The 144,179-nt window shown below is 47.4% G+C and overlaps 3 protein-coding genes and 1 pseudogene across 5 annotated transcripts in view; 2 read left to right on the top strand and 2 right to left on the bottom strand.

Moving 5' to 3' along the window:
• GPR65 (G protein-coupled receptor 65) overlaps positions 1 to 4,349 on the top strand; it is a 27,434-nt gene extending 23,085 nt beyond the window's left edge. For both annotated transcript variants that reach the window (XM_063947391.1, XM_063947392.1), the window contains one exon: positions 3,141 to 4,349. In XM_063947391.1, coding sequence (XP_063803461.1) covers positions 3,308 to 4,318 — 1,011 coding nt within the window. In that variant the 5' untranslated portion in view covers positions 3,141 to 3,307 and the 3' untranslated portion in view covers positions 4,319 to 4,349. The remainder of the gene's footprint in view (positions 1 to 3,140) is intronic.
• Positions 4,350 to 21,245: 16,896 nt separating this feature from the next.
• EMC7 (ER membrane protein complex subunit 7) lies at positions 21,246 to 42,247 on the bottom strand. Its single transcript, XM_063948200.1, has 5 exons — positions 41,982 to 42,247; positions 41,408 to 41,527; positions 30,865 to 31,003; positions 21,942 to 22,022; positions 21,246 to 21,857 (listed from the first exon to the last, which is right to left on the bottom strand). The coding sequence occupies exons 1-5, from the start codon at positions 42,197 to 42,199 to the stop codon at positions 21,708 to 21,710; spliced, it is 708 nt and encodes a 235-aa protein (XP_063804270.1). The 5' UTR covers positions 42,200 to 42,247; the 3' UTR covers positions 21,246 to 21,707.
• A 10,487-nt stretch (positions 42,248 to 52,734) lies between these two features.
• KATNBL1 (katanin regulatory subunit B1 like 1) lies at positions 52,735 to 135,185 on the bottom strand. Of its 2 annotated transcripts, none has more exons than XM_063948198.1 (10): positions 134,993 to 135,185; positions 108,899 to 109,020; positions 106,864 to 106,904; positions 104,437 to 104,713; positions 96,571 to 96,689; positions 70,344 to 70,394; positions 56,200 to 56,289; positions 55,253 to 55,339; positions 54,922 to 55,015; positions 52,735 to 53,251 (listed from the first exon to the last, which is right to left on the bottom strand). In XM_063948198.1, exons 2-10 carry the CDS (start codon positions 109,004 to 109,006, stop codon positions 53,219 to 53,221), a joined length of 900 nt encoding a protein of 299 aa, XP_063804268.1. In that variant the 5' UTR covers positions 109,007 to 109,020; positions 134,993 to 135,185; the 3' UTR covers positions 52,735 to 53,218. The 2 variants fall into 2 exon arrangements, with proteins under 2 accessions (XP_063804268.1, XP_063804269.1); XM_063948199.1 differs by lacking the exon at positions 134,993 to 135,185 and adding an exon at positions 134,820 to 134,950.
• LOC134981821 (5S ribosomal RNA) lies at positions 63,611 to 63,729 on the top strand (annotated as a pseudogene).
• Positions 135,186 to 144,179: the final 8,994 nt, after the last annotated feature.

Here is a 144,179-nt window from a genome sequence, read left to right as displayed (position 1 = left end):
TATACTGTTTCTGTGCAGGGTAAATACTGGCTGCTTTATTTTTACACTGCAATTTAGATTTCAGTTTGAACACACCCCAGCCAAATCTAACTCTCTCTGCACATGTTACATCTGCCCCACCTGCAGTACAACATGGTTTTGCCCATTTGCTTACGTTTCTGGTTTGCTCACAAACCTGAATTAGACCCTAAGTCCGTCCGATTGTCCCAGCAGCATATGAAATTGAGTACACTGTCAGGCCCAGTGTGTGCTTTGGATATTTATATTGTTCCATTACATGATCTATAATGGAACTGACATGTACAGGTTGTTGTATGCCCCTTGTTTATGTTCTCAGCAGCATTTTGTATCTTGTACTTTGCGGCTTAGTAATTTCAGTCTCTAGAGAGCGTCAGTGGATGCCCTGTATAATACCGTGTAGGTCACTATAGAGGAGGATAGTCAGATGTGATCCATGTTACAATAAAAATAATGACTGGAATGAGATGAAAGATGAAATATAAGAGCAGTTTTGGCAGCTAAAGCTTTATCATGTGTCAGACCAATTAAAATGTTTCATCTAGAAATAAAGATACAATTGTGGATTTTGGCCCAGTGACCGGCTTCATCCAAATTGGCATCCTGCAAAGCTACAAAGATGACAACGCTAAAGCAGCCTTGCCATGTAGGGTTAATGGGCAGGATGTACTGAAGCAGAAATGAAGTAAAAACCCCTTTTTTCTGGGTTTTTACTGCATTTCCACATGCCCTAAAGCCTATGGACTTCTATCCATGGCGTGCTGTGTGAGGGATCCGATGCACAGATGGACTTCCGGACTCATAAACCTGGAAGTCCAGGAACTGTCGAGTAGGCCAGCTCTTATCGGAAGAGTTGTCCTTCGCAATACTAATTGCATATGTTAGTACATATTGGAGGTCATTCCGAGTTGATCGCATGTAGCAACTTTTTGCTGCTCATGCGATCAACCTGATGCCGCCTATGGGGGAGTGTATTTCTGCATAGCAGGGCTGCGATCGCTTGTGCAACCTTCCTATGCTAAAAAAGTTTATAGTAAAACAAGACCAGGGCTGCAGGTAGTCACCCAGTGCGACGGATCCAGCAATGATAATCTCGGTCCTGACGTCAGACATCCGCCCTCCAAACGCCTGGATCCGCCTGCGTTGGATTCACCACGCCTGGAAAACGGTGAGTATCCGCCCCGGAAGCCTCCCGCCTGTCCGTCTTCTTGCGATCGCCGCTGCGATCACATTTCTCGCTGGCGGCGGCGTTGCCCGGCGATGATCGTCACCAGGCAACGACATGCATGCGCAATGCGTCCGCCGCCCATGCACATTTCCAACTCGTTCACACTGCAGCGAAGAACCGCTGAGTGCGACCGGGTCAGAATGACCCCCATTATGCGATTAGTATCGATGCAATGTGTGGCGGGATGTACACTGCAAGGTTAATACATCCCGCCCAGTAAGTGTAGACAGATGTGTCCATTTAAACATCCTAAATTGTAGGTTTAAGTGGGGTACACACCTACACAATTTTCAGCCCATTCTCCTGATATAGGCCCTCATTCCGAGTTGTTCGCTCGCTAGCTGCTTTTAGCAGCATTGCACACGCTAGGCCGCCGCCCTCTGGGAGTGTATCTTAGCTTAGCAGAATTGCGAACGAAAGATTAGCAGAACTGCTACTAAATAATTCTTAGCAGTTTCTGAGTAGCTCCAGACTTACTCCTAGACTGCGATCACCTCAGTCCATTTAGTTCCTGGTTTGACGTCACAAACACGCCCTGCGTTCGGCCAGCCACTCCCCCGTTTCTCCAGACACTCTTGCGTTTTAGCCTGACACGCCTGCGTTTTTTAGCACACTCCCGGAAAACGCACAGTTACCACCCAGAAACACCCCCTTCCTGTCAATCACACACCGATCAGCAATGCGACTGAAAAGCACCGCTGAAGCCACAGCAAAACTGCTAAGTTTTGTGTTAAATAACTTAGCGCATGCGCGCTGCGTACCATGCACATGCGCATTTAGCAGCAAATCGCAGCATAGCGAAAATCGGCAACGAGCGAACAACTCGGAATGACCACCCTTGAGTGATCTAATATAGGTTTAGGTATAGGTGTGTATGCTGTACTGGTGCAGGAGTGTTAGCCGACAAATGACCCTTAACGCTCCTGCAACGGTCGGGATCGGGAGGTCCCACCTCATGTACTGTTTCATATTTGTCGGACAGACTTCCCATAGAAGCCCGTAGGCACTGATCTATTTTGGCACAGGGTGTACGGGGCTGCAAGGTAGCTGACAAGAGGTCAAGCTGGGGCCACACTGCTCTGCTGATCAGATCCATTTACCCGATTAACAGAGTGATCAGAAAAGTGTGTACCCAGCTCTAGTCATGAATGTAAATGAAGCACAGATTACAAGATAATGTCCCTTTAACAAGGCCGCAGGGTCATTTTAATTGCATACATTTCGGATTGTGTTGTCCTTTACAAAGAAATCTCACATTATAATTACCATTTACACAGCAGCTGCAGATGCAAGTGAGGTCTAGCAGAGAAACATGTATACTGTAACCATAGAATAAAGTTGTTGACATGTAATTAAATAGTTAAATACTACAAGCTGTCTCTTAACAGAGTGTTATTGTACATGACTCATCTTGTCTGAGTAACCTGACTTAAAGGTCAGGATTAGACTGTTGTTTACTTGCCTCTTTAAAAGGGTTTGCATATGCTCAAGCTTGTCACTGGGTTATTGGGGTGTCACAGTGCTGTACAGCTATAAAGTACTTAGCCCAGGATAGATTGATACCTTATCATATTGATTGCTGTTTATCTTCTATCACCTTTATCCTGTTATCTCCAATAAAACCTACTCTGGTTTGGAATCAGCATGGGGACTAACCTCCTTGCCCACATCCACTACACACCTGCCAACTTGTAGGCATCTGCCAATAAGCTAACAATAATTGCATTCTGTTATTAGTTTCATAGACAGAATGCATGTGAAACAAAACACTACAGCAACATTAGATTCACTATTCATCCTTGTACATTATTATTTTTTTTATTTTTTTTGCTGATACAAAACAATTGTGTTGCTTTTATTGGTCTCTGAGTGACTGTATTTATTTTTATTTTAGAAACTGCAGAGAGAATCCCCAACAAGAACGCTGTAGCAACATTTGTACGAATCAGCTGATAAACAGAGGCAGGAAGCTAGTGAGAGCAGAAAATGTCATCAACAAACTGGCACACTCCGTAGTGGACTAACTGGACGCAAGCTCAAGGCACAAAAACAGAATTATTCATGATTATAATGAACGTTAAGCAGCTACATAATGTAACCGCTGGCAACTACTGCACGCCAGAGCACGACATAGATCAATATATATTTCCTATGATTTATATAAGTGTAATAGTGCTGGGAGTCCCAGCCAACCTTATATCCCTCTATGTTTCCTACTTGCAGGTGATAAAGAGGAATGAGTTAGGAATCTACCTCTTTAACTTGTCTTTCTCTGACCTCCTCTATATCCTCGTGTTGCCTCTCTGGGTTGATTTTAGTCTGCAGCACGACAGTTGGAGGTTTCCCAGTTGGCTCTGCTCACTGAGCGTCTTCTGTATGCACACAAATTTATATAGCAGCGCCGGTTTCTTAACCTGTATATCGCTGGACAGGTTCCTGGCTGTGGTGTATCCGTTAAGATTCCAACATCTCAGGACAAGAAAAATTGCTGTGCTGGTCAGTGTGGCCGTGTGGCTCATTCAAGGTGCATCGAACATCGTAATCTTGGTAAAAGAGCAAACCTTCAATGATTCGATGGATTTGTTATGTTACGACACTTTCCCCATGGAGCAGTGGAAATCTACATTCAGCATTTTCAATGTCTGTATTGGGCATTTCCTGCCGATGGCCATTATGGTGTATTGCTACTACAAGATCTACGTCGCGGTGCAGGGTAACCAGGCCACAGTGGACCGAGACAAGCTCAAGATCACACACTTACTTCTGACAATAGTGGTGACTTTCATACTGAGCTTCACTCCCTACCACATTGTGCTGTTAATACGGAGCATAAGGGAGCCGGAAAACTGCAACTTTGCACGTAAAATATTTACCCCATACAAACTGACCTTGGCTCTGTCAAGTTTTAACTGTCTGGCCGACCCTCTGCTCTACTGCTTCGTGAGCGAGACTGGTAGAGCCGACGCAAAGGCCATGATCCACTGCTGCCAGCCTCAAACTGAATCATCTGGCACCACCGAACTAGAGATGCCAGTTATCGCAGAGCAATATAAAATAAAAGAGTATATATAGTTCCAGAACTTTTGTAAAAAAAATAAAGCGTACGCTTGTAATAAACTCTAGCATGAACTGACTTTCATTAAATGTCTCCAATATACAAGTTGAATATTATATAATACTAGAAACATTCATGAGGGTGCATTCAATTGTGGTGTGTGTGACTGCCATTGGAATGGTCATTGGACGTGCGCTTTGTGACGAGCAATATTGGCAATATTCCAAAAACTTCTTTTCCAACATCTAACATCTTTTTCCAGCACTCTCTCACCTGGAATGCACTGTGATTGGTCCTGCAATGCATGCCAGCATCAAGATTCTACACACATTTAGTACAGAAAGCAGAAGTGTGTGTTGTTTTCTCTTTTTCTTCTCTTTTCACGTCTCTCTCTTTTTCTTTTCCTCCAAACAGCGCCTAAGAGATTGGCCCACAGCCACACCCTCCTGAATGCGCCCGATCTAAGCAGGATAGGCTTGGTCAGTACCTGGATGGGAGACCACTTGGGAATACTAGGTGCAGTGGTCCCCATTTCAGTAGACCTTTTTCTCAAATTCTTTGGGATTCTCCCTATTTCATAATTTCTGCATAGAATAGGCACAGTTCGCATCCCAAACAAGCCCTCTAACACTTAATGAGTGTTGTATTTCATAGAAATTACTATTGGAATCCTCAATCAATTTTATAAAAAATATTTCACCCCAATAACTTGAACCTCATTTGTTAAACAGGTACTTTTTTATTCGAATTGTACAAATACAGTACCCAAATTTTTACCAGCATATAAATAAAAGTTATGTTTTAAATAAACAAATATTCCGTACCTATAATATGAATTAGCTTAATTGCAATAATAATTATTACAACAACTTCTAAGGAGTGGTCCCAAAAAGATTTTTTTCTCTTTCTTCTTTTTTGACCTTAGTATTCCAAACACGCAGATATAAAAAGAAAAAAAATGTAGGAGTGTATAACAACTGAAGACATATGGCCTAGAAAAAAATGTGATCATGGGGGGAGATAGTTTGGGGTTGCACAATAGACTTCCTGTTCCTGTCAGTAATTTGACACTACACTTTTTGTTTTTGCAGTAAATGTGCAGAGAACAGAGGAAAATAGTTACCCCTGTCCCCAGTGGTGCAAGTAGAAAAAATGTCTTATAGATACTGTGTGCGCGCGCCAAAACAATGGGTGTTGCCAAATGCCACATGGGGTGTGGCAAATGAAAATGGGGGTGTGATACACATATGGGGGAGAGGCAGATATACATATGACCCCAATAGTGCCAGATATACATTGCCCCACAGTGCCAGATACACATTGCCTCACTGTTCCAGATACACAAATGCCCCCAGAGTGCAAGATATATATTGCCTCACAGTGCCAGTTACACATTGCCCCACAGTGCCAGATATACATTGCCTCACAGTGCCAGATACACAAATTCCCCCAGAGTGCCAGATAGACAAATGCCCCCACTGTGCCAGATATACATTGCCTCACAGTGCCAGATACACCAATTCCCCCACTGTGTCAGATATACATTGCCCCCCAGTGCCAGATACAGAAATGCCCCCACAGTGCCAGATATGCCCCCAGTGCAAGATACACATGTGCCCCCAGTGCCAGATATGCCACCAGTGCCAGATACACATGTGCCCCCAGTGTCAGATATGCCCCCAGTGCAAGATACACATGTGCCCCCAGTGCCAGATATGCCCCCAGTGCAAGATACACATGTGCCCACAGTGCCAGATATGCCCCCAGTGCAAGATACACATGTGCCCACAGTGCCAGATATGCCCCCAGTGCAAGATACACATGTGCCCCCAGTGCCAGATATGCCCCCAGTGCAAGATACACATGTGCCCACAGTGCCAGATATGCCCCCAGTGCAAGATACACATGTGCCCCCAGTGCCAGATATGTCCCCAGTGCCAGATATACATGTCCCCCCAGTGCCAGATATGCCCCCAGCGCCAGATACAGCGATGCCCCATTGGCAAATATGCCCCCAGTGCCAGATACAGAAGTGCCTCCAATGCCAGATACACATATCCCCGCAGTGCCAGATATGCCCCCAGTGCCAGATACACATGCCCCCCCTTCCCCTGCTGCTTACCGCGCTCCTGTTCCTGTGTGTGAGGGGAGGAGAGCGCAGTGTGTGCCTCTCCTGCCCCTCAATCTCTGGCAGCGGTGTGGGTTTCTACCTTCAATGAGGCGCCGATCCGTGAGCCAATCAAAGCTTGCGGTCCAGCAGCCAATCAGGAGCCTCGGCTGCCAGTCCGCGAGCTCCGATTGGCTCACGGGCCAGTGCTCAATTGAAGGTGGACACTGAGGGGTAAGAGAGGCGCACGCTGCGCTCTCTTCCCCTCATGCCGCAGCAGCGCGGTGAGCAGCATCGCAGGGAGGGAGCGGCGGCCCGGCGGCGGTGGGTACGGCGTACCCATGGCTAAATTATTAACGGTAAGCCGTACCCAACCGTACCCGCCCACTTGCACCGCTGCCTGTCCCCCACAGAAAATGTTTTTAGACTGTATAGCTAAGGCAACTATATGATATTTAATGTTTTGTGGCTCAGAGTGTAGTGTCACAAGAAAAACAGGTGCCATAGTTTTACATCTAAAAATGTTCGGCCTTATTGAGGTTTGTCAGCAAGCCAAAAAAGCACACTAATGGGCAGAACCATGTTGAACTGCAGGTGGCGCAGATATAACATGTGCAGAGAGAGTTAGATTTGGGTGGGGTGTGTTCAAACTGAAATATAAATTGCAGTGTAAAAATAAAGCAGCCAGTATTTACCCTGCACAGAAACAATATCACCCACCCAAATCTAACTCTCTCTGCACGTTACATCTGCCCCACCTGCAGTGCAGCATGGTTTTGCCCACTTGCGTGCTATTTTGGTGCGCTAACAAACCTGAATAACCCCCAATGTCCATTCTGAGGGGATGTTACTAGAAAAATCTGAGACCACCCTCCCAAGACCTAGCATTCCTCCATAACCTTGAATAAGTGCAACCTGCTGAGAATTGCCTAAACTGCTGCAGTAGCCACTATACCCGCTGGTATTTACCACTCAGAGGTCTGTGGGATCAGCTTATGTGCAAAGGTGCCCCAGATCCCCAATACGGTATATTACACTCTGCAAGGGTGTCTGATTTAAAATTAGTAAAGTCCGCTCTCTAGCTAGTTATGTAAAACCTACGTAAGGGATAGATGAGCAGTACTACTGGGAAAAAATGGGATTTACGGTATTAACTTGTTCAATCCTTTTCTTCACGTCCATAGGGGGCACAGGGAACACTGGAGAGGGGAGTCTGGGCACCAAACAGTTACAACTTTCTTTCCTGGCATGCTCAGTCTCCCTCTCCAGCATACCCACCACCAGCCATCGGCCTGCAGTTTCAAGTTTTATGCCGACAGGCAGATCCATTCTATTGTCTTTCCTACAGGGCTGTCCAAAGGAAGATATGCTTTCAATACTTCATAAGCATCTCCAAAATGTTCTCGAAGCAAGGAAGCGTCTTGCATGTCTTGTCAGCGGGATGGGCAGCTGTATGACCTTAGTACAATAAGTGTGGAGGCTGTGGACACTCAGGTGAGCATGGACAATCAGATATGTAACTAGACAGTTTAGTGTATTGTGCTAGAAAGTGAATTGGTAACCCCCCTCCCAGGGTGCCACCGCACTCAGGTTGAGAACCACTGATTAAGACACATTATGCCAGGTAGAGCCCCTTAGATATATTGTGCCATGTAGAACCCCTTATACACATTGCGCCAGGTAGAGCATGTTATGCACATTGCGCCAGGTAGAGTATGTTGTACGTATTGAACCTGGTAGAGCCCCTTATACACACTGCACCAGTAGAGCCCATTATACACATTGCATCAGGTAGAACCCCTTATTCACATTGCACCAGGTAGAGCCCCTTGTACACATTGTGCCAGGTAGAGAACATTATACACATTGTGCTAGGTAGAGCCCCTTATACACATTGCACATGGTAGAGCACTTATACACACTGCCCCAGGTACAGCCTTTTAAACACATTGGGGGTAATTCCAAGTTGGTTGCCTTGTGGTAAATCCTTCTCTGCCACCACCCCTACATGCACCTGTCACCACAAGTAACCCCTTCCCCCAGGTCTGGCTGCTGCTGCAAACACCTCTTCACCCCCCAACCTGACTGCCGCAGCTAAACCCCCCCCATCCCCTCTCAAGACTTGCTGCAGAGCATTCACCCATCGGCGGTGTCGGAGCTGCTCTTTCTCTTCCTCATAGTGCGTGTCCATGGCGGAAGTGGGGGATGTCTTGGTGCGGATGCCGTGGCCTGCTAAAAATATTTACGGACGCTAAAATGTGTGAGTGTATTATTTTGTGTTTTTATGTGGGTAATGATTTGTGCTGTCTGCTACTGTGCTATGTACTTTTTGTAATTTAATTTGTCAATATGTTTTGAATGATGAAAATTAATTAAAACTTTGAAGCAGTCGGTGATTAGGAGAAAAAGTGAGGTTGGGGCAGGTAATGGTAATGAGATTAAATAGGGGGAATTAAAGATCTCACAAATGTATGAGGTGGGCAGTAAGTATAAGGTCCTAGAATGCAGTTTTCTACAGTAAATTAGTATGATTGCAGTAAATGTCTCGATATTGCCCACGACTGTATCAAGTCATCCATATCTCGCTGTTATTACAGTTGGGGCTATCAGTATCTATGTCACACATGCTGCATACCAGTGACTTATGCTGTTTTTCTCAAACCCCAAATGTGGTTTTAGAGATGTTATGATACACATGTGGTATGCTGACTTGAACAGAGCCTTCACTTTGTAAAATGCCCACTAGATGGTGCTGTTATACACGGTTTGCTTACAGTGCAGCTAAAAAAAACTGTGCAGAAACTGATCTCTTTATTGGGTGTGGATCATTAGATCAACAGTGTCTAGGTCGACAATATTTAGGTGACCACTATAGGCCGACAGGATCAGAAGGTCGACATGTTCTAGGTCGACAGGTCAAAAGGTCGACATGCGGGGTTTTTTTGGGTCGTTTTTTTTCGTAGAGTGACCGGGAACCCCAATTAGTGCACCGCGTCCCCTCGGAAGGCTCACTTTGCTCGCCATGCAGATTACCATTCCAATCGTAGTCCACGTGGATCATTAAGTATGAAAAAGTAAAAAAAAATTCATGTTGAACTTTTGACCTGTCGACCTAGAACATGTCGACCTTCTGACCCTGTCGACCTAAACATTGTCGACCTAGACACTGTCGATCTTCAGACCGGATCCCCTCTTTATTACATGCTGTGCCCTGGAACCTAAATGGGAACATAATGGTATTTTTATATTCTGTACTTGGTAAAGACATTTCTGTCGGAGAGAGTAGCCTAGCTGAAATGGTCATGATTTGGCATGACTGTTCTGACCCCCAAGCAAGTGGCGTTTATGGGAAATTGTGCACGGCCTGGATTAATAGTGAGCGTGGCTGGGCAGATCTAGCAGAGTTTCGGGTATACATAGATTTTGTTACGGTTGTGATTCCATAAATGTTGGCTCTGTAGCTCCCTTCCCTTTTCCCTCCAACCTTCCTCCAGAATGAACTAATGCACACCTCCCAACTGTCCAGATTATTAGGCACTGTCCTGCCGTCCCGCCCTTGGGCCACAGTGTCCTGCAGTGGGCTTAGAGGGGGAGTGGGTGGTGGTGTTGGGAAGCTCCGTGTCACTCACTGCTCTCGCTGCAGTGACTAGATCCTGTGGTCATGCGCACATCTATTCCGTGGAGCAAGTGACTGGGGGGCTGGTCAGCGGGTCCCCTGAATGCTGGCAATGCCTCTGCAGTTTACAGAAAAAGGGGACGTGACTTACAATCTTGGACTTTTTCCTAAGCCACGCCCCCTGACATGAGGTCCGAATTTCAATGTGCAAGACGATATCCAGCCTGGATATCACTAAAACCTGCACTGTTAGTATGCCTTGAGGACCGTGGTTGGGAATGCCTGTATTAGACACTTCCATTTAAATAATACCTGGTGCAGAATTGAGATTGGAACTCATGTTCTTAAAATCTCTGCATATGCTGACGAATTAATGCTATATTTTTCTAATCCCTATGTGACCGGACGGTTCCGTAAAAAAGCCCTCACCGCTTCGCGTCCAGCCCTCCAGTCACAGAATGGAGTTTAGGTCACACGGTATCTGGCCAATTAGGGGATTCCTGCTTACCACTAGTAACCGCCTATTACTGACTCCACCCACTACGCAGTGGGTGGGTACTACGGTGCTACCACCAGACTCCTTGTTGCCATGACGTCTGGAACCACGGTTCTGCTCTGTATGCATCGAAGCGCTGTCTTACCACCCGTGTGTGGTGTTGACGAATCCCCAATAGTCGCTTAACCAAGCACGGCACGGTAGTAGGCAGAAGGCGGAGCTTGGAGACGCTGGGTGTACCATTGACAGCCGGAAACAGAGCTAGGTTTCGCCTAGCCCTGCAGGTCACAAGATGAAGCATTCGTCTTGAGGCAGAGGTTTTATTTGCCCAAATATTTCTGAAAAGGACTTCAGCAATACAGCAAGATGTTTACAGCAGAGTGAAACTGGTATAATACACTGGAGGCTCACAGGCAGAGCCGTGACTAGGTGTGTGTGCTGATGGTGCCTTGCCCACAGCGCAAATGCACTAAGGGCGCACCATCGGGCATCACACCCGCACGGCCGCTAGCTCCAGGTCCAGACTCACTGCTGAAGGCGGCACCGCCTGTGTCCCGCTGAAAGCGCCGCCCCCAGCGTCCCACTGAAGCTGCCGCCCGCCTGCCTGTGTCCCGCTGAAGCCGCCGCCGCCCACCCACCTGTATCCCGCTGAAGCCGCCGCCGCCCGCCCATCTGAGTCCCGCTGAAGCCGCCACCCGCCTGTGTCCCGCTGAAGCCGCCGCTGCTGTAAGGTCCCGGCAGCGCTGCGGCTGAGGTGTGTGTCAGGCTGGTCTTCTCATTGGCCCAGCAGCAGACCTGGCCTGAATGCCGGCTACCCTGCAATTCGCTACAACTTCAAAGTAATTATCTTTTAATACAGTTTGATTTCGAGCTCTATAAATTTTATATCGATTTTATATAAAATCGATATAAAATTTATATGAAATCAATATCAAGCACTATAATTTGATATCAAAGGGGGGGTGTCAGTGGGCATCAACCTGTCAAAATCAATTAAGTTTGATAGAAAGGTGCTATCTACTGTCCTTCATAGAGCGAAGCGTGAATGGAGGCGTGGGCTGTCCTTCTGGTCTCTTGCAGCTGAACCGTACGGTGTGGTGTACTTTTTTCCGGTATGGTAACCATGCACAGGATTGTAGAATTACAGGTAGGTAGATGTATGGTTTTGTATATCAACTTGAGGAGACAGAACCTGAGGCTAATTTGCATCTATGGGCCACAGTCCCCAAGGGATAGGAGACACCTCTTCATGGAGATAAAACCGTTTCTTTTTATGGCCCAGCAGATTGTCCTTGGTTGTGCTTTTAATGCCATTACTAGGCCAAAAGATAAGGGAGGCACAAAGACAACCCTGGGTTCTGATTCCAATTTTTTAGTTATCATGACTAGGAGGCTGGTCTGGTTATTGTGCATGTTCGCCATTTTCCAGACCTCACTGGTTACATCTTCTTTAGTGGTAGTCGTAGGTCTAGAATAGATAGGTTTTTTGTTAAAGAGTCTGTGAAAACTTTGCCTCATGAGGTGAAGGTAGTAGAGTTTTCCGATCATTGTATTCGGAGTTTCAATTTGAATGCTTCAGAAATCCCTCAGAAAGGGCGGGGTCTATAGTGGTTGAATTCAGGGCTCCTGAGGGAGAAGTGTCAGGGCCGACTTTTTGTGAATCCGTTAACCCTGGACCAACCGAAGGTGTAGGTGCTGGAGTATGGTGAAAACAGGGAGGACGAAGAAAGTTTAGTTTCATATATTTATTAAGGACAATTCCAATAATGAGTTAAATGACAATCATTAGTCACGATATGTAAACCGACATACTGCAATGAATGGCATAATGATAAGCAGGAACAGTATTATAGATTCACTGAAGAAATGTTCATACAACAGAGTTTAAGCAGGCGTGAGAATAAAGAATTGTCCAAATGAAGCAATGATTGGTGCCAAACTGTAAGGAGTGTTAACTGGATACTGTAGGCATAAATGAATAACTGTAGAGACTTGTACTGAAGCTTAAAGGTTAAACTGGAAGGCGGTGATGAATTGTCCTTGAATGAAGCAACAATGAAGATACAATAATACTTGCAGGTTGAAGATAACACTTGAAGCACTGTGTAGCTGCAGCAGACAACAATGGTGAAGAATGAGGTAAACTGGATGATGAGAGAATGAGAACCAGTATTAAGTAGAAACCGCCACAGACTGTGATTACAGCAGGCAGTGTATGAACAGGAAAACCTCTCACAGGACTCTGGGAATCAACCTGCTTGCCACTTGGAGAGCGATTAACTGACAGCACAGCAGGTAGCTGGTGGATCTCTTGCGGTGAAGTCTGCAGGCAGACCCCTGGGAGCAGAGGTGATATCAGGACCACTGGAACCACACAGGATATCACAGAGAGAGCACAGAGTAGATACAACAAAGCACTGTAACATAATCCCAGCCTACTTAAAGGCAGCATAAGCAAACTCTTACCCACAGGTGTTTCACACGTTCTCACTGGTGCTCATTTGGTCTCCAACATGGGCACCTCCTATACTGCAGACACACAACGGTGCCTTCGGCCATTTGGACCCCGCACTCCCGGCTCCCAGAACCTACATCACCTCTGCCGCTGACCACGCCGCGTCCCCACATGGCTGCACAGCACCGAGAGCAACCAGGCTGGCAACGGACGGACCCCAGAATCCGCAGTGGTGAGTGATCAGTTTGTGACAAGGAGTAGGTGAGACAGTCCTTTAGGGATTTCTATCAACTGCAGGAGACTCTTTTGGAGGTTTGTTTCAACAGCGAACGGAAGCAACAGAGATGTGAATAATATAGACATTATATATATATATATATGTATATATATATATATACACACATACACATATATATATATATATATATATATATATATATATATACACACACATATATATATATATATATAAATTCCAAAGGTCGGCACTCACTTCTGTCCCACATGTGTGTAGCTTGCCAAGGTGCTGCGTCGACAGAAAGCATGTAGATACACCCAAAGACGGCACTCACTGGTCTCACAAAGAAATACTGGACAACGTCCTCTTATCAACGTTTCGGGTTTATTTCAACCCGTCATCAGGATACACATAACAATTAACAAGTGACATAGACATACCTTAAATACCCCTCCATGTTGCCAAACGAGCGCGCCAAATCCAGATCCCAGCCGTCTAATCAGTGTAACACACCCCTTTCCGGAAGTCCTAATACATGAACGTAGTGCGCCCGGTTGCCCTGGCAACCAGTCAACAATACACAGGCCATTAGCTATGACATGCACCAACAACAGTGTATGCCAGCCATCGCTTCACTGAAAGACCAATCAGAAGCTGTGCCGCATCCCTCTCACGGAGCTCACCGGCCGCCGTAGTTGTTGCCTTAGCAACCTAACATAGCTGACCACAGAGGCCAAGCATAGCGTCTGGTATCCATGGCAACCCGTTTGGCAATCTAGATTTACAATACCACCACTTACCTACATAAAATACAATAATACCTAAACTCAGACAATACAGACACAACACAAAGTGCTAGTGCATAAAAAATAATAATAAATAAGCTGCAAGTACGATTCTAGAAAAAATCAATGAAGCCACTAGACCTATTTAAATACATGATTATACAAATTGCTGTATCAAATAAATCATACATATATCAAAACTTCATACATAGGTCAAATCATAAAACCCACAGGATTACCAATACATATTGTACGAGAGGTGATCATTGAGGCCCCTAGGTTTAACAGTATCCAACACCTGTATCCATTTCGTCTCAATCTGTAATAACCTCTTATGCCGATCTCCACCTCTCGGGCTCTCCGGCACATGGTCAATAATAAGATACCTGAGGCTGGATAGAGAATGATTGTTCTCAACAAAGTGTCTTGCCACAGGTTGTTCAGATGGCTTACCCATCAAAGCTGCCCTGATCGACGACCTATGTAAGGTCATCCGCTCCCTAAAAGTACCTATAGTCTTGCCTATATAGCAAGAACCGCAGGGACACTTAATCATGTAGACCACAAAACTCGTTGTACATGTAACCGCTGATCTTATCATGTACCTCTTACTGCTATGTGGATGGTAAAAACATTTACTAGCGATCATAAAACAGCATGTAGTACACCCAGAACACTTATAACAACCCCCACTTTTAATCTGTACTCGATGATCATACTGCATCTGTTCAGTGATATCTGGGTGCACTACCCAGTCCCGAATGTTCTTACCCCTCTTGAGACATGACATCACTTGCAAAGGTCTAAGGGGTATATGCAATTGCGGTCGAATTCGCGGCAATTATCGCCGTTTTTTAATTCGACCAAATTCGCCAGGTGAATCCCGGCAGGTGCCTGCCGGGATTCACCATATTCAATGAAAAACGGATTCGCCAGAATCGCGGGCGAAAATAGGCCGATTTGGCGGATTTTGCCGCGATTTTAAAAAACGGGAAAAAACGTGAAAAACCCGAAAAAAAAATGGCGTGGGGTCCCCCCTCCAAAGCATAACCAGCCTCGGGCTCTTTGAGCTGGTCCTGGTTCTAAAAATGCAGGGGAAAAATTGGCCAGGGATCCCCCGTATTTTTAAAACCAGCACCGGGCTCTGCGCCTGATGCTGGTGCCAAAAATACGGGGGACAAAAAGAGTAGGGGTCCCCCGTATTTTTAACACCAGCATCGGGCTCCACTAGCTGGACAGATAATGCCACAGCCGGGGGTCACTTATGCCGTGCCCTGCGGCCGTGGCATCAAATATCCAACTAGTCACTCCTGGCCGGGGTACCCTGGGGGAGTGGGGACCCCTTCAATCAAGGGGTCCCCCCCCCCCAGCCACCCAAGGGCCAGGGGTGAAGCCCGAGGCTGTCCCCCCCCATCCAATGGGCTGCGGATGGGGGGGCTGATAGCCTTTGTGATAATAAAAAGATAGTTTTTTCCATTAGTACTACAAGTCCCAGCAAGCCTCCCCCGCAAGCTGGTACTTGGAGAACCACAAGTACCAGCATGCAGGAGAAAAACGGGCCCGCTGGTACCTGTAGTACTACTGGGGAAAAAATACCCAAATAAAAACAGGACACAGACACCGTGACTTGTACAACTTTATTACATACTGCCGACACACACATACTTACCTATGTTCACACGCCGACATCGGTCCTCTTCTCCATGTAGAATCCACGGATACCTGTAAAGAAAAGTTCAAAATACTCACCTCAACCAGTAAACCATGGATTAACTGACTGGTAACACTGTATAAACACACCCTGCTAAAATATAGCTCGCTAGAAATGGATATAAGCAGCAGGATCCAAGGGATTAGTATTCCTGTCATTATTTGATATTCACAGCCTTGAGGGTGGTTATAAAACCTTATTATTAAATAGCCTGTCTTAATCAGTTATTAGCTGCAGGCCCCACTGGACATGTGTCCTTGTTATTTAGCCCCCAATCACATTTGAAATATGGTTGTTCTGCATACATAGGTGGTCTCATGGGCCTGATCAGCTCCTAAACCACTTATACCGCTTTCACACCAAAAATGCAGGTACTTAAACCAGGAATTCTGGCCCGGTATCATGCAGGGACATTCCTGGGTTGGCCCCGTTTATACCAGCATTTGAAGCCGGGACATCCCGGGTCGGCACCTTTCATACTGAACCCGGGATGTCCCTGCATTTTCTGAGAATGGGCGTCTCAGAAAAAACACAAGACCAGGAAGTGCCCTGAATAGCCAATCAGCATCAGCAGAGGCAACCCGGGAAGGCGGGACATGCCCCTGCACCGTTCCCACTGACCAGGTTCCTAGAACCAAACATGGTCGATAGTAGGGTTGAAATGCGGGGGCAGGAATCCCGGGATTTTGTCCCTGTACGATTTCACACTGAGAAATTTCCCGGGTTGATGCACGTTCATGTGCAATAACCCGGAAATTTTGGTCTGTGTGAAAGGGGTATTAGTGTAAGATTTTTGCTCACCTCCTTCTATATCTGCTATTGTGCCACATCCTTTAATAATGTGTTGTATGTACTGTCACACAGCAATATATTACCTGTGACAGCACAAAAGTTAAATTGTGCAACAACTGTGAAGTAGACTAGTTACCATGAAGTGTTGACACACTTATGAAAATATAAAATTGAATAAATATGACACAGCAAATTTGTTTTTAATTGAGGTGATATCTTTATTTGTTTAAAAAACTCTTTGTATATATATTTTTCACATCACTTTTTAATTAACTAATATTAAAGGTTATATTTTTGTATAAATTCAATTTCTCTTTATAGTGCGCCAACCAAGAGACAATCTTTCTCTATCCTTTTTGTTACTTTCTACCACATTGTCTATGGCAGCACCCCCAACGTATGATTAAAAATCAAAATGACAATACATATGAAAAAATAAGGAATTCACATCAAATATTTAACGAATTGCTAATTTACCATTGACTTGTGCAGAGGATATCCCTTTCCCTTACCTAATGACACTGTGCGAGAAGATCCAGTTGAAATTGACGCGAGTGAAAACTTCCGAACTGGAGTGCCTCGAAAGACGCCACCATTCTTCCTAACAGTCGATTGCACAAATGCACCGAGACTGTCCGTGGTTTGAGCTTTGTGCTCTCTGTTCTGGCAGGTAAATTCGTTGATCCACCGTATCCAGAATCATTCCTAGAAATTGAAGTCTTTGAAACGGAACAAGGATTGATTTTTTGATGTTAACAATCCAACCGAGCTGAACTAGTACATTGTACGTTAGTAAGGCATGTTGAAGGATTATTTGCTGAGACGGTGCCTTGATGAGAAGGTTGTCTAAGTACGGAACTATTATCACTCCCAGGGATCTGAGATGAGCTATCAGCACAGTCACCACCTTTGTGAATACCCGAGGCGCTGATGAGAGAACAAACGGTAGTGCCTGAAATTAGTAATCGTTTTGTTGTAGTGCAAACCTTAAGTACTCATCATGCGGTGGCCAAATTGGAATGTGTAAGTATGCATCCTTGAGAAAACTTCTGAATCTACGAGAGATTGAATCGCGGTCTGCAGAACCGCCTTTTTGTCCTCTGACACAGGTAGGCTTGTCTTGAAAAACCGCATTGGTGGTAGACAATCGAACTCTATTTTGTAACCTTTGAACACTAAATTGCGGATCCACCCATCTGTGGATGTCTGAAATCAGGCCAAGTGAAATGTTTGAAGGCGTGCTCCCACAACTGAATATCCAAGATGGGCTGGAAGCTCGTCATGCCACTGGCTTGTCAGCTGACGATGGGTATTGGTTTGTTGGAAATCATCTACTTTGTATGGTTGTTCCTCTAGCACGACCTCGAAAGAACCGAGGTCTAAAAGATTTGAACGCCGGTCCAGTGTATTTGCGTTTAGGAACTGGTGCGGGCAATGGCCGGAAAACAGATTTTCCCCCAGTAGCCTGAGAAATGCATTTGTCCAATTCAGCTCCAAATAACATTTCACCAGCATAAGGCAACGCTTCTATTCCTCGTTTCGACTCTGCCTGCCAAGAACGCAGCCAAAGCACCCATCGGGCCGCAACTAGTGAAGCTGAAAGACTAGAACAAAACTGTCTGACATCCAGAGAAGCCGTACCTAAATACTCAGCAGATTCACAGATGTGATCAGCAAGAAGCATAAGCTGGTCTAAGGGAAGATCCTGTTGTAGGCCCAATTTGAGCTGTGTTGTCCATGCAACGACAGCCTTGTTAACCCAAACTCCCACTAAAGCAGGTCTAAGCAACACCCCGCTTGCTGTATATATTGATTTCAGCACAGCTTCTAGCTTACGCTCTGACGGGGGGTGGTCTTTAGTATGCCGAATGTCAGGATCCCGACACCGGGCATACCAACAGATATTCTCCCTCGTGGGGGTCCACGACCCCCCCCTGGAGGGAGAATAAATAGCGTGGCGCACGTAGCGCACCACCGTGCCCGCAAGGGGCTCCTTTGCGCTCGCCACACTGTCTGTATGCCGGCGGTCGGGCTCCCGGCGCTGGTATGCTGGTCGCCGGGAGCCCGGCATACCATACTACACCCCCGACGGGTCTTTAAGAGTCGTTGCAGCTGGGACTGGTATGGTTAACTTTTTAGAAAAAGTTTTGACACCGAAGAATACACTGTTGGTGGATTTTTCTATTTAATTGTCAGACTCTGGGAACGGGTAGTTAGAAACAGTCTAGGCACAGCAACCCGTTTATCTTGATGCTTCCATGCATCCGTTAACTGCTTTAATAAGAGAATCTGAATAAGGAAAACACACACAGGTGTTCTCTGTTTTTTAGCAAATAAAACTTCATCATTTGAAAGAGGTTCCTCATTTTCAGTAAAATTTACAACCTGACATACTGCCATGATGAGATTATCAATGGCTGGGCTATCAGGACCTCACTATCTGACTCCTGGCCCAATTCGCCTTCCTTTTGTTCCTCCTGAGACATTAGGTCTGGCATTGAATTGTCAGAATGCAACACAGCTGAAATTAGTAATTATGAGCTAAACTATGACTACTTTTAGGAATTGGGCTAGTCCTGGACTTTTGTAAACTCTGCAAAGTCTGTGACATATCCTAAGCCCACTCGGGCAGCTCAGATGGTATTACCCTCGACGCACTTAGCCACCTCACGATCCTTACGCGCAGCAGCAAGCTTTGATTTTAAATTAGACATCACACCTGCCATCACCACCCAAGGAGGATCAGGGTAGAGGTTCGTATTTGGACCCTTATTTGCAAGACACACTGGGGGTCATTCAGAGTTGATCGCTAGCTGATGTTGTTTGCTGTGTAGCGATCAGTGAAAAAAAATGGCTAACCTGCGCATGCATCGCAATGCGCACGCACGTCATACAGGTACGAAGTTCTTTGAGGTTTTGCACTGGTTCTAGCGACGATTCCAATCACACAACCGAACGCAAGGAGATTGACAGGAAGTGTGAGTTTCTGGGTGGCAACTGACCGTTTTCTGGGAGTGTTTGGAAAAACGCAGCGTAGTCGAGCGGGTATCTGATGTCATTACCGTGTCACTCGTCGCAGCAATCATCGCACAGAATAAGTAACTACAGGGCTGGTCTTGTTCTGCACAAAATGCGTTTGCTGCCGCACGGCTGCACAGGCGTTCGCAATTCTGCAAAGCAAAAATACACTACCCCGTGGGTGGCGACTATGCATTTGCACGGCTGCTAAAAGTAGCTAGCGAGCGATCAACTCGGAATGAGGGCCACTGTGCAGGTGGAAGTTCCATCAGGTAACACACTCACAGACAGCGCAGTCAAGCTGCTTTTTTGATTTTGCATTAGCTCACGACTCGGTAAAAAATTTTTTTAACAGACGTGTGTATGAGACTGAATGCACTGCACTTGGTACACACTGCGTTCTTTTAAACTGTGCTTCACTAATGTCCCACTAACACCCCTGCCCCCTCTGGTGCCTGTGTTGTAGGATTGACCCAAATTCCTGTAAGAAGAAACAGGAAGGCATGAGAAAATGGCGTCCACACCATGTGTTTCAGCCTTTCCTATACAGTAGTAACATATGTAAAGCAGCACTCCACTGTCCTGGGGTGTTCGTCTGTATTAACCCCCCCTGACCATCTCCCTTATTTGTATATTTATGTAGGCTTAATAACCTGTACTGTACCCCACTGTCCCCCTATCGCTTGTTGCTGCAGCTGTGGAGCTGTGCAGGTGGCCAGCGGCGGCAGCGCTATCTCCCCCTGAGCCAGGAACACTGGAGGAGGGGAGCGGTTACGGCGGCCCATGGCAGCACTACCTCTATGTGCGGCCCGAGACAACAGATGTCTGCGGGCGTCTCAAGTCTGTGTGCGAGCCGCGGCAGCATCTGGCGCTGTACGCGGCCGCCAGTATGTCCTCCCCCCTTGTATATGCGGGGCGCGGCAGCAGTGAGAGCTGTTCGCGGCCGCTGACAAGCGTTGGGAGGTGGGGGATCGGTGAGTGCCCAGAGGCGGCAGTGTGACTGACCACGGCTGGGCAGGGAAGCACACAGTACGGGTACATAGCGGGCACGGCAGCGTGAGCAGACAGCCCCGCTCTACAGTAAAAACTGATCACCCCCCACTGTATATTGAGCAGGGCAGTGTGCTCCCCCCCCCCCCCCCGCTCCTTACCTCAGTGCAATGTGGAGTGTGTGGAGGCTCTGGTGGGGCTTCTCATATAAGCATCGTCCAGCTCATTACAGCCAAGGCTGAATCAGCACAAGTGGATTTAAGTCTATGGCGGGGCTCCTCTCCTGAGGCCGACAAGCATATGCTGCAGTACAGCAGCACAGTGTCCCGGACCCACGCTTCTTAGCAAGCTGGGAAGGGACCGTGAAGAGAAAAAAAAATCAAATGTTTTAGAAAAATAAAAGTGAAAGTCTTTAAGACTTCCAGCACGTGCACTTATCTCTGTGAAGGCACAAAAACACTGAGGTACCTTGGGAGTATGGAGGGGGTGGAGGGTTACCAATTTAAATATTTAAATGTGCCTGTCCCTGCTGACGCCCCAACTATATCCCAAGAGTACTCCATTGACCCCTAGTGGATGAAAAAGAAACTGCAACGCTGGTGGTTGCAATATGAAAGCAGCATTTGGAACACAGCACTTCGCAGCCACTAATGCCAACTAAATACTCCCCTAAAATAGTCATAACTAAGTAACTATACACAACCGGTGCAATACACTGACTCCAGCACCACTTGCATTTGTCATACTTGTAAATACCTTTTAATGGAAAATTATTAAAATGGGATAGAATGAAAAAACAAAAACAATTCTGTTTCCTCTGTACCACTAGTACTTACTACATGCATACCGTTAAAGTGACCAAGCATCATCCACAGAAGCCATGCTGCAGAAGTATCTTTTTAAATGGACATGTATGTAAATGTTAAATATCATACATTTTCACATTGATTTGAAAATGTGAGTGCCCCCCGCCAACATACACACAAACCCCCCCCCCAAATTAAATTAAATAAATTCACAAGGTATGGAAAACAAAAAAATGCACTCAACAAAATAAATCAACTAGTTCAAGGCATCCCTGAAAATATAAAAAAAAAGGTATGCAAAATTCCACACATTGGACAATATTTCTTATGTGTTTGACCGAGCTCGGTGTATCCATAGGGTGGGGCTGTGGGTCCAGTGTGGATTACTATCACTACCTCCTTTTCCCAACTCCGCTCTTCACTGCTTTTCCACTACTGCTGGATTTGCTTGAAGATTTTGAAGTAAAAAGCCGGGTCATAAACTCAGAAACGTCAGGTAGTTCAGGGTTGGAGTTCAGCATGTTCATGGATTGCTCCATTTCCTTAGGAAGAAGACATGTGTTTAGTTGGAAAAGCGATATACAATGAGGACCTATTAGTTCCCTGCATACTGTACTGTTACTCACCCGACGCATTTCTGGATCACTAGTGTTCACAACTTTAGGAAGCAGTACGAAGATCAGGAGAGGGAGAACCATCATCATCACCTAGACAATACAAACAAAACTTGTCAGGACTAGTGATTTGGGACATTAAACAAAAGGATATATTTTATTTTACCTTACACAGGTACGATTATCAAATTCCAAAATACGAAAAAGAAAAGGAAATGCAGTGTCCTTGTGCTTTTACCTCAGAGACACGACAACCGAGCGTTTCTTCCTATTGTCACTATGAGGAGATCCGTTATACATAACATCTAATGAAGGGATATTAATATATACCAGGGGAGTATGGGGAAAAGTAGTGGGGATTATTTTTAAAGTGTGTTAAGTAAGATTTTGGGCATAGCAAAAAAATACACTTATCCTAAAAAGCTTCATGCCCAAAGCAGTCTGGATAACAGGACCTTTACCCCTATTTATAGTAACCTCAGCATGAACAACTTCGATCAGCTGTGGCAGAAACACAAATTTGCTAAAAGAAAGCTATTTAAACAAATTGCCAGGTCTAATGAACAAAGACAAAAAAAACAAAAACAAAAAAAAACACACGGGATTTTAATACCTACCGGTAAATCCCTTTCTCGTAGTCCATAAGGGATACTGGGGTTTATTTAATACGATGGGGTATAGAAGGGGTCCAAAGGAGTCTGTGTACTTTAAATTTCTTCAACTGGGTGTGCTGGCTCCTCCCCTCTATGTCCCTTTCCACAGGCAGGGGAACGCTGCCGTTTCCCTCCCCCCCCCCCCCCCCCCTGAGATCTACACAAGCACAGCACCACAGTCCGGACTCCAGCACACAGCAAACTGCCTGAATTCTGCAGCTACGAACGGCGCCCTCCCTCCCCGGTGAACTGAATAGAACACCGCCGCTCCCACCAACCACACGGATTCCGCATGCTGACAGCCAGCCTCACATGAGACTCTAAGGAATAAGTGGTGAGCACAAAATTGTTTGGCGGTCGGGGGAGGTAGTAGCATAGCGCCCATCGTTTATACAGCTGAACACTTACCATCTAGTGAACACCATTCACATTCCCTAAAACAAATTGGGACTTTATCATTTGCTTTGGAGGGAACCAGCCACACTGGTCTTTTGGATGTGGACATCTGTGCAATATACAATTGGGATACAGTATATGGCAGCGTGTAAATAATATCAGCAGTGGGAATAATTATTTTATGAATATATGCATTGCATTTTTTATGCTTTTATTTTATGTGATTCAATAAAATGTTTATATAGTAATGATCGGTGTCTAGCGCTCTCTTGTGATATTGCATGTTTCACAATTACTTTGTATCTATTTGAGTATCGCAGAATACTCATGTGGGAGCAGCTATAAGTAGTATATCAATTCCATTATATAAATTGGGTGACCAACAGCTTTATTTTGTGCCTTATATCAGAGCGCCTGATTTGATAATTTTAGGAGTCATAATTATCAAGCACTAAAGTAAAATAGTGCCCGGTAAAAAAAAAAAAAAAAAAAAAAGGGACATACTTGAGAGAAGGAACATAATGAGTGGTGAGATTCACACACCATAACATAAAACAATCAGCAACGACTGGCACAAAACATTAACAGCTGAACAGGTAACTTTTGGAAAAGAAAAAACCTGCAGAGAAGTCAACGCACTGAGGCGGGCACCCAGTATCGCTTATGGACTATGAGAAAGGGATTTACCGGTAGGTATTAAAATCCCGTTTTCTCTGGCATTCATAAGGGATACTGGGGTTCACTTAATACGATGGGGTATAGAAGGGGTCCAAAGGAGCCGGTGCACTTTAAATTTCTTCAACTGGGTGTGCTGGCTCCTCCCCTCTATGCCCCCTCCCACAGACAGTTTAGAAAAAAAGTGCCCTGGGAGCTTCAGAGGATTTTTCTTCAGTTTCTTTTAAACTTTATTATTTTCGGTATACTTTATGGGCAACAGTATACCTGCACTGTGGGAGTTATGGGGGGAGGGGGCAATTACTGACCTCTGTAAGGTGTCAGAGCCGCTTCCCCGCTGCAGAACCACCGTCCTGTGCGGTTGTTTGTTCCCCGGGGCACTGCGCCTTGGCGGTCGCAATCGCAGCACGCCGCACACCCCTAACACAGCCTGAAGGTGAGAAGAGTGTAGAGTACAAACCCGGTTCTTGGTACGGTGCAACGCAGGGATGGCATACGGGACCCTCCACAGGAAGACCCGCTATAGCCCCCCTGTGTACACTGGCAGCAGTAGTGTAAACTAACAGCTATTGTGATGTTTGCACAGTGTATGGAGACTTTGCCAGTATAAAGATTCTATGTAGCTCTGGGTGCCATTACAGGGCGCGGAGCTTGCTCAGAGTGGGACCAGCAGCATACTGGCGCCTTCCTTTGCCTACAGTAGCAGCAACAAGGACACACAGCTCCTACAGGCACTCAGATTACCAGTTTCCTGTGTCAGGGGTGTATAACAAGGGGAAGGGGGGGCGCTATTGTACACAATCTAGTGTCCTAAATGGGACAAGTAATCCGGTTTTTACTGTGATATAAATTGACACAACATGGTTGCCTGCCTGTCCTCTAAGTGAACCCATAGCTACATAGATATGGGAGTAGAGGACACGAATGTATAGTGGGGAGTTAGAGGTTAGTTTATGGCCTTTAGACTTATCTAAGAAGCTATAAACTATAGTTAGAAGGAACATCACAGGTCAAGAAACCTGGCCTCTTGAACCTTAGAAGAAAGATAGCTGTTGAAAGTGTAACGAAAGTAAATCTGGTTTCTCACTGCCCAGGTACACAGCATTGAGAGAGTTAAGGAAAGGGTGGGGACCGTAGCTGCGAGGTGGTTATATCTGTCCCACTCACCTACACTGGGTTGTTCATTCCTGAGGGAACAGCCAGGAGCTGGGGATTCACCATATATCTTACATTGTGAAATCCCTAAACACAGAAGGCTCACCTACTGCTGAGTAAGTTAGGTTTTCTGAAATTATTCTCCCTTTTGTTTTATTTGAAGTTGTATCCTAATCGGTGCATACTTTTAAATATTTCTCAATCTTTGTAACTTTTTTTTGTAACTGAAGCTCTGAAGATATTCTTGAAATTAAACATCTAATTTTTATGTTCTGGTCTGTGTTCTTATGCCCAAAGGCATCATGGTCCATGCCATCATTTTGTGACGTATTAATAATTGTGTGTGTGTAGGCCGAAGTGAAGACAGCCTTGGATTTAGTCGCTAAAATCTTCTTGCTGGTGGCAGCTTCGAGTTTAAAGTAATCCAGTAGTCAAGCACGGCGATTCTCGGATTGGTGTATATGGAGAATCGGCCGGTGGTTGTAACAGGTGTTCTTTCCCGACCAGGTAGCAGCTCGGCATAGTTGCAATGCCAAGACTCCACGGGCAGCCGCCCAGGAAGACCCCACTGATCTTGTAGAGTGGGCCTTCAGAGACTGTGGAACATGCAAGGCTGCCGACACATAGTCCTGTTGGATAGTAAACCTAATCCATCAAGCAATGGATTAGAAGCAGGGCAACCCTTTATCTGCGCATCATATAGCACAAACAAGGAATCAGTCTTTCTGAGCCGAGCCGTTCTCTTGACATAGATCTTCAAAGCTTGCACAGCATCTAACGACTCCGGCAGAGCAGATGTACCGGAACTTGACGGGACTACAATCAGTTGATTCAAGTGGAATGCAGACAACCTTCGGCAGGACCTGCTGGCTAGTCCTGAGCTCAGCTTTGTCCTCGTAAAAGTAGGGACTTTTACACGATAAGGCCCTAAATTCTGAGACATGCTTAGCAGACACAAGGCCCAGCAACATCAGTCTTCCTGCAGAAAGTCCAACACCACATTCAAGTCCCTGGGTGCCGTGGGCGACACAAATGGAGGTTGTATGTGGAGGACTCCCTGCAAGAAGGTCTGAACTTTTTGCAACACTGTCAACTTTTTCTGGAAGAAAATTGAGAGAGATGAAATCTGGACCTTAAGGTAACCCAGACGTAAACCCTTATCCACACCAGCCTGCAGGAAACGTAAGATACGTCCTAAGTGGAACTCTACAGGTTGATATGCGTGTTCCTCGCACCAGGAGACATATCGCCTCCAGATATGATGATAGTGTTTTGACGTTTAAGGTTTTCTGCCCTGAACCATAGTTGCAATAACCTTCTTGGAAAGGCCCTTGCGAGCTAGGATGTTCGGCTCAACCACCAAGCCGTCACACAAAGTTGACATAAGTCCGGGTAGACAAACGGGCCTTGTTGCAGAAGATCTTTCTCAGTGGCAGAGGCCAAGGGTCTGTCACGGACATGTCCAGAAGATCGGGAGCAACGGAAACGGAGGAAACAGATAGACCAACGAGAAGTCAGCATGTCTAATGCCCTCGCTTGAGAGTCCCTGGTTCTTGAGCAATACCAGGGAAGCTTCTTGTCGAGTCGAGAAGCCATCAAGTCTATCTGTGGGCAGCCCCACAAGTCGATGATCTGTTGAAACACCAGGTGGTGGAGACACCACTCTCCCGGGTGGAGATTGTGGCGACTGAGTAAGTCCGCTTCCCAGTTGCCAACTCCCGGTATGAAGATCGAGGACATTGCTCTCACATTTCATTCTGCCCAGAGGAGAATTTCCGACATCTCTCGCATGCAGGCTCTGCTTTTTGTCCCTCCTTGTCGATTTATGTAAGCCACTGCCGTGGCGTTGTCCGACTGAACTTAGATCGCCTGATCCCTGAGCAGAGGAAAGGCGAGAAGCAGAGCACTGTAGACCCCCCCAAAGTTCTAGAATGTCGACTGGAAGAAGGGCTTCGTGGGTTGACCACCTGCCCTGGAACTGAGCCCCTTGGGTGACAGCTCCCCATCCTCTCAGACTCGCATCTGTCGTGAGGAGGATCCAATCTTGAATCCCAAAACTGCGACCTTCCAGTAGGTGGGAGGACTGCAACCACCACAGGAGGGAGATCCTGGCCTGAGGTGACAAATTATCTGGTGCATCTGAAGATGTGATCTGGACCACCTGCTCAGGAGGATCCAATTGAAACGTTCTGGCATGGAGCCTTCCGTATTGAATGGCTTCGTAGGAGGCCACCATCTTTCCGAACAACTTTATGCAAAGATGAATTGAAACCCGAGGCGGCCGTAGGACTAGTCGCACCATCCTGAGGTCTTCTTGCTTTGTCCTCTGGGAGGAACACTTTCAGGGCCACAGTATCTAGCCACATTCCCAGGAACAGGGGCCGCTGCGTTGGCTCCAAGTGGGACTTCTGTAAATTGAGGATTCACTCCATGGTGTGACAGAAATTGGATAGTGCGTTCTATATGGAGCAATAAAAGCTCCCTGGATCTTGCCTTTATCAAGAGGTCGTCCAGATAAGGGACAATATTGGCACCCTGTACCTGGAACATCATCTCCGCCATTACCTTGGTGAATATCCTCGGAGCTATGGATAGGCCAAAGGGTAGCGCTTGGAACAGGTAGTGATCGTTCAGCAGGGCAAACCGCAGGTAAACCTGGCGAGGCGGCCAAATTGGGATATGGAGATAAGAGCCCTTTATATCCAGAGAGACCATGAACTCCCGTTCCTCCAGGCCCGCAATCACTGCTCTCAAGGATTCCATCTTGAACTTGAAAACCTTGAGGTAAGGGTTCAAGGATTTTATATTCAGAATGGGTCTTACCAAACCGTCCGGCTTCGGTAACAAACAGGTTGGAGTAGTAACCCTTTCCCTGTTGTAGGAGTGGTACTGGAACAGTGACCTGGGGCGGGACCAACTTGGATAGCCTGTTGCAGCGTAACCCATGTACCCTCCAAAGCTGGTAAGCCTAATTTGAAAAATTGTTGGGGAGAAGCGCCGTCTAACTCCAGCTCGTAGCCCTGGTAAATGAGGTCCCTTACACAGGTATCTTGGCAGGAGCCATCCCAGATGTGGCTGAAGTGACGCAGATGAGATCCCCTCGGGGTGGGGAGGCACCATTATTGCTGAGGCTTTTATGGAAGCTGAACTGGTGCTTGGTTCCTGGGAAACAGCAGCAGTTGGTTTTCTTGTCTTACCTCTGGTGCCTCATGCCGCACTGAAGGCGCCTCTAGCTCTTGATCTGAATCTGGTGGTCCGAAAGGACTGGTTAGACGGCCCCGGGTAGGAACGCCTAGCCAGCGGGGCCCCGAAGGGGAGAAAACGTGGATTTCTCTGCAGTAACCTTAGAAATCCATGTATCTAATGCAACCCCAAAGAGCCACTCCCCTGAGAAAGCGAAAGACTCCACACTGCGCTAGGAATCAGTGTCCACAATCCACTGACGCAGCCACAAAGCTCTGTGCGCCGACACTGCCATGGTAGTAGTTCTAGCATTAATAGTGCCCATCGCCTTGAGAGGAGGGTCACCATAGTCACCAGGGGCATATCCCTCGCAAGGCCCTCCTGAATTTGAGTCGCCCAGGTATGGATAGCATGAGACGTCCAGCAAATTGCTATCACAGGTCTTTGGGACATGCCAGCCGCCGTGTAAATAGACTTTAGTGTAGTTTCTATTTTCCTATCCCCAGGGTCCTTGAGCTGAAAGGACCCAGGGGCCGGCAATACCACCTTCTGAGAGAGGCGGGAGACAGACGTCAACGGCGGGGGGGGGGGTCTTCCCAATGTTTCCTACCTTCCGGTGTAAATGGGAAAGAAGAAAAAAACTCCTTGTAAGCGGATCTCTTTTATCAGGATTATCCAGGCTTGTTTAAAAACCTCATCTAGGTTCAGAGAATCAGGGAAGAGGATACTGAGCTTTTTCTGCGCTAGTTAGAACGAATGGGGTGTAGCAGCATCTTCCAAAGGGATTTTTAATACACCCCTGACAGCAAGAATGAGGGGCTCAATAGCCTGTTTAGAAGTGGAATCTTCTATTTTGGATTCCAATTCCTTCCCCTCCTCCTGAATATCCTCATCAGTCTGAGAGTAGAGCACGCAGCCCACGTTTAAGCGGCCCTGAACTAGGGAGGGGAGGCCGTCTTTCATCAGCCTTAGCAGCCAGGTCTGCAGAAGCCTGTTGCAGTTGTTGTGTTGTCCGTTTACTAGCATTGAGCGGAGATGACATGTCTGCCATCATAGTCTTTATGGCACAGAGCCAGGATGGCTCCTGACCACCTTCCGCCACACTAACTTGGGAAGACTGACTGCATTGGTCACACGATAGGGAACCAGTGGTAGAAGCGTAGAATCTGGTGTGACAAACCTTGTATAATGTGTGCTTAACCATAATTACAGTAACACTCACACAGACAAGTACAATTACAAGCCTGCCCTTACTGCGTGTGAGATGGAGACAGAGTGAGAGAAGGACAGCACACCCCAGCCTGGCAGACTTCGGAAATCTGCAGACTAAATATTTATATCGCAGTAAAAACCGGATTACTTGTCCTATTTAGGACACTAGATTGTGTACAATAGCGGCTCTCCCCCTTTTTATACACCCCCGTATCAGTTTCCTGTGAATCCCTGGAGGAGCCGTGTGCTCTTGCTGATGCTACTGTAGAGAAAGATGCCAGTATGCCGCTGGTCCCGCTCTGAGTAAGCTCCGCCCCCTGTAAATGGCATCGGAGCTACATAGAATCTTTATACTGGCAAAGTCTCCATACACTGTGCAAACATCACAATAGCTGTTAGTTTGCACTACCGCTGCCAGTGTACACAGGGGGGCTATAGCGGATCTTCCCGCGTGGAGGGTCCCGTATGCCGTCCCTGCGTTGCGCCGCACCAAGAACCGGGGAATTCCCCTAGCGGGCCCCCAGTTTGTACTCATCTCACCTTCAGGCTGTGTTAGGGGGTGTGTGGCGTGCTGCGATTGCGACCGCCAAGGCGCAGTGCCCCGGGGAACAAACAACTGCTCAGGACGGTGGTTCTGCAGCAGGGAAGCGGCTCTGACGCCTTACAGAGGCCAGTAACCGCCCCCCAACTCCCACAGTGCAGGTATACTGTTGCCCAGACAGTATACCGAAAATAAAGTTTTAAAGAAACTGAAGAAAAATCCTCTGAAGCTTCCAGAGTGTGCATCCTCTCCTGAGGGCACTTTTTTCTAAACTGCCTGTGGGAGGAGGCATAGAGGGGCGGAGCCAGCACACCCAGTTGAAATTTAAAGCGCACCGGCTCCTTTGGACCCCTTCTATAACCCATCGTATTAAGTAAACCCCAGTATCCCTTATGGATGCCAGAGAAAATAGGATTGTGAAATGTGAACATGAAGAATCCGAGAAAAACAGGACTGACATGGCATTTTATGAACTATAAACAAGAAAGCGTAGGCTTCTAAAATTTATGAAGCACTCTCAATCTGACCAATCGCAAATAGCAGCCCAAATCTCACCGGTCAAAACTCATGTGAAACCGCAATGTACATGTACAGAGAAAAAGGTCACTATGCATTACCAATGACATAACCAGAAGGTGCCACAGAGGTTATGCCACTATTGAAAGGTGAAAGCTGGGATGAACAAGGAGCTTACTTGCTCTGACATAGCTACAAACAACTTTGAGGCTTAGTCACACATTTGAGCAAATATGTGTAACCAAGACCTCTGAATTCTAATATCATGTGGGATTTATATCTGGTTACTGTTATCATTCAAGGTGCTGGGGGAAACAATGTCTCTCTTTTTCTTGCTTAGAAATACTCCCTTTTGAGCACATGAATGATATCTTTAGGCTGATTGAGCTTTACGATATAGATTATATATATATATATCTCTCTCTCTCTATCTCTATCTATCTATCTATCTACAAACACCACTTGTTGAGATTGTGTCAAATACAAAAGCATGCAATAATCGGTTAGGAACACAATGTACTGCAGCTATCTCTTGTATGCATATTTTAGGGCAATCACTGTATGACCAACATCGGAAGAACAAAGTTGTGCATCAAAAACTTACCATTGGGTTCATAAGAAAGTCTGTCCATCCCCAGGTTTCTCTCTTAATGAAATAGGATGGAGGCCCAGACGACTTCATCTGCAGAGGATATGGCAGACGGACTACTTCTGATGTTTTAATGTGATTTACATACCTGGCCCTGGAGAAAAATAAGAAACGATAAAAACATAAATGACAACAGACATATAAATGAACATTAACATTTCTCTTGCATTTTCTACAGTTAATAATAAATCATTTCATATACCGGTAACTATGATTCCACTGAGGCACAGTCAGATCAAGATACGCTGTGACGTGAGCATAAAGCACATTTTTAACCGTAAAAGTAATGAGTACTACAGCACTGAAACAAACAGAATTAGAAGCTACTGAACCCCCTTTAGAATTGCCTGTACTCATTTTTCCTTAGAATGTGGGCTTATAACAATAAATATGGTTAATAAAAGATCTGATATAATAAATTAATATATCAAGAAAGAAAAAAAAAAAAAAAGCCAATATTTACCATGAAAATATAAATTAAATACAAATATTTTATAATCAGACTGATTAAGTGGTGCTATAAGACAGCATCTGGGGGTGACTTTGCCGACACAACAATCGTATGTCCAATAGGGGATGCGATCAATTTACTTTTAATAAATATCTTGGCGGTCAAAATACCAACAACCATTGAGAGACAATCAAATTCCCGACAAGGTCAAAATACCAACATTTAAAATACCGACAAGGTCAAAATACCAACATTTAAAATGTCAACAAGGTCAAGAAGTCGACATCATTTTTCAGCGAAACGGACTTGTTCATACTTTACTATCCCACTGGACCTGGAGGGGACGCGGTGGTACACTTATGTCGAACTACACACCAAAAAAAAAAATCAATGAAAAACCAGTGTCGACTTTTTGACATGTCGACTTTTAAAAGCCATATTTTGACCTTGTCTGTATTTTGACCTTGAGAAAATTGGGATGAAGACTCTTTCTGGGGCACTCTTTATTGATCAATTAAAAATACATTTTAATTGGTATGCTTTAAAAGATTGATTAATTGATTGATCAAAGTGTCATCTCAAAATGATACAGACCGTACAGATAAACAAAAAGGTTGTATTTTAAACAATAAAAATACTGAGAAATTTACATTAAATGGACACAATATATGGATTGTAAAAAAACGTAATTTGTAGGCCAGAAATATTTATGATTCCCACTCTAGGACAGTGTCAGTCTTGTTAACTGCGTTATATTGTGGCTATGTTGCATTCCAAAACAAAGAGTATATAGTATGATAACTAATATTTGTTTATGAACATAGGCGAAGATGTTATTTATATCCAAAAAATACATTTATGAAATGTATTTCATGTATTATCTCAAAGTGTTGAGAGATACATTTCAAGTTGTTCAATTTAACCAGAGACACTGGGCAATAATGCAGTAATCACCCCTTTTAGTTTAAAAATAGTATTATACCTGTTTAAATCGGTAAAAAATAAGAATTTACTTACCGATAATTCTATTTCTCGTAGTCCGTAGTGGATGCTGGGGACTCCGTCAGGACCATGGGGTTTAGCGGCTCCGCAGGAGACAGGGCACAATAATAAAAGCTTTAGGATCAGGTGGTGTGCACTGGCTCCTCCCCCTATGACCCTCCTCCAAGCCTCAGTTAGGATACTGTGCCCGGACGAGCGTGCATAATAAGGAAGGATATTGAATCCCGGGTAAGACTCATACCAGCCACACCAATCACACCGTACAACCTGTGATCTGAACCCAGTTAACAGTATGATAACAACGAAGGAGCCTCTGAAAAGATGGCTCACAACAAGAATAACCCGATTTTTGTAACAATAACTATGTACAAGTATTGCAGACAATCCGCACTTGGGATGGGCGCCCAGCATCCACTACGGACTACGAGAAATAGAATTATCGGTAAGTAAATTCTTATTTTCTCTAACGTCCTAAGTGGATGCTGGGGACTCCGTCAGGACCATGGGGATTATACCAAAGCTCCCAAACGGGCGGGAGAGTGCGGATGACTCTGCAGCACCGAATGAGAGAACTCCAGGTCCTCCTCAGTCAGGGTGTGCCCCTGACCAAGTAGCAGCTCGGCAAAGTTGTAAAGCCGAGACCCCTCGGGCAGCCGCCCAAGATGAGCCCACTTCCTTGTGGAATGGGCTTTTACTGATTTTGGCTGTGGCAAGCCTGCCACAGAATGTGCAAGCTGAATTGTACTACAAATCCAGCGAGCAATCGTCTGCTTAGAAGCAGGAACACCCATCTTGTTGGGTGCATACAGGCTAAACAGCGAGTCAGATTTTCTGACTCCAGTCGTCCTGGAAACATATTTTCAGGGCCCTGACAACGTCAAGTAACTTGGAGTCCTCCAAGTCCCTAGTAGCCGCAGGTACCACAATAGGTTGGTTCATGTGAAAAACAGAAAACACCTTAAGGAGAAATTGAGGACGAGTCCTCAATTCTGCCCTGTCAGAATGAAAAATTAAGTAAGGGCTTTTATATGATAAAGCCGCCCATTCTGACACACGCCTGGCTGAAGCCAGGGCTAATAGAATCTTCACCTTCCATGTGAAATATTTTAATTCCACAGTGGTGAGTGGATCAAACCAATGTGACTTTAGGAAACTCAAAACAACATTGAGATCCCAAGGTGCCACTGGGGGCACAAAAGGAGGCTGTATATGCAGTACCCCTTTTACAAACGTCTGAACTTCAGGCACTGAAGCCAGTTCTTTCTGGAAGAAATTTGACAGGGTCGAAATTTGAACCTTAATGGACCCTAATTTTAGGCCCATAGACAGTCCTGTTTTCAGGAAATGTAGGAAACGACCCAGTTGAATTCCTCTGTAGGGACCTTCTTGGCCTCACACCACGCAACATATTTTCGCCAAATGCGGTGAAAATGTTTTGCGGTTACATCCTTCCTGGCTTCGACCAGGGTAGGGATGACTTCATCTGGAATGCCCTTTCAGGATCCGGCGTTCAACTGCCATGCCGTCAAACGCAGCCGCGGTAAGTCTTGGAACAGACAAGGCCCCTGCTGGAGCAGGTCCTTTCTTAAAAGGTAGAGGCCACGGTTCTTCCGTGAGCATCTCTTGAAGTTCCGGGTACCAAGTCCTTCTTGACCCATCCGGAACCACGAGTATCGTTCTTACTCATCTCCTTCTTATGATTCTCAGTACTTTTGGTATGAGATGCATAGGAGGGAACACATACCCCGACTGGTACACCCACAGTGTTACCAGAGCGTCCACCGCTATTGCCTGAGGGTCCCTTGACCTGGCGCAATATTTGTCTAGTTTTTTGTTCAGGCGGGACGCCATCATGTCCACCTTTGGTTTTTCCCAACGGTTTACAATCATGTGGAAGACTTCCCGCTGAAGTCCCCACTCTCCCGGGTGGAGGTTATGCCTGCTGAGGAAGTTTGCTTCCCAGTTTTCCACTCCCGGAATTAACACTGCTGAGAGTGTTATCACATGATTTTTCGCCCAGCGAAGAATCCTTGCAGTTTCTGCCATTTCCCTCCTGCTTCATGTGCCGCCATGTCTGTTTACGTGGGCGACTGCCGTGATGTTGTCCCACTGGATCAATACCGGCTGACCTTGAAGCAGAGGTCTTGCTAAGCTTAGAGCCTTGTAAATTGCCCTTAGCTCCAGTATATTTATGTGGAGAGAAGTCTCCAGACTTGATCACACTCCCTGGAAATTTTTTCCTTGTGTGACTGCTCCCCAGCCACTCAGGCTGGCATCCGTGGTCACCAGGACCCAGTCCTGAATGTCGAATCTGCGGCCCTTTCATAGATGAGCACTCTGCAGCCACCGCAGAAGAAAACACCCTTGTCCTTGGAGACAGGGTTATCCGCTGATGCATCTGAAGATGCGATCCGGACCATTTTCCCAGCAGATTCCACTGAAAGGTTCTTGCGTGAAATCTACCGAATGGGATCGCTTTGTAAGAAACCACCATTTTTCACAGGACCCTTGTGCAATGATGCACTGATACTTTTCCTGGTTTTAGGAGGTTCCTGACTAGCTCGGATAACTCCCTGGTCTTCTTCTCCGGGAGAAAACATCCTTTTCTGGACTGTGTCCAGAATCATTCCTAGGAACATTAGACGTGTCGTCGGAAAAAGCTGCGATTTTGGAATATTTAGAATCCACTCGTGCTGTCGTAGAACTACTTGAGATAGTGCTACTCCGACCGCCAACTGTTCTCTGTACCTTGCCCTTATCAGGAAAGCGTCCATATTTCTTTTAGGAAGAATCATCATTTCGGCCATTACCATGGTAAAGACCCGGGGTGCCGTGGACAATCCAAACGGCAGCTTCTGAACTGATAGTGACAGTTCTGTACCACGAACCTGAGATACCCTTGGTGAGAAGGGCAAAATTTGGACATGTAGGTAAGCGTCCCTGATATCCAGTGACACCATATCGTCCTGGTTCGCTATCACTGCTCTGAGTGACTCCATCTTGATTTGAACCCTTGTATGTAATTGTTCAAATCTTTTAGATCTCACCGAGCCGTTTGGCTTCAGTACCACAATATAGTGTGGAATAATACCCCTTCCCTTGTTGTAGGAGGGGTACTTTGATTATCACCTGCTGGGAATACAGCCTGTGAATTTTTTTTTTTTTTTTTTCCAATACTGCCTCCCTGTCGGAGGGAGACGTTGGTAAAGCAGACTTCAGGAACTTGTGAGGGGAAGACGTCTCGAATTTCCAATGTACACCTGGGATACTACGTGTAGGATCCAGGAGTCCACTTGCGAGTGAGCCCACTGCGTGCTGAAACTCTTGAGATGACCCCCCACCGCACCTGAGTCCGCTTGTATGGCCCCAGCGTCATGCTGCGGACTTGGCAGAAGCTGTGGAGGACTTCTGTTCCTGGGAATGGGCTGCCTGCTGCAGTCTTCTTCCCTTTCCTCTAACCCTGGGCAGATATGACTGGCCTTTTGCCCGCCTGCCTTTATGGGTACGAAAGGACTGAGACTGAAAAGACTGTGTCCTTTTCTGCTGAGATGTGACTTGGGGTAACAAAAGTGGATTTTCCAGCTGTTGCCATGGCCACCAGGTCCGATGGACCGCCCCTTTATACGGCAATACTTCCATGTGCCGTCTGGAATCTGCATCACCTGACCACTGTCATGTCTATAAACATCGTCTGGCAGATATGGACATCACATCTACTCTTGATGCCAGAATGCGCATCTCGCATATATAGAAATGCATCCTTAAAATGCTCTATAGTCAATAAAATATTGTTCCCGTCAAGGGTATCAATATTTTCAGTCAGGAAATCCGACCAAGCCCCCCCCAGCGCTGCACATCCAGGCTGAGGCGATTGCTGGTCGTAGTATAACACCAGTATGTGTGTATATACTTTTTAGGATACTTTTCAGCTTCCTATCAGCTGGCTCTTTGAGGGCGGCCGTATCTGGAGACGGTAACGCCACTTGTTTTTATAAGCGTGTGAGCGCCTTATCCACCCTAAGGTGTGTTTCCCAACTCGCCCTCACTTCTGGCGGGAAAGGGTATACCTCCAATAATTTTCTATCGGAGGAAACCCACGTATCATCACACACTTTAATTTATCTGATTCAGGAAAAACTACAAGTAGATTATTCCCACCCTACATAATACCCTTATTTGTGGTACTTGTAGTATCAGAAATATGTAACACCTCCTTCATTGCCCTTAACATGTAACGTGTGGCCCTAAAGGAAAATACGTTTGTTTCTTCACCGTCGACACTGAAGTCGGTGTCCGTGTCTGTGTCGACCAACTGAGGTAAATGGGCGTTTTTACAAGCCCTTGACGGTGTCTGAGACGCCTGGACAGGTACTAATTTGTTTGCCGGTCGTCTCATGTCGTCAACCGACCTTGCATAGTGTTGACATTATCACGTAATTCCTAAATAAGCCATCCATTCCGGTGTCGACTCCCTAGAGAGTGACATCACCAATACAGGCAATTTGCTCCGCCTCCTCACCAACATCGTCCTCCTACATGTCGACACACACGTACCGACACACAGCACACACACAGGGAATGCTCTGATAGAGGACAGGACCCCACTAGCCCTTTGGGGAGACAGAGGGAGAGTTTGCCAGCACACACCAAAAACGCTATAATTATACAGGGACAACCCCTTATACAAGTGTTTTCCCTTATAGCATTTTCACATATGTAATCATATCGCCAAATAAGTGCCCCCCCTCTCTGTTTTAACCCTGTTTCTGTAGTGCAGTGCAGGGGAGAGCCTGGGAGCCTTCCTCACAGCAGAGCTGAGCAGGAAAATGGCGCCGTGTGCTGAGGAGAATAGGCCCCGCCCCCTAAAACGGCGGGCTCTTCTCCCGGAGTTTGTGAGATCTGGCAGGGGTTAAATACATCCATATAGCCTCAAGGGCTATATGTGATGTATTTTAGCCATAAAAAAGGTATAATACATTGCTGCCCAGGGCGCCCCCCCCCAGCGCCCTGCACCCTCAGTGACCGCTGGTATGAAGTGTGCTGACAACAATGGCGCACAGCTGCAGTGCTGTGCGCTACCTTATGAAGACTGAAAGTCTTCTGCCGCCTGTTTCTGGACCTCTGGACCTCTTCAACTTCGGCATCTGCAAGGGGGGTCGGCGGCACGGCTCCGGGACGAACCCCAGGGTGAGACCTGTGTTCCGACTCCCTCTGGAGCTAATGGTGTCCAGTAGCCTAAGAAGCAAATCCATCCTGCACGCAGGTGAGTTTACTTCTCTCCCCTAAGTCCCTCGTAGCAGTGAGCCTGTTGCCAGCAGGACTCACTGAAAATAAAAAACCTAACTTAAACTTTTATTCTAAGCAGCTCAGGAGAGCCACCTAGATTGCACCCTTCTCGGCCAGGCACAAAAATCTAACTGAGGCTTGGAGGAGGGTCATAGGGGGAGGAGCCAGTGCACACCACCTGATCCTAAAGCTTTTATTATTGTGCCCTGTCTCCTGTGGAGCCGCTAAACCCCATGGTCCTGACGGAGTCCCCAGCATCCACTTAGGACGTTAGAGAAATCAGAATGATAATCTGACATTGCTTATCCTCACCCTGTGTGTCACAATGGACAGTTAACAGGGGTATAAGATTTTGGGAAGTGAGCTAGAGGTGAGTGAAAATAGATCAGAAAGGGATATGCATTCATGCCGCAACTCACACAGGTCAGCCTGTTAATATACGTGTCAGTGCAGGGTGACCATGTGAGTGCCGCACAATGAGAGTCCCTTGAAAAGATTTTATAATATATATATATATATATATATATATATATATATATATATATATATATATACACACACACACATATATATATATATATATATATATATATATAACATATATAAAAAAAAGAAGTATAGAAACTTGACACTGTAGGAGATATACGTATATTAGATATAAGGAGAGGTTGCAATCATATAATTATAGTAGGCACTTTAGATACACATACACAAAATGAATGAAATGAAAAAATATATTCTACTTATCACACTGCCAGTGTCCCTAGGACAGAGTCCTGTGCACAAGGACCAGGCATCCAAAGAGGACGCACGTTTCGGCCGATGGGGCCAGACTGTTGGTATTTTGATTGTAGGTATTTCATACTAAACCCGTCCATTAGGACAACAGCTTCTACATGTAAACCTGGTCCTACCCATCACTCTTATGTGGAGATTTACTAAGCCTTGAAAAGTGGGGAGTGATAAAGTACCAGAGAAAAAGAAAAGAAAAAAAAAAAATAATTTTTTTTTTGTAAACAAATGTGCAAAACCATGTGCACTGCAGGGAGACAGATATAACATGTGCAGAGAGTTTGATTTGGGTGGGTTATATTGTTTCTGTGCAGGGTAAATACTGGCTGCTTTATTTTTATACAATTTAGACTTCAGTTTGAACACTCCCCACCCAAATCTAACTCTCTCTGCACATGTTATATCTGCCCCCCCCCCCCCCCCTGCAGTGCACATGGTTTTGACCATTTGCTAACAAATTTGCTGCTGCGATCAGGCCTGAATTAGGCCCCCAGAGTGAAACCACACAGCAGATACAGGCAATGCAAAAATTATCACAATAAAGCTGCACTGGACTAGTATATACACTGTACATATATATCACAGCGCAGTAAGTGACCGGAGGATATATCAGAATACGCGTACAATATATTCTGTAAATGGTACACTCTCTCTCTCAACTAACACTGTCTGTATCAAGACATGTAGGATACTTAAGTGTTTGTAAAGTCTCAGCGCTGTACACAGGCGGCTTTACAAGGGAGACCTTGCCCTGCAGTCCCGGAGACCAGCAGCAGCTATGTTCAGTAGATGGCGCCCAGCATATCAGTCAGGGAGTGAGGGAGAGTGTGAGGCAGCTCTAGGGTGGGAAATCTGCAGTGAGATGGCGCCCTGGGCCGGGGCTACAGGTCAAGCGCCGGCTTCCCTATGCTGGAATCCACCCCAGATACTAGCGAGCCTTATTAAATGGGGCGTTAGTACACCCGACCTGTGCTCCCTTTCCCTGGTGGTCTAGTGGGGTCCCTGCCCAGTGACAGTGTCCAAGCCAGCGCCACGACCCGCCTCCCCAAGTCGCGGACGGAACACGATTTAATGGCGGGTCACATCTGGGGGACCCTCTTACCTCCTCCCCATAGCAGCCATGCAAACCAGGAGAGCGGTCTGCTACTCTGTGCCTAAGCCATGACTTCGCCACCGCAAGCACCGGGGAACCAGGCCGCGGGACTATGCAACGCCATTTGGGAGGTGACGGAACTGCAGCGCTGAAATGTCACTATGACTTTCTGACTGGGCTGGCAGCGCTGTGATGAAGAAATCTTCTTTCAGGAAAGCTTTTTCAGGGCTGCCCAGTGCAGCCCTCCTGTTAGGTGACCTGCTGCTGCAAGCACCAACTCGAATCTGAGCTCTCAGTGCCTGGAGGCGGGGTTATAGAGGCCCCAATGCATCCTGGGACAGCTAAAGCTTAAGACTGTTGGTGCCCCTGGATCAAGAGCCACTCTACACCCCAATGTTTTCCCTGTGGAAACCAATGTAACCTGCTGCAGTAATGACAGTTAGGAGCTGATTGGCTGGTGCACTATCAATCTCCACTTTATCACTTTTCAAGGCTTAGTACATGTGGCCCTTAATCAGTCACCAACTATGTGCTCAGAATATAGTAAGAGCTTGCAGCTCTGTGGAAATGTTATGTCTACATTCTGAATGAAAACTAAAGAAATTAAATATTACACATTTTGCACAACCCTTGTAAAGGTGCATACACACCTGGCGAGAAAATGAGCGACGTCGCTCATTCTCACCTTTCCTGAGTGACGTTACTCATTTTCTCGGCAAGTATGTATGCCGCCACCACCGACCAGCAACGCGCGGCCCAGCAGGTCATTACCGACCCTCGCTGTTGGCTGTGCAGGCAGATCAATCTGGACTGTTGTCCAACAGCTGCCTGGACTGCCCGGCCGCTGCGTGACGTCACTGAGCGATATGAACGTCATTATCGCTCAGTGTGTATGCCCGGCCGCCCGGGAGGGGGAAAGACTAGGCGGCGGCGTTCATAGAGCACGTCGCCTAGTGTGTATCCACCTTAAGTGTATTATTACTAGAACACACTCCAAATGCAGTTTGCTGTCAACCACATTCCACCCACTATGAACAGGTAATAAAACGCAAACTGTCACTATGCAAGCAATACTTCAAATGGTATTTGTGAGGACTAGCGTACTGAAAACTTTCATAAGCTGAAATGAACATTGACAAGAAGGGAACAGGGATGGCACAAATGCCAAAATGAGTCAAAGGCTACAATAAACTTGTTGCTTGCACATTTATTGACTTGGGTTAAACCAGCCTAATGAGCAAGACAGCATTGCATCATGATTGAATCAACGTTGGCTGCCAGGAGAAGCTGGTGCAGTGGGAGTTCCCAGGAAAACAAAGTTATAAGACGGCCTTACATTCACTAATGTTACGTCCTCCTCAGCCTGGCAGCACAGCCACTTCCGTGTCCTACAGGTAATGGTGTTAAATGACATATTTGGCCAGGTTTAGTGAAATACACTTTAAAATTCGCCATCGGTGCATAATAAAAATTCATACTGTACACAAACATGTTTAACTGAACACTTGATGCAAGTCATCAGGACTCTAATACTAGAAGGCAGTCCATTATTTAGACATGGTGCATCGTTATTGCCCTCCGCTGTCGGCTGTGCATGCAGCCCAATTTGGGCTTACCGTCCAAAACCGCAAGCACGGTCCAGCCGCAGCAGGACATCACTGTACGATATTACTTGCGATATCATACAGTGTGTACACACTATGTCGGCAGCCCAGGAGGGGAAACGCTACGCAATATGGCTCCAGGAGTGTACTGCAGAGTGTATATGCACCCTAAGAAAGCAACTACACTGGTAAGTACAGGAAATAGCAAATTAAAGTTTTACAGATCATTAGCTTCCTTTTCAAGCACTAACCCTTAACAGAAGCAGTTACCTCATTTTACCCTTCGACGTGATGTCAACACGGACAGGTTCAAAACGATATGCTGGAGACACAACTTCAACCACATAGGAACCAGAAGGAACGTCGTGAACAGCAAAGCTCCCATCAGTCCTGGATATAGAGAATGAGAGACCATTAAATATTTGTAACAATTCCAATTCCAGCTATACATAGCATACAGCAATAACAGCATTATGATTACAGGTCTGTACCCTCAGTGTCAGACTGGGGCATGTAGGGCCCATCGGGGGAATGCAGTGCTTAGGGGCCTATGTTTAGGGGTGTGGACAGTCTCTAGAGGGGGCGTGCCCAACCGCCACATTGGTTTGCCTAACCATTTTGCAAGTGCTGGTCCCCTAGATAAATATATACAGTAAATGCTGTAGTACATGCAAGATAATGTACTAGATTAGTAACAGCACAGTCTGGAACCTGATCCCTAGAGGAGGAGGAGGGCCCCTAGGCAGTAGGGCCCACCGGTGGTTTATCCTGCACCCCTGTGGGCCAGTCCGACCCTGCCCCCAGGGAAATGAGCGCAGAGCCAGGTACACTGCAGAGATCTCACCTCAGGAAGCCGACATGCTCCTCTCCGTCTACCAACACCCGGCCACCGCTCACCCAGTCCTGCGGCCTCACCCCGGGCACCACCGCTCGGCCCTCCACCTTAAACTTGTCTGCCGCAGAGCCCGGGCTAACCATCTCCGAGTCGGCCGTGCTCGGGGACACCAGTGCCAGCAGCAGCAGCGAGAAGCAGCACCATCTGGAAGCGGAGGAGAGAACCATGGCGGCTGGGGAGGGAAGAGGGAAGGGAATGACTGACAGTCCGCCGATCCTCACCCAGTACTTCCTCTTCCGCCCTGTAGCACGCTCATATCCTGCTGTTGCCGGTCACTCATTCACCCGACGTCACGGGCAGCTTCCATTTTCTTGGAGATCCAGTGTGTTCTCTTGCGTCCGGGAACAAACTGGTCTCCGACAAAATGGCTGCACCAGCAGTGCAGGGCGCAATACGCTGGGCTTTGCGTCAGGCGATTTGAAAACTGTTGAATAATCAACAGCTGCTGATATGCAGCGTAATGTTCCTAATGTACTGACAGAATGGCTACCCTACCTGCCCCAGTGACTGAGCATACAGTAATCTTGCCAAGAAGTAAATCTGCTGCTACGATTATTTATTATTATTATTATATTTTATTTAGGATTACTTATGTGTCAGACGTGATTGGGGGCAGGATGTACCACGCAGCACATTTTGGATGCAGTACATCCCGCCACTTATGGCATGCATAGCTAATAAAACCAACATGCACCTAGAACATACTTGCCTACTACTAGTGAAAAGTAGTTTCAGGGAGATTATCGATTGCACTATAATGCGGGGACCGCGCCGCCCCATTGAGGAGGGGTGTCACATTCACCCAAGGGGTGTGTTTATCTCCGCCTATGGGCGTATCTATTGTCTTAGGGGTGTGTTCTGCAGTGGCAAGTGAAAACTAAAGTATAAAGCGCAGTACATGGTACATACTGATAACACAGCTACATTACACGGCAGGGCTACATTACAGGGCAACGCACCAATAACACAGCTACATTACACGGCAGGGCACCGCACCGACAACACAGCTACATTACACGGCAGGGCACCGCACCGACAACACAGCTACATTACACGGCAGGGCACCGCACCGACAACACAGCTACATTACACGGCAGGGCACCGCACCGACAACACAGCTACATTACACGGCAGGGCTACGCACCGACAACACAGCTACAATACACGGCAGGGCTACGCACCGACAACACAGCTACATTACACGGCAGGGCTACGCACCAACAACCCAGCTACAATACACGGCAGGGCTACGCACCGACAACACAGCTACAATACACGGCAGGCTACGCACCGACAACACAGCTCCATTACACGGCAGGGCTACGCACCGACAACACAGCTCCATTACACGGCAGGGCTACGCACCGACAACACAGCTCCATTACACGGCAGGGCTACGCACAGACAACAAAGCTCCATTACACGGCAAGGCTACGCACCGACAGCACAGCTCCATTACACGGCAAGGCTACGCACCGACAACACAGCTCCATTACACGGCAGGGCTACGCACCGACAACACAGCTCCATTACACGGCAGGGCTACGCACCGACAACACAGCTCCATTACACGGCAGGGCTACGCACCGACAACACAGCTCCATTACACGGCAGGGCTACGCACCGACAACACAGCTCCATTACACGGCAGGGCTACGCACCGACAACACAGCTACATTACACGGCAGGGCTACGCACCGACAACACAGCTACATTACACGGCAGGGCTACGCACCGACAACACAGCTACATTGCACGGCAGGGCTACGCACCGACAACACAGCTACATTGCACGGCAGGGCTACGCACCGACAACACAGCTACATTGCACGGCAGGGCTACGCACCGACAACACAGCTACATTGCACGGCAGGGCTACGCACCGACAACACAGCTACATTGCACGGCAGGGCTACGCACCGACAACACAGCTACGTCATTATACACATACAGTATATGTGACAGACATTATTTTGGCTTTTAAAGTTTAAGCTTTTTATGTCTCAGGTTATGTTCTACTCATAGATCTTCAGGATCCGGTCTCTAGGTCGACCTAGAAACCCTGTCTACCACTATTGGTCGACAGGGTTTCTAGGTCGACAGGTCAAAAGGGCGACATGAGTTTTTCAAGATAATCGATCCACGTGGACTACAATTGGGAATGGTAACATGTGCCGAGCCATGCGAGGGGACACTGTGCACTAATTGGGGTTCCCGGTCACTCTACGAAGAAAACGACACAAAAACCCCCATTAAAAAACTAATGTCGACATTTTAACCTGTCGACCTAGACCATGTTGACCTAGAGACCCTGCCGACCTAGTTACTGTCGACCAATAGTGATCGACCTAGACACTGTCGACCTAGTTACTATCTACCTTCCATATCACACCCAGATCTTCATTGTAATTCTTTGTAGCTATGATATTGCATATTTGTTATAAATGTAGCAATGTATCCATAGTAGTTCCAAATGTAGCAGTATAGTCACAGGTGTTTACTCATTCCTTCTTCTATAGTTACATTTGTAACATATTTGCTTCTCTGTGACATTGCTAAATTTATTATCAGCTTCCAAAATGTAAGATATATTTTGATTTTTAACAGTGACACATGTCATGTCACACAATGGTGGTCATTTCGAGTTGTTCGCTCGGTAATTTTTTTCGCATCGCAGCGATTTTCCGCTTATTGCGCATGCGCAATGTTCGCACTGCGACTGCGCCAAGTAAATTTGCTATGAAGATTGGTATTTTACTCACGGCATTACGAGGTTTTTTCTTCGTTCTGGTGATCGTAATGTGATTGACAGGAAGTGGGTGTTCTGGGCGGAAACTGGCCGTTTTATGGGTGTGTGTGAAAAAACGCTACAGTTTCTGGGAAAAACGCGGGAGTGGCCGGAGAAACGGAGGAGTGTCTGGGCGAACGCTGGGTGTGTTTGTGACGTCAAACCAGGAACGACAAGCACTGAACTGATCGCACTGGAAGAGTAAGTCTCGAGCTACTCAGAAACTGCAAAGAAATTTCTATTCGCAATTTTGAGAACCTTTCGTTTGCAATTTTGATAAGCTAAGATTCACTCCCAGTAGGCGGCGGCTTAGCGTGTGCAATGCTGCTAAAAGCAGCTTGCGAGCGAACAACTCGGAATGAGGGCCAATATTAAGTATTTCTAATCACAGCCCATACAATTGTTTATTTTTATTATTATTATATGTGTCAACTGAGACAATAGTTTAAACCAAAATTCTGCTAGATTGTGTCATCCCTGTATTAAACTACTGAAAAATCCAAGCTAACGTGTCCGGTAATATATGGTGTTTTCTAGTTAATACTCCTATTATTTGCAGACACAATCCTCTTGCACCCAGGTTTAATAAAGTTTTCGACCAGACTCACACCATACAGTCTGACATGTATTAATATCATTCTTTTCTTGCTATCGCCAGCCCCATTATATGGAAAATTAATACATAATACTTCTTAATAATTGTGTCCTTTGTGTGATGTTACTTTGATGGCAATGCCTGATATTAATTCACATCAACAAGTTATATTCTGTACATTGTTATTATACGTGAGTAGTCCTCGCTGGTTCTATAACCAAATTAATGAAAAGAAAGATTTTTTTTTATGGCATTATACATCTGTACACGGGATACAGGACTCAGGAGTGCCGTAAATCGTATATATTATATATTATATATATATATATATATATATATATATATATATATATATATATAGTAAACGATTTACGGCACTCCTGAGTCCTGTATCACGTGTAGAGTTGTATAATGGCCGGTGCCCTCCGAGGGAAGACGGGAGAAGCCGGCTTAGATAGGATGCGTGTATCGGCGGCACTCACGGCGCTTAAGAAACTTGAGTAGACACAGCTTAATGTGATCGACGTTTCAATGCAAATCAATACATTTTCATCCTGATGAAAATGTGTTGATTTGCATTGAAACGTCAATCACATTAAGCTGTGTCTACTCGAGTTTCTTAAGCGCTGTGACTGCCGCCGATACACCATCCTATATATTATATATATATATATATATATATATATATATATATATACACATACATACACATACATATATACATATATACATATATATATATATATATATATATATATATATAACACGCCCCACCCCTCCCCCACAGTCACCAAGCGGAGGATCAGCTGCACCATTGTGGACAAGGCACCATTTTTTAGGCTCCACCCCCCAAAATGCAGCGATTCGCAGGGCTTCCGTGAATCCTGTTAGCTAATGGGACTGCTGAAGGGATGGTTGTAGTGGAAACCGGGAGCTGCAGGTCATTGCTGTTTTCCGGTTTTGATTATTTGTTTATGTACTCTGTAATTGGGCGCTGCAAAACCCTTTTGGCGCCATATAGATAATAATAATAATATAATTTTATTTTATTATCAGTTATTTATATAGCGCACGCATATTCCGCAGCGCTTTACAGATAATATTTTCCCATTCACACCAGTAGTAATAGGTGATCCGACATACTGTAGTAAAGAAGTGTGTAAATAAACATGACACATGGCTATATTCCAATTTTTCTAATATTTTATGGAACTTACCTTGCAGAAAAACTGATAAATTATTTTAAATTAAATCAAATTTCTCCTACATCCTAGTGGATACTGGGGTCTTGTACTTTAGTACCATGGGGCATAGAGGAGCCGAGTGCATCTCTCTGGAGCTCCAGAGATTTTCCTTTATTTTTATTTTAGTTTATTATTTTCAGGTAGTTCTGGTTGGCAACCAGGCTACCTGCTTCGTGGCACTTAGAGGGGTGACCGAACCAACCTCCTGAGGGTTAATGGTTCGTAATCCCAGCTGACAGGACAATGAGCTCCTGAGGTGCTCATCACACATCGTTAGTATGTGTGCCCACGCCAGCAGCTAGCCGCCACCCTCTAACAGATGCCAAAGTACAAGGTGCAGTGAGTGTTACACCGGGGTCCCAGTTAGCGGGTCCCTAGTGCAGTTTTGGCAGCAAGTCACGCGGTGGTCACGGACCCGGCGCTGCTAGGCCCACCGCGGACAAACTGTCTCAAGGCTTCGTGTGTACTGTACAATGCATATTATGTTGTTCGTTATATGTGGCCAGTATAAACAGTCATAGGTACCGCACCCCATTACAAATGGCGGGGCTTCCTGTGCAGGACCAGCGGCGGGAAGGCACCATTTCCTGCTGCTGCTGATTTTCAAGGCTGCATCCACGCTGCTTCTCCAGGACCCACGCTGCTACAGACTGCAAACTGGTACCAGGGGGTCATAGAAAGGTGGGAGCACGCCAGCGCCGCTGCACTTATTTCAGGTCATACACATACTTCAACACATTGTGCTACTGTGTTCTGTGTGCTGGTGTCCGCTCCTCAGTTTAACTCCAGGGGCTCTCTAGGGTCTGAGTGGAGGTGTTGGTCAGTGGGCTGCGCTGTATTACTTTTGTGTAAGATGTCTGTTGACATGGTTACATGTGCTGCTTGTAACTCTACCCCGTCTACAGCGGGGTCACTCATGTGTGAGCAATGTTCCTCATCACCACAGGGACCCAGCTCACAGGCACCTGATTGGTTAGATAGCTTTAAAAGCATGATGATTCAGAATGTAAATTCAGAATTGGCTGCAGCTGAGAGAGAGAGACAGGAGTTAAAACACTATTGATTGTGTGGCTAAAGCAGCAGATACCAAGAAGGCTTCTCAGCCCCCTCTAGTGGTTTCACATAAACGCTCACTGCCACAGGTGCTCCAGTCTGATTCTGATTAGCCTGATGTAGAGGACGATGATATGGATGAGGACAGCTCTCTGTCCCCTGGTGTGGAGTCTCTCATTTTGCTGTAAGAGAAGTCCTTCACATACTGGATCAGGAGGCAGAACCAGATGAGTTGTATTTTAATGTTAGAACTAAGACCTCAGCAACTTTTTTTCTGTGTCTAAAGAATTAAACTCCCTGGCCAGGAAGGCTTGGTTAAACCCTGAGAATTTTTTTTTTTTAAATTCCTGAGGTTTTTATCTACTTTTCCCCTTCCAGCTGAGGACAGGAAGGTATGGGAAAACCCCCCGTCAGTCGACATGTCTGTATCCAGACTGTATAAGAAATTGGTACTGCCGGTGCCAAGGGCTACATTCCTAAAAGAGCCAGCTGTCTGTAAAATTGAGACCATGCTCAAGGCAATTAATATGGCGGCAGGCGCAGCACAACGCCCCACAATTGTTTGTGGGTGGATTTTAAGGGCAGTGGTCAAGTAGTCTGATAATGTTCTTGACAGTTTGGCCCCGGGATGAGATTGTTACTCTGCTGCAACATATACAGGATGCTGCAAATTTTATGAGTGAGGCTATTGAGGAGTTGTGTAGGATTAATGGCCGCACTACAGCTATGGCTGTTTCGTCACGCAGAGCTCTGTGGGTAGGCCAGTGTTTGGCTGACCCCGATTCCAAAAAGGGTGTAGAAAATCTTCCCTTTACAGGTAATGCCTTGTTTGGAGACCAATTAAATAAATGGATTTCCCAAGCAACGGCGGGTAGGTCTACCTATCTGTCGTCGGCCACACCGCCTGCTAGGCGTTCTTACACCGGACCTTCCTTGCAGTCCTTTCGGGTGGCAAGGTTCAGTGGCAGAGGCCGAGGGCTCTCCACCACTCCCAGAGGATCTTGTGGCAAGTCCCGTAAACCTGCAACTTCTGTCTTCCTGGAACAGACCACCGGATCCCCTGCCACTAAACCTCCTGCGTGACAGTTGCCCCAGCAGCAAGGCTACTTTCAGGTAGGTGCTCGCCTTCAACACTTCGCCCACGTGTGGGCAGAGTCCTGCCGGGATCCTTGTGTGAGGGACCTCAATTACCAAGGTTACCGACTGGAATTTCAAACACTACCTCCTCACAGATTTTTCAAGTCGGGCTTACCAGCTTTATCCGCAGCAAAAGTTACCTTGCAAGAGGCTACTCAAAAACTTTTGCAGGCAGGGGTAGTGGTTCCAGTACCTCCTTCATTACGCAACTGTGGTTTTTACTCCAGTCTTTTTGTCATTCCCAAACCGGACGGTTCGGTGCGCCCCATCTTGACCCTGAAGTCTCTAAACCCGCATCTGCGGGTGTTCAAATTCAAGATGGAATCCCTGCAGGCGGTGGTGTCCGCTCTGGAGGAGGGAGAGTTCCTGGTGTCTCTGGATGTCAAGGATGCTTACCTACACATTCCCATGTGGCCCCTCATCAGGCTTGCCTCAGGTTCGCCATACTGGACGAACATTTCCAGTTTCAGGCTTTACCCTTTGGATTATCCACAGCTCCGAGGGTCTTCACCAAGGTTATGGCGGAGATGATGCTGCACAGCATCGATCTGATGACTCGCCTGCTTACGGTTCATGGGTAGATCCTGAATTTTCATAAATCTCACCTGGAACCGACCCAATGTCTTCAGTTCCTGGGAAAGATTCTGGATACAGTATCTCAATAGGTGTTTCTCCCGATGGACAAGGCCTCGACTATCCAGGCTATGGTTTGCTCTGTGCTCAGTCCTCGCAGGGTATCCATACATCTTTGCATCTGATTAGTGGGCAAAATGGTGGCTGCTTACGAGGCAATCCAATATAGATTTCATGCTCATTCATTTCAGCTGGATCTGCTGGACAAATGGTCAGGTTCTCACCTTCACATGCATCAGGAAGTGACCTTGTCTCCGAAAGCCCGGATTTCTCTAATATGGTGGCTACAAGTTCCTCACCTGGTAGAGCGCAGGAGTTTCAATATCCACTCGTGGATTCTACAGACAACAGATGCCAGCCTCCGGCAATGGGGGGCTGTGACCCAAGGGCCCAGTTCCAGGGGATATGGTCAAAACAGGAACCTGCTCTGCCGATAAACATCCTGGAACTCAGGGCAATTTACAATACTCTTCTCATCTCCTAAAGGATCAGGCGATCCAGGTTCAGTCAGACAACACCACGGCGGTGGCGTACATAAACCGACAAGGGGGAACAAGCAGCAGAGCGGATATGAGAGTGGTACCAAAAATCCTCCTCTGGGCGGAGGCCAACGTAAGGGATATCTCAGCCAAATTCATCCCAGGTGTGGACAACTGGGAAGCAGACTTCCTCTGCAGGATCGACCTCCATCCAGGGGAATGGGGCCTACATCCCAAGGTGTTTCAACAGTCAATTCACCGGTGGGGCTGTCCATAGATAGATCTGATGGCTTCTCAACTCAACAAGAAGCTATGCCGTTACTGTTCCAGGACGAGGGATCCGCAGGCGGTTGCAGTGGACGCGCCGACGACGCCATGGATGTACCAGTTTGTATACCTGTTCCCTCCTCTACCGCGAACTCAAGGGTTCTCAAAAGACTAAGAAGGGAAAGCGTTCAGGCAGTTCTAATTACCCCGTATTGGCTTCAACGGGCGTGGTACTCGGACCTCCTAACCATGGCTCTGGAGGATCCCTGGCCTCTACCGCTCCGAGACGATCTTCTTCAACAAGGTGCGTTCGTCTATCCAGACTTACAGCTGCTACGCTTGACGGCTTGTAAGTGGAGATGGAAATTCTAGTTAGAAAAGGTCTTCCCTCCAGGGTCATTTCTACCATGGTCCAGGCCAGGAAGATGGTAACGTCAAAACATTACCATCGTATCTGGAAAAAGTATGTTTCCTGGTGTGAAGGTAAAAAGGTTTCTCCCGTGGAATTTCAGATTGGTCGTATTCTACTTTTCCTGCAAGCAGGAGTGGATATGGGCCTACGGTTGGGCTCCATCAAAGTCCAGATTTTTGCGCTCTCTATTTTTTTCCGGAGACAGCTTGCCTTGTTGCCAGAAGTGCAAACTTTCCTAAAGGGAGTTCTTCATATGCAACCACCCTTTGTACCTCCCACGGCTCTGTGGGACCTCAATGTGGTTCTATCCTTTCTCCAATCGGACTGGTTTGAACCCTTACATAGGGTGTAGTTAAAATGTCTCACCTGGAAGACGGTGATGTTATTGGCATTGGCGTCTGCCAGGCGTGTCTCTGAATTGGGGGCCTTATCCTGTAAGAGCCCTTATTTGATATTTCATGAAGACAGGGCGGCACTTAGTACCTGTCCTCAGTTTTTTCATGTGAATCAGCCTATTGTGGTTCCAGTGTTGTCTGACGCTTCCGTTGGTACCGAGTGCTTGGATGCAGTCAAGGGTCTGAAGATTTAGGTCAAAAGGACAGCCCGTCATCGGAAATCCGAGTCGCTGTTTGTCCTTTATGATGCCTCCAAGATTGGTTGGCAGGGTTCTAAGCAATCTATTGCTCGCTGGCTCAGGTTGACCATTCAACAGGCCTATTCTCTGGTGGCTCTGCCTTTGCCGACATCTATTCAGGCCCACAAGACGAGGTCCGTGGGCTCTTCCTGGGTGGCTGCCAGGGTGTCTCGGCCTTACAGTTGTGCCGAGCTGCTACTTGGTCTGGTTCGAACACGTTTGTTAAATTTCATAGGTTCGATACCTTGGCCAAGGAAGACCTTGTTTGCTCAGGCGGTTTTACAGGGGTCTCAGCACTCTCCCACCCATTTGGGAGCTTTGGGACTCTTCCCCATGGTACTAAAAGTACAAGACCCCAGTATCCACTAGGACGTAAGAGAAAATAGGAATTTAATACCTACCGGTAATTCCTTTTCTCCTAGTCCATAATGGATACTAGGCACCCGCCTCAGTGCTTCGTTCCTGCTTACCTGTGTAAGTATTTGGTTGGACCGGCGTTGCGGTCCCATTATGTTGTTGGGACAGCTGTGCTATCCGGATTAGGTTGGTGTTGCTATCCTCTGTTTTGGTTAGCACCCTCCTTTTGTTTATGGTTGTGTGTTGGCTTGTTGCCTCACCGCTGTTGTATATGTTTCCTTCTCTCATGGTATGTCAGTCTCCTCGGGCACAGTTTTCCTAGACTGAGTCTGGTAGGAGGGGCATAGAGGGGAGGAGCCAGCACACACATACACTAAAAGGTTTTCAAAGTGCCAGGCTCCAGTGGACACAATCTATACCCCCATGGTACTAAAGTACAAGACCCCAGTATCCACTACGGACTAGGAGAAAAGGAATTACCGGTAGGTATTAAATTCCTATTTTAACGCATTCGATTTTATTACACCTAAATGGTGTCATAAACAAAGGAAATAGGTTTCAGCAATTTCCAAAATACAGAGTACAGAGATAAGTGTAGATTCTGGATCTAGCAGATGAAGAGTGTTGCTGGTCATCCTCTGATACTTATATATATATATATATATATATATATACACACACAGAAACGTCCTCATACATCTTGCCTTAATACACCGCGCAGTGGGAGATGCCTGGGCGTGAGTGAGCCGACATGTTCCGTGCAAATCAGTTAGCCCGGGCGTCTTTTTCACTATACCAACAAGAAGCAAATGCAAACTCTGATTGAAATGATTTGCAGCATGCCTATATTCTTTGTGCATCTGTATACGAAATGGTACGTTACAGTATTTTTTAGAAAACCACTGTATTGTAGCATTTCGTATGCAGTTACAGCTAGTGTCACACACAGAATATAGGAATGTCACATATTTTAATCAGCATTGCTTGTGCGCCATATTTGCGAGAAAAAAAAAAGATGCATTTTAAGGATGATGGCAAGACATAACTAGAAGAGCTGTTTGAGAGAGAGAGAGATAGCAAAATCAAATAAAAAAAACCCAAACTTATTCTATGCCAAAAAGTCTTTAATATTATGCATCAAATAATACAACACGATTAGAAAACAGCTGCAGTATCCAGTGTCCGGTTGTAAAATGCTTTAGGCACCACATTTTGCAGGGACTTCTAGTCACAGAACTTTTTTTTCTCTGGTGTCTGTATCTCATAGAACTTGATCCCAGTGATAATGCAACAACTCAGTAGCTCAGGTTTCGGAGGAGGAGGAGGGCACTCTTTCAAAGTCCAACGCGCGGGAGTCCTCGGTAAACGTTACCTCAATGGGTTAGAAACTGCTACCTGGAAATAACGCTACTTCAATATGAAGCAGGCAGTCACCACTTGGTCTTGTGGCTGCATAATTAATGCACGTGTTTAGTGGTTTTACTACTTGATTCTTGTGGCAGTATGATCACTTCAAGGTTTGTAAGAATCCATTAGAAGTCTGTTGAATTCCTCACACAAGTACAGGATATTTGGTGAACCCTCAGATCAACGCAGTTGTGATAAATAGCCATCCAAATCCTGCCCCCAAAAAATAAGAAAATATAATTACAAAATAACTCATTACCTTGAAACAAAAAAGTTGTCAAATGTGTGCTTAAATGTTCCTGACATTTCACCATATTTAACATAGTCTTGAAAAGATTACAGAAAAAAAAAAATGCAAACACAACATTACATGTTAAATGTCCAGGTGTTTTAACTGGTCTCTACACAAAACTATTTTCACAGGTCTTTTATATGGCAAACTGTTGGTGTCTTATAACATGGTGAATTACACGTTGTGGGGCAGATGTATTAACCTGGAGAAGGCATAAGGAAGTGATAAACCAGTGATATGTTCAAGGTGATAAAGGCGTCAGCCAATCAGCTCAAATATGTAAATTAACAGTTAGGATCTGATTGGCTGGTGGGTTTATCACCTTGCACATATCACTGGTTTATCACTTACTTATGCCTTCTCCAGGTTAATACATCTGCCTATGTATTTTGTGTTTCAGAAACAAGGCTTTCCTCGGATTGGAAGAACATAGGGGCAGATATATCAAAGTTTGGAGAGAGATATAAGTACCATCCAATCAGCTGCTGTCATTTTACAGGCTGTGTTTGCATAAGGACAGTTAAGAGCCGATTTGTTGGTACTTTATCTCTCTCCAATCTTTAATAAATCTGCACCATAGATATGTATTTGATTTGGATTATACAGAGATGAGTTAATTATAATATCTTGAATTGCCACTGCTAAACAGAATGAAAACAGCTTTATATTTACTATATGGGCAGTACGGATGGTGTAATGGTTAGCATTACTGCCTCACAGCACTGAGGTCATGGGTTCGATTCCCACCATGGCCCTAACTGTGTGGAGTTTGTGTATTCTCCCCGTACTTGCGTGGGTTTCCTCTGGGTACTCCGGTTTCCTCCCACAATCCAAAATTATACTGGTAGATTAATTGGATCCCAACAAAAATTAACCCTAGTGTGAATGAATGTGTGTGAATGAGTGTGTGTGTGTGTGTGTGTGTGTGTGTGTGTGTGTGTGTGTGTGTGTGTGTGTGTGTACATGTGGTGGGGAATATAGACTAAGTTCCACTGGGGCAGGGACTGATGTGAATGTCCAAATATTTTCTGTAAAGCGCTGCAGAATATGTGTGCGCTATATAAATAACTGGTAATAATAGTAATAATAAATAATAATACTGTAACCTCATAAGAACACCTGCGATCAGACTATAGTCACAATACATAAGTGCCATTATTCTTATAAAGCCTGAAGAGCATGCTCTGTTCACCAAGTGCTCTACTGAAAAACTACACCTAGGGTACAAGGGATTCAGATCATTCCCAAAAGGCAGAGTTTTTTTTACACCTTTTAATGCCAAACTCCATAGCACAACACTAAGGGGAACATTTACTAAGCAGTGATAAGAGTGGAGAAGTGAGCCAGTGGAGAAGTTTCCCCATCAACCAATCAGCAGCTATCATTTTATAGTATGCAAATTATAGATGTTACTTCAGTGCTGATTGGTTGCCATTGGCAACTACTTCACTGGCTCACTTCTCTGCTCTTATCACTGCTTAGTAAATGTACCCCTAAATTCTGTTGTGCATTACAAATACTACAGATGCTAGCCAAACATCAGTTGCATAAGTAAAAGAACGTCATTACTACAGCGTGGTACAAGGTTTACCTTGGCGATGTTGCCAGTGTAACCTGGTACTGATGCAAGGTGACTTTCTTGCTGCCACATTCCACTTAGATGATGTTTTAATACCAAGACATTTCTGGAAACAAAGACATAACTGTTACTACAGCAAATGACACATTACCAATACAGTAACAATTAGCTGGACATGAAGGGTGCCATACATAAACCAATGCTTAATAGTCACTTATAAAGGATTCACTGCAAAATCTACAGAAAAGTCAGTGAATTGTGCATTACTTTATAATGGCTTTCACTCTACAGGGGCAGACAGACATTGGAGGGGAGATCAGCACATACGACTCAGGACACTTACTCATCCGACGGGTTCTCTGGTGTAGACAGCGGCGTCCACCATCGCTTCACAACCGCCTGCAGCCAGTTAAGACCAACTATAACATATCTGTAAAAGAAAAGGAGGATATAGAAAGACAATGTTTAGATAGTCACTAAAACCAAACATAGAAAAACTTGTGTAAATGTTTAAGGAGTTACGGCTGAAGATTACTTGCACACAAAAAAAAAATGTCTGTATGAAGTTTTAAAGGACACGCAGACCTAGATAGATTAATTCAAAATGTAAGTCTGAGTTCAAAGATCCAGTAATTGCATAGGGAAAACTGTGCAATTAGCAGCATTTGTTGAATAAAACAGAAATGTAGGTGCGTTATGCAAAGCATTAGAGCAGTAATTTCTAAGCTAGTGTCTTATATCAATATATACATCCATTTAGCATAAAATTATACGCCTGTATAGTAAGTGTCCTTCACCATACTGCTCTATATAGTCTAAACTAGTTCCACAGTAATAAAAAAAAATAGCCATATAGTCACACACACCATGAACATTTAAAGTTGTGGGTACTAGGTTAGAGTAATAAAAATATAGGTATCCATCCTAAAAACATCCACCAAGGGCTCCGGTCAGGATTGAACCAGCACACCAATCCAATAGCCAAACATCTATTTGTCACAGTTCAGGTATAAAATCCAGCCATCTAAGCAGCACAAAGTTCCAGTAGTACATAATACTTAGCATGATAATAATCCACTGGGGATGCCTCCCCAGGTCAGCCAATTATCCCTGCAGCTGTTTCAGTCTCTCACCTTCATCAGGACACACACAAACTGAGGTGGTGGGAGGACGCATATCAACAATCGACAGGCAATACTGCCAGTACATTTGCAAATCAGGCATTTCAGCAATGTGTGGTGAGTAGTGTCGTGCACAGTGGATAATGCAAAAATTAAATGTACAACTTACTCTTCAAATTTACTTTTAAGCAGAGATTGAACCAGCGGTAAGAGATCAACACAGCAGCCAGCTGAAAGTGAAGTTTTGTCTTCTTGTAAGCTGCAATAAAAACATCAAGTTAAAGTAAAAAAAATAAAAAAAAACATAAGAATAATCATTTGCTAGTAAACCAACAATAATATATGGGGGGCAGGGGGAGAGAACCAAAAATAAAATAGGATTTTAAATACCTACCGGTAAATCCTTTTGTCGTAGTCCATAAGGGATACCGGGGCTCTCTTAGTACGATGGGTATAGACGGGGTCCAAAGGAGCCGGTTACATTTTAAATTTTCTTCAACTGGATGTGCTGGCTCCTCCCCTCTATGACCCCTCCCACAGGCAGTTATAGGTAAAATAGTGCCCGAAGGAGTATGGACATACTTGAGAGAAGGAACATAACAACGAGTGGTGAGATTCACACACCAGCACACCATAACATAAACTGACCAGCAACAGCTGGCAACCAAACAGCAACAGCTGAACAGGTAAACCTGCAGAACAAACCTGCAGAAAAGTCAACGCACTGAGGCGGGCGCCCAGTATCCCTTATGGACTACGAGAAAAGGATTTACCGGCAGGTATTTAAAATCCTATTTTCTCTAGCATCCATAAGGGATACTGGGGTTCACTTAGTACTATGGGGACGTCACATAGCTTCCAGAACGGGGCGGGAATGTGCAGAGACGTCTGCAGCACTGCTTGCCCAAACCGGGTGTTTTTCCCCAACCAGGTAGCAGCTCGGCATAGTTGCAAGGCCGGTACTCCACGAGCAGCCGCCCAGGAAGACCCCACTGATCTTGTGGAGTGGGCCTTCACAGAATGTGGAACAGGTAAGGCTGCCGAAACATAGGCCTGTTGGATAGTCAACTTAAGCCAACGAGTAATGGACTGCTTAGAAGCAGGGCAACCCATTTTCTGTGCATCACATAGCACAAACAGGGAATCTGTCTTTCTGATCCGAGCCGTCCTCTTGATGTAGATCTTCAAGGCTTGCACAGCATCCAAAGCATCCGGAGGAGCAGAAGAGCCAGAACTAGACGGAACCACAATAGGTTGGTTTAAATGGAACGCAGAGACAACTTTTGGCAGGAACTGCTGCTGAGTCCTGAGCTCTGCTCTGTCCTCGTAAAAGACCAAGTAAGGACTTTTACACGATAAGGCCGCCAATTCAAAGACACGTGTAGCAGAAGTCAGGGCCAATAACATTACCGTCTTCCACGTAAGGTACTTGACTTCTACTTTCATCAGCCGTTCAAACCAGGAGGATTGTATAAAATCCAAAACCACATTCAAATTCCAGGGTGCCGTTGGTGGCACGAAGGGAGGCTGTATGTGAAGCACTCCTTGCAAGAAGGTCTGAACCTCTGGCAATATAGCCAACTTCTTCTGGAAGAAAGCAGAGAGGGCTGAAATCTGGACCTTAAGGGAGCCCAGACATAAGCCCATATCCACACCAATCTGCAGGAAACATAAGAAACATCCCAGGCTGAATCCCGCAGGAAGATATGTGTGCTCCTCGCACCAAGAGACATATCGTTTCCAGATATGATAGCGTTTTGACGTCACAGGCTTTCTGGCTTGTACAATAGTTGCAACCACCTTTTTGGAAAGGCCTTTGTGAGCTAGGATGTTCCGCTCAACCTCCATGCCTTCAAACGAAGTCGCCGTAAGTCCGGGTAGACAAACGGTCCTTGTTGACGAAGATCGCTTCTCATTGGCAGAGGCCAAGGGTCTTTTATAGACATGTCCCGAAGGTCCGCATAGCACGCCCTTCAAGGCCAATCTGGGGCAATCAGAATTGCCTGGACTCTTTGTTTGCTGATTCGCTTTAGCACCCTGTTTCAGCGTAACTCGTGCATCCTCCAAAACTGGCAAGCTTGATTTGAAAAATCGTTGGGGAGGAGCAGTGTCGAACTCCAGCTTGTAGCCCTGAGAAATGAGGTCTCTTACCCAGTCATCCCGGCAGGTGCTTTCCCCTAGACTTGGATGAAGTGACGCAGTCGAGCTCTTATTTCGAGGTCCCCTCGGGGTGGGGAGGCACAGTCATGCTGAGGCCTTAGTGGAAGCTGAACTGGTGCTTTGTTCCCGAGAACCTGTGGCGGCTGGGTTTTCTTGTACTATCTCTGGTGCCTCTCGCTGCGGTAGAGGCGCCTCTGGCTCTTGATCTGAACCAGGCAGATCGAAAGGACTGACTAGGCGACCCCGGGTAGGAACGCCTAGCCGGCTGGGCCCCAGAGGGGAGGAACGTGTATTTTCCCGCAGTAACCTTGGAAATCCACGTATCCAACTCAACCCCGAAGAGCCATTCCCCTGAAAAAGGAAGAGACTCTACACTGCGCTTGGACTCTGCATCCGCTATCCACTGATGCAGCCACAAAGCTCTGCGCGCCGATACTGCCATAGCAGTGGTCCTAGCATTAATATTGCATATCTGCTTGAGAAAGTCACACAGGACGCGTGCAGTCTCTTGAATGTGTTTTAGGAGAGTCACCGTAGTGACCAGGGACATATTCCCCGAGAGTCCCTCTCGAATTTGAGTAGCCCAAGTATGAATGGCATGCGTCATCCCGCAGCCCGCTATGACCGGTCTTTGCGATATACCAGCCGCTGTGTAAATAGACTTCAGTGTAGTCTCTATTTTCCTATCTCCAGGGTCCTTTATAGTAAAGGAGCCCGGGGCTGGTAGTACCGCCTTTTTAGATAGGCGAGAGACCGATACGTCTACGACCGGGGGTTCTTCCCAGATTTTCCTGCCTTCAGGAGCAAATGGGAAAGTGTGTAAAAACCATTTTGTCCCTTGGTATTTCTCATCTAGATTTTTCCAGGCTAACTTAAACAGGTCAACCGATTCTGCAGAATCAGGGAAAGGGACACTAAGTTTGTAATGTGTTAAGAAAAACGACTGCTGTGCTGCAGCGTCCTCTAGACGGAGTTTTAACATGTCCCGTATAGCAAGAATGAGGGGCTCAATACCCTGTGTAGAAGGGGGAATCCCTAGTAACAAAATCCAAGTCCTCCCCCTCCTCCTGTACCTCCTCATCAGAGTCTGAGAGTAAAGCTGGTAACCCAAGTTTTTGTGGTCCTGATCTAAAGAGGAGGGTCTGTGGAGCATCTGCCCTTGCAGCTAGGTCTGCAACAGCCTGCTGTAGTTGTTGAGTTTTCTGAGTAGTAGCAGTGAGCTGAGATGACATATCTGACTTCATGGATTTTATGGTACCTAGCCAGGAAGGCTCTTGACCCTTCCCCCCAGCCCCCTCACTGAGTTGTGAGGACTGGCTGCATTGTTCACATGATATGTAACCAGATGTAGAGTGAGAGAATCTTGTGTGACATACACTGCATAATTGGTGTTTTACAGTAAACACTTATACACACAGACAAGTAATATAATAGCAAGCCTGCCCTTACTGTATGTGATAGGGAGACAGAGAGAAGAGAACAGCACACCCAAGCTGAACAGCTTCAGTGAGACTGCAAGCTGTTATATCACAGTGTAACACTGGAGTTTCAGTCCTTTTCAGGACACAGATAGTGTACAATAGCGGTGTACCTTTGCTACACCCCTGTACCAGTTTTCCTGTGTATCCCGAGTGTCTGGAGGAGCTGTATGTGCCTGCTGCTGCAGCTGTAAGCAGAGGAAGGCACCAAAACGCTGCTGGTCCCACTCTGAGGAAGCTCCGCCCCCTGTAATGGCGCCAGAGCGTCATAGATATTTATACTGGCAAAGTCTCCATAAAAGTGTAAAAACATCACAGAAATGTTAGTTTCCACTACCGCTGCCAGTGTACACAGGAGGGCTATAGCGGGCCTCCCCCGGGAGGGTCCCGTAGGCCGCCCCAGCGTTTTTGCCGCACCAAGAACCGGGGGACCACCATAGCGGGGCCCCCGGTTTGTACTAACCACTCTTCTCACCTTCAGGCTACTGTTAGGGGTGTGCGGCATGCTGCGATTGTGACCGCTAAGGCGCAGTGCCCCGCTGTACAACAATCTCTCAGGACGGTGGTCCTGCAGCGGGGAAGCAGCTCTGATGCCTGAAGAGAACGATAACCGCCGCCCCCTCCCCCTAACTCCCATGGTGCAGGTATGCTGTTGCCAAAACAACATACCAAAAATAATAAAGTTATAAAATAAACTAAAGAAAACTGTCTGGAGCTCAGAGATGTGCATCCTCTCCTGAGGGCACTTTTTTCTAAACTGTCTGTGGGAGGGGGCATAGAGGGGAGGAGCCAGCAGACCCAGTTGAAGAAATTTAAAGTGCACCGGCTCCTTTGGACCCCGTCTATAACCGTCGTACTAAGTGAACCCCAGTATCACTCTTGTGGGTGACCCCAATTAACTTTGCGGTTTACCGCAGACCGCAAAGTTTCCATCATTGGGTAGAATGGAGCTGCGCTAAGCTCCATTCTAGCCAGTGCGCTCCTCCTGATTGACAGGCTAGGAGCGCACAGCCAATCAGGAGAGCGCCATGACGTGGCGCTCCCTAATTGGCTGGCGGGACCTTCAGTGATAGAAGTCACGGGGGGCCCCGGCATTCAGGAAAAGGGGATCCATGTGTGAACATGGAACCCCTTTAGGTGCGTGGATCGGGTTTTCGGGTTTTTATTTTATTCAAGTCCCTGGATTACTTTGTAAAATAAGAGGACAGATCTTCACTGGATTGGTTGTAAGTATAATTTTATTTTTACAGGTCCTCCGTGGATTCTACATGGACAAGTGGACGCGATTCTCAGCATTGGATGTAGGCAAGTATGTGAGTGTGTAAGGGATGCGATCAAGATCCCGCCGGTCGGAATACCGACACAATCCCGACATATTCTCCCTCTGTGGGTGTCCACGACACCCATAGAGCGAGAATAAATTAGTGTGCCGAGCGTAGCGAGGCACCGTGCCCGCGGCGTGGCAAGCGCAGCGAGCCCGCAAGGGGCTGCGTTGCGCTTGCCCCCCTTTTTCTGGATTGTGTCAGTCGGGATTCCGATCGCCGGGATCCCGTCCGGCGGGAGTTCGTACTGATACCGTGTGTGTGTCTGAATAAAATTTCACTTTTACGGTGTCTCTCTTGTGGTTTTTTGGGGGTATTTTTTGTTGTTGTAGAACTACAGGTACCAGAGGGCCCGTTATTTCACCGCATGCTGGTACTTGTGGTTCTCCAAGTACCGGCTTGCGGGTGAGGCTTGCTGGGACTTACAGTTCTACGACAAAAAACAATATTCTCTTTTTACACAAAGGCTATCAGCCGGCACCAACCGTCCAGGAGTGCCTGGAACAGCCTCGGGCTTCACCCCTGGGGGCCTTGATTTAAGGGGTCCCCACTCCTCCAGGGAACCCCGGCCAGGGTAATGCCACGGCCGCAGGGACCCAAATAAAAAAAGTGTCCTCCGGCTGTGGCATTATCTCTCTGGCTAGTGGAGTCCGGTGCGGATTTAAAAAATACGGGGACCCCTGCATCTTTTGTCCCCCGTATTTTTTGAACCAGGACCGGACGCAGAGCCCGGTGCTGGTTGTATAAATATGGGGGGACCCTACGCATTTTCCCCCCTGTATTTTTACAACCAGGACCGGCTCAAAGAGCCCGAGGCTGGTTATGCTTAGGAGGGGGAACCTCACGCAATTTTTTTTATTTACTTTAACACTTTAAATACTGTACACAATGAAGCCCTGCATGGATCTCACTGATCCGGCCGGGCTTCATTGTGTGATGTCCGGCAGTGTTTTACTAATCACTCTCGTAAAACACTGCCCGATAATACGAAGGACATCTACATCGGTGAGAAAAACTCGGCAGCTTAGTAAATTGCCGAAAATGAATTAAAAAAGTTGCAGCAAAAGACGTAAAATTCGAGATTAAACTCCAATCAAATCGGCACAAACACGAATTTTAGTAAATATACCCCCGTGTCTCTATGGGCACTAAATATGGCAACGGCGAGTTTGAATAACATCAGATGTTTCTCAGAGCGAAAGTTTCTATTTTTCTGTTCTATCAACGTATAAAAATCAGTGTATCCACATGTGGTTAAGAAACAGAAATGAGACTTATTGACTCCAAAACCCTGCTGAATAACCGATAATTAGTAGTGCAAGATCCAAAATGAAAGGGATGGTAGGGAATAATTCCACAATAGTATTTGTCGATCAGGTGAACAAGCTCCCCCGAGCGAAACGTACGTCACTTCCGGAATCCCCATGACGGAGCTCCAGCAGGCTGACTCCTTTCCCGAGTGCATGATATGCACCAAGTATGGTTCCCCAGATCTTAATAGGAGACCACCATTTGGAATCTTTATCCCCGGCTCCCACTCAGCATAGACAGCGGCAGCGGGGATCCGCCCACTCCACCCTGTGTCTTGCACACAGGAGAGCTGGGCTACAGAGTCTCCGAGGACATCGGAGCTTTGGCAAGCTGTGGTATTGTATGAACATACATTAAGAAATGTCTAATGATTTAGTGCCCTATATTGTGTCTGCAGTTAATAGTTGGTTGTGACAAACCGCAGAGTCTGACCACACCATACTGAGTGCTCCATATCGTGCCTGAATTAACCATTTATATCTGGCACATCAGAATTAACTGTTTACGTGCTAATATGACCCACTAAGAAAGTCTGTAATGACACAATATATCGTGCCTACATTTTTTTGATATTCCATATTTTAGGCTCCATATTATGCCTATATTTTTCTTGGTTTACTGATATCTTTGCATATTTATACATCCGAGTTAACCATTTGTGTGTGAAAAACTCTCCCTTACCAACAGTTATGGGACTGTGACCCAGCAAATTACTACTCTGGTTTGATTACAATTACATTACGTTGAAGTGCACCACATTGTGCCTGCAGTTAAGATATTTTGTTAAATTGGAGATAACCAATTACCATATAGATAGTTATCTGTAATAAACTGCAGAACTTGACTAAACCATACTGAGTGCCTTATATTGTACCTATATCTTGTTTGGTTCTGACCACATTACGCAGATCATTCTATATTATGCCTGCATGTGTGGGATTGATGCATATTGATACATCTGAATTAACCATTTATGTGGTAGTTGGTCATTTGTAATAAACCGCAGAGCACATCTAAACTATACTGAATGCTTTATCTAGTGCCTGCATTTTGTTTGGCTCACAGATATTTTTGCATATTGATATATCTGAAGTATTTCCTTCTTTTTCACACTCTCTCATCCACAACATAGGGTTGCTCTCTGCAATGCATCAAATAGCAACAGAGGCCCCCTTGTGGACAGCAGAAGTGTAATGCTTACCTTCCTTCCCATTCTTTTTTTCATACTCACCTCATCTCTCAAGAACTCATTTCTTTTCAAAAACACTCTCTCATCCAGGTTGGGTATCCCAGTATGAATAACCCGACTATCTACAGTCATACCACACTGGAAATGCCCAATCTCATCTGATCTTGGAAGCCAAGCATTGTTGGGCCAGGTCAGTACCAGAAAGGGAGACCCTCTGGGAATACCCGGTACTGTAGTAAGGGATTCTACCCTTTTATCCAGGAAAGCAGAAGTGTACTTTTCTTCCTTCCAAACCAGAATATCTGGGCGCACAAACTCTATCATTGCCCATTCGATGGTAACAGATGGGCAAAAGCAAAAGTGACTGGTTCTTTTGACACTGTCCAGTAATTTAACAAATACTATTGTGGAATTATTCCCTACCACCCCCATCGTTTTGGATCTTGCACTACTAATTATTGATACGCAAACAGTTATTCAGCAGGGTTTTGGAGTCAATAAGCCTCTTTTCTGTTTCTTAACCACATGTGAATACACTAAATTTGTATACATTGATAGAAAGATCAGAAAAATAGAAACTTTTGCTCTGAGAAACATCTGATATTATTCAAACTCACCTTTGCCATATTTAGTCCCATAGAGACACGGAATAGGCAAACGATCAAAAGTGAGTAACATATTTAATAAGTTTAACTTTGTGTTTTGTGATCGTCTGACGTCTGACTACCTGTTGTGTAGTAAATAAAATAAGATTTTACTTACCGATAAATCTATTTCTCGGAGTCCGTAGTGGATGCTGGGGTTCCTGAAAGGACCATGGGGAATAGCGGCTCCGCAGGAGACAGGGCACAAAAAGTAAAGCTTTTCCGATCAGGTGGTGTGCACTGGCTCCTCCCCCTATGACCCTCCTCCAGACTCCAGTTAGGTACTGTGCCCGGACGAGCGTACACAATAAGGGAGGATTTTGAATCCCGGGTAAGACTCATACCAGCCACACCAATCACACCGTACAACTTGTGATCTAAACCCAGTTAACAGTATGATAACAGCGGAGCCTCTGAAAGATGGCTTCCTTTAACAATAACCCGAATTAGTTAACAAGAACTATGTACAACTTATGCAGATAATCCGCACTTGGGATGGGCGCCCAGCATCCACTACGGACTCCGAGAAATAGATTTATCGGTAAGTAAAATCTTATTTTCTCTATCGTCCTAGTGGATGCTGGGGTTCCTGAAAGGACCATGGGGATTATACCAAAGCTCCCAAACGGGCGGGAGAGTGCGGATGACTCTGCAGCACCGAATGAGAGAACTCCAGGTCCTCCTTAGCCAGAGTATCAAATTTGTAAAATTTTACAAACGTGTTCTCCCCTGACCACGTAGCTGCTCGGCAAAGTTGTAATGCCGAGACCCCTCGGGCAGCCGCCCAAGATGAGCCCACCTTCCTTGTGGAGTGGGCCTTTACAGATTTAGGCTGTGGCAAGCCTGCCACAGAATGTGCAAGTTGGATTGTGCTACAGATCCAACGAGCAATCGTCTGCTTAGACGCAGGAGCACCCATCTTGTTGGGTGCATACAATATAAACAACGAGTCAGATTTTCTGACTCCAGCTGTCCTTGCAATATATATTTTTAATGCTCTGACAACGTCCAGTAACTTGGAGTCCTCCAAGTCACTTGTAGCCGCAGGCACTACAATAGGCTGGTTCAGATGAAATGCTGACACCACCTTAGGGAGAAAATGCGGACGAGTTCGCAGTTCTGCCCTGTCCGAATGGAAAATCAGATATGGGCTTTTGTAAGATAAAGCTGCCAATTCTGACACTCTCCTGGCAGAAGCCAGGGCTAGAAGCATGGTCACTTTCCATGTGAGATATTTCAAATCCACCTTTTTTAGTGGTTCAAACCAATGAGATTTTAGGAAGTCCAAAACCACATTTAGATCCCACGGTGCCACTGGAGGCACCACAGGAGGCTGTATATGCAGCACTCCCTTAACAAAGGTCTGGACTTCAGGGACTGAAGCCAATTCTTTTTGAAAGAAAATCGACAGGGCCGAAATTTGAACCTTAATAGATCCCAATTTGAGACCCATTGACAATCCTGATTGCAGGAAATGTAGGAATCGACCCAGTTGAAATTCCTCCGTCGGAGCACTCCGATCTTCGCACCACGCAACATATTTTCGCCAAATTAGGTGATAATGTTGCACGGTTACTTCCTTCCTTGCTTTAATCAAAGTAGGAATGACTTCTTCCGGCATGCCTCTTTCCTTTAGGATCCGGCGTTCAACCGCCATGCCGTCAAACGCAGCCGCGGTAAGTCTTGAAACAGACAGGGACCCTGCTGAAGCAAGTCCCTCCTTAGAGGTAGAGGCCACGGATCTTCCGTGATCATCTCTTGAAGTTCCGGGTACCAAGTCCTCCTTGGCCAATCCGGAACCACTAGTATCGTTCTTACGCCTCTTTGCCGTATAATTCAATACTTTTGGTATGAGAGGCAGAGGAGGAAACACATACACCGACTGGTACACCCAAGGCGTTACCAGCGCGTCCACAGCTATTGCCTGCGGATCTCTTGACCTGGCGCAATACCTGTCCAGTTTTTTGTTGAGGCGAGACGCCATCATGTCCACCATTGGTCTTTCCCAACGGGTTACCAGCATGTGGAAGACTTCTGGATGAAGTCCCCACTCTCCCGGGTGAAGATCGTGTCTGCTGAGGAAGTCTGCTTCCCAGTTGTCCACTCCCGGGATGAACACTGCTGACAGTGCTATCACATGATTCTCTGCCCAGCGAAGAATCCTTGCAGCTTCTGCCATTGCCCTCCTGCTTCTTGTGCCGCCCTGTCTGTTCACATGGGCGACTGCCGTGATGTTGTCCGACTGGATCAATACCGGTTTTCCCTGAAGCAGAGGTTCTGCCTGGTTTAGAGCATTGTATATTGCTCTTAGTTCCAGAATGTTTATGTGAAGAGACGTTTCCAGGCTCGTCCATACTCCCTGGAAGTTTCTTCCTTGTGTGACTGCTCCCCAGCCTCTCAGGCTGGCGTCCGTGGTCACCAGGATCCAATCCTGTATGCCGAATCTGCGGCCCTCCAATAGATGAGCACTCTGCAACCACCACAGAAGAGACACCCTTGTCCTTGGAGACAGGGTTATCCGTAGGTGCATCTGAAGATGCGACCCTGACCATTTTTCCAACAGATCCCTTTGGAAAATTCTTGCGTGGAATCTGCCGAATGGAATCGCTTCGTAAGAAGCCACCATTTTTCCCAGGACTCTTGTGCATTGATGTACAGACACCTTTCCTGGTTTTAGGAGGTTCCTGACAAGCTCGGATAACTCCTTGGCTTTTTCCTCCGGGAGAAAAACCTTTTTCTGAACCGTGTCCAGAATCATCCCTAGGAACAGCAGACGAGTTGTCGGCATTAACTGGGATTTTGGAATATTCAGAATCCACCCGTGCTGTTTTAGCACTTCTTGAGACAGTGCTAATCCCATCTCTAGCTGTTCTCTGGACCTCGCCCTTATTAGGAGATCGTCCAAGTATGGGATAATTAATACGCCTTTTCTTCGAAGAAGAATCATCATCTCGGCCATTACCTTTGTAAAGATCCGAGGTGCCGTGGACAATCCGAACGGCAGCGTCTGAAACTGATAGTGACAGTTTTGTACAACGAACCTGAGGTACCCCTGGTGTGAGGGGTAAATTGGAACGTGGAGATACGCATCCTTGATGTCCAAGGATACCATAAAGTTCCCCTCTTCCAGGTTCGCTATCACTGCTCTGAGTGACTCCATTTTGAACTTGAACTTCTTTATGTACAGGTTCAAGGACTTCAGATTTAGAATAGGCCTTACCGAGCCATCCGGCTTCGGTACCACAAAAAGAGTGGAATAATACCCCTTCCCTTGTTGCAGAAGAGGTACCTTGACTATCACCTGCTGAGAGTACAGCTTGTGAATGGCTTCCAACACCGTCTCCCTTTCGGAGGGGGACGTTGGTAAAGCAGACCTCAGGAAACGGCGAGGTGGATCTGTCTCTAATTCCAACCTGTATCCCTGAGATATTATCTGCAGGATCCAGGGATCTACTTGCGAGTGAGCCCACTGCGCGCTGTAATTTTTGAGACGACCGCCCACCGTCCCCGAGTCCGCTTGAGAAGCCCCAGCGTCATGCTGAGGCTTTTGTAGAAGCCGGGGAGGGCTTCTGATCCTGGGAAGGAGCTGCGTGTTGCTGTCTCTTCCCTCGACCTTTGCCTCGTGGCAAATATGAATAGCCCTTTGCTCTCTTATTTTTAAAGGAACGAAAGGGCTGCGGTTGAAAAGTCGGTGCCTTTTTCTGTTGGGGAGTGACTTGAGGTAGAAAGGTGGATTTCCCGGCTGTAGCCGTGGCCACCAAATCTGATAGACCGACTCCAAATAACTCCTCCCCCTTATACGGCAAAACTTCCATATGCCGTTTTGAATCCGCATCGCCTGTCCACTGTCGCGTCCATAAAGCTCTTCTGGCCGAAATGGACATAGCACTTACCCGTGATGCCAGTGTGCATATATCCCTCTGTGCATCACGCATATAAAGAAATGCATCCTTTATTTGTTCTAACGACAGTAGAATATTGTCCCTGTCCAGGGTATCAATATTTTCAATCAGGGATTCTGACCAAACTACCCCCGCACTGCCCATCCAGGCAGTTGCTACAGCTGGTCGTAGTATAACACCTGCATGTGTGTATATACTTTTTTGGATATTTTCCATCCTCCTATCTGATGGATCTTTAAGTGCGGCCGTCTCAGGAGAGGGTAACGCCACTTGTTTAGATAAGCGTGTTAGCGCCTTGTCCACCCTAGGAGGTGTTTCCCAGCGCTCCCTAACCTCTGGCGGGAAAGGGTATAATGCCAATAATTTCTTTGAAATTATCAGCTTTTTATCAGGGGCAACCCACGCTTCATTACACACGTCATTTAGTTCTTCTGATTCAGGAAAAACTATAGGTAGTTTTTTCATACCCCACATAATACCCTGTTTAGTGGTACCTGTAGTATCAGCTAAATGTAACGCCTCCTTCATTGCCAAAATCATATAACGTGTGGCCCTACTGGAAAATACGGTTGATTCGTCACCGTCACCACTGGAGTCATCGCCTGTGTCTGGGTCTGTGTCGACCGACTGAGGCAAAGGGCGTTTCACAGCCCCTGACGGTGTTTGAGTCGCCTGGACAGGCACTAATTGATTGTCCGGCCGTCTCATGTCGTCAAACGACTGCTTTAGCGTGTTGACACTATCCCGTAGTTCCATAAATAAAGGCATCCATTCTGGTGTCGACCCCCTAGGAGGTGACATCCCCATATTTGGCAATTGCTCCGCCTCCACACCAATATCGTCCTCATACATGTCGACACACACGTACCGACACACAGCAGACACACAGGGAATGCTCCTAATGAAGACAGGACCCACTAGCCCTTTGGGGAGACAGAGGGAGAGTTTGCCAGCACACACCAAAAGCGCTATATATATATCAGGGATAGCCTTATAATAAGTGCTCCCCTATAGCTGCTTTGTTATATAAAAATATCGCCATAAATTTGCCCCCCCTCTCTGTTTTACCCTGTTTCTGTAGTGCAGTGCAGGGGAGAGACCTGGGAGCCGTCCTGACCAGCGGAGCTGTGAGAGGAAATGGCGCCGTGTGCTGAGGAGATAGGCCCCGCCCCTTTTCCGGCGGGCTCGTCTCCCGCTATTTTGAGAAATCAGGCAGGGGTTAAATATCTCCATATAGCCTCTAGGGCTATATGTGAGGTATTTTTAGCCTTTATAGGTACTCATTTTGCCTCCCAGGGCGCCCCCCTCCCAGCGCCCTGCACCCTCAGTGACTGCCGTGTGAAGTGTGCTGAGAGGAAAATGGCGCACAGCTGCAGTGCTGTGCGCTACCTTTAGAAGACTGCAGGAGTCTTCAGCCGCCGATTCTGGACCTCTTCTGTCTTCAGCATCTGCAAGGGGGCCGGCGGCGCGGCTCCGGTGACCATCCAGGCTGTACCTGTGATCGTCCCTCTGGAGCTTGATGTCCAGTAGCCAAGAAGCCAATCCATCCTGCACGCAGGTGAGTTGACTCCTTCTCCCCTCAGTCCCTCGCTGCAGTGATCCTGTTGCCAGCAGGAATCACTGTAACATAAAAAACCTAGCTAAACTTTCTCTAAGCAGCTCTTTAGGAGAGCCACCTAGATTGCACCCTTCTCGGCCGGGCACAAAAATCTAACTGGAGTCTGGAGGAGGGTCATAGGGGGAGGAGCCAGTGCACACCACCTGATCGGAAAAGCTTTACTTTTTGTGCCCTGTCTCCTGCGGAGCCGCTATTCCCCATGGTCCTTTCAGGAACCCCAGCATCCACTAGGACGATAGAGAAATCAAGTTTTAAATTACAGTTACACCTCTGTGTAATCATAATTTCCAATAATACTTAATATACATATTATACTACAGGTTGAGTATCCCTTATCCAAAATCCCATTATATCTCTATCTCTCTCTATACTGAAAAATGTGGGATTTTGATTTTTGGATAAGGGATACTCAACCTGTATTTCATTTAGAGAGTGCCCCAGAAAGACTCAACAAGTCTTCTTGCTTCTATTCCCCATTAAATAGTTTGTTCTGAACTAACTTCTGGGAGCACCACCAACCACCCTCGAGGCAGAGTCAGCAGCAATACATTGGTTATTACAAATATTCTTTCTATTCTTAATTGATTTTTTTTGAAAATTGCAATCCAATCCAGTGAAGATTCCAAACCCCAATCCTTTTCAGTGTTATGCAGTGGCTCTATGTAAATAAGTAATAAAGTGGGAATTACCTGTTTGTCAAAACTGGAAGACAATCTGCTATCACCCCTAAATCTTGCATCCTGTGGAGACAGGAGGAGTATCAGCTATACGTACTAATTAAACATTCTATTCTTTTTTATGGTACAGGAGAAGAAAAAATACAGAATACTGGGCCAAAAGAACTATTACATAAAGCAAAGAAAAAAAAAAAAAACAGACAAAAAAAAAAACCTACTGTAAACATCAAATTGACTATTTTCCAATGCACTACTAATACCCCTTTACCATCACAAAAATAACTCCGTATCGGCACGGCATATTTCCGGGTCGACACGGGTCAGTGTGCGATGTGAAAGGGCCCCATGAGAATTCCCGGGTCGCCTGACCCGGTAAATCAACCCGGGTAATAAGAAGGGTTATTCCTGAGTTGAATACCAGGTCAGTGGCAGCGTAAACAGGTTCCCGGGTCGACCTGTTTACTACATGGGGAGAGGCGGCGCAGAGATGAGCTCATCTCCCAGCGCCGCCTTCACCCCGGCTCCGCCCCCCGCTGCTATGGCAACCGACCCGGCATATTGCCGGGTCGGAAAGCCAGCGCAGAGGCTCCAATGCCGGATCCCACCCGGGTAAGGACCAGATTCCAATTCCCGAGTGGGATCCGGCATTGGAGATCTGAAAGGGGTATAAATGATGTGCAAAAGTTTTGGAAAGTAAATCTAGTGACATTGTTCTTAAGGTTGATGAGAAACAAAAAACAAAAAACAAAGCTTAAACAGTATATGATGAATCTTTTTCACTCTTCCCTAAGAGACTATTAAAAGGACACCTAATATAATTTATGGATTCATAAAAATTCCTAAAAGATTCCGAAAAATGTGTACATATAATGAACAAAAGCTGAAACAGAAATGCATGGTTTGTCTAATTTGTTCTTTTGTCAGCCACTACAGTACAGTACTTTGGGCAGATGTATTAAGCCTGGAGAAAAGATAAAGCAGTCATAAGTGTAAGGTGATAACGCACCAGCCAATCAGCACCTGTCATTTTTCAAATCCGTAATGATTGGCTGGTGCTTTATCACCTTGTACTTATCACTTCTATATCCCCTCTCCAGGCTCAATACATCTGCCCCTTTGTATTAGATGTCACAATGTACATGCACCATCATTTTTCTAGCCATACACTGGGGGTAGATTTAAAAATGACATATTGCAAAGCACGTACTGCAGAGAACAGACAAATACAGAATAATCTGCAACAAAGCTAAGAGTGAGCTTTATACATCAGCAGTTCCTCGCAGAACCTTATCTGGACTACAATCAGCCTTATGCAAAAAAAAATAATAATAATAATAATAATTACACATTTTATATATATATATATATATATATATATATATATATATATATATATATAATAAGAATTTACTTACCGATAATTCTATTTCTCATAGTCCGTAGTGGATGCTGGGGACTCCGAAAGGACCATGGGGAATAGCGGCTCCGCAGGAGACTGGGCACAAAAGTAAAAAGCTTTAGGACTACCTGGTGTGCACTGGCTCCTCCCCCTATGACCCTCCTCCAAGCCTCAGTTAGGATACTGTGCCCGGACGAGCGTACACAATAAGGAAGGATTTTGAATCCCGGGTAAGACTCATACCAGCCACACCAATCACACCGTACAACTTGTGATCTGAACCCAGTTAACAGCATGATAACAGAAGGAGCCTCCGAAAAGATGGCTCACAATAACAATAACTATGTACAAGTAATGCAGACAATCCGCACTTGGGATGGGCGCCCAGCATCCACTACGGACTATGAGAAATAGAATTATCGGTAAGTAAATTCTTATTTTCTCTAACGTCCTAGTGGATGCTGGGGACTCCGAAAGGACCATGGGGATTATACCAAAGCTCCCAAACGGGCGGGAGAGTGCGGATGACTCTGCAGCACCGAATGAGAGAACTCCAGGTCCTCCTCAGCCAGGGTATCAAATTTGTAGAATTTAGCAAACATGTTTGCCCCTGACCAAGTAGCTGCTCGGCAAAGTTGTAAAGCCGAGACCCCTCGGGCAGCCGCCCAAGATGAGCCCACTTTCCGTGTGGAATGGGCTTTTACAGATTTTGTCTGTGGCAGGCCTGCCACAGAATGTGCAAGCTGAATTGTACTACAAATCCAACGAGCAATCGTCTGCTTAGAAGCAGGAGCACCCAGCTTGTTGGGTGCATACAGGATAAACAGCGAATCAGATTTTCTGACTCCAGCCGTCCTGGAAACATATATTTTCAGGGCCCTGACTACGTCCAGCAACTTGGAATCCTCCAAGTCCCTAGTAGCCGCAGGCACCACAATAGGCTGGTTTAAGTGAAAAGCTGAAACCACCTTAGGGAGAAATTGAGGACGAGTCCTCAATTCTGCCCTGTCCGTATGAAAAATTAGGTAAGGGCTTTTATAGGATAAAGCCGCCAATTCTGAGACACGCCTGGCTGAAGCCAGGGCTAACAGCATTACCACTTTCCATGTGAGATATTTTAAGTCCACAGTGGTGAGTGGTTCAAACCAATGTGATTTTAGGAATCCCAAAACTACATTGAGATCCCAAGGTGCCACTGGAGGCACAAAAGGAGGCTGTATATGCAGTACTCCCTTGACAAACGTCTGAACTTCAGGAACAGAAGCCAGTTCTTTTTGGAAGAATATTGACAGGGCCGAAATTTGAACCTTAATGGACCCTAATTTGAGGCCCATAGACAGTCCTGTTTGCAGGAAATGCAGGAAACGACCCAGTTGAAATTCCTCGGTAGGGGCCTTCCTGGCCTCGCACCACGCAACATATTTACGCCAAATACGGTGATAATGTTGTACGGTTACATCCTTCCTGGCTTTGATCAGGGTAGGGATGACTTCATCCGGAATGCCTTTTTCCTTCAGGATCCGGCGTTCAACCGCCATGCCGTCAAACGCAGCCGCGGTAAGTCTTGGAACAGACATGGTCCCTGCTGGAGCAGGTCCTTTCTTAGAGGTAGAGGCCACGGGTCTTCCGTGAGCATCTCTTGAATTTCCGGGTACCAAGTCCTTCTTGGCCAATCCGGAGCCACGAGTATAGTCTTTACTCCTCTCCTTCTTATGATTCTCAGTACTTTTGGTATGAGAGGAAGAGGAGGGAACACATACACTGACTGGTACACCCACGGTGTTACCAGAGCGTCCACAGCTATTGCCTGAGGGTCCCTTGACCTGGCGCAATATCTGTCCAGTTTTTTGTTGAGCCGGGACGCCATCATGTCCACCTTTGGTTTTTCCCAACGGTTCACAATCATGTGGAAGACTTCTGGGTGAAGTCCCCACTCCCCCGGGTGAAGATCGTGTCTGCTGAGGAAGTCTGCTTCCCAGTTGTCCACTCCCGGAATGAACACTGCTGACAGTGCTATCACATGATTCTCCGCCCAGCGAAGAATCCTTGCCACTTCCATCATTGCCCTCCTGCTTCTTGTGCCGCCCTGTCTGTTTACGTGGGCGACTGCCGTGATGTTGTCCGACTGGATCAACACCGGCTGACCCTGAAGCAGAGGTCTTGCCTGACTTAGGGCATTGTAAATGGCCCTTAGTTCCAGGATATTTATGTGAAGTGACGTTTCCATGCTTGACCACAAGCCCTGGAAATTTCTTCCCTGTGTGACTGCTCCCCAGCCTCTCAGGCTGGCATCCGTGGTCACCAGGACCCAATCCTGAATGCCGAATCTGCGGCCCTCTAGGAGATGAGCACTCTGTAACCACCACAGGAGAGACACCCTTGTCCTTGAAGACAGGATTATCCGCTGATGCATTTGAAGATGCGATCCGGACCATTTGTCCAGCAGATCCCACTGAAAAGTTCTTGCGTGGAATCTGCCGAATGGAATCGCTTCGTAAGAAGCCACCATCTTTCCCAGGACCCTTGTGCATTGATGTACTGACACTTGGCCTGGTCTTAGGAGGTTCCTGACTAGGTCGGATAACTCCTTGGCCTTCTCCTCCGGGAGAAACACCTTTTTCTGTACTGTGTCCAGAATCATCCCTAGGAACAGCAGACGTGTCGTCGGAATCAGCTGCGATTTTGGAATATTTAGAATCCATCCGTGCTGTCGTAGTACTACTTGAGATAGTGCTACTCCGACCTCTAACTGTTCTCTGGACCTTGCCCTTATCAGGAGATCGTCCAAGTAAGGGATAATTAAGACGCCTTTTCTTCGAAGAAGAATCATCATTTCGCCCATTACCTTGGTAAAGACCCGGGGTGCCGTTGGCAATCCAAACGGCAGCGTCTGAAACTGATAGTGACAGTTCTGTACCACAAACCTGAGGTACCCTTGGTGAGAAGGGCAAATTGGGACATGGAGGTAAGCATCCTTGATGTCCAGAGACACCATATAGTCCCCTTCTTCCAGTTCGCTATCACTGCTCTGAGTGACTCCATCTTGAACTTGAACCTTTTTATGTAAGTGTTCAAGGATTTCAGATTTAAAATGGGTCTCACCGAGCCGTCCGGCTTCGGTACCACAAACAGCGTGGAATAATACCCCTTTCCCTGTTGTAGGAGGGGTACCTTGATTATCACCTGCTGGGAATACAGCTTGTGAATGGCTTCCAATACCGCCTCCCTGTCGGGGGGAGACGTTGGTAAAGCAGACTTCAGGAACCGGCGAGGGGGAGACGTCTCGAATTCCAATTTGTACCCCTGAGATACTACCTGCAGGATCCAGGGGTCCACTTGCGAGTGAGCCCACTGCGCGCTGAAATTCTTGAGACGGGCCCCCACCGTGCCTGAGTCCGCTTGTAAGGCCCCAGCGTCATGCTGAGGACTTGGCAGAAGCGGGGGAGGGCTTCTGTTCGTGGGAAGAGGCTGTCTGCTGCAGTCTTTTTCCCCTTCCTCTGCCCCGGGGCAGATATGAGTGGCCTTTTGCCCGCTTGCCCTTATGGGGACGAAAGGACTGAGCCTGAAAAGACGGTATCTTTTTCTGCTGCGAGGTGACTTGGGGTAAAAAGGTGGATTTTCCAGCCGTTGCCGTGGCCACCAGGTCCGATAGACCGACCCCAAATAACTCCTCCCCTTTATACGGCAATACTTCCATATGCCGTTTGGAATCCGCATCCCCTGACCACTGTCGCGTCCATAATCCTCTTCTGGCAGAAATGGACATCGCACTTACTCTTGATGCCAGAGTGCAAATATCCCTCTGTGCATCTCGCATGTATAGAAATGCATCCTTTAAATGCTCTATAGTCAATAATATATTGTCCCTATCCAGGGTATCAATATTTTCAGTCAGGGAATCCGACCAAGCCACCCCAGCACTGCACATCCAGGCTGAGGCGATTGCTGGTCGCAGTATAATACCAGTATGTGTGTATATACTTTTAAGGATTTTTTCCAGCTTCCTATCAGCTGGTTCCTTGAGGGCGGCCGTATCAGGAGACGGTAACGCCACTTGTTTTGATAAGCGTGTGAGCGCCTTATCTACGCTAGGGGGTGTTTCCCAACGCGCCCTAACCTCTGGCGGGAAAGGGTATAATGCCAATAACTTTTTAGAAATTAGCAGTTTTTTATCGGGGGAAACCCACGCTTCATCACACACCTCATTTAATTCATCTGATTCGGGAAAAACTACGGGTAGTTTTTTCACACCCCACATAATACCCTTTTTTGTGGTACTTGTAGTATCAGAAATGTTCAAAACCTCCTTCATTGCCGTGATCATGTAACGTGTGGCCCTACTGGAAAATACGTTTGTTTCCTCACCGTCGACACTGGAGTCAGTGTCCGTGTCTGTATCGACCTGAGGTAACGGGCGCTTTAGAGCCCCTGACGGTGTTTGAGACGCCTGTACAGGTATTAACTGATTTGCCGGCTGTCTCATGTCGTCAACAGTCTTTTGTAAAGTGCTGACACTATCACGTAATTCTTTCCATAAGACCATCCAGTCAGGTGTCGACTCCCTAGGGGGTGACATCACTAACACAGGCAATTGCTCCGCCTCCACACCATTTTCCTCCTCATACATGTCGACACAACGTACCGACACAGCACACACACAGGGAATGCTCTGATAGAGGACAGGACCCCACTACCCCTTTGGGGAGACAGAGGGAGAGTTTCTTCACCGTCGACACTAGATTCGGTGTCCGTGTCTGGGTCTGTGTCGACTGACTGAGGTAAAGGGCGTTTTACAGCCCCTGACGGTGTCTGAGACGCCTGGACAGGTACTAACTGGTTTGCCGGCCGTCTCATGTCGTCAACTGATTCTTGTAACGTGCTGACATTATCACGTAATTCCATAAACAAAGCCATCCATTCCGGTGTCGACTCCCTAGGGGGTGACATCACCATTACCGGCAATTGCTCCGCCTCCACACCAGCATCGTCCTCATACATGTCGACACACACGTACCGACACACAGCAGACACACAGGGAATGCTCTTATCGAAGAGAGGACCCCACTAGCCCTTTGGGGAGACAGAGGGAGAGTTTGCCAGCACACACCAGAGCGCTATATATATACAGGGATAACCTTATATAAGTGTTTTTCCCTAATATAGCTGCTGTATATATTTATATGCCAATTTAGTGCCCCCCCTCTCTTGTTTTACCCTGTTTCTGTAGTGCAGGACTGCAGGGGAGAGTCAGGGAGCCTTCCTCCAACGGAGCTGTGAGGAAAAAATGTCGCCAGTGTGCTGAGGAGATAGGCCGCCGAAAAAGGGGCGGAGCCTTTCTCCCACTTTTTTATGTAAAAATAGGCAGGGGTTAAATACATCCATATAGCCCAGGAGCTATATGTGATGTATTTTTTTGCCAAAAAAGGTGTTTTTATTGCGTCTCAGGGCGCCCCCCCCCCCCCCCAGCGCCCTGCACCCTCAGTGACCGGAGTGTGAAGTGTGCTGAGAGCAATGGCGCACAGCTGCGGTGCTGTGCGCTACCTTAGTGAAGACAGGACGTCTTCTGCCGCCGATTTTCCGGACCTCTTCAGTCTTCTGGCTCTGTAAGGGGGACGGCGGCGCGGCTCCGGGACCCATCCATGGCTGGGCCTGTGATCGTCCCTCTGGAGCTAATGTCCAGTAGCCTAAGAAGCCCAATCCACTCTGCATGCAGGTGAGTTCGCTTCTTCTCCCCTTAGTCCCTCGATGCAGTGAGCCTGTTGCCAGCAGGTCTCACTGAAAATAAAAAAAAAAAAGAATTTACTTACCGATAATTCTATTTCTCGGAGTCCGTAGTGGATGCTGGGGTTCCTGAAAGGACCATGGGGAATAGCGGCTCCGCAGGAGACAGGGCACAAAAAGTAAAGCTTTCCGATCAGGTGGTGTGCACTGGCTCCTCCCCCTATGACCCTCCTCCAAGCCTCAGTTAGGTACTGTGCCCGGACGAGCGTACACAATAAGGGAGGAATTTTGAATCCCGGGTAAGACTCATACCAGCCACACCAATCACACCGTACAACTTGTGATCAAAACCCAGTTAACAGTATGATAACAGAGGAGCCTCTGAAGATGGCTTCCTAAACAATAACCCGAATTAGTTAACAATAACTATGTACAATTATTGCAGATAATCCGCACTTGGGATGGGCGCCCAGCATCCACTACGGACTCCGAGAAATAGAATTATCGGTAAGTAAATTCTTATTTTCTCTATCGTCCTAGTGGATGCTGGGGTTCCTGAAAGGACCATGGGGATTATACCAAAGCTCCCAAACGGGCGGGAGAGTGCGGATGACTCTGCAGCACCGAATGAGAGAACTCCAGGTCCTCCTTAGCCAGAGTATCAAATTTGTAAAATTTTACAAACGTGTTCTCCCCTGACCACGTAGCTGCTCGGCAAAGTTGTAATGCCGAGACCCCTCGGGCAGCCGCCCAAGATGAGCCCACCTTCCTTGTGGAGTGGGCCTTAACAGATTTAGGCTGTGGCAGGCCTGCCACAGAATGTGCAAGTTGGATTGTGCTACAGATCCAACGAGCAATCGTCTGCTTAGACGCAGGAGCACCCATCTTGTTGGGTGCATACAATATAAACAACGAGTCAGATTTTCTGACTCCAGCTGTCCTTGCAATATATATTTTTAATGCTCTGACAACGTCCAGTAACTTGGAGTCCTCCAAGTCACTTGTAGCCGCAGGCACTACAATAGGCTGGTTCAGATGAAATGCTGACACCACCTTAGGGAGAAAATGCGGACGAGTCCGCAGTTCTGCCCTGTCCGAATGGAAAATCAGATATGGGCTTTTGTAAGATAAAGCTGCCAGTTCTGACACTCTCCTGGCCGAAGCCAGGGCTAGTAACATGGTCACTTTCCATGTGAGATATTTTAAATCCACCTTTTTTAGTGGTTCAAACCAATGAGATTTTAGAAATTCCAAAACCACATTGAGATCCCACGGTGCCACTGGAGGCACCACAGGAGGCTGTATATGCAGCACTCCCTTAACAAAAGTCTGGACTTCAGGAACTGAAGCCAATTCTTTTTGAAAGAAAATCGACAGGGCCGAAATTTGAACCTTAATAGATCCCAATTTGAGACCCATAGACAATCCTGATTGCAGGAAATGTAGGAATCGACCCAGTTGAAATTCCTCCGTCGGAGCACTCCGATCCTCGCACCACGCAACATATCTTCGCCAAATGCGGTGATAGTGTTGCACGGTTACTTCCTTCCTTGCTTTAATCAAAGTAGGAATGACTTCTTCCGGCATGCCTTTTTCCTTTAGGATCCGGCGTTCAACCGCCATGCCGTCAAACGCAGCCGCGGTAAGTCTTGAAACAGACAGGGACCCTGCTGAAGCAAGTCCCTCCTTAGAGGTAGAGGCCACGGATCTTCCGTGATCATCTCTTGAAGTTCCGGGTACCAAGTCCTTCTTGGCCAATCCGGAACCACTAGTATCGTTCTTACGCCTCTTTGCCGTATAATTCTCAATACTTTTGGTATGAGAGGCAGAGGAGGAAACACATACACCGACTGGTACACCCAAGGCGTTACCAGCGCGTCCACAGCTATTGCCTGCGGATCTCTTGACCTGGCGCAATACCTGTCCAGTTTTTTGTTGAGGCGAGACGCCATCATGTCCACCTTTTTCAATGGTTCAAACCAATGGGATTTGAGGAAATCTAAAACTACATTTAGATCCCACGGTGCCACCGGAGGCACCACAGGAGGCTGTATATGCAGTACTCCTTTAACAAAAGTCTGTACCTCAGGAACTGAGGCCAATTCTTTTTGGAAGAATATTGACAGGGCCGAAATTTGAACCTTAATAGATCTCAATTTGAGACCCATAGACAATCCTGATTGTAGGAAATGTAGGAAACGACCCAGTTGAAATTCCTCCGTCGGAACACTCCGATCCTCGCACCACGCGACATATTTTCGCCAAATGCGGTGATAATGTTTCGCGGTGACTTCCTTCCTTGCCTTAATCAAGGTAGGAATGACTTCTTCTGGAATGCCTTTCCCTTTTAGGATCTGGCGTTCAAACGCCATGCCGTCAAACGCAGCCGCGGTAAGTCTTGAAAGAGACAGGGACCCTGTTGTAGCAGGTCCCTTCTCAGAAGTAGAGGGCACGGGTCGTCCGTGACCAACTCTTGAAGTTCCGGGTACCAAGTCCTTCTTGGCCAATCCGGAGCCACTAGTATTGTTCTTACTCCTCTTCACCGTATAATCTTCAATACCTTTGGTATGAGAGGCAGAGGAGGAAACACATATACTGATTTGTACACCCAAGGTGTTACCAGTGCGTCCACAGCTATTGCCTGTGGATCTCTTGACCTGGCGCAATACTTGTCCAGTTTCTTGTTGAGGCGAGACGCCATCATGTCTACCATTGGTCTTTCCCAACAGTTTATTAGCATGTGGAAGACTTCTGGATGAAGACCCCCCTCTCCCGGGTGAATATCGTGTCTGCTGAGGAAGTCTGCTTCCCAGTTGTCCACGCCCGGGAAGAACACTGCTGACAGTGCTATTACGTGATTCTCCGCCCAGCGAAGAATCTTGGCAGCTTCTGCCATTGCACTCCTGCTTCTTGTGCCGCCCTGTCTGTTTACATGGGCGACCGCCGTGATGTTGTCCGACTGAATCAACACCGGTTTTCCTTGCAGGAGTGGTTCCGCCTGGCTTAGAGCATTTTAGATTGCTCTTAGTACCAGAATGTTTATGTGAAGAGACTTTTCCAGGTTCGTCCATACCCCCTGGAAGTTTCTTCCTTGTGTGACTGCTCCCCAACCTCTCAGGCTGGCGTCCGTGGTCACCAGGATCAAATCCTGTATGCCGAATCTGCGGCCCTCCAATAGATGAGCCTTTTGCAACCACCACAGAAGATATACCCTTGTCCTTGGCGACAGGGTTATTCGCAGGTGCATCTGAGGATGCGACCCTGACCATTTGTCCAACAGATCCCTTTGGAAAATTCTTGCATGGAATCTGCCGAATGGAATTGCTTCGTAAAAAGCCACCATTTTTCCCAGGACTCTTGTGCATTGATGTACAGACACCTTTCCTGGTTTTAGGAGGTTCCTGACAGGTCGGATAACTCCTTGGCTTTTTCCTCGGGAAGAAAAACCTTTTTCTGAACCGTGTCCAGAATCATCCCTAGGAACAGCAGACGTATCGTCGGAAAACAGCTGCGATTCTTGGAATATTTAGAATCCAGTCGTGCCGTCGAAGAACTACTTTAGATAGTGCTCTTCCGACCTCCAACTGTTCTCTGGAACTTGCCCTTTTTAGGTCGTGCAAGTAAGGGATAATTTAGATGCCTTTTTTCTTTGAAGAAACATCTTTTCGGCCATTACCTTGGTAAAAAGGCCCGGGGTGCCGTGGATAATTCAAACGGCATCGTCTGAAACTGATATTGACAGTTCTGTACCACGAACCAGAGGTACCCTTGATGAGAAGGACAAAATTTGGACATGGAGGTAATCCTTGATGTCCAGGGACACCATATAGTCCCCTTTTTTCCGGTTCGCTATCACTGCTCTGAGTGACTTTATCTCGATTTGAACCTTTTATGTAAGTGTTCAAACATTTTAGATTTAGACTATGTGTCACCAAGCCGTCTGGCTTCAGTACCACAATATAGTGTGGAAAAATAATACCCTTTTCCTTGTCGTAGGAGGGGTACTTTGATTATCACCTGCTGGATATACAGCTTGTGAATTGTTTCCAATGCTGCCTCCCTGTCGGAGGGAGCCGTTGGTAAAGCAGACTTCAGGAACCTGCGAGGAGAAGATGTCTCGACTCTCCAATCTTTACCCCTGGGATAATACTCGTACGATCTAGGGGTCAACTTGCGAGTGATCCCACTGCGCCCTGAGACTCTTGAGACTACCCCCCCACCTTGAGTCCGCTTGCACGGCCCCAGCGTCATGCTGAGGACTTGGCAGACGCGGTGGAGGGCTTCTTTTCCTGGGAAAGGGCTGCCTGCTGCAGTCTACTTCCCTTACCTCTATGTCTGGGCAGATATGACTGGCCTTTTGCCTGCATGCCCTCATGGGAAAGGAAAGATTGAGGCTGAAAAGACGGTGTCTTTTTTAGCTGAGATGTAACTTGGGGTAAAAAAGGTTGGATTTCCCAGCTGTTGCTGTGGTCCCCAGGTCCGATGGACCGACCCCCAAATAACTCCTTCCCTTTATACAGCAATACTTCCATCTGCCGTATGGGATCTGTATCACCTGACCACTGTCGTGTCCCTGACATCTTCTGGGAGATATGGACAACGCACTTATCTTGATGCCAGAGAGCAAATATCCCTCTGTGCATCTCACATACATATATATAGAATGCATCCTATTAAATGCTCTACATGAATAAAATATTTTCAGTCAGGGAATCCGACCAAGCCAACCCAGCACTGCATCTCCAGGCTGATGGCGATCGCTGGTCGCAGTATAACCACCGTATGTGTGTATATACTTTTTAGGATATTTTTCCAGCTTCCTATCAGCTGGCTCCTTGAGGGCGGCCGTATCTGGAGACGGTAACGCCACTTGATAAGCGTGTGAGCGCCTTATCACCCTAAGGGGTGTTTCCCAACGTACCCTAATTTCTGGCGGGAAAGGGTATAACGCCAATATTTGCTATCGGGGTAACCCTACGCATCATCACACACTTCATTTTATTTTATCTGATTCAGGAAAAACTACAGGTAGTTTTTTCACTCCCACATAATACCCTTTCTTGTGGTACTTGTAGTATCAGAAACACGTAACACCTCCTTCATTGCCCTTAACGTGTGGCCCTAATGAGAAATACGTTTGTTTATTCACCGTCGACACTGTATTCAGTGTCCGTGTCTGTGTCTGTGTCGACCGACTGAGGTAAATGGGCGTTTTTAAAACCCCTGACGGTGTTTCTGAGACGCCTGGACCGGTCCTAATAGATTGTCGGCCGTCTCATGTCGTCAACCGACCTTGCAGCGTGTTGACATTCTCACGTAATTCTCTAAATAAGCCATCCATTCCGGTGTCGACTCCCTAGAGAGTGACATCACCATTACAGGCAATTTCTCCGCCTCCTCACCAACATCGTCCTCATACATGTCGACACACACGTACCGACACACAGCACACACACCGGGAATGCTCTGACAGAGGACAGGACCCACTAGCCCTTTGGGGAGACAGAGGGAGAGTCTGCCAGCACACACCAAAAACGCTATAATTATATAGGGACAACCTTATATAAGTGTTTCTCCCTTATAGCATCTTTTATATATATACAATATCGCCAAAATCAGTGCCCCCCCTCTCTGTTTTAACCCTGTTTCTGTAGTGCAGTGCAGGGGAGAGCCTGGGAGCCTTCTCTCCAGCTTTTCTGTGAGAGAAAATGGCGCTGTGTGCTGAGGAGATAGGCCCCGCCCCTTTTTCGGCGGGCTCGTCTCCCGCTATTTTTGAAGTTAGGCAGGGGTTAAATATCTCCATATAGCCTCTGTGGGCTATATGTGAGGTATTTTTTGCCTCTAATAAGGTTTTTATTTGCCTCTCAGAGCGCCCCCCCCCAGCGCTCTGCACCCTCAGTGACTGTTGTGTGAAGTGTGCTGAGAGGAAAATGGCGCACAGCTGCAGTGCTGTGCGCTACCTTTATGAAGACTCAGGAGTCTTCAGCCGCCGATTTTGGACCTCTTCTCTCTTCAGCGTCTGCAAGGGGGCCGGCGGCGCGGCTCCGGTGACCATCCAGGCTGTACCTGTGATCGTCCCTCTGGAGCTAGTGTCCAGTAGCCAAGCAGCAAATCCACTCTGCACGCAGGTGAGTTCACTACTTCTCCCCTAAGTCCCTCGTTGCAGTGATCCTGTTGCCAGCAGGACTCACTGTAAAGTAAAAAACCTAAGCTAAACTTTCTCTAAGCAGCTCTTTAGGAGAGCCACCTAGATTGCACCCTTCTCGTTCGGGCACAAAATCTAACTGGAGTCTGGAGGAGGGTCATAGGGGGAGGAGCCAGTGCACACCACCTGATCTGGTAAAAGCTTTACTTTTTTGTGCCCTGTCTCCTGCGGAGCCGCTATTCCCCATGGTCCTTTCAGGAACCCCAGCATCCACTTAGGACGATAGAGAAAATTTATTTTCAATTTTTTTTCTGCTCGGCAGTGAGAAGCCGTGGAACCATCTCAGCACAAACTTTTGTCACGTTAAGGTCTTGATGCAAAACTTGCCTAATCGTTTATTTGTCGATATATACCATTTCTGCTATAATTCGGATGTGAGTTGACTGTTAATTTCAAACAATTTTAAATTTTTTTTCTACATTTCCATTTGTTTTTGATGTGCAAGGCCTTCCGGGACATTCATCATCTGACATCCTCTCGACCGTCACAGTTTTGTGCCACTTAAATACACGTGCACGTGACATAGAATCTTCATTGTGAGCCAATGTTAGCATATGGAAAGATTCAGTGGGCGTTTTTGTCCAATTTAACCAACGTTGCTCTAGTTTTCAGCTAAGCTATTTTTTGACGTACAGATGTAGTTTACGAGAGCACAGATGTAATCGCGCTCATCTTTGCTGCAACATGGCTTGCTACATGGCATCCCGGCCTGTGACTAACCACAGCCGGCGATTACTCCATTAAATTCCCAGCTTTGCCGTCACAGTGCGGCTTGCGGGGCCAAAGTAACTGCGTCTCGCGACTCAGTCCTTGGCCTCACCACACCCGGAAAACGGGGGCAACGTGCTATTTTTTTTTTTTTTTAAATAGTGCAAATACGTTTTGCAGCTATTTCGCATTATTTGTAACTTACACGCAATACTCTAGTCTCTGCTTTTACTAAAAAAAATAAGATTTTACTTACCGATAAATCTATTTCTCGTAGTCCGTAGTGGATGCTGGGACTCCGTAAGGACCATGGGGAATAGCGGCTCCGCAGGAGACAGGGCACAAGAATAAAAGCTTTAGGATGAGGTGGTGTGCACTGGCTCCTCCCCCTATGACCCTCCTCCAAGCCTCAGTTAGGATACTGTGCCCGGACGAGCGTACATAATAAGGAAGGATATTGAATCCCGGGTAAGACTCATACCAGCCACACCAATCACACCGTACAACTTGTGATCTGAACCCAGTTAACAGTATGATAACAACGAAGGAGCCTCGGAAAGATGGCTCACAACAACAACAACAATAACCCGATTTAGTTAACAATAACTATGTATAAGTATTGCAGACAATCCGCACTTGGGATGGGCGCCCAGCATCCACTACGGACTACGAGAAATAGATTTATCGGTAAGTAAAATCTTATTTTCTCTGACGTCCTAGTGGATGCTGGGACTCCGTAAGGACCATGGGGATTATACCAAAGCTCCCAAACGGGCGGGAGAGTGCGGATGACTCTGCAGCACCGAATGAGAGAACTCCAGGTCCTCCTCAGCCAGGGTATCAAATTTGTAGAATTTAGCAAACGTGTTTGCCCCTGACCAAGTAGCTGCTCGGCAAAGTTGTAAAGCCGAGACCCCTCGGGCAGCCGCCCAAGATGAACCCACTTTCCTTGTGGAATGGGCTTTTACAGATTTTGGCTGTGGCAGGCCTGCCACAGAATGTGCAAGCTGAATTGTACTACAAATCCAACGAGCAATCGTCTGCTTAGAAGCAGGAGCACCCAGCTTGTTGGGTGCATACAGGATAAACAGCGAGTCAGATTTTCTGACTCCAGCCGTCCTGGAAACATATATTTTCAGGGCCCTGACAACGTCAAGTAACTTGGAGTCCTCCAAGTCCCTAGTAGCCGCAGGCACCACAATAGGTTGGTTCATGTGAAAAGCAGAAACCACCTTAGGGAGAAATTGAGGACGAGTCCTCAATTCTGCCCTGTCAGAATGAAAGATTAAGTAAGGGCTTTTATATGATAAAGCCGCCAATTCTGACACACGCCTGGCTGAAGCCAGGGCTAACAGCATCGTCACCTTCCATGTGAGATATTTTAAGTCCACAGTGGTGAGTGTTTCAAACCAATGTGACTTAAGGAACCTCAAAACAACATTGAGATCCCAAGGTGCCACTGGAGGCACAAAAGGAGGTTGTATATGCAGTACCCCTTTTACAAATGTCTGAACTTCAGGTACTGAAGCCAGTTCTTTCTGGAAGAAAATCGACAGGGCCGAAATTTGAACCTTAATGGACCCTAATTTTAGGCCCATAGACAGTCCTGTTTGCAGGAAATGGAGGAAACGACCCAGTTGAAATTCCTCTGTAGGGGCCTTCTTGGCCTCACACCACGCAACATATTTTCGCCAAATGCGGTGATAATGTTTTGCGGTTACATCCTTCCTGGCTTTGACCAGGGTAGGGATGACTTCATCTGGAATGCCTTTTTCCTTCAGGATCCGGCGTTCAACCGCCATGCCGTCAAACGCAGCCGCGGTAAGTCTTGGAACAGACAAGGCCCCTGCTGGAGCAGGTCCTTTCTTAGAGGTAGAGGCCACGGGTCTTCCGTGAGCATCTCTTGAAGTTCCGGGTACCAAGTCCTTCTTGGCCAATCCGGAACCACGAGTATCGTTCTTACTCCTCTCCTTCTTATGATTCTCAGTACTTTTGGTATGAGAGGCAGAGGAGGGAACACATACACTGACTGGTACACCCACGGTGTTACCAGAGCGTCCACCGCTATTGCCTGAGGGTCCCTTGACCTGGCGCAATATCTGTCTAGTTTTTTGTTTAGACGGGACGCCATCATGTCCACCTTTGGTTTTTCCCAACGGTTTACAATCAGGTGGAAGACTTCTGGGTGAAGTCCCCACTCTCCCGGGTGAAGGTCATGTCTGCTGAGGAAGTCTGCTTCCCAGTTGTCCACTCCCGGAATGAACACTGCTGACAGTGCTATCACATGATTTTCCGCCCAGCGAAGAATCCTTGCAGCTTCTGCCATTGCCCTCCTGCTTCTCGTGCCGCCCTGTCTGTTTACGTGGGCAACTGACGTGATGTTGTCCGATTGGATCAATACCGCCTGACCCTGAAGCAGGGGTTTTGCTTGACTTAGGGCATTGTAAATGGCCCTTAGTTCCAGAATGTTTATATGAAGAGATGTTTCCATGCTTGACCACAAGCCCTGGAAATTTTTTCCCCTGTGTGACTGCTCCCCAGCCTCTCAGGCTGGCGTCCGTGGTCACCAGGACCCAGTCCCGAATGCCGAATCTGCGGCCCTCTAGAAGATGAGCACTCTGCAACCACCACAGGAGGGATACCCTTGTCCCTGGTGACAGGGTTATCCGCTGATGCATCTGAAGATGCGACCCGGACCATTTGTCCAGTAGGTTCCACTGGAAAGTCTTGCGTGGAATCTGCCGAATGGGATTGCTTCGTAGGAAGCCACCATTTTTACCCAGAACCCTTGTGCATTGAAGCACTGAGACTTGGTTCGGTTTTAGGAGGTTCCTGACTAGCTCGGATAACTCCCTGGCTTTCTCCTCCGGGAGAAACACCTTCTCTCTGGACTGTGTCCAGGATCATCCCTAGGAACAGAAGACAAGTCGTCGGAACCAGCTGCGATTTTAGAATATTGAGAATCCAATCGTGCTGCCGCAACACTACCTGAGATAGTGCTACACCGATCTCCAACTGTTCCCTGGATCTTACCCTTATCAGGGAATCGTCCAAGTAAAGGATAACTAAAATTCCCTTCCTTCGAAGGAATATCATCATTTCGGTCATTACCTCAGTAAAGACCCGGGGTGCCGTGGACCATCCCTACGGCAGCGTCTGAACTGATAGTGACAGTTCTGTACCATAACCTGAGATACCCTTGGTGAGAAGGGTAAATTTTTGACATGAAGGTAAGCATCCTTGATGTCCCGAGACATCATGTAGTCCCCTTCTTCCAGGTTTGCAATCACTGCTCTGAGTGACTCAATTTTGAATTTGAACCTTGTATGTAAGTGTTCCAAGATTTTAGATTTTAAAATCGGTCTCACCGAGCCGTCTGGCTTCGGTACCACAATAGTGTGGAATAATACCCCGTTCCCTGTTGCAGGAGGGGTACCTTAATTATCACCTGCTGGGAATACAGCTTGTGAATGGCTTCCAAAACTGCCTCCCTGTCAGCGGGAGACGTCGGTAAAACAGACTTTTGGAAACGGCGAGGGGAATACGTCTCGAATTCCAATTTGTACCCCTGAAATATTACCTGAAGGATCCAGGGGTCTACTTGCGAGTGAGCCCACTGCGCACTGAAATTCACTGAGAACGGGCCCCCACCGTGCCTGAACTTGTAAAGCCCTAGCGTCATACTGAGGGCTTGGCAGAGGCGGAAAAGGGTTTCTGTTCCTGGGAACTGGCTGATCTCTGCAGCCATTTTCCTCTCCCTCTGTCACGAGCAGAAAAGAGGAACCCTTTTGTCCGCTTGCCAACCAGGACTGCGCCTGATAATACGGCGTCTTATTTTGAGAGGTGACCTAGGGTACATCCCCTTTTTTAAGGCAATACTTCCAAATGCCGTTTGGAATCCCTGACCACTTTACTGGTAGAATACAACGCACTTATACTTGATGCCAGTCGGCAAATATTCCGCTGTGCATCATGCATATATAGAAATGCATCTTTTAATTGCTCTATAGGCAATAATATACTGTCCTTATCTAGGATATCAATATTTCCAGTCAGGGAATCCGACCACGCCAACCCAGCACTGCACATCCAGGCTGAGGCGATTGCTGGTCGCAGTATAACACCAGTATGTGTGTAAATACATTTTAGGATACCCTCCTGCTTTTTATCAGCAGGATCCTTAAGGGCGGCCATCTCAAGAGAGGGTAGAGCCCTTGTTCTTACAAGCGTGTGAGCGCCTTAGCCCCTGTAGGGGCTGTTTCCCAACGCACCCTAACCTCTGGCGGGAAAAGGTATACTGCCAATAACTTTTTAGAAATTATCAATTGTTATCGGGGGGAAACCCACGCATCATCACACACCTCATTTTATTTTTCAGATTCAGGAAAACTACAGGAAGTTTTTCCTCACCAAACATAATACCCCTTTTTTTTGGTGGTATTCATATTATCAGAAAATTGTAAACATTTTCCATTGCCTCAATCATGCAATGTGTGGCCCTATTGGAAATCACGGTTGTCTCTTCACCGTCGACACAGGAGTCAGTATCCGTGTCGGCATCTGTATCTGAGGTAACGGGCGCTTTAGAGCCCCTGTATGAGACGTCTGGACATGCACAAGCTGAGTAGCCGGCTGTCTCATGTCAACCACTGTCTTTTATACAAAGCTGACACTGTCACGCAATTTCAACAGTACATCCACTCAGGTGTCGACCCCCTAGGGGGTGACAACACTATTACAGACACTCTACTCCGTCTCCACATCATTTTTCTCCTCATACATGTCGACACAAACGTACCGACACACAGCACACACACACAGGGAATGCTCTGATAGAGGACAGGACCCACTAGCCCTTTGGGGAGACAGAGGGAGAGTTTGCCAGCACACACCAGAGCGCTATATATATACAGGGATAACCTTATATAAGTGTTTTTCCCTTTATAGCTGCTGTATTGTTTATACTGCGCCTAATTTGTGCCCCCCTCTCTTTTTTAACCCCTTTCTGTAGTGTAGTGACTGCAGGGGAGAGCCAGGGAGCTTCCCTCCAACTGAGCTGTGAGGGAAAATGGCGCCAGTGTGCTGAGGAGATAAGGACGCCGAGAAAGGGGCGGAGCCTATCATCCGTTTTTCTGTATGTTTTGGCAGGGGTTAAATGCATCCATATAGCCCAGGAGTTATATGTGATGCATTTATTTAAGCCATATAAGGTTTTTATCGATTTATTGCGTCTCAGGGCGCTGCCCCCCCAGCGCCCTGCACCCTCAGTGACCGGAGTGTGAAGTGTGCTGAGAGCAATGGCGCACAGCTGCGGTGCTGTGCGCTACCTTATCTGAAGACAGGATCGTCTTCTGCCGCCGATTTTCCGGACCTCTTCGCTCTTCTGGCTCTGTAAGGGGGCCGGCGGCGCGGCTCCGGGACCCATCCAGGCTGAACCTGTGATCGTCCCTCTGGAGCTAATGTCCAGTAGCCTAAGAAACCCGATCCACTCTGCACGCAGGTGAGTCCGTTTCTTCTCCCCTTAGTCCCACGATGCAGTGAGCCTGTTGCCAGCAGGACTCACTGAAAATAAAAAACCTAAAATACACTTTTATTCTAAGCAGCTCAGGAGAGCCACCTAGCCTGCACCCTTCTCGTTCGGGCACAAAAATCTAACTGAGGCTTGGAGGAGGGTCATAGGGGGAGGAGCCAGTGCACACCACCTGATCCTAAAGCTTTTATTCTTGTGCCCTGTCTCCTGCGGAGCCGCTATTCCCCATGGTCCTTACGGAGTCCCAGCATCCACTAGGACGTCAGAGAAATAAGAATTTACTTACCGATAATTCTATTTCTCGTAGTCCGTAGTGGATGCTGGAAACTCCGTAAGGACCATGGGGAACAGCGGCTCCGCAGGAGACTGGGCACAAAAGTAAAGCTTTAGGACTACCTGGTGTGCACTGGCTCCTCCCCCTATGACCCTCCTCCAAGCCTCAGTTAGGATACTGTGCCCGGACGAGCGTACACAATAAGGAAGGATTTTGAATCCCGGGTAAGACTCATACCAGCCACACCAATCACACCGTACAACCTGTGATCTGAACCCAGTTAACAGTATGATAACAACGAAGGAGCCTCTGAAAAGATGGCTCACAACAAGAATAACCCGATTTTTGTAACAATAACTATGTACAAGTATTGCAGACAATCCGCACTTGGGATGGGCGCCCAGCATCCACTACGGACTATGAGAAATAGAATTATCGGTAAGTAAATTCTTATTTTCTCTGACGTCCTAGTGGATGCTGGGAACTCCGTAAGGACCATGGGGATTATACCAAAGCTCCCAAACGGGCGGGAGAGTGCGGATGACTCTGCAGCACCGAATGAGAGAACTCCAGGTCCTCCTCAGCCAGGGTATCAAATTTGTAGAATTTAGCAAACGTGTTTGCCCCTGACCAAGTAGCTGCTCGGCAAAGTTGTAACGCCGAGACCCCTCGGGCAGCCGCCCAAGATGAGCCCACCTTCCTTGCGGAATGGGCTTTTACAGATTTTGGCTGTGGCAGGCCTGCCACAGAATGTGCAAGCTGAATTGTACTACAAATCCATCGAGCAATAGTCTGCTTAGAAGCAGGAGCACCCAGCTTGTTGGGTGAATACAGGATAAACAGCGAGTCAGATTTCCTGACTCCAGCCGTCCTGGAAACATATTTTCAAGGCCCTGACTACGTCCAACAACTTGGAGTCCTCCAAGTCACTAGTAGCCGCAGGTACCACAATAGGTTGGTTCAGATGAAACACTGAAACCACCTTAGGGAGAAAATGAGGACGAGTCCTCTATTCCGCCCTGTCTGAATGGAAGATCAGATAAGGGCTTTTACAGGATAAAGCCCGCCAATTCTGACACGTGCCTGGCCGAGGCCAGGGCTAACAACATGACCACTTTCCATGTGAGATATTTTAACTCCACAGATTCAAGTGGTTCAAACCAATGTGACTTTAGGAACCCCAAAACTACATTGAGATCCCAAGGTGCCACTGGAGGCACAAAAGGAGGCTGTATATGCAGTACCCCTTTTACAGACGTCTGAACTTCAGGTAGTGAAGCTAGTTCTTTCTGGAAGAAAATTGACAGGGCCGAAATTTGAACCTTAATGGACCCCTATTTTAGGCCCATAGACACTCCTGTTTACAGGAAATGCAGGAATCGACCTAGTTGAAATTCCTCCATCGGGGCCTTACTGGCCTCGCACCACGCAACATATTTTCGCCAAATGCGGTGATAATGCTTTGCGGTTACATCCTTCCTGGCTTGACCAGGGTAGGGATGACTTCATCCGGAATGCCTTTTTCCTTCAGGATCCGGCGTTCAACCGCCCTGCCGTCAAACGCAGCCACGGTAAGTCTTGGAATAGACAGGGTCCTTGCTGGAGCAGGTCCCTTCTTAGAGGTAGAGGCCACGGGTCCTCCGTGAGCATCTCTTGAAGTTCCGGGTACCAAGTCCTTCTTGGCCAATCCGGAGCCACGAGTATAGTTCTTACTCCCCTCCGTCTTATAATTCTCAGTACTTTTGGTATGAGAGGAAGAGGAGGGAACACATACACTGACTGGTACACCCACGGTGTTACCAGAGCGTCCACAGCTATTGCCTGAGGGTCCCTTGACCTGGCGCAATACCTGTCCAATTTTTTGTTTAGGCGGGACGCCATCATGTCCACCTTTGGTTTTTCCCAATGGTTTACAATCATGTGGAAGACTTCTGGGTGAAGTCCCCACTCTCCCGGGTGGAGGTCGTGCCTGCTGAGGAAGTCTGCTTCCCAGTTGTCCACTCCCGGAATGAACACTGCTGACAATGCTATCACATGATTTTCCGCCCAGCGAAAAATCCTTGCAGCTTCTGCCATTGCCCTCCTGCTTCTTGTGCCGCCCTGTCTGTTTACGTGGGCGACTGCCGTGATGTTGTCCGACTGGATCAGCACCGGCTGACCTTGAAGCAGAGGTCTTGCTTGGCTTAGGGCATTGTAAATGGCCCTTAGCTCCAAAATATTTATGTGAAGTGATGTCTCCAGGCTTGACCACAAGCCCTGGAAATTTCTTCCCTGTGTGACTGCTCCCCAGCCTCGCAGGCTGGCATCCGTGGTCACCAGGACCCAGTCCTGAATGCCGAATCTGCGGCCCTCTAGAAGATGAGCACTCTGCAACCACCACAGGAGAGACACCCTTGTCTTTGGTGACAGGGTTATCCGCTGATGCATCTCAAGATGCGATCCGGACCATTTGTCCAGCAGGTCCCACTGGAAAGTTCTTGCGTGGAATCTGCCAAATGGAATTGCTTCGTAGGAAGCCACCATTTTTCCCAGGACCCTTGTGCACTGATGCACTGACACTTGGCCTGGTTTTAGGAGGTTTCTGACTAGTTCGGATAACTCCCTGGCTTTCTCCTCCGGGAGAAAACACCTTTTTCTGGACTGTGTCCAGGATCATCCCTAGGAATAGAAGGCGTGTCGTCGGGATCAGCTGCGATTTTGGAATATTGAGAATCCAACCGTGCTGCCGCAGCACTATCTGAGATAGTGCTACCCCGACTTCCAACTGTTCCCTGGATCTTGCCCTTATCAGGAGATCGTCCAAGTAAGGGATAACTAAAACTCTCTTCTTTCGAAGGAGTATCATCATTTCGGCCATTACCTTGGTAAAGACCCGGGGTGCCGTGGACAATCCAAACGGCAGCGTCTGAAACTGATAGTGACAGTTCTGTACCACAAACCTGAGGTACCCTTGGAGAAGGATAAATTGGGACATGTAGGTAAGCATCTTTGATGTCCAGAGAGACCATATAGTCCCCTTCTTCCAGGTTTGCAATCACTGCTCTGAGTGACTCCATCTTGAATTTGAACCTTTGTATGTAAGTGTTCAAGGATTTTAGATTTAAAATTGGTCTCACCGAGCCGTCCGGCTTCGGTACCACAAATAGTGTGGAATAGTACCCCTTTCCCTGTTGCAGGAGGGGTACCTTGATTATCACCTGCTGGGAATACAGCCTGTGAATGGCTTGCAATACTGTCTCCCTGTCTGAGGGAGACGTCGGTAAAGCAGACTTTATGAAACGGCGAGGGGGAGACGTCTCGAATTTCTTGAGACGGGCCCCCACCGTGCCGGAGACCGCTTGTAAAGCCCCAGCGTCATGCTGAGGACTTTGCGGAGGCGGGAGAGGGCTTTTGTTCCTGGGAATTGGCTGTTTGCTGCAGCCTTTTTCCTCTCCCTCTGCCACGGGGCAGAAATGAGGCGCCTTTTGCCCGCTTGCCCTTATGGGGCCTAAAGGACTGCGCCTGATAATACGGCGTCTTCTTAGGTTGAGAAGCTACCTGGGGTAAAAATGTGGATTTTCCAGCCGTTGCCGTGGCCACCAGGTCTGTTAGACCTACCCCAAATAACTCCTCCCTTTTATAAGGCGATACTTCCATATGCCTTTTGGAATCAGCATCACCTGACCACGGTCTTGTCCATAACCCTCTTCTGGCAGAAATGGACAGCGCACTTACTCTTGATGCCAGTCGGCAAATATCCCTCTGTGCATCACGCATATATAGAAATGCATCTTTTAAATGCTCTATAGTTAGTAATATACTGTCCCTATCTAGGGTATCAATATTGTCAGTCAGGGAATCCGACCAAGCCACCCCAGCACTGCACATCCAGGCTGAGGCGATTGCTGGTCGCAGTATCACACCCGTGTGAGTGTATATACATTTTAGGATATTTTACTGCTGTCAGCAGGTTCCTTAAGGGCGGCCGTATCCGGGGACGGTAGTGCCACCTGTTTAGACAAGCGTGTGAGCGCTTTATTCACCCTAAGGGGTGTTTCCCAACGTGCCCTATCCTCTGGCGGGAAGGGGTATGATGCTAATAACTTTTTAGGAATTAACAGTTTTTATCGGGGGAAACCCACGCATCATCACACACTTCATTTAATTCCTCAGATGCAGGAAAAACTACAGGCAGTTTTTTCTCACCCAACATAATACCCTTTTTAGTGGTACTGGTATTATCAGAAATGTGTAAAAACATTTTCCATAGCCTCAATCATGTAACGTGTGGCCCTACTGGAAGTCACATTCGTCTCTTAATCGTCGACACTGGAGTCAGTATCCGTGTCTGTATCTGCCATCTGCAGTAACGGGCGTTTTAGAGCCCCAAATGGCTTTTGAGACACCTGGACAGGCACAGGCTGAGTCGCCGGCTGTCTCATGTCATCAATCTTTTGTAAAGAGCTGACACTGTCACATAATTCCTTCCATAAGCTCATCCACTCAGGTGTCGACTCCCTAGGGGGTGACATCTCTGTTACAGGCAATTGCTCCGCCTCCACCTCATTTTCCTCCTCATACATGTCGACACAACGTACCGACACACAGCACACACACAGGGAATGCTCTGATAGAGGACAGGACCCCACTAGCCCTTTGGGGAGACAGAGGGAGAGTATGCCAGCACACACATTATATATATATATATATATACAGGGATAACCTTATATAAGTGTTTTTCCCCTTATAGCTGCTGTATTGTTATACTGCGCCTAATTAGTGCCCCCCTCTCTTTTTTAACCCCTTTCTGTAGTGTAGTAACTGCAGGGGAGAGCCAGGGAGCTTCCCTCCAACGGAGCTGTGAGAGAAAATGGCGCCAGTGTGCTGAGGAGATAGGCTCCGCCCCCTTCTCGGCGGCCTTTTCTCCTGTTTTTCTGTGGAATCTGGCAGGGGTTAAAATTCATCCATATAGCCCTGGGGGCTATATGTGATGTATTTTCGCCAGCCAAGGTGTTTTTATTGCTGCTCAGGGCGCCCCCCCCTAGCGCCCTGCACCCTCAGTGACCGAAGTGTGCTGAGGAGCAATGGCGCACAGCTGCAGTGCTGTGCGCTACCTTGGTGAAGACAGGATGTCTTCTGCCGCCGATTTTTCCGGACCTCTTCTTGCTTCTGGCTCTGTAAGGGGGCCGGCGGCGCGGCTCTGGGACCGAGCTCCGAGGCTGGGCCTGTGTTCGGTCCCTCTGGAGCTAATGGTGTCCAGTAGCCTAAGAAGCCCAATCCACTCTGCACGCAGGTGAGTTCGCTTCTTCTCCCCTTAGTCCCTCGATGCAGTGAGCCTGTTGCCAGCAGGTCTCACTGAAAATAAAAAACCTAAAACTAAACTTTCACTAAGAAGCTCAGGAGAGCCCCTAGTGTGCACCCTTCTCGGCCGGGCACAAAAATCTAACTGAGGCTTGGAGGAGGGTCATAGGGGGAGGAGCCAGTGCACACCAGGTAGTCCTAAAGCTTTACTTTTGTGCCCAGTCTCCTGCGGAGCCGCTGTTCCCCATGGTCCTTACGGAGTTCCCAGCATCCACTAGGACGTCAGAGAAAATATGTTAGAATACATCCATTTGAATTCATCGATTTCTGTCAATTACTTTACCCAATATGTGTGTTTAAGGGGTATATTCAATTGATGTCGAAAACTGCCGTCTGTCGAAAAGACAGCAGTTTTCGACTTTTTAAGGTCGAATCGTCATTCAACCTATTCAGTCCTATTTGACAAGTCGTGGAATTCGACTTGTCGAAAAGCACGTGGATCGGCGGAATAGCTGCAGACAGGTTTTGGCCCCCTTTTCGATCATCTCAGTTCGACTTTAAAAAAAGTCGAACTGAGATGGGGATTGCAGCGCCGGAGACGGGGAGAGCCGAGGCGGGGACGAGGTGAGCGGCGGCTGTGAGAGAGGGGGAGACGGAGCGGCGGCTGTGAGAGAGGAGGGACGGGGCGGCGGCTGTGAGACAGGAGGGACGGGGCGGCGGCTGTGAGACAGGAGGGACGGGGCGGCGGCTGTGAGACAGGAGGGACGGGGCGGCGGCTGTGAGACAGGAGGGACGGGGCGGCGGCTGTGAGACAGGAGGGACGGGGCGGCGGCTGTGAGACAGGAGGGACGGGGGAGAGCAGCACTACAGATATAGCCTGTCGAATTGAGATGTCCATTGAATAGGCCAGGTCGGATCCATTCTGACAAATGAACGTCGGAACGGATCAGACTTTAATTGAATATACCCACTAGTGGTAAACTGAATATGGAGAAATGTTGCTCCTCACACCACGATGCAATTCTTTTGCTTTTTTTTTTGTAGTTGTGATCAATAATCACTATTCCGACACCAATTACAATGACATTTTCATAGACGTACAGCATGGTCACAGTGAAATACCTGACTAGATAGGCTATGAGTTCATTCACGCTGCGTTTCCTCCAAAATGTGAGGGCTACATTTAGCCTGAGATTCCTGCTGAAAAGAACCTGGGCCATTGTTTCATGATCTCTAGAGACCTATAAACAAATTAAAAACAGTCCACCTTAAATTCAACATAACAGGTAATTAGACATTGTAAAACTTGGAAAATTATGAAGGTATCTTAAAATACAAAGTTTCTAAAATGTTAAAAAAAAAAAAAAAAGTATATGAAAACCTAATGACACTTAGGCCCAGATTTATCAAGCCTCGGAGAGTGATAAACTGCACAGTGATAAGCTACCAGCCAATCAGCTCCTAACTGTCATGTTACAGGCTGTTTGAAAAATGACAGGAGCTGATTGGTTGGTACTTAATCACTCTCCAAAGCTTGATGAATCTGGGCCTTAACCTGGTGTGGTCACATGGCAAACGGATCTCTTCCTTAGGCACAGATGTAGCAGTCTGTGGCCATCGTCATCACTGCTTAATCCGCACCATGTACATGGCATTCTGAAACACATGTACCCAGCAGTACAGTTACATTTGAGCCAAAAGCGGAACTGAAGTTCCCTTGAAACCGGTGCTCTCAAAATAGACACCATTGCTCATAAAAACAACAGCATGTTGAGTTATCTTGGTCACTGAAGCCCCTGCCAAAAGCGCCCCTCAAAGTCACCGCGGTCACCTCTTGCAACAATACTAGCTATAGTTATCAGACAGTGCATGGTTTTATCCATCACTCTACAACAGTGGTTCTCAAACTCGGTCCTCAGGACCCCACACGGTTCACGTTTTCCAGGTCATCCAGCAGCTGCACTGTGCATCACCAACTGTCACATTTTAAAAATCTACAGGTGACCTCGAAACCATGAGCCGTGTGGGGTCCTGAGGACCGAGTTTGAGAACCTGTGCTCTACAAGATATGAGCCACACCTGTGTAGAGGCCCTCAGTTTAAATGTTTAGCTTCCCTCATTTGCCCAGAGGTCTACTACCTGTAATAAATACAACTGGTCTCAAAACAGGAGTGGGATACCGCCAACTGTCTTTTGGCTATAGAATTACCTGTGTGCACAATGAGCACCAATGGCCTGAAAAAATAAGAATTTACTTACCGATAATTCTATTTCTCGTAGTCCGTAGTGGATGCTGGGGACTCCGTCAGGACCATGGGGTTTAGCGGCTCCGCAGGAGACAGGGCACAATAATAGAAGCTTTAGGATCAGGTGGTGTGCACTGGCTCCTCCCCCTATGACCCTCCTCCAAGCCTCAGTTAGGATACTGTGCCCGGACGAGCGTGCATAATAAGGAAGGATATTGAATCCCGGGTAAGACTCATACCAGCCACACCAATCACACCGTACAACCTGTGATCTGAACCCAGTTAACAGTATGATAACAACGAAGGAGCCTCTGAAAAGATGGCTCACAACAAGAATAACCCGATTTTTGTAACAATAACTATGTACAAGTATTGCAGACAATCCGCACTTGGGATGGGCGCCCAGCATCCACTACGGACTACGAGAAATAGAATTATCGGTAAGTAAATTCTTATTTTCTCTAACGTCCTAAGTGGATGCTGGGGACTCCGTCAGGACCATGGGGATTATACCAAAGCTCCCAAACGGGCGGGAGAGTGCGGATGACTCTGCAGCACCGAATGAGAGAACTCCAGGTCCTCCTCAGTCAGGGTGTGCCCCTGACCAAGTAGCAGCTCGGCAAAGTTGTAAAGCCGAGACCCCTCGGGCAGCCGCCCAAGATGAGCCCACTTCCTTGTGGAATGGGCTTTTACTGATTTTGGCTGTGGCAAGCCTGCCACAGAATGTGCAAGCTGAATTGTACTACAAATCCAGCGAGCAATCGTCTGCTTAGAAGCAGGAACACCGATCTTGTTGGGTGCATACAGGCTAAACAGCGAGTCAGATTTTCTGACTCCAGTCGTCCTGGAAACATTTTCAGGGCCCTGACAACGTCAAGTAACTTGGAGTCCTCCAAGTCCCTAGTAGCCGCAGGTACCACAATAGGTTGGTTCATGTGAAAAACAGAAAACACCTTAAGGAGAAATTGAGGACGAGTCCTCAATTCTGCCCTGTCAGAATGAAAATTAAGTAAGGGCTTTTATATGATAAAGCCGCCCATTCTGACACACGCCTGGCTGAAGCCAGGGCTAATAGAATCTTCACCTTCCATGTGAAATATTTTAATTCCACAGTGGTGAGTGGATCAAACCAATGTGACTTTAGGAAACTCAAAACAACATTGAGATCCCAAGGTGCCACTGGGGGCACAAAAGGAGGCTGTATATGCAGTACCCCTTTTACAAACGTCTGAACTTCAGGCACTGAAGCCAGTTCTTTCTGGAAGAAATTCGACAGGGTCGAAATTTGAACCTTAATGGACCCTAATTTTAGGCCCATAGACAGTCCTGTTTTCAGGAAATGTAGGAAACGACCCAGTTGGAATTCCTCTGTAGGGACCTTCTTGGCCTCACACCACGCAACATATTTTTGCCAAATGCGGTGAAAATGTTTTGCGGTTACATCCTTCCTGGCTTCGACCAGGGTAGGGATGACTTCATCTGGAATGCCCTTTCAGGATCCGGCGTTCAACTGCCATGCCGTCAAACGCAGCCGCGGTAAGTCTTGGAACAGACAAGGCCCCTGCTGGAGCAGGCCCTCTCTTAAAAGGTAGAGGCCACGGTTCTTCCGTGAGCATCTCTTGAAGTTCCGGGTACCAAGTCCTTCTTGACCCATCCGGAACCACGAGTATCGTTCTTGCTCATCTCCTTCTTATGATTCTCAGTACTTTTGGTATGAGATGCATAGGAGGGAACACATACCCTGACTGGTACACCCACAGTGTTACCAGAGCGTCCACCGCTATTGCCTGAGGGTCCCTTGACCTGGCGCAATATCTGTCTAGTTTTTTGTTCAGGCGGGACGCCATCATGTCCACCTTTGGTTTTTCCCAACGGTTTACAATCATGTGGAAGACTTCCCGCTGAAGTCCCCACTCTCCCGGGTGGAGGTTATGCCTGCTGAGGAAGTCTGCTTCCCAGTTTTCCACTCCCGGAATTAACACTGCTGAGAGTGTTATCACATGATTTTTCGCCCAGCGAAGAATCCTTGCAGTTTCTGCCATTTCCCTCCTGCTTCATGTGCCGCCCTGTCTGTTTACGTGGGCGACTGCCGTGATGTTGTCCCACTGGATCAATACCGGCTGACCTTGAAGCAGAGGTCTTGCTAAGCTTAGAGCCTTGTAAATTGCCCTTAGCTCCAGTATATTTATGTGGAGAGAAGTCTCCAGACTTGATCACACTCCCTGGAAATTTTTTCCTTGTGTGACTGCTCCCCAGCCACTCAGGCTGGCATCCGTGGTCACCAGGACCCAGTCCTGAATGTCGAATCTGCGGCCCTTTCATAGATGAGCACTCTGCAGCCACCGCAGAAGAAAACACCCTTGTCCTTGGAGACAGGGTTATCCGCTGATGCATCTGAAGATGCGATCCGGACCATTTTTCCAGCAGATTCCACTGAAAGGTTCTTGCGTGAAATCTACCGAATGGGATCGCTTTGTAAGAAACCACCATTTTTCACAGGACCCTTGTGCAATGATGCACTGATACTTTTCCTGGTTTTAGGAGGTTCCTGACTAGCTCGGATAACTCCCTGGCCGCCTTCTCCGGGAGAAAACATCCTTTTCTGGACTGTGTCCAGAATCATTCCTAGGAACATTAGACGTGACGTCGGAAAAAGCTGCGATTTTGGAATATTTAGAATCCACTCGTGCTGTCGTAGAACTACTTGAGATAGTGCTACTCCGACCGCCAACTGTTCTCTGGACCTTGCCCTTATCAGGAAAGCGTCCATATTTCTTTTAGGAAGAATCATCATTTCGGCCATTACCATGGTAAAGACCCGGGGTGCCGTGGACAATCCAAACGGCAGCGTCTGAACTGATAGTGACAGTTCTGTACCACGAACCTGAGATACCCTTGGTGAGAAGGGCAAAATTTGGACATGTAGGTAAGCGCCCCTGATATCCAGTGACACCATATCGTCCTGGTTCGCTATCACTGCTCTGAGTGACTCCATCTTGATTTGAACCCTTGTATGTAATTGTTCAAATCTTTTAGATCTCACCGAGCCGTTTGGCTTCAGTACCACAATATAGTGTGGAATAATACCCCTTCCCTTGTTGTAGGAGGGGTACTTTGATTATCACCTGCTGGGAATACAGCCTGTGAATTTTTTCCCAATACTGCCTCCCTGTCGGAGGGAGACGTTGGTAAAGCAGACTTCAGGAACTTGTGAGGGGAAGACGTCTCGAATTTCCAATGTACACCTGGGATACTACGTGTAGGATCCAGGAGTCCACTTGCGAGTGAGCCCACTGCGTGCTGAAACTCTTGAGATGACCCCCCACCGCACCCGAGTCCGCTTGTATGGCCCCAGCGTCATGCTGCGGACTTGGCAGAAGCTGTGGAGGACTTCTGTTCCTGGGAATGGGCTGCCTGCTGCAGTCTTCTTCCCTTTCCTCTAACCCTGGGCAGATATGACTGGCCTTTTGCCCGCCTGCCTTTTTGGGTACGAAAGGACTGAGACTGAAAAGACTGTGTCCTTTTCTGCTGAGATGTGACTTGGGGTAACAAAAGTGGATTTTCCAGCTGTTGCCATGGCCACCAGGTCCGATGGACCGCCCCTTTATACGGCAATACTTCCATGTGCCGTCTGGAATCTGCATCACCTGACCACTGTCGTGTCTATAAACATCGTCTGGCAGATATGGACATCACATCTACTCTTGATGCCAGAATGCAAATATCCCTCTGCGCATCTCGCATATATAGAAATGCATCCTTAAAATGCTCTATAGTCAATAAAATATTGTTCCTGTCAAGGGTATCAATATTTTCAGTCAGGAAATCCGACCAAGCCCCCCCAGCGCTGCACATCCAGGCTGAGGCGATTGCTGGTCGTAGTATAACACCAGTATGTGTGTATATACTTTTTAGGATATTCTTCAGCTTCCTATCAGCTGGCTCCTTGAGGGCGGCCGTATCTGGAGACGGTAACGCCACTTGTTTTTATAAGCGTGTGAGCGCCTTATCCACCCTAAGGTGTGTTTCCCAACTCGCCCTTACTTCTGGCGGGAAAGGGTATACCTCCAATAATTTTCTATCGGAGGAAACCCACGTATCACACACTTTAATTTATCTGATTCAGGAAAAACTACAAGTAGATTATTCCCACCCTACATAATACCCTTATTTGTGGTACTTGTAGTATCAGAAATATGTAACACCTCCTTCATTGCCCTTAACATGTAACGTGTGGCCCTAAAGGAAAATACGTTTGTTTCTTCACCGTCGACACTGAAGTCAGTGTCCGTGTCTGTGTCGACCAACTGAGGTAAATGGGCGTTTTTACAAGCCCCTGACGGTGTCTGAGACGCCTGGACAGGTACTAATTTGTTTGCCGGCCGTCTCATGTCGTCAACCGACCTTGCATCGTGTTGACATTATCACGTAATTCCTAAATAAGCCATCCATTCCGGTGTCGACTCCCTAGAGAGTGACATCACCAATACAGGCAATTTGCTCCGCCTCCTCACCAACATCGTCCTCCTACATGTCGACACACACGTACCGACACACAGCACACACACAGGGAATGCTCTGATAGAGGACAGGACCCCACTAGCCCTTTGGGGAGACAGAGGGAGAGTTTGCCAGCACACACCAAAAACGCTATAATTATACAGGGACAACCCCTTATACAAGTGTTTTCCCTTATAGCATTTTCACATATGTAATCATATCGCCAAATAAGTGCCCCCCCTCTCTGTTTTAACCCTGTTTCTGTAGTGCAGTGCAGGGGAGAGCCTGGGAGCCTTCCTCACAGCAGAGCTGAGCAGGAAAATGGCGCCGTGTGCTGAGGAGAATAGGCCCCGCCCCCTAAAACGGCGGGCTCTTCTCCCGGAGTTTGTGAGATCTGGCAGGGGTTAAATACATCCATATAGCCTCAAGGGCTATATGTGATGTATTTTAGCCATAAAAAAGGTATAATACATTGCTGCCCAGGGCGCCCCCCCCAGCGCCCTGCACCCTCAGTGACCGCTGGTATGAAGTGTGCTGACAACAATGGCGCACAGCTGCAGTGCTGTGCGCTACCTTATGAAGACTGAAAGTCTTCTGCCGCCTGTTTCTGGACCTCTGGACCTCTTCAACTTCGGCATCTGCAAGGGGGGTCGGCGGCACGGCTCCGGGACGAACCCCAGGGTGAGACCTGTGTTCCGACTCCCTCTGGAGCTAATGGTGTCCAGTAGCCTAAGAAGCAAATCCATCCTGCACGCAGGTGAGTTTACTTCTCTCCCCTAAGTCCCTCGTAGCAGTGAGCCTGTTGCCAGCAGGACTCACTGAAAATAAAAAACCTAACAAACTTTTATTCTAAGCAGCTCAGGAGAGCCACCTAGATTGCACCCTTCTCGGCCGGGCACAAAAATCTAACTGAGGCTTGAAGGAGGGTCATAGGGGGAGGAGCCAGTGCACACCACCTGATCCTAAAGCTTTTATTATTGTGCCCTGTCTCCTGCGGAGCCGCTAAACCCCATGGTCCTGACGGAGTCCCCAGCATCCACTTAGGACGTTAGAGAAATAAAACTATACAGGCAACACTGGCAGTTAGGATAAAAGGTACAACAAATAAATGTATTTGCAAGTACATGCTGTCCAGTAAAAAGCAGCCTTACATGTGAAAATCACATATTTGCTGAAATCAATTAAAAGTTACTCACTGATCACTGTTACAATTCCTTAAAAATTCTCCCACACATCAATCAGCTGTTTTATAACCCGTTCACAATGCGCCTCACCCGATATTTACCCAGGAATAACCCTTCTTTATTCCCAGATTGAATTACCGGGTCAGGCGAGGCGGGAAGTCAGCAGTGACCCGGCAAGATAACGGGTCGATACCGGGTTTTTGGTGCAGTGTGATCAGGGTATAAGTAAAAACAAAACAAACACACCACACTCCCACACAGAACTGTGTGCCCCACTTTAAGTAGTAAAGGCTAGAACAAAGGGTCAAGCAAAGTAGCAATAGCTGGTCTTTGATCGACCACAAGCAATTTTCTTATTTAATAATACATCATTTTTTTGTACGTCACGGAGCACTTCTAAGTAACACAGAACTGTATAAAAATAAAGTAGGGAATGAAAAAGTGCCTCTCACGCGACAGCAGAAAGCAAAGCTAATGAGTGCCTCTCTTGTTAATAACCATGCCCCCTCAACATGATCCGTTCACTGGGATTACTGTGACAGACACCCCCTAATGTCACAGACCCGGCAGCTGGTGACTGACAGGTTCTTTTCTTTGCTTTATTCATTTTCTAGCAATTGTATCGGCTGCAGCTTAGAAGCCGAGTAGGGCTGCAGAAATAGCAACAGTGTGGCTTCCCACTGGAAACACTACTTGTTAACTGCGACGTTGTGGCAGAGTAAACATCTCGCCTTGTGGCTGCCTGTCGGGCATGTGTTGAACAGAGAACACTTGCACTGGAAAGCCGCTGCTAATGCGTGCTCTTGTGATTGGGGCCCGGCTCACAGGTGTACTGTGTTTTATAGGGGGTGGGAGCTGCAGCCCCTCGGTAAAATAAACCATTGCCGTCAGGTTTATTAGCTTCTGAAAATTAGACTGTAAGCTCCAATGCGGCAGGAATGGATGTGAATGATTACATATTCTGTTCACAGCACTGTGTAATAAGACAGACATTATATAAATAAATAATTATAATGCCTGGCCAGAGCTCATTTTAGTACATGGGAGTATAGTAATACCTCTGCAAAGAAACTGCTATACTTTGATGCTCCGTCAGTCTGAGAAGAGCCGGAGTCACTGGAGTTCAACACAAAGGTGTGTCTGTCGTTCTGGAGCTTCTCGTGCAGGTTTCCGGCTGCCAGCTCATTTTCCTTATTTGCCATGTCACAGCCCCAGCCCTTGGGATGCTGTTTTCTTCTATAGGAGGGGCTTGGAGTTTGGTGCTGGGCTTTCCTCTTGCAAAGCACCACTTTATGAAGCTGCTGATCGCCGTTTGAAGGCTGCCCAACCAGTGTTCTGTAATACATAGGAGAATATGCATCCTTTACGGTGAGAAGCTAACACACAGGCTAAATACAATGCATTATAGCTTTAGGACACACACGAAAAAATACTCACTACTACGGATTTAACATTGCATTGTCAGAACGCAAGTTGCATGAGATACGTTCAATTTGCCAACTGTTGGGATTCCGGTGGTCAGGATACAGATGGCGGAATTCCAGCAACCGACAATACTGCCAGCCGGAATCCTGGCAAAACTGGACTATTCCCACTTGTGGGTGTCCACGACACCCATAGAGTGGGAACAGATCCTGTGGTGAGTGCAACGAGCCTCCGAGCCCGCAAGGGAACTAACTCTTTACGCTCGCCCCGCTGCACTCTGAATCCAGTTGCATTACTGCAATGAGTCATAAGCACACACACATTGCAGACGTGCATCACAGCAAAGACAGTACATCCATGAAGGCGTGCCAATATTATTTCATGCTTTGGCACTATATAAATAATGTAACATACGTTTCAGAATATATAGCACAAGGATTGACCCATTTTCGTTTAGGCTATTGCCATTGACTACATGTATGCAGTGTTGTCCTTAGACACAGAGCTACTCACACCAACTACTTTTTACACCAACGCTGGTCACACATGCTCTTATATCCACAATGATGTCACCTAACCCCAATACCATAATACACACCAATCAAATCTTTTCTGAAATATTGCTATAACCCTATGGTGCCAGTAGAGACGTGGCGGATCCATCTGATCGCAACGTGCAATTTGTCCGCTTACGTGTGTGGTCAAATCTGTTGCTTGATTTCATATATTTTGGGGTATATTCAATTAGGGTCGAAAACTGCCGCCTGTCGAAAAGAGGGCAGTTTTCGACTTTTTAAGGTCGAATCGTGATTCGACCTATTCAGTCCCAGCAGTTTTTATTCGACAAGTCGTGGAATTCGACTTGTCGAATAGTACGCGAATCGGCGGTATAGCTGCCGTTTCATGTACTTTTGAGTTAAACGGGGCCAAATTCGACAGGATTTCCGACCATCTCAGTCAGACATAAAAAAATGTCAGACTGAGATGTGGACCCAGAGGAGGGGGAGCCGCAGGGAGACGGGGGACAGGCACAGGGCATACAGAGGAGAGCAGCGCTACTGCACAGCGCTGCAGCAGGATGTCTCACAGCCACGCCGCTCACCCGGCTCCAGGAAGTGAGATCACGCTTGCTGGAGCCGGGTGGACACTGCCGTGAGGTCGGGCGGCTGTGAGACAACCTCCTGCAGCGCTACTGTAGCGCTGATCTCCTCCGTCTGCCACCGCTGGTCTCACCGCGGCTCCCCCTCCTCTCCTCCTCTGGGTCCCTCATCTCAATTCGGTTGTCGGATCTATTCCGACAAATGCATGTCTGAATGGATCCGACCCGAATTGAATATACCCCTTTATCTTTGAGACCCTAATTGAATATACCCCTTTATCTTTGAGAGCTCGCTCAGTTATGTACTGAGAAAATTAAAGTGCCTGCCAAGAAGTGTTTCAGCAACGTGCTTTTCACACGTCAGCCATGCCGTTTCTTGTGTCACGATTTTACCAACATAATCCATTATACTGGCTCTGCACATGAAAGTATAAGAAATAAGGTGTGCCCAATTGCAGAATTTAAATGTAATGCACAAATATAGAGGTGGGAAAATGCCATAAAATGTAAATTTGATTTTTAATGCATATTTCAAGCTAGGCTATAACTAGGTGTGTACAAATGGAGCTGTCGCTGAGGGCCATAACTAAGGGTGTGCGAATGGTGCTGTCGCCCAGGAAAATGGCAGCAACAGTTGCTGCTCCATAGCATGTGCATTTGGTTGGTAGCGTGCCTGCAGTCAGCAGTGCCCCGGGGACACACCCTTCAGCCTGTACAGCTGCCCGGACCGTCATTAGGAATCTCCTGGCAGCACCCTACTGCAGGATTTAGTCAGACTGTTCCTGCACTGACTTCAAGCAATAACTAGCAGATGAAAAGCACACACACAGTAGACAGGTGTGCATAAGACATATAGGACGACAACACTGCCAAACACTAATCTAATTGTTAATGGGTTCATGAACAGAAATTTCTGTAATAAATTAGACTAACAGCTACAATAAAAAGGTCCCAAACTTACCTGTTTCCTTCAGACACCAACTGTTCCAGTGAAAGATTATTCTATTAAATGAACACAAAGAGAATGCATTAATCCCCAGTTATACAAACTTATGACCATTAATGTAGACAGATCAATGCCTAAACCCCAAATATTCACTAAACAAGCTACCTTGTGGGTCACGGCGCTGCCCCGGCTTCCCCGCCAGGGGTCACCGCGCCGAGTGGCCGCTACAAGTTCCAGGCTGCGGAGCCATCCCTGCAGTCCCAGCCTGCTGCTGCTGTAGCGGGCATGGGATGCTGCAGGTTGTCCCGTGTTCATCAGGGATTTTATTTTGCCTGCCACCAAAATCCCCGGAAACAGCCCAGTTTTTTTTTTGTTTTTTTTTTTAAATACAGGCGATCAATCTGAATAGCCTGTATAATAATAATAATCAAAAATAAAAAATTTGGTGAAACATTGGGAAAAACATACGTTTTTTGCACCCAATGTTTTACAGGGGCTAATAGGACATCCCCCTTAGACTCTCCCCGGCCTTGCAAAGCTTCAAACGGGCACTGAAAACCCACCTGTTCATCAAGGCCTACCCTTCCACATACACTAGTCTTGAGACCATTCTCCTGTCTCACGCCTTGGCCATGTATGCCTCGCTTACTTCCCGTCATCAGGCCACCTTCCGTTTCCTTGCACCTCATGTCGCCTGTCTCCCCCTTCCCCCTAGATTGGGGTCCTCTCCCTTCTGTTCTCGCAGCGACTGTCTCTACCACATCTACTCTCGCTCGTTACCGTTTCTCTCTTCCAGCGGCCGCCCACCCCTAGTACTACGCCAATGACTCCTTTGTTTCCTTACATTTCAGCTGTATTGTGTGCTGAGAATTTTGGTGCTAATTGTTTGCTGTGCTCGGTTTTAGCTTTTCAGATACTGTACTGTAAAGTTCTGCGTACCCTGTATTGTCTAATGTGTGGCGTATCAGTATGGAGCTGCAAAACACTTGTGGCGCCTTATAAATAAAATGTAGTAATAATAATAATAACAAATAAATAAAGCTTATGTTGTTATGTGATAAACAAGTGAAAAAAGAAAACTTCCCCATTTGAGCCGGGATCCAGTCATGTGACTGGCGCTCGGGATCCTGGTGGTCACCATGCCAACGCCGGGATTCCGAGCGATCAAAAGTAGTCAGCATGCCGACTAACAGGGACTATTCCCACTCATGGGTGTCCACGACACCCACAGAGAGGGAATAGAACCTCCGAGTCCGCAAGGGGCTTGGTAGACCCCCCCCCCCCCCCCCATCCCGGCATTCTGCAGCCGTGATCAGTATGCTGACCACCGGGATCCCCACCGCCAGTCACCCAGCCCCAGCCCATTTGAGCTATGTATGAACGGAATCATCTGAAAGACAACTCGGGTACCTGACATTAATTGTTTGGGACACATTTTTAGAGGGGGAAAGTATTTCTTAATATAAACATCATGTAAACGTTCTGCGTTACTTGCACTTTTCGCACAAGCTATTTACTAACACTGAAAAAACATATTACGGGTATTTTACTATCACCAGCACTGAGTGTTTTATGCCTTTGTAGAATCTGAATGAAACATAACATTTTTAAGATGGCCTTTTATAGCGCTGGAGTTTTGTTTTCCCTTTATTCATAGCTCATGTCAGAACACGGAGACCAAGGAGACTCCTGAGAGCATGAAGAATAGCAAAATGGTCCAACATTCCTCTTATAACAGTGATGGTAAAGCACACGAGATCTAGATACTCGTCATAGAGGACAGACAGGAGATGACATTAAATGCACATTGCCAGATAAATACATTTGGATCTACTCTTTCCCTACTAGTGTAGTCCTAGGAACTGCACTCTGAAGCGGTTTCCCCCAATCTCTCCAGGTTCTATGAAATAGGTCCATATGGTCATATCCCATGAAACAGTTTTTACATTGTAGAACAGCAATACAGAGTCCCTTTTAAAATTACTCTCAGCATTAGCTATATGCATGTAGAATACAACTCTAAATCCTGATAATAACCAACTGTGCATACCTCCTTCATGTTCTGCTTGGCTGAAAGAGAGACCCTTTTCCTTGGGTATTCATTTGTATAACCTTCATCCAGGTCCCGCTTCTTAGCATCGCAGGCTCCAGATGCCATAATCCCTAGAAAATCTGTAGTCAAACACGAAACAAGACGACCAGCATAAATGTACACATAAAGGAAACAAAGATAGAGAGGAAGGGGGGGGGGGGGGGGGACTATATGTAAATACTGAAACTGAGAGCAAGCATGAGCACTCATTCTGCACTATACTACGCAAGTGGTGGACCTCTTCACCTCTGGTGGATCACTGAGAATATGCTGATCTATGCATGGTACCCGCAAATTGGGTGATATGCATTTACTATCCAGTGACATTGAAGCATGCATAAATCTCTGCACATTGTCCCTGCAGCTTACCAAAAATCGTGCTGCGTGAAGTGAAATCAGAATAGAATTATATCTCCCACTGCACACAGCGTGAACTTCCGGAAGATGCAGGAACACTGCACAGAGATCTCCATTCTGGTTTCCACAAGTATATCAATAGAGAATTCTCTACATTAACTACAGCATGTTATCTGAGGAGGTAAACACATTGGGGTATATTCAATTAGGGTCAGATCCATTCCGACATGCATTTGTCGGAACGGATCCGACAAGCCCTATTCAATCCCATCTCAATTCAACTTTAAAAAAAGTCGAATTGAGATGAGACCTGTGAGCGGAGGAGGGGGGGGGGGGAAGACCAGCAGGGACAGCCGCGGGCAGACGGAGGAGCCGCTGCAGAAGGATGACTCACAGCCGCCAGAACTCATGGCAGTGTCCACCCGGCTCCAGCAAGCGTGACCTCACTTGCTGGAGTCGGGTGGACACTGCAGTGAGCAGCGCGGCTGTGACACATCCTCCTGCAGCGCTGCTCTCCCCTGTCTGCCGGCGGCTCTCCCCCCTCTCCTCCTCTAAGGTCCCTCATCTCAGTCCGACATTTTTTTTATGTCGGACTGAGATGGTCGGAAAAGGGGCCAAATCCTGTCGAATTTGGCCCCGTTTCCCTCAAAAGTACATGAATCGGCAGCTATAACGCCAATTCACATACTATTCGACAAATCGAATTCCCTGACTTGTCGAATAAAAACAGCTGAAATTGAATAGGTCGAATCACGATTCGACCTTAAAAAGTCGAAAACTGACGTCTTTTCGACAGACGGCAGCTTTCGACCCTAATTGAATATACCCCATTATACGTACTGCTGTGATTATTTGAATTATCGGGCGAGAACTACTTCACTGCATCTAATAAATAATTTGGATGAAAACCCTGTGAAGTATCCTAATTTATTCATCACTCTAGTCAAGAACCCTATTTAGATAGTACACCTGCACCCACAGAACCATTCCTTTGTAATACGGGGGCATATGCATCAAAGCTTGGAGAGTGATAAAGTACCAACCGATCAGCTCCTAAACACAGCCTGTAAACTGAAAAGAGCGAATTGGTTGGTACTTTCTCTGTCTCCTAGTTTCGATACATATGCCCCACAATCTCCTTTTGGGCAGTTTCTGGACTCCCCCCTCACATTCCCAGAGCAGCAGCAAACATTACCATCAAGTCACTATAACTGAAGTGATGCTGTTATAACCTGTTCAATATAGAAGTAGAGAACGACGCCCAAGGCAGGAAAGAGGAACTGCACGGGTTGTAACACTAGAAGTGGTAAGTTATGTTAGTGGTAGTTTCAATTGGACACTTCAGTTAGGAATCTTTGTTAGTAAGTATTTATAGGAATAACAGTATTATCTATAATGAACTTGTAAAAACATCCAACAATTACCATTTAGAAATTCCCAGGGGGTCATCATTTCCATCAGACAAATGCTCTTTCTATAAAGGTGTGATTAGCTCTGGAAACGCCCAAGGGTTCAAACGTAGTCACAGCTCATACATAACTAGAGTGCGTTGTCCATGCATTTAGGTGTGAGGCACTGTCACAGCTGCACTCCGATGGTGTGCACAAGCTGTCTGAAAATGCACTGCTCGTAAAGCTTTTAAAATAAAGCAAACAAACCAACCCTAAGTGTTGGAACTCGGCCTATTACCGAAGGTAGGTTTGCTTTACTTGATGTTTTAAAGGGTGTTGCTCCTCTTCATTTTTACATTGGTATAAAACAATGTACTGTAGGTCCAATTTTATTTATATACATCTTTTATTTTCAGCATCACTTGCAATAAGGCCTTTATTTTTGATAAAGGGATAGTAGATATTAAAGATTTACTTTTTTTCCCCTATAACCCCCCCCCCCCCCCCCCCATATTTCATTTAAAGTCAAAAGTATCTGCATTTGCTTAATTGCTGAATACAATCAGACCACACAAATATCTTTTAAACAGTGTTATAAATCAGTGACTGCAAAAATAAGAATTTACTTACCGATAATTCTATTTCTCATAGTCCGTAGTGGATGCTGGGGACTCCGAAAGGACCATGGGGAATAGCGGCTCCGCAGGAGACTGGGCACAAAAGTAAAAAGCTTTAGGACTACCTGGTGTGCACTGGCTCCTCCCCCTATGACCCTCCTCCAAGCCTCAGTTAGGATACTGTGCCCGGACGAGCGTACACAATAAGGAAGGATTTTGAATCCCGGGTAAGACTCATACCAGCCACACCAATCACACCGTACAACTTGTGATCTGAACCCAGTTAACAGCATGATAACAGAGGAGCCTCTGAAAAGATGGCTCACAACAACAATAACCCGATTTTTGTAACAATAACTATGTACAAGTAATGCAGACAATACGCACTTGGGATGGGCGCCCAGCATCCACTACGGACTATAGAGAAATAGAATTATCGGTAAGTAAATTCTTATTTTCTCTAACGTCCTAGTGGATGCTGGGGACTCCGAAAAGACCATGGGGATTATACCAAAGCTCCCAAACGGGCGGGAGAGTGCGGATGACTCTGCAGCACCGAATGAGAGAACTCCAGGTCCTCCTCAGCCAGGGTATCAAACTTGTAGAATTTAGCAAACGTGTTTGCCCCTGACCAAGTAGCTGCTCGGCAAAGTTGTAAAGCCGAGACCCCTCGGGCAGCCGCCCAAGATGAGCCCACTTTCCGTGTGGAATGGGCTTTTACAGATTTTGGCTGTGGCAGGCCTGCCACAGAATGTGCAAGCTGAATTGTACTACAAATCCAACGAGCAATCGTCTGCTTAGAAGCAGGAGCACCCAGCTTGTTGGGTGCATACAGGATAAACAGCGAATCAGATTTTCTGACTCCAGCCGTCCTGGAAACATATATTTTCAGGGCCCTGACTACGTCCAGCAACTTGGAATCCTCCAAGTCCCTAGTAGCCGCAGGCACCACAATAGGCTGGTTTAAGTGAAAAGCTGAAACCACCTTAGGGAGAAATTGAGGACGAGTCCTCAATTCTGCCCTGTCCGTATGAAAAATTAGGTAAGGGCTTTTATAGGATAAAGCCGCCAATTCTGAGACACGCCTGGCTGAAGCCAGGGCTAACAGCATTACCACTTTCCATGTGAGATATTTTAAGTCCACAGTGGTGAGTGGTTCAAACCAATGTGATTTTAGGAATCCCAAAACTACATTGAGATCCCAAGGTGCCACTGGAGGCACAAAAGGAGGCTGTATATGCAGTACTCCCTTGACAAACGTCTGAACTTCAGGAACAGAAGCCAGTTCTTTTTGGAAGAATATTGACAGGGCCGAAATTTGAACCTTAATGGACCCCAATTTGAGGCCCATAGACAGTCCTGTTTGCAGGAAATGCAGGAAACGACCCAGTTGAAATTCCTCTGTAGGGGCCATCCTGGCCTCGCACCACGCAACATATTTACGCCAAATACGGTGATAATGTTGTACGGTTACATCCTTCCTGGCTTTGATCAGGGTAGGGATGACTTCATCCGGAATGCCTTTTTCCTTCAGGATCCGGCGTTCAACCGCCATGCCGTCAAACGCAGCCGCGGTAAGTCTTGGAACAGACATGGTCCCTGCTGGAGCAGGTCCTTTCTTAGAGGTAGAGGCCACGGGTCTTCCGTGAGCATCTCTTGAATTTCCGGGTACCAAGTCCTTCTTGGCCAATCCGGAGCCACGAGTATAGTCTTTACTCCTCTCCTTCTTATGATTCTCAGTACTTTTGGTATGAGAGGAAGAGGAGGGAACACATACACTGACTGGTACACCCACGGTGTTACCAGAGCGTCCACAGCTATTGCCTGAGGGTCCCTTGACCTGGCGCAATATCTGTCCAGTTTTTTGTTGAGGCGGGACGCCATCATGTCCACCTTTGGTTTTTCCCAACGGTTCACAATCATGTGGAAGACTTCTGGGTGAAGTCCCCACTCCCCCGGGTGAAGATAGTGTCTGCTGAGGAAGTCTGCTTCCCAGTTGTCCACTCCCGGAATGAACACTGCTGACAGTGCTATCACATGATTCTCCGCCCAGCGAAGAATCCTTGCCACTTCCATCATTGCCCTCCTGCTTCTTGTGCCGCCCTGTCTGTTTACGTGGGCGACTGCCGTGATGTTGTCCGACTGGATCGACACCGGCTGACCCTGAAGCAGAGGTCTTGCCTGACTTAGGGCCTTGTAAATGGCCCTTAGTTCCAGGATATTTATGTGAAGTGACGTTTCCATGCTTGACCACAAGCCCTGGAAATTTCTTCCCTGTGTGACTGCTCCCCAGCCTCTCAGGCTGGCATCCGTGGTCACTAGGACCCAATCCTGAATGCCGAATCTGCGGCCCTCTAGGAGATGAGCACTCTGTAACCACCACAGGAGAGACACCCTTGTCCTTGGAGACAGGGTTATCCGCTGATGCATTTGAAGATGCGATCCGGACCATTTGTCCAGCAGATCCCACTGAAAAGTTCTTGCGTGGAATCTGCCGAATGGAATCGCTTCGTAAGAAGCCACCATCTTTCCCAGGACCCTTGTGCATTGATGTACTGACACTTGGCCTGGTCTTAGGAGGTTCCTGACTAGGTCGGATAACTCCTTGGCCTTCTCCTCCGGGAGAAACACCTTTTTCTGTACTGTGTCCAGAATCATCCCTAGGAACAGCAGACGTGTCGTCGGAATCAGCTGCGATTTTGGAATATTTAGAATCCATCCGTGCGGTCGTAGTACTACTTGAGATAGTGCTACTCCGACCTCTAACTGTTCTCTGGACCTTGCCCTTATCAGGAGATCGTCCAAGTAAGGGATAATTAAGACGCCTTTTCTTCGAAGAAGAATCATCATTTCGGCCATTACCTTGGTAAAGACCCGGGGTGCCGTGGACAATCCAAACGGCAGCGTCTGAAACTGATAGTGACAGTTCTGTACCACAAACCTGAGGTACCCTTGGTGAGAAGGGCAAATTGGGACATGGAGGTAAGCATCCTTGATGTCCAGAGACACCATATAGTCCCCTTCTTCCAGGTTCGCTATCACTGCTCTGAGTGACTCCATCTTGAACTTGAACCTTTTTATGTAAGTGTTCAAGGATTTCAGATTTAAAATGGGTCTCACCGAGCCGTCCGGCTTCGGTACCACAAACAGCGTGGAATAATACCCCTTTCCCTGTTGTAGGAGGGGTACCTTGATTATCACCTGCTGGGAATACAGCTTGTGAATGGCTTCCAATACCGCCTCCCTGTCGGGGGGAGACGTTGGTAAAGCAGACTTCAGGAACCGGCGAGGGGGAGACGTCTCGAATTCCAATTTGTACCCCTGAGATACTACCTGCAGGATCCAGGGGTCCACTTGCAAGTGAGCCCACTGCGCGCTGAAATTCTTGAGACGGGCCCCCACCGTGCCTGAGTCCGCTTGTAAGGCCCCAGCGTCATGCTGAGGACTTGGCAGAAGCGGGGGAGGGCTTCTGTTCGTGGGAAGAAGCTGTCTGCTGCAGTCTTTTTCCCCTTCCTCTGCCCCGGGGCAGATATGAGTGGCCTTTTGCCCGCTTGCCCTTATGGGGACGAAAGGACTGAGCCTGAAAAGACGGTATCTTTTTCTGCTGCGAGGTAACTTGGGGTAAAAAGGTGGATTTTCCAGCCGTTGCCACCAGGTCCGATAGACCGACCCCAAATAACTCCTCCCCTTTATACGGCAATACTTCCATATGCCGTTTGGAATCCGCATCCCCTGACCACTGTCGCGTCCATAATCCTCTTCTGGCAGAAATGGACATCGCACTTACTCTTGATGCCAGAGTGCAAATATCCCTCTGTGCATCTCGCATATATAGAAATGCATCCTTTAAATGCTCTATAGTCAATAATATATTGTCCCTGTCCAGGGTATCAATATTTTCAGTCAGGGAATCCGACCAAGCCACCCCAGCACTGCACATCCAGGCTGAGGCGATTGCTGGTCGCAGTATAATACCAGTATGTGTGTATATACTTTTAAGGATATTTTCCAGCTTCCTATCAGCTGGTTCCTTGAGGGCGGCCGTATCAGGGGACGGTAACGCCACTTGTTTTGATAAGCGTGTGAGCGCCTTATCTACGCTAGGGGGTGTTTCCCAACGCGCCCTAACCTCTGGCGGGAAAGGGTATAATGCCAATAACTTTTTAGAAATTAGCAGTTTTTTTATCGGGGGAAACCCACGCTTCATCACACACCTCATTTAATTCATCTGATTCGGGAAAAACTACGGGTAGTTTTTTCACACCCCACATAATACCCTTTTTTGTGGTACTTGTAGTATCAGAAATGTTCAAAACCTCCTTCATTGCCGTGATCATGTAACGTGTGGCCCTACTGGAAAATACGTTTGTTTCCTCACCGTCGACACTGGAGTCAGTGTCCGTGTCTGTATCGACCTGAGGTAACGGGCGCTTTAGAGCCCCTGACGGTGTTTGAGACGCCTGTACAGGTATTAACTGATTTGCCGGCTGTCTCATGTCGTCAACAGTCTTTTGTAAAGTGCTGACACTATCACGTAATTCTTTCCATAAGACCATCCAGTCAGGTGTCGACTCCCTAGGGGGTGACATCACTAACACAGGCAATTGCTCCGCCTCCACACCATTTTCCTCCTCATACATGTCGACACAACGTACCGACACACAGCACACACACAGGGAATGCTCTGATAGAGGACAGGACCCCACTAGCCCTTTGGGGAGACAGAGGGAGAGTTTGCCAGCACACACCAGAGCGCTATATATATATATATATATACAGGGATAACCTTATATAAGTGTTTTTCCCTAATATAGCTGCTGTATATATTTATATGCCAATTTAGTGCCCCCCCTCTCTTATTTTACCCTGTTTCTGTAGTGCAGGACTGCAGGGGAGAGTCAGGGAGCCTTCCTCCAACGGAGCTGTGAGGAAAAAATGGCGCCAGTGTGCTGAGGAGATAGGCTCCGCCCCTTTTTCGGCGGCCTTTCTCCCGCTTTTTTATGTAAAAATAGGCAGGGGTTAAATACATCCATATAGCCCAGGAGCTATATGTGATGTATTTTTTGCCAAAAAAGGTGTTTTTATTGCGTCTCACGGCGCCCCCCCCCCCAGCGCCCTGCACCCTCAGTGACCGGAGTGGGAAGTGTGCTGAGAGCAATGGCGCACAGCTGCGGTGCGCTACCTTAGTGAAGACAGGACGTCTTCTGCCGCCGATTTTCCGGACCTCTTCAGTCTTCTGGCTCTGTAAGGGGGACGGCGGCGCGGCTCCGGGACCCATCCATGGCTGGGCCTGTGATCGTCCCTCTGGAGCTAATGTCCAGTAGCCTAAGAAGCCCAATCCACTCTGCACGCAGGTGAGTTCGCTTCTTCTCCCCTTAGTCCCTCGATGCAGTGAGCCTGTTGCCAGCAGGTCTCACTGAAAATAAAAAAACCTATTTAAACTTTTACTCTAAGCAGCTCAGGAGAGCCACCTAGATTGCACCCTTCTCGTTCGGGCACAAAATCTTAACTAAGGCTTGGAGGAGGGTCATAGGGGGAGGAGCCAGTGCACACCAGGTAGTCCTAAAGCTTTTTACTTTTGTGCCCAGTCTCCTGCAGAGCCGCTATTCCCCATGGTCCTTTCGGAGTCCCCAGCATCCACTAGGACGTTAGAGAAAATAAGATTTTAAACCTACCGGTAAATCTTTTTCACGTAGTCCGTAGAGGATGCTGGGGACTCCGTAAGGACCATGGGCACTAAGAAAAGACTTTAGACTATGGGTGTGCACTGGCTCCTCCCTCTATGCCCCTCCTCCAGACCTCAGTTAGAGAAACTGTGCCCAGAGGAGATGGACAGTACAAGGAAAGGATTTTAGCAATCCAAGGGCAAGATTCATACCAGCACACACCAAACACACCGTATAACTTGGGACACAAGAACCAGTTAACAGTATGAAACAACATAGCATCGGAACAAAACCGATGAAACCATAAAATAACCCTTATGTAAGCAAAACTATATACAAGTCTCGCAGAAGTAGTCCGCACTTGGGACGGGCGCCCAGCATCCTCTACGGACTACGTGAAAAAGATTTACCGGTAGGTTTAAAATCTTATTTTCACCAATGTCCTAGAGGATGCTGGGGACTCCGTAAGGACCATGGGGATTATACCAAAGCTCCCAAACGGGCGGGAGAGTGCGGATGACTCTGCAGCACCGATTGAGCAAACAAGAGGTCCTCCTCAGCCAGGGTATCAAACTTGTAGAACTTAGCAAAAGTGTTTGAACCCGACCAAGTAGCAGCTCGGCACAGCTGTAATGCCGAGACCCCTTGGGCAGCCGCCCAAGAAGAGCCCACCTTCCTAGTGGAATGGGCCTTAACCGATTTAGGCAACGGCAAACCAGCCATAGAATGAGCCTGCTGAATGGTGTTACAAATCCAGCGGGCAATAGTCTGCTTAGAAGCAGGAGCGCCAAGCTTGTTGGCAGCATACAGGACAAACAGTGATTCTGTTTTTCTGACTCTAGCCGTTCTGGCCACGTAAATTTTCAAAGCCCTGACCACAGCAAGGGACTTGGAATCCTCCAAGTCACGCGTAGCCACAGGCACCACAATAGGCTGGTTCATATGAAAGGATGATACCACCTTAGGCAGGAATTGAGGACCGGGTCCGCAACTCCGCTCTATCGACATGGAAAACCAGATAGGGGCTTTTATGAGACAAAGCCGCCAATTCCGAAACTCGCCTAGCCGAAGCCAAGGCTAACAACACGACCACCTTCCAGGTGAGATATTTTAACTCCACCGATTCCAGCGGTTCAAACCAGTGCGACTTTAGAAAACTCAACACCACGTTAAGGTCCCAAGGCGCTACTGGAGGTACAAAAGGAGGCTGAATATGCAGCACTCCCTTCACAAAAGTCTGTACTTCTGGGAGAGAAGCCAATTCCTTTTGAAAGAAAATGGATAGGGCCGAAATCTGAACCTTAATAGTGCCTAACTCTAGGCCCAAATTCACTCCCGTTTGAAGGAAGTGAAGGAAACGGCCCAGATGGAAATATTCCGCAGGAGCTTTCCTGGCCTCACACCAAGAAACATACTTTCGCCATATACAGTGATAATGCTTAGCTGTTACGTCCTTCCTAGCCTTAAATCAGAGTAGGAATGACCTCATCCGGAATGCCTTTTTCAGCTAGGATCCGGCGTTCAACCGCCATGCCGTCAAATGCAGCCGCGGTAGGTCTTGGAACAGACAGGGCCCCTGTAGTAACAGGTCCTGTCGTAGAGGAAGAGGTCACGTATCTTCTGTGAGCATTTCCTGCAGATCCGGATACCAGGCCCTTCGTGGCCAATCTGGAACAATGAGAACTGTCCGCACTCCTCTTCTTATTATCCTCAACACCTTGGGAATGAGAGGAAGAGGAGGAAACACATAGACCGACTGGAACACCCACGGTGTCACTAGGGCATCCACAGCCACCGCCTGAGGGTCTCTTGACCTGGCGCAATACCTGTGTAGCTTTTTGTTGAGGCGGGACGCCATCATGTCTATCTGTGGCAGTCCCCACTGACTTGCAATCTGTGCGAAGACTTCCTGATGAAGTCCCCACTCTCCTGGATGCAGGTCGTGTCTGCTGAGGAAGTCTGCTTCCCAGTTGTCCACCCCTGGGATGAAGACCACCGACAGAGCGCTTACATGATTTTCCGCCCAGCGCAGAATCCTGGTGGCTTCTGTCATTGCCGCCCTGCTCTTTGTCCCGCCCTGGCGATATACATGAGCCACTGCGGTTATGTTGTCTGACTGGACCAGAACTGGTAGATCGCGAAGCAAGGACTACGCTTGACGAAGGGCGTTGTATATGGCCCTCAGCTCCAGAACGCTGATGTGAAGACAAGTCTCTTGACTTGACCAAAGACCTTGGAAGTTTTTTCCTTGTGTGACTGCTCCCCAACCTCGGAGGCTCGCGTCCGTGGTCACCAGAATCCAGTCCTGTATGCCGAACCTGCGACCCTCTAGAAGATGAGCACTTTGCAGCCACCACAGTAGAGATACCCTGGTCCTGGGTGACAGGGAGATCAACTGACGCATCTGTAGATGCGACCCGGACCACTTGTCCAGTAGGTCCCATTGGAAGGTCCTCGCATGGAACCTGCCGAAGGGAATGGCCTCGTAAGATGCCACCATTTTCCCTAGGACCCGAGTGCAGTGATGAACTGACACCTGCTTCGGCTTCAAGAGATTCCTGACCAGAGTCATGAGTTCCTGGGCCTTTTCTGCCGGAAGAAAGACCCTTTTCTTGTCTGTATCCAGAATCATACCCAAGAAGGGTAGACGAGTCGTAGGAACTAACTGCAACTTCGGGAGATTTAGAATCCAGCCGTGTTGCTGTAGCACCTCCAGTGAAAGCGACACGCTCTTCAACAACTGTTCTTGCAATCTCGCTTTTATGAGGAGATCGTCCAAGTACGGGATAATTGTGACACCTTGCTTTCGCAGGAGCACCATCATTTCCGCCATTACCTTGGTGAAAAACCTCGGGGCCGTGGAAAGCCCAAACGGCAACGTCTGAAATTGGAAATGACAATCCTGTACCGCAAATCTTAGGAATGCATGATGAGGCGGATATATGGGGACATGAAGGTATGCATCCTTTATGTCCAGGGATACCATAAAATCCCCCCCTTCCAGGCTGGCGATGACCGCTCTGAGCGATTCCATCTTGAATTTGAACCTTTGCAGGTATAGGTTCAGGGATTTTAAATTTAAAATGGGTCTGACCAAACCTCCCGGCTTCGGGACTACAAACAGGGTTGAGTAATAACCTCTCCCCTGTTGGAGTAGTGGAACCTTGACCACCACCTGCTGAATACACAATTTGTGAATTGCATTTAAGACTATCTCCCTTTCCGGGAGGGAAGACGGTAGAGCCGATTTGAAAAACCGGCGAGGAGGCATCTCTTCGAATTCCAGCTTGTAACCCTGGGAAACAATTTCTATTGCCCAGGGATCCACCTGTGAGTGAACCCAGATGTGGCTGAAAAGACGAAGACGTGCCCCCACTGGGACGGACTCCCGTAGCGGAGCCCCAGCGTCATGCGGTGGATTTAGTAGAGGCCGGGGAGGACTTCTGTTCCTGGGAACTAGCTGTGGTCGGCAGCTTTTTCCCTCTGCCCTTACCTCTGGCAAGAAAGGACGCACCTCGTACTCTCTTGTTTCTCGGTGGCCGAAAGGACTGCATCTGATAATGTGGTGCTTTCTTAGGCTGTGAAGGAATAAAAGGCAAGAAATTTGATTTACCCGCCGTAGCTGTGGAGACCAGGTCCGAGAGACCGTCCCCAAACAATTCCTCACCCTTGTAAGGTAAAACCTCCATGTGTCGCTTTGAGTCGGCATCACCTGTCCATTGTCGGGTCCACAGGACACGCCTAGCAGAGATCGACATAGCGTTGACTCTAGAGCCCAGTAGGCCAATGTCCCTTTGAGCATCTCTCATATATAAAACAGCATCTTTAATATGTCCTAAGGTCAACAGAACTGTATCCTTATCTAGGGTATCAATTCCCGTCGATAAGCTATCAGTCCACGCTGCAACAGCGCTACAAACCCAAGCCGACGCTATGGCCGGTCTGAGTAAAGTACCAGAATGTGTGTAAACAGACTTCAAAGTAGCCTCCAATTTGCGCTCAGCAGGATCCCTGAGGGTAGCCGCATCCTGGGATGGCAGCGCTATCTTTTTGGATAAGCGCGTCAACGCTTTGTCTACGCGTGGGGAGGATTCCCATCGTATCCTATCCTTAGCTGGGAAAGGATGCGCCATAAGAATCCTCTTGGGAATCTGCAGTTTCTTGTCTGGAGATTCCCAAGCCTTTTCAAATAACTCGTTCAGCTCTACAGAAGGGGGAAAAGTTACCTCAGGCTTCTTTCCCTTATACATCAGGACCCTCGTGTCTGGGACAGGGGGTTCCTCTGTGATATGCAAAATATCTTTCACGGCAATAATCATATATTGAATACTTTTAGCCAACTTTGGTTGTAATCTGTGTCGGTATCCGTGTCAACTAGTTGTGATAGTGGGCGCTTCTGAGACCCTGAAGATCCCTGTGACATAGGGGTAGGCTGGGGTTGAAACCCTGCATGCACCTTTGTCTCAGTTTTATCCAACCTTTTATGTAATGAATTTACATTAGCGCTTAAAACATTCCACATATCCACCCAGTCAGGTGTCGGTGTTGCCGACGGAGACACTTTAATCATTTGCTCCACCTCTTCCCTAGGAGAGCCTTCCACCTCAGACATGTCGACACACACGTACCGACACACCACACACACACACACACACACACAGGGAATCCTCTTATCTGAAGACAGGTCCCCCACAAGGCCCTTAGGAGAGACAGAGAGAGAGTATGCCAGCACACACCCAGCGCTATAATACCCAGGAAAAAAAAACACTTAATAAAATGTTTACCCTGATAGCGCTGTATACATATATGAAAAACGCCAATTATGTGCCCCCCTCCCTCCTTTAAACCTTCTGATCCGTGGATAAGCAGGGGAGAGTCCAGGGAGCTTCCTCTCAGCGCTGTGCTGTGGAGAAAATGGCGCTGGTGAGTGCTGAGGGAGAAGCTTCTGTCCCGCTCAAATTTTTCAAAAACTGGCGGGGGCTCATCTTATATACAGTGCCCAGCTGTATACAAGTTATTACTGCCAGATAAGGTCCCTATTGCTGCCCAGGGCGCCCCCCCCCCTGCACCCTTACAGCGACCGCTCAGTGTGAGGTGTATGGGAGCAATGGCGCACAGCTGCAGTGCTGTGCGTTACCTCAGTGAAGAAACAAAGTATTCTGCCGCCTGTGAGGTCTTCTTACTTCTCATACTCACCCGGCTTCTATCTTCCGGCTCTGCGAGGAGGATGTCGGCGGCGCAGCTCCGGGACGGACGGCGAGGGTGAGACCTGCGTACCGATCCCTCTGGAGCCAATGATGTCCAGTAGCCTAAGAAACAGAGGCTACTAAAAAGTAGGTCTGTTTCTCTCTCCTCAGTCCCTCGCTGCAGGGAGTCTGTTGCCAGCAGGCTCCCTGAACATAAAAAACCTATCTAAAATACTTTTCTCACAGAAACTCAGGAGAGCTCCTGTAATTGCACCCATCTCCTCTGGGCACAGTAATAAACTGAGGTCTGGAGGAGGGGCATAGAGGGAGGAGCCAGTGCACACCCATAGTCTAAAGTCTTTTCTTAGTGCACATGTCTCCTGCGGAGCCCGTCTATCCCCATGGTCCTTACGGAGTCCCCAGCATCCTCTAGGACGTTAATGAAATACACGCTATAGAGCTTTTTTTACGCGGAACAGGACGTGAGGTGCCTGGTTTTAAAAAATTAGCAGATCCATAGGAGGCGCTGTGTCTCACTGCACCAATCACCGCCACGTCTCCTCATCCAATCGCCGCCGCATCTCCCCATGCACCCAGAAGGCTCCACCTACCGCGCATAAGCAGATACTGGGCGCTGATTGTTTCCTTGGGAATGGGATACCCCTTTAACTGATGCCACCGCTTTGACTGGGAGATGTTGGTAGAGTTAAGGGCCCTACACACTGGCAGAGGATACTGCACAATATGAACGTTCTTGTCATTAATGAACGAGAACTCGTTCATATCGTGCAGTGTGTAGGAACCAACGATGAACGATGCGCAGCCCCGCGCTCGTTCATCGTTGGTGCCCTGTCGCTTATGCATGCAGGCCAATATGGACGAGATTGTCCATATTAGCATGCATTGCTATGGCGCCGGGGAGAGTGAAGAAACTTCACTCCCCCCCCTCCCCCCGCGTCGCCCATCCGCCGTATCGGCGGTCGGGCAGCTCGGCGGCGGGTCGCCCAGTCTGTAGGGCCCATTACAGTCAGACCACGAGGAGCAGCGAGCGACGTGTGAATCCTTTGCAGCCCTGTGTGCCCCATGCCAGCCTCGGCCGTGCTGTGACACCTCCCGCACGGGGGAGACTCCAGCCGTTTCCGCAGCTCCCCAGACCGGGACTCCCCCCACCTATGACTTGATCTCGCCCTGCGGCTGCCAGTATGCAGTGAGTGCCGCCGGGATAATGGGGCAGATCCTCATGGAGTCGGTGTGCCGGCAGGACTGGGTGCGGGTGTATGGTAAGCAGAGCTGGGGATTACATGAGGCTGACCGGGGGCAACCCATGGCTGTCCCACCTCTGGCCACTCTGTGCCTTGTGGTTTTACAACGGCAGGAGTGGCACAGGCTACCTAAACCTGAAAGATAATACAATTCAGGTTTGTGTGTGCATATACTGTAGATGTGTGTGTGTGTGTGTGTGTGTGTGTGTGTGTGTGTGTGTGTGTGTGTGTGTGTATATATATATATATATATACATACATACACACATACATGTACATACACACACATACATTGCAATCTATGTACCCAAAGCTAGAGTGGTGCAGACGCAGCTCTGCGAACTGCTGGAGAACATCTCTGTTATATCTCCAGTAGAAGCAGAGGCACTTTCAAGTGGTGTGGATAGAGTAAGCAGTACAGAGGAGCTGATTTCTGAGTTATTAATACTGTCATCATTTAGTGCTCCTAGTGGGTGACCTATAGGGTGTTATACAGGATACATATGATATCCTGCCAGACGGGATGCCGGCTGTCACTATACCGACAGCGGCAAGGCAGCAAGCCCCCTCGTGGTCTTGCTGCGCTCGACACGCATCAGCTTCGCTCGACACGCATCAGCTTCGCTCGCCACAGGTTCTATTCCCACTCGGTTGGTGGCGTGGACTCACCAACCGAGTGGGAATACCCGGCGGCGTTTGGGATTCCAGCTGTCAGTATTCAGTCGTCGGTCTCCTGAACGCCGGGATCCCGACAGCTGGTATATTGACTGCATTCCCTTCATACATATTGATTGCAGAACCCATCTACCTCCTGTAAGGCTGATTGTGCCGTGTTAGTAACGCAGGTCCCCATTAGGCAGTTTATAGGCACTATACTTGAAGTACCAGTAGAGGTCAGATATAAGTAGCTAATTAGTGCAATGCAATGTAACGTATTGTTTCAGAGACCTTGACAAATAAAAAACTCTCCATTCTTGGGTATTCAGGAACAAGATTGCCATTGCAAGTGGTTTCTCATAAAACAGTGGATGTAAAGTGTCATCAAAGTACAGATCTAGAACTGTATTTAGCTACTACACTTGTCTATGTAAGATCAAGGCAATGTATTTTCAATACTGAAAAGATGTACGGTAGCCTTATGTGTACGACATGTGGGGTGTTCTAACGGCAAACAGGCTGCTCAAAAGCATGCAATGGGACCCAGAAATGGTGGAGTAGGACCCCAATTTTTTTAAAGTGAAAAGCTCCTGGGACCCACTTTTGTTTTTGCTCCGCGCGATCACTGTAAATAAACCTTAATAAGTAGAGAAATATTTTTCATCATTGTTAATATGTATAGCACAGCCATATTCCACATTCCCTGCCTTTACATTCTCTGCCGCACAAACACTCATTAGGTTATGCAGAATTGTGCATTCATGTGAATACACCAGTTTTCAGAATAATCTCTTACACCAGTACTAGAGATAGGGATAGTGCAAGTATGCATGGATAACGATAACAGCCATGAAACCATGTAAAGAACGGTCCAACACAAGGATACGCGCAACTCGGCAATCCGGAAATATCCGTTTTTTTTGCCATTGCGTGAAATTCAGGAACAAGGTACAAACTCCACACAGAGGCCTTGTGATGGCCCGTACACACTGGTCGATATATCGGCCGTTCTATTGAATGGCCGATATATCGTGGGTCCGTCGGCCAGTGTGTACGGGCAATATGTCTGTGCACTTCGTCGTTCACAGACATATAGCGACATCCCCGCAGCACACCCGACGGCAAATAACTACAGATATATTGGCGCATCACTGTGAGTGTATGGGCGATCAGCCGACCGCCCGTACACATGCTGCGGCAGCTGGCAGTGATAGACAGCTGAACTAGGCAGGCGGTCAGTCTACGACGTATCAGTCAGCGTGTATGCACAGCACACTGCCCGATCCGTCCATAGATAGTGCCAATGGGAGATCCTGGGTGTGACTCCCGGGTAAGTTAGCTCTCTGTCTGGATGCGTTTTAGTATGAGCCTTTATCACATGGCCCTATGTGGCCACTGCTATTATGTAGTGTTAGGACTGCTGATATCAGAGAAGCCTTGGCGCGGCTCAGCAGCTAAACATGTCTTTGCAAACGCATGTGACCAATTCTCTGAAATTCTATTCCCAGATAAGTTCAGGTATGGTTACAGGTAATTTTTTTGTGTGCTGGGGGAGGATACCAGGTGGGGGGTGGGGTGGGGGGTGGTAAAAAGCACCCCACCTTCTCTGTCTGCGTCAGTCCATACATATATCTGCAGATCAATTGATCTGCAGATAAATCTATCAGTGTGTACCCACCTTTAGACTAGAGATGAGCGGGTTCGGTTTTACTCGGTTCTCAAAACGGCATCTTATTGGCTCACGGATGTCACGTGTTTTGGATAGCCAATAAGATGCCGTTTTGAGAACCGAGTAAAACCGAACCCGCTCATCTCTACTTTAGACTCAGACCCATTGTCCCAGCTCTGTAAGCATGCTAATAAATAATAATACATTTCTACACATTATCTTCCGCTATGTTCCATGTTATTTACCCTTTGTATAAGAAATATTGCCTTACAGACATAATTTTCCATGAACATGGTTTAGGCATTTTAATTGCAAGATTAACGCACTAACAAACCTTTGTTAAACCCTCTTTAGAACTAAAGTGAGGTTTGAAGATGAAAATAAGAATTTACTTACCGATAATTCTATTTCTCATAGTCCGTAGTGGATGCTGGGGACTCCGAAAGGACCATGGGGAATAGCGGCTCCGCAGGAGACTGGGCACAAAGTAAAAGCTTTAGGACTAGCTGGTGTGCACTGGCTCCTCCCCCTATGACCCTCCTCCAAGCCTCAGTTAGGATACTGTGCCCGGACGAGCGTACACAATAAGGAAGGATTTATGAATCCCGGGTAAGACTCATACCAGCCACACCAATCACACCGTACAACTTGTGATCTGAACCCAGTTAACAGCATGATAACAGAAGGAGCCTCTGAAAAGATGGCTCACAACAACAATAACCCGATTTTTGTAACAATAACTATGTACAAGTAATGCAGACAATCCGCACTTGGGATGGGCGCCCAGCATCCACTACGGACTATGAGAAATAGAATTATCGGTAAGTAAATTCTTATTTTCTCTAACGTCCTAGTGGATGCTGGGGACTCCGAAAGGACCATGGGGATTATACCAAAGCTCCCAAACGGGCGGGAGAGTGCGGATGACTCTGCAGCACCGAATGAGAGAACTCCAGGTCCTCCTCAGCCAGGGTATCAAATTTGTAGAATTTAGCAAACGTGTTTGCCCCTGACCAAGTAGCTGCTCGGCAAAGTTGTAAAGCCGAGACCCCTCGGGCAGCCGCCCAAGATGAGCCCACTTTCCGTGTGGAATGGGCTTTTACAGATTTTGGCTGTGGCAGGCCTGCCACAGAATGTGCAAGCTGAATTGTACTACAAATCCAACGAGCAATCGTCTGCTTAGAAGCAGGAGCACCCAGCTTGTTGGGTGCATACAGGATAAACAGCGAGTCAGATTTTCTGACTCCAGCCGTCCTGGAAACATATTTTCAGGGCCCTGACTACGTCCAGCAACTTGGAATCCTCCAAGTCCCTAGTAGCCGCAGGCACCACAATAGGTTGGTTTAAGTGAAATGCTGAAACCACCTTAGGGAGAAATTGAGGACGAGTCCTCAATTCTGCCCTGTCCGTATGAAAAATTAGGTAAGGGCTTTTATAGGATAAAGCCGCCAATTCTGATACACGCCTGGCTGAAGCCAGGGCTAACAGCATTACCACTTTCCATGTGAGATATTTCAAGTCCACAGTGGTGAGTGGTTCAAACCAATGTGATTTTAGGAATCCCAACACTACATTGAGATCCCAAGGTGCCACTGGAGGCACAAAAGGAGGCTGTATATGCAGTACTCCCTTGACAAACGTCTGAACTTCAGGAACAGAAGCTAGTTCTTTTTGGAAGAATATCGACAGGGCCGAAATTTGAACCTTAATGGACCCTAATTTGAGGCCCATAGACAGTCCTGTTTGCAGGAAATGCAGGAATCGACCCAGTTGAAATTTCTCCGTAGGGGCCTTCCTGGCCTCGCACCACGCAACATATTTACGCCAAATACGGTGATAATGTTGTACGGTTACATCCTTCCTGGCTTTGATCAGGGTAGGGATGACTTCATCCGGAATGCCTTTTTCCTTCAGGATCCGGCGTTCAACCGCCATGCCGTCAAACGCAGCCGCGGTAAGTCTTGGAACAGACATGGTCCCTGCTGGAACAGGTCCTGTCTTAGAGGTAGAGGCCACGGGTCTTCCGTGAGCATCTCTTGAATTTCCGGGTACCAAGTCCTTCTTGGCCAATCCGGAGCCACGAGTATAGTCTTTATTCCTCTCCTTCTTATGATTCTCAGTACTTTTGGTATGAGAGGAAGAGGAGGGAACACATACACTGATCGGTACACCCACGGTGTTACCAGAGCATCCACAGCTATTGCCTGAGGGTCCCTTGACCTGGAGCAATATCTGTCCAGTTTTTTGTTGAGGCGAGACGCCATCATGTCCACCTTTGGTTTTTCCCAACGGTTTACAATCATGTGGAAGACTTCTGGGTGAAGTCCCCACTCCCCCGGGTGAAGATCGTGTCTGCTGAGGAAGTCTGCTTCCCAGTTGTCCACTCCCGGAATGAACACTGCTGACAGTGCTATCACATGATTTTCCGCCCAGCGAAGAATCCTTGCCACTTCCGTCATTGCCCTCCTGCTTCTTGTGCCGCCCTGTCTGTTTACGTGGGCGACTGCCGTGATGTTGTCCGACTGGATCAATACTGGCTGACCCTGAAGCAGAGGCCTTGCCTGACTTAGGGCATTGTAAATGGCCCTTAGTTCCAGGATATTTATGTGAAGTGACGTTTCCATGCTTGACCACAAGCCCTGGAAATTTTTTCCCTGTGTGACTGCTCCCCAGCCTCTCAGGCTGGCATCCGTGGTCACCAGGACCCAATCCTGAATGCCGAATCCGGCCCTCTAGGAGATGAGCACTCTGTAACCACCGCAGGAGAGACACCCTTGTCCTTGGAGACAGGGTTATCCGCTGATGCATTTGAAGATGCGATCCGGACCATTTGTCTAGCAGATCCAACTGAAAAGTTCTTGCGTGGAATCTGCCGAATGGAATCGCTTCGTAAGAAGCCACCATCTTTCCCAGGACCCTTGTGCACTGATGCACTGACACCTGGCCTGGTCTTAGGAGTTTCCTGACTAGGTCGGATAACTCCCTGGCTTTCTCTTCCGGGAGAAACACCTTTTTCTGTACTGTGTCCAGAATCATCCCTAGGAACAGCAGACGTGTCGTCGGAATCAGCTGTGATTTTGGAATATTTAGAATCCATCCGTGCTGTCGTAGTACTATTTGAGATAGTGCTACTCCGACCTCTAACTGTTCTCTGGACCGTGCCCTTATCAGGAGATCGTCCAAGTAAGGGATAATTAAGACGCCTTTTCTTCGAAGAAGAATCATCATTTCGGCCATTATCTTGGTAAAGACCCGGGGTGCCGTGGACAATCCAAACGGCAGCGTCTGAAACTGATAGTGACAGTTCTGTACCACAAACCTGAGGTACCCTTGGTGAGAAGGGCAAATTGGGACATGGAGGTAAGCATCCTTGATGTCCAGAGACACCATGTAGTCCCCTTCTTCCAGGTTCGCTATCACTGCTCTGAGTGACTCCATCTTGAACTTGAACCTTTTTATGTAAGTGTTCAAGGCTTTCAGATTTAAAATGGGTCTCACCGAGCCGTCCGGCTTCGGTACCACAAACAGCGTGGAGTAATACCCCTTTCCCTGTTGTAGGAGGGGTACCTTGATTATCACCTGCTGGGAATACAGCTTGTGAATGGCTTCCAATACCGCCTCCCTGTCGGGGGTAGACGTTGGTAAAGCAGACTTCAGGAACCGGCGAGGGGGAGACGTCTCGAATTCCAATTTGTACCCCTGAGATACTACCTGCAGGATCCAGGGGTCCACTTGCGAGTGAGCCCACTACGCGCTGAAAATCTTGAGACGGGCCCCACCGTGCCTGAGTTCGCTTGTAAGGCCCCAGCGTCATGCTGAGGACTTGGCAGAAGCGGGGGAGGGCTTCTGTTCGTGGGAAGAAGCTGTCTGTTGCAGTCTTTTCCCCCTTCCTCTGCCCCGGGGCAGATATGAGTGGCCTTTTGCCCGCTTGCCCTTATGTGGACGAAAGGACTGAGCCTGAAAAGACGGTATCTTTTTCTGCTGCGAGGTGACTTGGGGTAAAAAGGTGGATTTCCCAGCCGTTGCCGTGGCCACCAGGTCCGATAGACCGCCCCCAAATAACTCCTCCCCTTTATACGGCAATACTTCCATATGCCGTTTGGAATCCGCATCCCCTGACCACTGTCGCGTCCATAATCCTCTTCTGGCAGAAATGGACATCGTACTTACTCTTGATGCCAGAGTGCAAATGTCTCTCTGTGCATCTCGCATATATAGGAATGCATCCTTTAAATGCTCTATAGTCAATAATATATTGTCCCTGTCCAGGGTATCAATATTTTCAGTCAGGGAATCCGACCAAGCCACCCCAGCACTGCACATCCAGGCTGAGGCGATTGCTGGTCGCAGTATAACACCAGTATGTGTGTATATACTTTTAAGGATATTTTCCAGCCTCCTATCTGCTGGCTCCTTAAGGGCGGCCGTTTCTGGAGACGGTAACGCCACTTGTTTTGATAAGCGTGTGAGCGCCTTATCTACCCTAGGGGGTGTTTCCCAACGAGCCCTAACCTCTGGTGGGAAGGGATATAGTGCCAATAATTTTTTTAGAAATTAGCAGTTTTTTGTCGGGGGTAACCCACGCTTCATCACACACTTCATTCAATTCATCTGATTCAGGAAAAACTACGGGTAGTTTTTTCACACCCCACATAATACCCCTTTTCGTGGTACTTGCAGTATCAGATATGTGCAAAACCTCCTTCATTGCCGTGATCATGTAACGTGTGGCCCTACTGGAAAATACGTTTGTTTCTTCACCGTCGACACTGGAGTCTGTGTCTGGGTCCGTGTCGACCCACTGAGGTAACGGGCGTTTTATAGCCCCTGACGGTGTTTGAGACGCCTGGACAGGCACTAACTGAGCTGCCGGCTGTCTCATGTCGTCAACAGTTTTCTGTAACGTGCCGACACTGTCACGTAATTCCTTAATTACGGCCATCCATTCAGGTGTCGACTCCCTAGGGGGTGACATCACCATTATAGGCAATTGCTCCGCCTCCACATCATTTTCCTCCTCATACATGTCGACACACACGTACCGACACCCAGCACACACACAGGGAATGCTCTGATAGAGGACAGGACCCCACTTAGCCCCTTGGGGAGACAGAGGGAGAGTTTGCCAGCACACACCAGAGCGCTATATATGTATAGGGACAACCTTACAATAAGTGTCTATCCCTTATAGCTGCTTATATCTGTTATTTTGCCAAATAAGTGCCCCCCTCTCTTTTTTTACCCTGTTTCTGTAGTGCAGGATGCAGGGGAGATTCTGGGAGCCTTCCTACCAGCGGAGCTGTGTGGGAAAAATGGCGCTGTGTGCTGAGGAGATAGGCCCCGCCCCCTTCACGGCGGGCTCTTCTCCCGCTTTTTTCTGGAAAACTGGCAGGGGTTAAATACATCCATATAGCCCAGGAGCTATATGTGATGTATTTTTTGCCAAATAAGGTAAATTCATTGCTTCCCAGGGCGCCCCCCCCCCAGCGCCCTGCACCCTCAGTGACCGAAGTGTGAAGTGTGCTGAGAGCAATGGCGCACAGCTGCAGTGCTGTGCGCTACCTTATGAAGACAGGAAAGTCTTCTGCCGCCGATTTATGGACCTCTTCTTGCTTCAGCATCTGTAAGGGGGCCGGCGGTGCGGCTCCGGGACCCATCCATGGCTGGGCCTGTGATCGTCCCTCTGGAGCTAATGTCCAGTAGCCAAGAAGCCCAATCCACTCTGCACGCAGGTGAGTTCGCTTCTTCTCCCCTTAGTCCCACGCTGCAGTGAGCCTGTTGCCAGCAGGACTCACTGAAAATAAAAAAACCTAAGTATACTTTTACTTCTAAGCAGCTCAGGAGAGCCACCTAGATTGCACCCTTCTCGGCCGGGCACAAAGATCTAACTGAGGCTTGGAGGAGGGTCATAGGGGGAGGAGCCAGTGCACACCAGCTAGTCCTAAAGCTTTTACTTTGTGCCCAGTCTCCTGCGGAGCCGCTATTCCCCATGGTCCTTTCGGAGTCCCCAGCATCCACTAGGACGTTAGAGAAATGTCAATTACGTATGGTGCCCATCTAGTGCAAGTGCACTGCAGGCCATAAACTCACCACACCTGGTGATAGCCGAGCTACTCGCAGGCAACAACAGGATCCCCAACATTTACAATCAACCCATCCTGACCCTCTCTTCATGCAGCCCGTATCAGGCACAACGGAGCCAGCTGATAAGTTTACATCATGAAAAGGAATTGAGGTCAGTAGTATCTTTTGTAGGAGAAAAACCTACAGAAGAGGCAGTAAAATAATTCAAGTACCCCGCAGGCACTGCGTACCTGTGCCCCCCACAGTTACGCAACAAGGCTCCCTTCACCTTTGCCAGATGTCCCTACATCGGCCATGCATACCGTGCTCCAGGCAGCTTCCAAGCGGCACTTTATAAAATAGGACTCTCCAGTCAAACTATGAAAATTGCCACCAATGGCATCTGCAGTGGGTGTCAGGCCTAACTTTCGGACTTTGTGATGTCACCGCACTTCCAGACTTCGTAATGTCAGTGACAAAGTCATATGATACAGAAATGCGTTTTGGTGGAACAGAGACGCTAATGTGGTGACGTCATGAAGTCTGGAAGAGAGGCCAGACACGTAGTGCAGACACCATTGGTGAAAATTATTGTTGTTGGACCAGAGTCCTATTTTATGAAGCGCAGTTATATATTGTTATATTATTATCTATTCTTATGTGAGTGTTTCATATGTTGAAATAAAGATTGCACATTTTAAATGTACTTCATCATTGTGCACCTCCATTGTTTTCCTCTCCGTCTCTCATATTATATATACACACATAAACATATATACATACTCAAAAAAAAAGTACGGCACTCATTCAAATTAAATATGGAAACTTATGGGCCCTACACATTGGGTGATATGAGTGAAAGATATGAACGATCTCGTTCATTAATGAACGAGATACCGTTCATATCTTTCAGTGTGGAGGCACCAGCGATGAACGATGCGCGGCCCCGCGCTCGTTCAACGCTGGTGCCCCGTCACTTGTGCATGCAGGCCAATATGGACGAGATCGTCCATATTTGCCTGCACTGCTATGGAGTGGGGTGACAGGGGACGGGGGAAGTGAAGAAACTTCACTGCCCCCCCCCGCCACCGGGTCGCCCGTATCCGCCGTCTGGCAGCTTGGCTGGGGATCTATCAGTGTGTAGGACCCATTAGCCATGTTGCCATCCTGAAGAGATGCTAGCACACTCCTATCAACAGATATCCTTGAAATGGCAGCACCATTAGACTTATGTTGTGAGAATCCTTTTTGTAACATTTCAGTAGCTGTCAGACACTTTAATCAGGGGCAGTTTTCCTGAGGAAAGTGTCTCACAGCTACTGAAACATAGAATAAAGACTTGTCTCCTCACAGCATATAAGTCTCTGAGATCTGCCTTTTCAATAATATATATATTTTTTTTTTCTCTCTTTTAGTGTTGACAAAGCTGTTTATGATTACTCTGTACATCAGAAGGAGAACACTGACACATGGAAAGAGGTCTTACACATATACAGTTAGTAGCACACAGTGAGTGGTATACACATATACAGTGAGTAGTATACACATATACAGTGAGTACACATATACTGTGAGTAGTGCACACATACACAGTGAGTAGTATACAGTAAGTAGTAGACACATATACAGTTAGTATACACATATACAGTGAGTACACATACTGTGAGTAGTGCACACATACACAGTGAGTAGTATACAGTAAGTAGTAGACACATATACAGTTAGTATACACATATACAGTTAGTACACCTATACAGTGAGGAGTACACCCCTATACAGTGAGGAGTACACCCCTATACAGTGAGGAGTACACACACATACAGTGAGTAGCACACACATATACAGTGAGTAGCACACACATATACAGTGAGTAGCACACACATATACAGTGAGTAGCACACACATATACAGTGAGTAGCACACACATATACAGTGAGTAGCACACACATACAGTGAGTAGCACACACATACAGTGAGTAGCACACAGTGAGTAGTATACACATATACAGTGAGTAGTATACACATATACAGTGAGTACACATATACTGTGAGTACACATATACTGTGAGTAGTGCACACATACACAGTGAGTAGTATACAGTAAGTAGTAGACACATACAGTTAGTACACATATACTGTGAGTAGTGCACACATACACAGTGAGTAGTATACAGTAAGTAGTAGACACATATACAGTTAGTACACCTATACAGTGAGGAGTACACACATATACAGTGAGTAGTACACACATATACAGTGAGTAGTACACACATATACAGTTAGTACACACATATACAGTGAGTAGTACACACATATACAGTGAGTAGTACACACATATACAGTGAGTAGTACACACATATACAGTGAGTAGTATACACATATACAGTTAGTACACACATATACAGTTAGTACACATATACAGTTAGTAGTATACACATATACAGTTAGTATATACATATACAGCGAGTACACATATACAGTGAGTAGTATACACATATACAGTTAGTATACACATATACAGTGAGTAGTATACACATATACAGTGAGTAGTATACACATATACAGTTAGTATACACATACAGTTAGTATACACATACAGTTAGTATACACATATACAGTTAGTATACACATATACAGTGAGTAGTATACACATAGTTAGTATACACATATACAGTTAGTATACACATATACAGTTAGTATACACATATACAGTGAGTAGTATACACATACAGTTAGTATACACATATACAGTGAGTAGTATACACATATACAGTTAGTATACACATATACAGTGAGTAGTATACACATATACAGTTAGTAGTATACACATATACAGTTAGTAGTATACACATATACAGTTAGTATACACATAGTTAGTATACACATATAGAGTTAGTATACACATATACAGTGAGTAGTATACACATATACAGTGAGTAGTATATGGTGCATTACACATTTTGCAGAAGCTCTAATGCCTGTCCTATTCAGTGATAACACAGACAACTTACATGTACTACTGTATACTGCAGCCTTTCCATTAGCACCATCACACTACAACCCCCGGCATGCACAAATACAGCAGCACCCCAGGACACTCCTCGGCCTACTGCTGCTGCCGGGCAGACTGCACAATGTCCCCGGGTCACCCCTCCTCCCTCCCCTCCACAGAGTGCTCTCTCACCGTCTCATGGCCGCACACCTTGAGGTAACGGGCCGGATCACACACGGAGCGCCAGCGGTCTGACTCTGCGTCTCATATCCCAGGTCCGGGCGACGCTTCCTGAATGAGGGGCTGCGCCATTCAAATCGTCCCGCACAGCATGCTGGGAAGTCAGCAGCAGCAGCAGACACAGCCGTCATCGCACCTATCCCAGGAGCGCTCTGATTGGTCAACAGTGCTAACCGGGAGGAGGAGTGAAAGCGGTTACGTGAAGGAGGCTACGTACACTGCGTAACGTTCCTGCTCTCACCGTCACGTGACTGTAATATGTACTGTATGTACTGTACTGTCCAGTGAAGTCAGTCAGGCTCAGTGCATGTACTGTAGTAGTATGTACTCCAGTGTATGTACTGTACTGGTGGTGACTGGTAATGTTGGATTGTCTTCATCATGGAGTCATAAGACGCACAGGATGTGGCATGTACTGTAACAGCTACTAGAGCTAGTATCTGCAATGAGTGCAGCTTCACTTCACCTGTTCAGTCTTGTTATTAGAGTAAGGGGCCCATTTATCAACGAGTGATAAAATCCATTGTGTATGATAAATGATGCTCCAGCCAATCAGCTGCAGTCTGTCATTTCACAGACACATGACAAGAGTTGTTTGGCTAGCGCACCATTTATCCTACGCAATGGGTTTTACAATGCACTTCTTCGCAGCGGTGCGATCGGTTCGGAATGACCCCCATCAGCCACTGCTGTTAGTAGAGAGTGCTGGGCTATCCAGAGAAATTGGGTTTGGGTTACAAAAATAAAAAAAAGACGTGCTGGCTATACATTAAATCCACATTAATAATTAAACAATTTTTCTCTGACGTCCTAGTGGATGCTGGGTACTCCGTAAGGACCATGGGGTATAGACGGGCTCCGCAGGAGACTGGGCACTCTTAAAAGAAAGATTAGGTACTATATCTGGTGTGCACTGGCTCCTCCATCTATGCCCCTCCTCCAGACCTCAGTTAGTATCTGTGCCCGGCCAGAGCTGGTTGCACACTAGGGGCTCTCCTGAGCTTCTAGAAAAAGAAAGTATTTGTTAGGTTTTTTATTTTCAGTGAGATCTGCTGGCAACAGACTCACTGCTTCGTGGGACAGAGGGGAGAGAAGCGAACCTACCTGCTTGCAGCTAGCTTGGGCTTCTAAGGCTACTGGACACCATTAGCTCCAGAGGGATCGAACACAGGCCCAGCCTCGGTCGTCCGGTCCCGGAGCCGCGCCGCCGTCCCCCTCGCAGAGCCAGAAGAACGAAGAGAAGTGGAAAAATCGGCGGCTGAAGACTTCTGTCTTCATTAAGGTAGCGCACAGCACTGCAGCTGTGCGCCATTGCTCCCTCTGCACACCACACACTCCGGTCACTGATGGGTGCAGGGCGCTGGGGGGGGGCGCCCTGGGCAGCAATTAGAGTACCTTACCATGGCTAAAAGCACATAATACAGCTATAATAATGTATATGTGCATAATCCCCCGCCATAAACTATATGAAAAAAGCGGGAGAAGTCCGCCGGAAAAGGGGCGGGGCTATCTTCCTCAGCACACCGGCGCCATTTTCTCTTCACAGCTCCGCTGGAAGACAGCTCCCCAGGCTCTCCCCTGCAGTTTCCAGGCCTCAAGGGTTAAAACAAGGGTTAAAAAGAGAGGGGGGGGGGGGCACTAAATTTAGGCGCAAACTGTGTAAAAAGCTGCTATAGGGAGAAATCACTCAGTACAAAAGTGTTAATCCCTGTGATATATAGCGCTGTGGTGTGTGCTGGCATACTCTCTCTCTGTCTCCCCAAAGGACTTTGTGGGGTCCTGTCCTCAGTCAGAGCATTCCCTGTGTGTGTGCATGTGTCGGTACGGCTGTGTCGACATGATTGATGAGGAAGATTATGTGGAGGCGGAGCAGGTGCCGATAAGTGTGATGTCACCCCCGGCGGGGTCGACACCAGAGTGGGTGGATATGTGGAAGGTATTACCGACAGTGTCAACTCCTTACATAGAAGGCTAGATGACGTAACAGCAGTGGGACAGCCGGCTTCTCAGCCCGTGCCTGCCCAGGCGTCTCAAAGACCATCAGGGGCTCAAAAACGCCCGCTACCTCAGATGGCTGACACAGATGTCGACACGGAGTCTGACTCCAGTGTAGACGACGATGAGACAAATGTAAAATCCACAAGGGCCATCCGTTGTATGATTACGGCAATGAAAAATGTGTTGCACATTTCTGACATTAACCCGGTTACCACAAAAAAGGGTCTTATGTTTGGGGAGAAAAAGCATCCAGTGGTTTTTCCCCCATCAGATGAATTGAATAAAGTGTGTGAAGAAGCGTGGGGTTCCCCCGATAAGAAAATAGTGATTTCTAAAAAGTTACTGATGGCGTACCCTTTCCCGCCAAAGGACAGGTCACGTTGGGAGACGTCCCCTAGGGTGGATAAGGCGCTCACACGCTTGTCAAAAAAGGTGGCACTGCCGTGTCAGGATACGGCCGCCTTAAAGGAGCCTGCTGATAGAAAGCAGGAGGCTATCCTGAAGTCTGTATATACACACTCAGGTACTATACTGAGACCTGCAATTGCTTCAGCATGGATGTGTAGGGCTGCAGCAGCTTGGTCCGATACCCTGTCAGATAATATTGATACTAGACAGGAATACTATTTTGCTAACCGTAGAGCATATTAAAGACGTAGTCTTATATATGAGAGATGCACAGAGGGATATTTGCCGGCTGGCATCTAGAATTAATGCAATGTCCATTTCTGCCAGAAGAGTATTAGGGACTCGGCAGTGGACAGGTGATGCTGATTCTAAAAGGCACATGGAGGTTTTGCCTTATAAGAGTGAGGAATTGTTTGGGGACGGTCTCTCGGACCTAGTATCCACAGCAACAGCTGGGAAGTCGACATTTTTTCCTCAGGTTTCCTCACAGCCTAAGAAAGCACCGTATTATCAGGTACAGTCCTTTCGGCCACAAAAAGGCAAGCGGGTCAGAGGCGCTTCCTTTCTGCCCAGAGGCAGGGGAAGAGGGAAAAAGCTGCACCAGACAGCCAGTTACCTGGAACCAAAATCCTCCCCCGCTTCCTCTAAGTCCACCGCATGACGCTGGGGCTCCACAGGCAGAGCCAGGTGCGGTGGGGGCGCATCTCCGGAACTTCAGCGACCAGTGGGTTCGCTCACAGGTGGATCCCTGGGTTCTGCAAGTGGGATCTCAGGGATACAAGCTGGAGTTCGAGGCCACTCCCCCTCGCCGTTACCTCAAATCTGCCTTGCCGGCTGCTCCCAAAGTAAGGGAGGTAGTACTGGACGCTATTCACAAGCTGTACCTCCAGCAGGTGATAATCAAGGTACTCCCCCTTCAGCAGGGGCGAGGTTACTGTTCCACAATGTTTGTGGTACCGAAACCAGACGGTTCGGTGAGACCCATCCTAAATTTAAAATCCTTGAACACTTATATAAGGAAGTTCAAGTTCAAGATGGAATCGCTCAGGGCGGTTATTGCAAGCCTGGAAGAGGGTGTCCCCGTGTACCCACCTCACCAGGAGTACCTCAGGTTGTGGTACAGGACTGTCATTACCAAATTCCAGACGTTGCCGTTTGGTCTGTCCACGGCACCGAGGGTATTTACCAAGGTAATGGCCGAAATGATGATACTCCTTCGAAAGAAGGGAGTTATAATTGTCCCGTACTTGGACGATCTCCTGATAAAGGCGAGGTCCAAGGAGCAGTTGCTAGTCAGCGTAGCACTATCTCAGGAAGTGCTGCATCAGCACGGCCGGATTCTGAATATCCCAAAGTCGCAGCTGAGTCCCTCGACGCGTCTGCTGTTCCTGGGTATGTTTCTGGACACAGAACAGAAGAAGGTGTTCTCCCGGAGGAGAAGGCCCAGGAATCATCATCTCTGGTCAGGGACCTCCTGAAACCAAAACAGGTGTCGGTGCATCACTGCACGGGAATCCTGGGAAAGATGGTAGATTCTTACAAAGCGATTCCCTTTGGCAGGTTCCATGCGAGGATCTTCCAGTGGGATCTATTGGACAAGTGGTCCGAATCGCATCTTCAGATGCATCGGTGGATTACCCTGTCCCCGAGGGCCAGGGTGTCTCTGCTGTGGTGGCTGCAGAGTGCTCATCTTCGCGAAGGCCGCAGATTCGGCATACAGGACTGGGTCCTGGTGACCACGGATGCAGGCCTCCGAGGGTGGGGGGCAGTCACGCAGGAAAGAAAACTTCCAAGGACAATGGTCGAGTCAGGAAACTTCCCTACACATAAATATTCTGGAACTACGGGTCATTTACAATGCCCTGAGTCAAGCAGAATCCCTGCTTCAAAAACAACCGTGTCGCCCATGTAAATCGACAGGGCGGCACAAGAAGCAGGATGGAAATGGCAGAAGCCACAAGGATTCTTCGATGGGCGGAGAATCACGTGATAGCACTAGTAGTGTTCATTCCGGAAGTGGACAACTGGGAAGCAGACTTCCTCAGCAGACACGACCTCCACCCGGGAGAGTGGGGACTTCATCCAGAAGTCTTCAAGCTGATTGTCCACCGGTGGGAACGACCACAGGTGGACATGATGGCGTCCTGCCTCAACAAAAAGCTAAAAAGATATTGCACCAGGTCAAGGACCCTCAGGCGATAGCTGTGGACGCTCTGGTGACACCGGGGGTGTACCAGTCGGTTTATATGTTCCCTCCTCTTCCTCGCATACCCAGGGTACTGAGGATAGTGAGAAAGTGAGGAGTAAGGAAGAAATGATCAGAGGACCCATGGCCTCTGCCTCTCAGACAGGACCTGCTACTGCAGGGGCCCTGTCTGTTCCAAGACTTACCGCGGCTGCGTTGGCGTCTTGGCGGTTGAACGCCGAATCCTAGCGGAGAAGGGCATTCCAGATGAAGTCATTCCTACGCTGATAAAAGCTAGGAAGGATGTGACAGAAAAACATTATCATCGCATATGGCGAAAATATGTTGCTTGGTGTAAGGCCAGGAAGGCCCCAACGGAAGAATTCCAGCTGGGTCGATTTCTGCACTTCCTACAGGCAGGAGTGACTATGGGCCTAAAATTGGGATCCATAAAAGTCCAGATTTCGGCCTGTCTATTTTCTTTCAGAAAGAACTGGCTTCACTGCCTGAAGTTCAGACGTTTGTTAAGGGAGTGCTGCATATTCAGCCTCCTTTTGTGCCTCCAGTGGCACCTTGGGATCTCAACGTGGTGTTGGATTTCCTAAAATCACATTGGTTTGAGCCACTTAAGACCGTGGAGTTAAAATATCTCACGTGGAAGGTGGTCATGCTGTTGGCCTTGGCGTTGGCCAGGCGGGTGTCAGAGTTAGCGGCTTTGTCGTGTAAAAGCCCATATCTGAATTTCCATATGGACAGGGCAGAACTGAGGACTCGTCCCCAGTTTTCTTCCTAAGGTGGTATCAGCATTTCATTTGAACCAACCTATTGTGGTGCCTGCGGCTACTCGGGACTTGGTGGATTCAAAGTTCCTGGACGTAGTCAGGGCCCTAAAAATATATGTTTCCAGGACAGCTAGAGTCAGAAAGACTGACTTGCTATTTATCCTACATGCATCCAACAAGCTGGGTGCTCCTGCTTCAAAGCAGACAATTGCTCGCTGGATCTGTAGCACGATTCAACTTGCACATTCCGCGGCTGGACTGCCGCATCCTAAATCTGTAAAAGCCCATTCCACAAGGAAGGTGGGTTCGTCTTGGGCGGCTGCCCGAGGGGTCTCGGCTTTACAACTTTGCCGAGCTGCTACTTGGTCGGGTTCAAACACTTTTGAAAAATTCTACAAGTTTGATACCCTGGCTGAGGAGGACCTTGAGTTTGCTCATTCGGTGCTGCAGAGTCATCCGCACTCTCCCGCCCGTTTTGGAGCTTTGGTATAATCCCCATGGTCCTTACGGAGTACCCAGCATCCACTAGGACGTCAGAGAAAATAAGAATTTACTCACCGGTAATTCTATTTCTCGTAGTCCGTAGTGGATGCTGGGAGCCCGTCCCACGTGCGGACTCTCTGCAATACATGTATATAGTTATTGCATAACTAAAGGGTTATTGTTTTGAGCCATCTGTTACTGAGGCTCATTATTGTTTTCATACTGTTAACTGGGTATAGTTATCACAAGTTGCACGGTGTGATTGGTGTGGCTGGTATGAGTCTTACCCTGGATTCCAAATCCTTTCCTAGTAATGTCAGCTCTTCCGGGCACAGTTTTCCTAACTGAGGTCTGGAGGAGGGGCATAGAGGGAGGAGCCAGTGCACACCAGATATAGTTCCTAATCTTTCTTTTAAGAGTGCCCAGTCTCCTGCGGAGCCCTTCTATACCCCATGGTCCTTACGGAGTACCCAGCATCCACTACGGACTACGAGAAATAGAATTACCGGTGAGTAAATTCTTATTAAAACCACTATTCAAATTATGGGCGTCACCATTTTCATCTGCAGTATCAGCAATCTGTATTAGACATGTGCTGACTATTCCTAATTGGGTGTATGTAAAAGTCCCAAAAAAAAGCATAAAGCATATGTTAGTATGTGCACACGGGAAGCCGGTAAAATACCGTTAGTCGGGATCCCGGCGGTCACAATGCAGACGCTGGAATCCCGACTTGCGGAAAAAATGTCTGCCGGAATACCGGGGGGGTAGGTGATGCTCCCTCTATGGGTGTCCACGACCCCCATAGTGGGAGAATAGAACCTGTGGTGAGCGCAGCGAGCCACCGTGCCCATACCTCCCAACTTTTAGGATGCTGACAGCGGGACTCTTGCGCGGCGAAGCCGCGCGGCGACCTGAAAGGGGTCGTGGCCTCGATCGTGATGGGCGTGGCCACACTCGAGTGGGCGTGGCCTCGCCAAATGGTCCGGTTTTTCCATTTTGGAGGCGTGCCCAACGCTCTCCCAGCAGCTGGGCAGCCTCCGCTCCCCTCCTAGCTCTGAATACATGCCGTGCCGCCATACTGGTGCCCAGGATCCTTTAAAAGCCGAAGTCAACAAGTAAACGTCCCAAGTAGATGTTAGTAGCAGTCTCTAGTAGGAATTCCTTGAAAGTGTCAAGTCCGTCGATACAATTATCCAGCAAATGGATGCAAGAATATCCAATCTAGTAATGAACTGTTCAACAGCAGTATTAATGGAATATGCTGCATCAGCACAGGCGCAGTCTATAACGTAAATTGCTGCCAGTTTGTATGAGTAATTGGTCAGATCGTGTCCAGGGTCGGAATGGCCCACAGGGGTACCAGGGAAACCACCGGTAGGCCCCACTTCCTGAGTGCCCACTCCTTCCTCTAGGATCAGGTTCCAGACTGTGCACTTGTAATATACATGGTAGATATGTTGTATTACACTGCACTAGACTATTGTGTATTTTAAGCCTCTGTGGAGGCTGGCCACACCCCCTTTGTAGGCTGGCCACACCCCTAAGTATGGGCCCCTATAACCGCATTCCTCCGGTGGGCCCTTCATACCCCAGTCCGACACTGATCGTGTCAATTACCAAACTTAAGTTGGGTACACACTTGCACTATATATAGTGCTGATTTGTCCAATGCGGGATAATCAGAACGACAAATCGTCCATATGTACAGTGTGTATGGCCGATTGCACGTTCCCGCAGGTCGCATTCAAGGTACTGTGATTGGCTGAGCTGCACTGCCAAACACACAACCTCATATGTGATGCAGAACAGTCATTGCCTCATTCCTGGTACACACTGCCTAGTGTGTATCAGCAATCTCCCGATTTGCAGGGCAAAGGGTGATCGCCCTGCATATCGGCACGACTGCTCGTTGCACTAGTGTGTACCCTGCTTTACACAGTGCATAACGTAGCTTCAGATGGCTTTAAGATTACCTGACCAACCATCCAACTAGTTGGCTGGCTGGAACGAAAATCTGGTAAGGTGTGGGAGCAAATGACAATCAACCATTTGCTCTTAAATACAAGTAAATGGACAAAAAAGTCTGTCAAGACAAATTGGTTAATTTGTCTGAATGATATAGCCCTATCCTGGTTCTCATCTTACTTATCTAATCTACCTCCTCTTCGTTAACTCTATCAGTTGCAGTACCACAAGGCTCAGTCTTATCCTCTGCTTTTCTCAATCTATACCACATCTCTTGGCAAATTTATCAGTTACTTCCTATTTCAGTATCATCTGAATCTTGATGATTCTTAAGTATATAAAAGGTTCAGAGGTGGACGACAAACTACGACAAACTAATCAAGGGCATGGAGACGCTGGAATACGAGGAAAGGATTGCAAGGCTAGGCATGTTTACATTGGAAAAGAGGACATGATCAACATCTACAAATATATAAGGGGTCAATACACAGAGCTCGGGAGGGACCTGTTTTCTATAAGATCAGCACAGAGAACACGTGGTCACTTGCTTAGGTTAGAGGAGAGGAGTTTCCGCACTTTGAGGCGAAAAGGTTTTTTCACAGTAAGGACAATACGTGTTTGGAATTCCCTGCCTGAGAGAGTGGTAAAGGCGGACTCAGGCCCTCATTCCGAGTTGATCGCTCGCTAGCTGCTTTTAGCAGCAGTGCAAACGCTAAGCCGCCGCCCTCTGGGAGTGTATCTTAGCTTAGCAGAAGTGCGAACGAAAGATTAGCAGAATTGCTTGAAAATCTTTTCCTGCAGTTTCTGAGTAGCTCCAGACCTACTCCTAGGTTGCGATCACTGCAGACTGTTTAGTTCCTGGTTTGACGTCTCAAACACGCCCTGCGTTCGGCCAGCCACTCCCCCGTTTCTCCAGCCACTCCTGCATTTTAGCCTGACACGCCTGCGTTTTTTAGCACACTCCCGGAAAACGGTCAGATCCCGCCCAGAAACACCCACTTCCTGTCAATCACTCACCGATCAGCAGAGTGACTGAAAAGCGTAGCTCGCCCCTGTGTAAAATTGCTTAGTTTTGTGTGAAATTACTTGGCGCGTGCGCCCTGCGGCCCATATGCATGCGTAGAACAGACGATTTTTAGCCTGATCGCTATGCTGCAAAAAACGGCAGCTAGCGATCAACTCGGAATGACCCCCTCAGTCAACACCTTTAAGAATGGGTTAGATAAATTCCTATTGGATAAAGATATTCAGGGTTATGGTGCGTAGGCACGCATTATAGTTATTATAACTAGTCCTAACATAAAAATAACTAGTC

Source organism: Pseudophryne corroboree, chromosome 12, assembly GCF_028390025.1.
Source record: "Pseudophryne corroboree isolate aPseCor3 chromosome 12, aPseCor3.hap2, whole genome shotgun sequence".
In the NCBI taxonomy this organism is placed as follows: Eukaryota; Metazoa; Chordata; class Amphibia; order Anura; family Myobatrachidae; genus Pseudophryne; species Pseudophryne corroboree.
This window is presented reverse-complemented; position numbering and strand designations above follow the sequence as displayed.

What these genes read in the sequence shown, in the direction of transcription:
- EMC7 (XM_063948200.1), bottom strand. Translation starts at nt 42,199, where the DNA reads ATGGTTCTCTCCTCCGCTTCCAGATGGTGCTGCTTCTCGCTGCTGCTG. An exon ending in GAGCATGTCGGCTTCCTGAG is followed by an intron (nt 41,528 to 41,981) that starts GTGAGATCTCTG and finishes CTCTATATCCAG; the next exon opens with GACTGATGGGAGCTTTGCTG. An exon ending in ACGTCGAAGGGTAAAATGAG is followed by an intron (nt 31,004 to 41,407) that starts GTAACTGCTTCT and finishes ATTTTTCTCCAG; the next exon opens with GGCCAGGTATGTAAATCACA.
- KATNBL1 (XM_063948198.1), bottom strand. Translation starts at nt 109,006, where the DNA reads ATGGCATCTGGAGCCTGCGATGCTAAGAAGCGGGACCTGGATGAAGGT. An exon ending in CCAAGCAGAACATGAAGGAG is followed by an intron (nt 106,905 to 108,898) that starts GTATGCACAGTT and finishes TTCATTTAATAG; the next exon opens with AATAATCTTTCACTGGAACA. An exon ending in ACACTGGCAACATCGCCAAG is followed by an intron (nt 53,252 to 54,921) that starts GTAAACCTTGTA and finishes TTTTGGGGGCAG; the next exon opens with GATTTGGATGGCTATTTATC.